Raw genomic sequence first — 113,631 nt, 5'->3', positions numbered from 1 at the left:
CATTACAGCTTATTACAGGATATTGAATATACAATAGGACCTGTTTATCCATTCTATATATGATAGTTTGTATCTGCTAGTCTCAAACTTCCAGTCCACCTTTCCCCCACCCACCCCCATCCCCCTTGGCAGTCACAGGTCTGTTCTTTATGTCTGTGTAGACTCTATTCTTGGGTCAGTTTAATAAGGTCAAAATATCCTAGTCATTTGCTCATTACTTCTGTTTTCAAATTTATCATTGTTGTTCAGTCGCTCAGTCATGTCTGACTCTTTGTGACCCCATGATTTGCAGCATGCTAGGCTTCTCTGAGGTTATTGATATTTCTCCCGGCAATCTGATTCCAGCTTGTGCTTCTTCCAGCCTAGTGTTTCTTCCAGCCTAGTGTTTCTCATGATGTACTCTGCATATAAGTTAAATAAGCAGGGTGACGATATACAGCCTTGATGTACTCCTTTTACTATTTGGAACCAGTCTGTTGGTCCATGTCCATGTTCTAATTGTTGCTTCCTGACTAGCATATAGGTTTCTCAAGAGGTGGGTCAGGTGGTCTGGTATTCCCATCTCTTTCAGAATTTTCCACAGTTTATTGTGATCCACACAGTCAAAGGATTTGGCATAGTCAATAAAGCAGAAATAGATGTTTTTCTGGAACTCTCTTGCTTTTTTGATGACCCAGCGGATGTTGGCAATTTGATCTCTGGTTCCTCTGCCTTTTCTAAAACCAGCTTGTACAATCTGGAAGTTCACAGTTCACGTATTGCTGAAGCCTGGCTTGGAGAATTTTGAGCATTACTTTACTAGCGTGTGAGATGAGAGCAATTGTGTGGTAGTTTGAGCATTCTTTGGCATTGCCTTTCTTTGGGATTGGAATGAAAACTGACCTTTTCCAGTCCTGTGGTCACTGCTGAGTTTTCCAAATTTGTTGGCATATTTATTGAGTGCAGCACTTTCACAGTATCATCTTCCAGGACTTGAAATAGCTCAGCTGGAATTCCATTCAATCCACTAGCTTTGTTCATAGTGATGCTTTCTAAGGCCCACCTGACTTCACATTCCAGGATGTCTGGCTCTAGGTGAGTGATCACACCATCGTGATTATCTGGGTCGTGAAGATCTTTTTTGTACAGTTCTTCTGTGTATTCTTGCCACCTCTTCTTAATATCTTCTGCTTCTGTTAGGTCCATACCATTTCTGTCCTTTATCGAGCCCATCTTTGCATGAAATGTTCCCTTGGTATTTCTAATTTTCTTGAAGAGATCTCTAGTCTTTCCATTCTGTTGTTTTCCTCTATTTCTTTGCATTGATCGTTGAGGAAGGCTTTCTTATCTCTCCTTGCTATTCTTTGGAACTCTGCATTCAGATGGGAATATCTTTCCCTTTCTCTTTTGCTTTTCGCTTCTCTTCTTTTCACAGCTATTTATAAGGCCTCCTCAGACCCTTATGGCAGAAAGTGAAGAGGAGCTAAAAAGCCTCTTGATGAAAGTGAAAGAGGAGAGTGAAAAAGTTGGCTTAAAGCTCAACAATCAGAAGACTTAAGATCATGGCATCTGGTCCCATCACTTCATGGGAAATAGATGGGGAAACTGTGGAAGCAGTGTCAGACTTTATTTTTGGGGGCTCCAAAATCACTCAGATGGTGATTGCAGCCATGAAATTAAAAGATGCTTACTCCTTGGAAGCAAAGTTATGACCAACCTAGACAGCATATTAAAAAGCAGAGACATTACCCTGCCAACAAATGTCTGTCTAGTCAAGGCTATGGTTTTTCCAGTGGTTATGTATGAATGTGAGAATTGGACTGTGAAGAAAGCTGAGTGCCGAGGAATTGATGTTTTTGAACTGTGGTGTTGGAGAAGACTCTTTAGAGTCCCTTGGACTGCAAGGAGATCCAACCAGTCCATCCTAAAGGAGATCAGTCCTGGGTGTTCATTGGAAGGACTGATGCTGAAGCTGAAACTCCAATACTTTGGCCACTAATGCGAAGAGTTGACTCATTGGAAAAGCCTGCTGGGAGGGATTGGGGGCAGGAGGAGAAGGGGACGACAGAGGATGAGATGGCTGGATGGCATCACTGACTCGATGGACGTGAGTTTGAGCAAGACTCGGGAGTTGGTGATGGACAGGGAGGCCTGGCGTGCTGCGATTCATGGGGTCGCAAAGAGTCGGACACAACTGAGCGACTGAACTGACTGAACTGAGGCTTCTCTGTCCATCACTATCTCCAGGCTTCCTCAAATTCATGTCATTGAGTCAGTGATGCCATCCAGCCAAGTTATTGGCAAGTATTATTCATACTACCGTCTAAATGTTTCAATCATTTCTTTTTGCAAATTCATGCTTTTTTTTTGTGCTCCCTGAATGCTTTCCTTCATTTTATTTATCTTTTGAAGTATTGCCTTTCATTCTATTGATATTTTGAGTCTTTTGATATTTGCTCTTAATTAAAATTTTTATAATATTTGCTCTTAATCTTCTAACCTTTATGAGATAGTAAACACAGCTCAATTAATTTTTAGCTGTTCTTCTATTACAAGCATTTAGTTATAAATTTTCCTGTAAAGCCTGGTTTGGTTGCATGGCACAAGTTTTATTTCTATGTACAGCTTCATTGAGGTATATTTTACATATGGAATTTTCCCATTTCAAGGGTAAAGATTTTTGGTAAATTTACCAAAAGGAGCAATTATGACCATAAACCAGTGTTAGAACATTTTCTTCATTCTAACAGGTACCTTTGTGGCCATTTACTGTTAATTCCCATTCCCACTCGCTAGGCAACCACTGATCTAATTCTGTCTTCATAAATTTGCCTTTTTTAGGCATTTCCTAGAAATGAAATATGTTTAGTGTCTCATGTCTGGCTTTTTCATTAGCCTATTTTGAAGTTCATCCATGTTGTATGTTTCAGTTTACTTCTTTTTTTATTAGTGGTGGTTTACCACCCTATAACATTTTTGTCTATCCCCTTAGCAGGTAACAGATATTTAGAATGTTTCCACTTTGGGGCTATAATTAATGAACATTTGCATGCATGTTTCGGTGGGAACATGTATTTTCTTTTGCAAAGATATGAACGAATGTAATTGCTGGGGCATAGTTAATTTATGTTCATGAAGTTGTCAAGTTTTCCAAAGTGGCTGCACCTTTTAAAATTAATTGATAGCAATGTATGAGGGCTCCAATTTCTCCACATTCTCACCAGTATTTGTTATTTGTGAATAAATAAGAAAGTCATTATACTTTTTCTGATGAGTGTGAAGTGATATCTCAATTTGCATTTTTAGTTTGCATTTCCCTAATGACTAATAATGTTGATCTTTTCACGTACTTATTAGCTATTTGTTAGCTATTAGTGAAATGTCTATTCACATCCTCTGCCCATGTTCTAACTGGGTTGTCTTACTGAGTGGTGAGAGTTTTTTTAAAATCTGGATACAAGTCTCTTATTAAATATGTGATGCAATCTTCTAGTCTCTTTTAATTCTGTCCTTTGAAGCACGAAATTTTTGAATTCTAATGAGGTCCAGTTTATCAGCTTAAAATTTTATGTACCATTCTTCTGGTATTATTGACAAAATCTTGACCTAACCCATTCTCAAAGGAGTTCTGTGTTTCTTCTTAAAAGTTTGTTTGATCCATTGTTACTGAATTTTTGTGTATGATGGGAGGTAAGTAACTCAGTTCACCCTTTTGCATGTGGATATCACTTTCCCAACACCATTTGTTGAACAGTTCTTCCCAATTCCCTTAGAATTGCCTCACTACTTTTGATGACTGTAAGGGTTTATTTCTGGACTCTCAATTCTGTTCATTGATCTACATGTTCATCCTTACTCCTCCTAGACTACACTGTCTTGAAAACTGCATTTTAAGTTAAACTATGACATAGGGAAGAAAATGTACTTTGTTCTTGTTTCTCAAAATGGTTTTGGCTGTTCTAGATATTTCATGTGGACTTTCCTGGCAGTCCAGTGTTTAAGACTCCGTGCTTCCAATGTAGGGGTGTGGGGTTCAGTCCCTGGTCGGGGCACTATGGGACCCCACATGCTGCAAGATGTGGCCAAAAAAAAAAAAATAGGTATTTTATTTACAAGATTTTATATGTATTTTCATAATCAGTTTTTCTAAATTCTATTTTATGGAATTTTAAATTTTCTTTACTTCATCTTTGACCCTTGAGTTATTTTTAAAGTTTCACTATTAACCTCTAAATTAACTGCACTGTAGTCAGAGAATTTGGTGTTACGTATCAGTTCTTTGAAAGTTTCTGAGACTTGCCTTATAGCCTAGTAATTGCAAATTTTTATAAATGTCCCATATAAATGTGACAAGACTGTGTATTCTCTATTTGGGATACAGAGATGTATATATGTTTATTATATCAATTTTATTCAAATGTTTTTGAATCTTCCACAATTTGTGTTTTATTGTATAATAAGAGAAGTGAGCTGAAATCTGCCACTGTAATGCAAACTTTGTCAGTCTTTCTCTGCATTTCTAAGGTTTTTTTTTTAACATATTTGAAGCTATTTTGGTATGTGCATAAAAATTCAAATTTTGTGTTAACTCCATTTGTATTGATCTTATACTCTGAAAACTGTCTCCAAGTCTGTTTTAATATTTATATAGCTACTCCAGATTTCCCTTGTTTAGCATCTTTTCTTGGTCTATCTTCAACCTATCCAAATCATTTGCTATTGATATGTGTCTTGTAATCATTTATATAGCTGGATTTTCTAAAAAAAATCAAACTTGACCCTTTGTCTTTCAACTAGAAAATGTAGTTCATTTACATTGATTATAATTTTGAGATGTTATGCCTATTTTTTTACCATGTCATTTTATTATATAAAGATGAAAAAATTCAAGTTTTTTTCTCCCCCCCTTTCTTCCTCCCTCACACCACATAATGACTGTATTTTCCTTTCTACTACTTGGGGTTTATACTATACACTTAAATAGTCCTACCAGTTATCTGTTATCTGGAGTTATCTGGAGATTATTCTAATTTCTAGATTAAAAAGTAAAGATAAAAAACATATTTTGGTTTTTAAAAGAGTCTACCCAGCCATATGTTACCATACAGTTTTAGCATATAATCCACAGTTTAAAATGTGAGTTATAGGGGGACTTCCCTGGTGGTCCAGTGGTTAAGACTTTGCCTTCCAATGCAGGGGCTACAGGTTCACCCTGGAGCTAAAATCCTACATAGCTTGTGGCCAAAAAACCAAAACATAAAACAGAAACAATATTGTAACAAATTCAATAAAGACTTTAAAGTGTGCATAATATAAAAGTTACCTAAGGAGATGATGTTGACAAATAATAATCTTTTATGGCCTAAAAGTTATCAGATATTATCAAAATTTTTTTTTCTGAAAATAAGTCCTATACAAAGGACACCACATTTAAAGTACCTCAACACAACTATTTATTATAGGTCAGAGATCTTCTATGAAATTTCAAGCGAGTAAAATGTTCATTTAAAGTGTACCACAGTAATTCAACATGTTCTTGTTTAAAACAGAAAGTTTATTTGCTCAGTACACCAAGTAGAATGCAAGCACTATCATGACAAATATACAGAAATATGCAGATCAACATAAAACAGTAATTTCGTTTTAATGAAGGGAAATCTCTTTAAATGTTATGACAACGTACTCCCAAGAATCCTTTTTTCAGTTAATTATACATTTCAGTAAAATAAATGGTAATGAATTAAGTGGAAGTTAGCTTATGAATTTTTCTTAGAAATAATAATCCAACCCTATTAATCCATGCCAGTTAAACACTCTTAACTAAAATTTCCCAGTAAGTGCAAGAGATGGAGTTAGTTACCTTTTCTGCTTGAACAGTCCCAAGGAAAATGGTTACTACAATACAGCAGGCAAACTGGTAAGACTGACTGATCTAGAACATAGTGTTAAACTAATTTCAGTCTCAAATTGTGCTGAATGCTCATCATTAGTACGGCACATTTTGGTCCATGATGTGGTTTAATGCCAAGACAGATCCCAATTTGTTACAGAAACACATAGATTACTGTTGCTTTTTTTGTTGTTTGGTTTTTAAATATATATATATATATATTTTTAAAAGCCAGATATACTCCACATACAAAGGCAGGTTTTCCCAAGAGGGATTTACAGGAAGTAATCTGGGGTGCGCCGGGTCACATGAGGCTCTCCACGACGGGGTGCTGGGTCAAACTGAAGGCTATAAATGGCCAAAAAAAAAAAAAAAAAGAGAGAGAGAAAGCAAATGGTTACAGATTTTGACTTTGCAGGCAAACAAATCAATCAAGAACAAGACACTGAGGCAGAAAGAGCAGTACTCGTCTCCCACCTTTTCTGTATTATGACCCTGGGAAGGTCACTGCAGATGTTCTCTGAGCTACAGTGAAGATTTAAGCTAACAAGCTGTCTGGCTCATGTCTGACATAAAAGGTCTGTAATATTATCATCAGTTGAATGGAAGCAATGAGAGCAGACATGCTTGTTTTAGATTTTAAGGGAAAAGCATTGAGTCTTTCACTATTAAGAATGATGAGATTAGCTGTGGGGTTCTTGTAGATGACCTTTATTAGGATGGTAAGCTTCCCTTCTTTGACTAGGCGAGTACAGCGGACCCTTGAGCGAGGTGGGGGTTGGGGTCCCGACCCTCTGCAGCTGAAAATCCGAGTACAGTCAAGCCCTCTGTATATGTGGTTCCTACCTGTGGTTCCAAGGATCCTGTAATGTGGCTGTTGAGAGTACTAAAACAGGAAACCACATGTAAGTGGACTCGTGCAGTTCAAATCTGTGTCATTCAGTATTTTTATTGTGAAAGGGTGCTGCATTTTGACAAATGGCTTTTTCTGGCCTTACTGAGATGATCATGTGGTTTCTGTCCTTTGTTAATAAGGTTTATTATAAGAACTGATTTTCCTATTTTGAACCAACTTCACATTCCTAGGATAAATCCCACTTGGTCAGTGTATAATCCTTTTTATATACTGCTGGACTTGGTTACTATTTTGTTGCACATTTTTGCATCTATATATGCATAAAGACTATGGTCTGTAGTTTTCTTAAAATGTCTTTGATTTTGGCATCAGGGAAATAAATACCTTTAAAGACTGGGTGGGGAAGTAATCCTTCCTCTTCTGTTTTTTTGCAGGTGTCTGTGCAGGTGTGGTGCTAATTCCTTTTTTTAATCATCTGGTCAATTCACAAGAGAAGCCAATTGGGCTTGGGCTTCTTAGTAGGAAGTCCTAAAATTATTAATTCAATTTCTTCACTTGCTTCAGGTTTATTGAAGTTTTCCATTTCTAACTGAGTCCGTGTTGGTAGTTTTTCTTTTTGTCTTTCGAGGAATTCATCCATTTTATCCTAGTTACCCAATTTGCCCCCGTATAGTTACTCCTTGTATTCCCTTACAATTCTTTTTATTTCACTAAGGCTTGTGTGGATTTTGCTAATGTTGAGTCTTCACTCTTTTTTTTTTCTTGGCCAATCTACTTAAGGCTTTTCAATTCTATCAATAAAAAACAGCGTTTGGTTTCATTGGTTTTCACTATTTTTCTAATTCATTTTATTTCCACTGCTAACTTTATTTCCTTCCATATGCTTGCACTGACTTTAGCTTGCACTTCTTTTTCTAGGTCCGTAAGATGTAAAGACAGGTAATGGAGGCTGGACTCGGAGAGGGCACCAGCATGACTGAGTTCTGGTGAGAGCCCTCTTCCGGCTTACAGACTGTCAACTTCTAATTCTACCTGATTCTGATAGAGGCATTTACAACTATAAGTTTCTCTGAAAACACTGCTTTCACTGTGGTATCCCGTAAGTTTTGGTACACTGAGTTTTCATTTTCACTCATCTCATTTTCTTTTTCACTACCTGAAAAGTTATTTAGGAGTGTCTTAATTTCTACCCATTTATATATTTTCCTAGTTTTTTTTGTTGTTGTTATTGCTTTCTAATTTCATCCAACCATGTTTGGAGAACATACTTTGTATGATCCCATTCTTCTTAAATGTGCTGAGGCTTGGCTCACAGCCAAGCACATGGTCAGTACTGGACAATGCTCCAGGCGCGTTGGAGAAGACTGTTCTGCTGTTGCCAGGTGGAGAGTTCTGCAGGTGTGAGGTGCAATGCTTCTCAAGTCCTCCGTTTCCTTGCTGGTCTTCTGTGTAGTTCTGTTGTTGCCGAGTGGCATAATGAAGTCTTCAACTGCTGTTGTTGAACTGTTGGTTTCTCAGTTCTGTTTGTTTTTACTCCATGTATTTCAGGGCTCCACTATGAAGCGCATATCCTTGTGATATCTTTCCCTAATAGTCAGACTCTTGATCACTGTGAAATATACTTCTTCATGTCTAGTGACACTTTTTGTTTTGAAACCTATTTGGTCTGGTATTAGTATATCCAGTTCAGCATTTCTGTGGTTCCTATTTGCATAGCATATCTTTTCTCACCATGCTTCTTTTAACCTATTCATGTTTTTGAATCTAAATTATATTTCCTATAGACATTATAAAGCTAGATATTTAAAAACAAAAACACCAACTTGATAATTTCTGCCCTTTGATAGCATTGTATTGATGACTCATTCAGTGCTACTGATATCGACTGGATTTATACCTGTTATTTTCTCTTTTTAAACTAGGCCTTTGTTTCTTGGTTCCTGCTCTCACTGTGTTCTTTGTAGTAAAATATTTTCTAACATACTATTCAAATTCCTTAATAACTGTACAATTATTTTTGTTTTATTAGCAGTTTGCTCTAGAACCTATACAACTTGCAAAATTCTACTTCAGATTTGTAAATTCTAGTGAATTAAGAGGTGTTCACTCCTAGATAGCATATAGCTCCTTTCCATTTCCACTTCCTTTTTTTGCTACTGATGTTATACAGAGTATATATGTTACAAACCCCCAAATTATATATAATACTATATAATTACTATTTTACATACTCTTACAACATTAAGCTGAGAGAGGAGAGTAAGTGTGTATTTACAGATTCTGTTAAATATCTTTCTTATTTTTTTCTTCATATACTTCCTTTAATTCAAATTTACCATCTGGTGGCCCTTACTTTAGCACAGCTTTGTCCCCACCCACCTCTTCTGTGCTGTTACTGTCAAATCTACATTTCTGTATATTCCATTTCTTACAAGTTCAACTATACTACAAATATATCCATACTGTGTCATGCAACTGATTTTTAAATTCATTAAGAAGGTGCAATTACTATTTTCTGTATGTAGCAGACTTACTGTCTGGTGTCACCTGCTTTCAGCCTGAAGTGCTAAATGTATATCTTGTATGGCAGGGCTGCTAGCACTGAATTCTCTCCATTTTTGTTTATCTGAGTATGCCCTTCTTTTTGCATTCATTTTGAGGTTGTGCTGGATTATGACCTGGATTTTTTTATTTTTAGCACTTTAAGAATGTTTCACTGCCTTTCTGAGGCGATGTCAGCTGATTACTCTGTTGAGGTTCTCTTTTGTAAATTATTTTTCTCTTATTGTCGCTAGGATTTCTTCTTTTAGACTTTCAGCATTTTGACCATGATGTGTCTGACTACTCCTGTGTCCATACAGCCTAGTAACTGTGTACAGCCTTCTTTTCTCCCAGAGTTGACTGTGATGATCTCAGGAAAGCTCTTCTCTTTTCCTGGTTTTATCTGTTATAAGTTCTCCTTGCTTTCCTCTTTTGCTTATTGCTCCTAATATTGTGGGAGCTATGAGAGCCTTCTTCATTGGTCTCCACCATATTACCCACTGTCTTCAACACAATACTTAGGCTTGCAATTCTTGACCCTCTGTTCTAAGTAAGGTCAGGCAGAGGTGAGGAACTTTTTTCTGCATCTTTCTGAACAAAACTTTTATGTCACTGTTAAGAGACGCAGGCAGGTATGAAGGCCCACTTTGTAGTGGGATCCCCTGTTCTAGAGCAGGTGCTGGCAAGAACCAGGGATACAGCACTCTCTACTCCTAACGTGCACAACTGGAATAAAGCCTCCACCCTAGGACCAGGTACGGGAAGGGAGTCTCAGCCCGACTGACTGCAGCCACAGGAAGGATTAACAGAACTGGACTGGGGAGGCTGAGATATGCTGGCATCTGCCTGTGTGGGGGGAGAAGCCCCGTCTTCCTGACCACACCTATGGAGTAGCTTCTGTACCAGGGATCTGGAAACAGGGGAGAGAACACACTGTGACTCAAATTCCACAGACACTGGTGTTACGCTGAGAGTCAGCAGACCTTCTAGAATCAGTGTTTCTACATTTGCTGTATAGATTTAGGACAAATCTCAAAAATGTGAAATAACAGTAAAAAGTAACATTCTCCAGTCCAATGGTGGTTTCTGTTGGGGAAAGGGTTTGCTATGTTTCTTAGCCTACTAATCCAAAACCAGAAATCTTCTACCTCTAATATTCATAATCTACATTACAGTTCTCCTTCTAAAAGTGATTCCATACAATTAAAATTTAAAGGTACTTACAAGGAATATTTCAAAGTGTCATCTAATTCCATGATAGCAGCCTGGTTCCCACAACGATAACAGTAATTGGGTGCACTGAAAATTGTAACCACGTTCCGATCGTGACACCAATTGTATCCCTGCAACATAAAAAAAAAAACAAACCACCCATCAAAATCAGTATTTCACCATAAAATTATAATGCTGACAGAGCTAAGTTCAGAAAATGGAAACTCGAAGGTTACAAATATTCTGTGTGTCACCTGACGTGGTGTCCATCTTTTATTTATTTATTTTTCATCTCTTATACTAGACATCTGCACTGAGGCTCACCTGTGGACACAGGGTACTGTTACTTAGGGCTCAGTACCTTTTTCTGCTTAGTCTATGTTTCAGATCAGGGCTAGGATGTGTATTCAGATTTCTCCCACAGTGACGGAAGAGGTCTCAATTCCTCCTCATAAATTATGTTAACTTTCGCTTTATGAATTTTGACTCTATTACTAGGTAAATTAAAATTTAGAATTATTCCCTCCTGTAGAACCAGATCAATTTTCATCAGTGAAGACTGCTTTTTATTTATAAGTATCTAAAGCCTTGTTCATATGATTAGCTATACTTTGGGTAATTATCTAATTGATATACTGATACACCATTTTCCATCCGTCTACTTCTGGTCTGTGGTATCATTATGTTTTAGAGAAATCCCAAATAACTGATGAATTCTGATGATGTATCCAATCTGAAGGTCTCAGCATTTTAGGGAAGTACAAATTTTCATCCATTCACATTCCTTATGGTGACTGATACAATTAGGTTTATCTTTACCACATGAATTCATGTTCTTTATTTACCATGCTGTTACCCTACCTGCCTCTAGTGGATTAGTGAAGTTTCCTCTAACATCCTGAAGCCATTCCCTACTGGTTTGGAAGGATTATATTCTATTTATATTCCTTTAGTGTTTAAAAAAATAGTAACATCATGGTAGAGAAATCTGGCAGGCGCCACCTTAACTAAGTGGTCCAAGTTAATGCCACAAGCAGTGGGGCGGATCTCATGACCTGCTATGATGGGCCGAGAAGGACACAAGCATCGTATCATACTGTGATACGCCCGCCAAAAATGCCTGTCCTGAATCATAAGGAACATCAGCCAAACCACAAACGAAGGCTATTTCTACAACATAAAATACTTGTAGTCTTTTAAAATATCAAGATTATCCAAAACAAAGAAAATCTGAGGAATTATGTCCATGTCAAAGGGGACTGAATACAGCATGAGCCTGGATTAGACTATACATGCACAAATACAGTTAAATTTTGCTATAAAAAATTTAACTATAAAAGGACATCGATGAGATAATAAAAATTTGAATAAAGTATTTAGATAATTGTACTTTCTCAATGAAAATTTCCAGACTGTGATAACTATACTGTGGTTATTTAGGAGAAAGTCCTTATTCTTACAAAATACACATGGAAATTTGGATGTAAAGGAGCATATCACCTGCAACTGACATTCAAACAGTTCAAAAAAAGTCAGGGGAAAGGGGAACAGGAAGGGAGAGACAGGATGATGAAGCAAACATTAGAGTATACTCAAGGAATCTGAGTGTAGGATACAAAGGAATTTTTTTGTTACTATTTTTGCAATTTTTCTCTAAGTCTTAAAGCGAGTTACAATTTTGCTCTGGTCAACAATATTTTCCTTACTTGCTAAAACCAACCAAGTTTTTTTCTCCTTTCCTTTAGGTAATGAGGAGGGATGTTTCTGACTTTCTACGTCATGAAGCCTTCTAGACAAACACTTATTAGAAGCAGAGATCATCCTATAGGGGAAGGACATACCTCCATTACAAGTTGGTGAGCGCGAGAAACCAGTGTGAGACCATTAGCATGGTTAAACGTTTCAGAAATATCTTGTCCAAATGTGTAGCCAGCACCACGTGGTGAAATACCCCACCCACCACGATCATCTGGATCTGACCATAACAGATCACACATTGGGCCCTGGCAAAGAAAATGGAGTACATAACATACATTATTAATACTCATATGTGACTAATCTAAGGTTACCACAATGTGGTTATATTTCTTTCTTTTTCATTAAAACTAGGTTTAAGTTTACCTCATGTGGAACTTCCTGTAAACGATCCAGGGCTCTTATATGATCCAGTGTATCTATGGATGGAGAGAGGCCACCGTGGAGGCAGAATATCTGTTCAGGAATTTAAAAAGAAAATGAACTTGTTTTATTAAATGCTAAAAGTCAATGAGAGTAAATAATGCTTACTAATGTCAACCTAAGTAGCTTTTCTTTTCAAAATAATCTTTCATAATGTTCACAGTGGAAAATTTTATAAAATACAATAGGAAAAAAACCAAAAAACATTATTGGAGAGAGCAGTTAATATTTAAATATATTTCTTCTTTTTTCTTTATAATCCTAGGTATTTTATGTAGTATGTTTCTGCTTTCTCTAGAATGCAATTTCTGTGCTTGTGACCACCCACCATTACCTTTTCTGTTGGTTACTGCTGACAGATAAAAATTTAAAATTTCTCTTACAGCAAAGATCCTACTGATGCTCGTTAATGATTCTAATAAAACAGCCTGTCAGTTTTCTGAGTACGTAATCATGTTGCCTTCAAATATATTTTTGTATTTTCTTCTCAAATGTTTGGGCTTCCCTTGTGGCTTAGCTGGTAAAGAATCTGCCTGCAATGTGGGAGACCTGGGTTCAATCCCTGGGTTGGGAAGATCCCCTGGAGAAGGGAAAGGCTACTTACTCACTTTAGTATTCTGGCCTGGAGAATTCCATGGACTGTTATAGTTCATGGGGTCACAAAGAGTCCGACAACGACTGAGTGACTTTCACTTTCACTTCTCAATGTTTATACCTTTTAATTCTTTTTACTGCTCAGTGCATTGGCTAGGACTTCCAAAAACAAAATTAAAAGAAAAAAAAACATTTGGTGGGAAGGAGGGGAGACAGTACTCCCAGGTCCAGGCTCCAGGGATTCTTAGTCAGAGATAATAATAATAAAGTTTTAGAGGACATGTTCCTCTTGATTTTGAAGAGGTTTCTGATGTTTTGCTGATAAGTATAGTAAATGTTTTTTAATACAATTAATGTTATTTCACTTCTTAATTGAGATTCAAAGATACAGCACATCATTCAAATGGTTTTGGTCTGCTTTTCTCTGTGCTTGCCATGTCTGACGTTATACTGGGGCTATACTAGCTTTACAGAGTGAGTTTTAAGCTCTCCATCTTTTCCTAAGTTGTAAAACATGGAAATGTTGTATTTCTTAAAGGTTTGGTAGAATTTGCCTATAAACTATCTAGATCTGGTTTCTCTTCAGTTTTTTCTTTGCCTGGTAGTTATTTACATTGGTCTAAATTCTTCGAAGCAGTTTAATAATTAATATTCTGCTATAATAAATTTCACCTATCTTTTCAAGTTTACTGAAGTAAAGCTATAACTGTGATATGCAAGTACCTCCATACTTCAGAGTAATGCTTTGTTTTTCAATTCCAGTGTTTTATGTGACCTCCTCTTCTTTTTCTAGATCAGTTTTTACTATTATGTTTCCTAAATAGACTTTTCAAAATTTGTTTTTGGCTATATTCATCAACTCTGTATTTGTTGGTATCCATTTCTGCTCTTCTTTTAAATTAACCCTTTAAATTTATTTACTGTTTCATTCTTTGCATTAAATGTTTATTTTACATTTCTTTTCTATAGCTAAAATGTGCTTTATAAATAAATGCATTTTCCTGCATTGCATCCCTTATTACATCTAAAAGTTTCAGTTTGCACCATACTTCCACTTGGTCATCTGGAAATAATTTTTATCTTATGAATGTTAGTAGAAGACTGTGAAAGTTTCCAAGGAGGGAGATTTGTCCTATTACTTAGAATCAGACTGTCACTTAACGCATGGTGTATAAATAGATGGGTCAATAAAGGAAAGGGAAGCAGGAAGGTGAAAAGGATGAAGAAAAGGATTTGTTGTCGCACATAAAACTGACGCAACGCCCTGTTCTGAAACTTAAAGGGAAAGACACAGAAAAGGCCGGGGAGAGGCAGAAAGAATGTCATATAAATCTAGACCCTAAATTACTAATAAAAAATCTTTTATCCACCCCCACATACATACCTGTCCATCTACTAAAGCTGTAAGTGGCAGATAATCAAAGAGATCTGTAAAATATTTCCAAACATTGGCATTTCCATACTTTCGCAGACATTCGTCATAAAAGCCATATACTTGGGTAATTTGTCGGCTTTCGTGGTTTCCTCTCAGTATTGTGATGCGTTCTGGATAACGCACCTGGAGGGAAAGCAAAAGGAACCCATGGTATACCTGGTGGTTACTAGTGTTAAGCACATTAAGCTCTGATTCACTTCATTTAATGGCCAATACATTAAATGGAATTTTTTTTTCAGAATAAAAAATTGTCTCATTTATCACCAGCTCCCCTCTTGATTACTTCAAAATATTTTTTTATGGTCATCTTTCTTCATTACTATGTACTCATACTCCCCTTGCTGGAATTCCTTATTAACTGATAACTGTACCTGATTCTTTGTCTCTAACACTTTTTTCATACTCAAATTATCATTAGTCTTCCCAGTCTTTCCAGAACACTATGACTTTTTAATGTTCAGTGGACACAGACCAGAGATCTGGACTCGAGATAAACTCTACAGACTCTTCCTCCTTTTTATTTCCCACAGGAAGAATGTATTTGCCAACAAAACACAAATACAGGCCCTGAAAAATCTGGGCAAAATTTCAAATTTATTTATAGCTTCCTTTCCATGACAGAACATAGAGATGTACTTTATGGCATAATTTTTAGTTAGGAATGTGTCTGATAAGAAGTATGAAAAAGCATCAGATTCTGTAAACCAAAAAGCTGCAAGTGCATACTTCACATATATTTACTAAGCAACCACTGTGTGTCCAACACTGAGCGAGCACAGAGTTCGAAGCTAGATGCCAGTTCCACAGAAATATAATACATGAATTCTGCTGGTTGGGGACTAATTTCACTTCAGGAAGTATGAGAAATAAATAAAACAAGGCAATAAACCACTACATGACATAAATAAGGGATGTGAGAATAAGTTTTATGATAATCTAGAGTAGAAAGAGTAAAGCTAAAATGGAAGCAGTAGGACTTGAGCTGAGTTTTGGCAGAGGGGTAAGAAATAAGAGAGTAATCTTTTGAAGAAATCAGAGAAGGAAATATTTGGAGATAGCACATTTAAACTCTCATTTGAGGCAGAAAGCTTATGCTACCAATCTGAGCAGCAAATTCAGGCTAGACAGTAGAGGATTGGTCAAGGAGCGTAAGCTTGATTCTACAGGTAACAAGAAATCACTCAAGAGTTGGGAACACTGAAGGAAGATGAAACTTAAATGAGAGATTTAATCTGGCAGCATACGCAAGGTAGATTTGGAGGGGTCAGGTCTTGGAGGCAGAAATGTAAGTTACCACATTACTGTACTCATTAAAGTGACGTGATGAAGATATGCATTAAATGACAGTAAAAATAGAAAAGACACAAGAATAACAGATTTCTCAAGTCAAGAATTTTAAAAATACATTATCAATTAACTATATATGTGGGATAAGTTGACTAAAAATGATTCCAAGACTTCAGCCATGGATTACTACCTATAGCAATAATTTACCAGAAGAGATGTTTAATGCATCATTTTCACATCTTGCTCCCAAAAGATGTAAAATCAACTATTATTTTAAGGGGCTATAAAATGAATGGATCATAAACTAGAACATAATGATATACAATGCCCACTCGTCTTTTGCTGATTTAAAGCTCGGAAAAAAAAAAATGAATTTCATTAGTCATACCTTTAATGCCACAAGAAGAGTCACCGTCTCCACAGAATAATAACCTCTGTCTACATAGTCACCCATGAACAGATAGTTTGTATCTGGTGACTTCCCACCAATTCTGAAGAGTTCCATAAGATCATGGAATTGACCATGCACATCTCCACAGACAGTAACAGGACAACGGACCTCTTGCACATTTGATTCTTTTGTTAAAATTTCCTTAGCCTGTTAAAGAAATGAAATCAACAATTAAAAGATTCTCTCACAAATCTGAAGGCATCATTTCTTGTCTATTTAAGAAAATGTGGAGGAAAAAAACCAACTGAAATGTGCATTATAAAATCATAAAACTAAAACCACAACAAGATACCACCTTACACTTCGCAGGATGGCTCAATTAAAAAGAAGTGTTTTTGAGGATGTGGGGAAACTGGGAACATTCACACAGTGTTGGTGGGAATCTAAAACGGTACACCTGCTGTGGAAAACAGTCCGGCAGTTCCTCCCGATGTTACATACAGAACCGCCATGTGATCCAGCAATTCCATCCCTAGACAGACACTCGAGAAATGAAACCTTCAGCTGACACATGTTCATGGCAGCATTACTCACAATGGACAAAAAGTGGAAACAACCTCAAAGGCCATTAACTAATGAATAAATAATGGTATTATTGTTCAACGGAGTATTATTCAATAATAAAAAAAAGGAATGAAAGACTGATACACACCATTAACTTTGAAAACATACTAAGTGAAAGACAGCCACAAATGGTCATATTGGATGACTCCATTGATGTGAAATGTTCAGAACAGACAAATCTACAGAGACAGAACATCAGGGCTGCCTAAGGCTGAGGGGTAATAACTAACGGGTACGAGATTTCTTTTAGGAGTAATGAAAATATTCTAATAGTGTGGTGATGGATGCACGTATCTGTGAATGTATTAAAAGTCACTGAACTGAGCACTCAAAATCAGTGACCTGTATGGTATAAAAATTTCATCTCAAAGCTGTTTTTTTTTAAATGAACAATATTATTTATAGGTTACAAACATTAATGCTAAAGAAAAAGTCACAATTATTCAAATTCTTTCACAAACACCTTACACCAACTCATAGGACAATTTTCAACTTCTTTATTTCAACTATTCTGTATTTAATAACTCAAGTTACTGTTCGGAGGCCCTGAAGTACAGAATTTATATATAAACAGTGACAAGTTAAAAAACTGACTAAGTTCAAGTTCATGACACCTCACTTATCCAACAACTTTTCCTAACAAGAGCCCAGGATCAGAAAGTAAATGAAAAAATCCTCTGAAGTAATGAGCAGATATGGTAAAAGTTTATGTCCCACCTGAGATACGAGCTCTCTGTTGCCCAGTCAGTCACTGGGCCGGGGCATGGAGGCGGGCAGAGCTGCTATAGGGTGTAATTCCAATTAACACTGAAGGGGATTTTAGAGATTATCAAGTATCTCCTATGAGGTTTGACAGATGGCTCAGAAATGTCCAAGTTCACAAATGAAACAGCATATTTATCAAGTTTAGTCCATAAAAATAGCTTCCTAATTTTGTTCAGGGAAAAAAAAAAAATCACACTGAGGAACATAAATCATCAGAGTTCAGTTGGACCTGAAGTCTATTTTTGGCGGGGCTGGGCCGGCTCTTTGTGGTGCATAGGCTGAGTTACCCTGGGGCATGCGGGATCTTAGTTCCTCAACCAGGGATCAAACCCACATCCCCTGCACTGGAAAGTGGATTCTCAACCACTGGACCATCAAGGAAGTCCCTGGACCTGATGTCTTCTATTTGTTATTATTATTGGGAAAAAACCTCAACATTCAGCTGATGGTTCCAAATCTGAAGAGGAAATCTCCTTCACATACAAACACTATCTTCAGTACCTTCTTACTTTAAATATGGAAATAAAAAGCACTAAAATGTAAATGTTATCCAATTCAACTGTTCTTTTAAGGACATATGGTTATCTTAACCCAGCTCAGGTTTTATAAAACTATGAAGATGAGTTAACAGATATGATTCACAGTGTGTGTTTGCTTTACAATAATAGCAATACTTCCTGAGCTTTTATCTACATAGTAGTGAAGTACTTCATCAGGTCAGACAAATTTTTATCTTTATGGTACAGATCCCTGACGTTTCTAAATGATTTATAACTCACACCCTTTATTGTAAAGTGCTCTAATTTTGTGATCACTCTGGCGTCCCTTCAAGCAAAGGATGTGCTGGCCTGGCAGAAGTTAAGTATACAGTATACTTAAGTATATACAGTATATCACCTGATAGCTGGAATTCTCAATGTACAAACCTCTGTGTGTCAGGGGTCCCCCAAAGCACCCCAGGTTTGCTGGTGATTCATAAAAGACGATCCACAGAACTCAGCACACAGGTGTACTCACAGCTGTGACTTATGACAGCAAAAGCAGACACAGCACAATCAGCAAAAGGAAAAGGTGCAGAGGCACGGCCCCGAGCAAATCAAGGGCAGGCCTCGCGAGTCCTCCCCCGGCGGAGCTGCACACAACGCCTGCGATGCCTGTGTGCAACCTGCCAGAAAAGGGAAGCTCTTCTGCCTCAGCGCCCGGACAGGGAGCTGGTCCCTCTGGCTATGATGTACCAAAGTACCTGACGTCCAGAGAAAAGCACGTGTCCAGCATAAATCACACTGTTTGCACGAACAGTTTAGGCACAGTGAGCCATTCTCAACAGGGATGGTGAGAAGCCTCCCCAAACCCAAGTTTCCAGACACCAAAGGCAACCTTGACACCCAGCCTTTAAACAGACAGTGGTCTTGGGGCTTCTATGCCAACTCTTTTCTGTACACTGTGTAACTCTGCATGGAATTCTCATGAGTATTTCTTTAATGTGACTTAGTACCCAAAGTTTAATTATCTCTACGACTCTGATAGAGGCTTCCCTGGCGGATCAGTGGTAAAGAATCCGCCTGCCAGTGCAGGAGACTCAGCTTCTGTATCTGCGTGGGGAAGATCCGCTGCAGGAGGAAATGACAACCTGCTTCAGTATCCTTGCTTGGGAAATCCCACAGAGGAGCCTAGCAAGCTACAGCCCATGAGGGTGCAAAGAGCTGGACATGACTGAACATACCTGAAGACTGATAGTTTGGTTCAGTTCAGTTGTTCAGTCATGTGTGACCCCATGGACTGCACCACACCAGGCTTCCCTGTTCATCACCAACTCCTGGAGCTTGCTTAAACTCATATCCATTGAGTTGGTGATGCCATCCAACCATCTCATCCTCTGTTGCCCTCTTCTCCTCCCTTCTTTAATCTTTTCCAGCATCAGGGTCTTTTCCAATGAGTCAGCTCTTCGCATCAGGTGGCCAAAGTACTGGAGTTTCAGCTTCAGCATCAGTCCTTCCAATGAACACCCAGGACTGACTTTCCTTTAGGATGGACTGGTTGGATCTCCTTGCAGTCCAAGGGACTCTCAAGAGTCATCTCCAACACCACAGTTCAAAAGTATCAATTCTTCAGAGCTCAACTTTCTTGATAGTCCAACTCTCACAACCATACATAACTACTGGAAAAACCACAGCTTTGACTAGTTGGACCTTTGTTGGCAAAGTAATGTCTCTGCTTTTAATATGCTGTCTAGGTGAGTCATAACTTTTCTTCCAAGGAGCAAGTGTCTTTTAATTTCATGGCTGCAATCACTATCTGCAGTGATTTTGGGGCCCCTCAAAATAAAGTCTGACACTGTTTCCCCACCTATTTGCCATGAAGTGATGGGACCAGATGCCACGATCTTGGTTTTCTGAATGTTGAATTTTAAGTCAACTTTTTCACTCTCCTCTTTCACTTTCATCAAGAAGCTCTTTAGTTCTTCTTTGCATTCTGCCATAAGGGTGGTGTCATCTGAATATCTGAGGTTATTGATATTTCTCCTGGAAATCTTGATTCCAGCTTGTGCTTCATCCAGTCCAGCATTTCTCATGATGTACTCCACATATAAGTTAAATAAGCAGGGTGACAAAATACAGCCCTGACTTACTCCTTTCCTGATTTGGAACCAGTCTGTTGGTCCATGTCCAGTTCTACTGTTGCTTCTTGACCTGCATACAGATTTCTCAGGAGGCAGGTAAGGTGGTCTGGTGTTCCCATCTCTTGAAGAAGTTTCCACAGTTTATTGTGATCCACACAGTCAAAGGCTTTAGCACAGTCAATAAAGCATAAATAGATGTTTTTCTGGAACTCTCTTGCTTTTTTGATGATCCAACTGATGTTGGCAATTTGATCTCTGGTTCCTCTGCCTTTTCTAAATTCAGCTTGAACATCTGGAAGTTCATGGTTCATGTACTGTTGAAGCCTGGCTTGGAGAATTTTGAGCATTTCTCTGCTAGTGTGTGAGATGACTGCAATTGTGTGGCAGTTTGAACATTCTTTGGCATTGCCTTTCTTTGGGATTGGAATGAAAACTGACCTTTTCCAGTCCTGTGGCCACTGTTGAGTTTTCCAAATTTGTTGGCATATTGAGTGCAGCATTTTCACAGCATCATCTTTTAGGATTTGAAATAGCTCAGCTGGAATTCCATCACCTCCACTAGCTTTGTTCATAGTGATGCTTCCTAAGGCCCATTTGACTTCCACTCCAGGATGTCTGGCTCTAGGTGAGTATCACATCATCTTGATTATCTGGGTTGTGAAGATCTTTTTTGTACAGTTCTTCTGTGTATTCTTGCCACCTCTTCTTAATATCTTCTGCTTCTGTTAGGTCCAAACCATTTCTGTCCTTTATTGTGCCCATCTTAGCATGAAAAGTTCCCTGGATATTTCTAATTTTCTTGAAGAGATCTCTAGCCTTTCCCATTCTGTTGTTTTCCTCTATTTCTTTGCACTGATCACTGAAGAAGGCTTTCTTATCTCTCTTTGCTATTCCTTGGAACTCTGCATTCAAATGGGTATATCTTTCCTTTTCTCCTTTGCCTTTCACTTCTCTTCTTTTCACAGCTACTTGTAAGGCCTCCTCAGACAACCATTTTGCGTTTTTGCATTTCTTTTTCTTGGGGATGGTCTTGATCACTTCATCAGGTATGACCTAACTCAAATCCCTTATGATTATACAGTGGAAGTGACAAATAGATTCAAGGGATTAGGTCTGATAGACGCAGTGCCTGAAGAACTATGGACAGAGGTTCATGACACTGTACAGGAGACAGTGATCAAGACCATCTCAAGACTCTGATAAGACCTAATTAAAACTGTGAAGTGAAGGATTGTGGTGATGGAAAAGTGCCACTTGGCCTAGACGCATCCACGCAGACAGTTGTTATTACTGTAAGCACTGCTGTATTCCTATCCCTTCAAACTTGTTTTCACCCATGTAAAACATCTTTCTTGTTGCTATCAAGTCAAATCTATGAACAGAACTTAGAAAATAAAAGTTTGGAAATGGCATTCACATATAATTCTTTATTTTCACTCTACCCATGTTTTAAGAATACAGAAAATGGAAATGTCAAGTCTCCCCAACCCCTCAACAGGAGACACTCTACTGACACCTCTATTTCTGTGCTGGTACCAGGAGCCATAATACCACAAAGCTACTGCATTTGGTTTTGGGATAGCCAGCATACAAATTCCTTTCCCCTCTATTTACACATAAATCATCTGCTATTAAAAAGTGATTACCTCTTACTCCCAGGCAAATTCATCTAAAGAAAGCCATAGAACAGAGTGATCTCTGAAAAAGATGAGATTAAATGAACTTCTAAATCCTATGAAAGTGAAAGTCACTCAGTCATGCCTGACTCGTTGTGACCCCCAGGAACTACAGAGCCCATGAAATTCTCCAGGCTAAAATCCTGAAGTGGGTAGCCTTTCCCTTCTCCCGGGGATCTCCCCAACTCAGGGTCTGAACCCAGGTCTTCTGCATTGCAGGTGGATTCTTTCCCAGCTGAGCCACAGGGGAAGCCCTCTCAATCCCACAGGGCAAGGCGAATGTAAGTACGCTGGCCTGTCCTCCTGCGGCTACAAGGCTTCTTCCATAAGTGAGAGTCGACTTTTTTTTAAAACGGAACAAACTTTTTCTTTCAAAGACAGTCAGAGTTCTATATGCCAAGTAAAATGAAGCTTGGAAACACAAGTAAGAAAAAAATCATATACTCTGTTAAAATTAAGAATGAGGCATGTATATGTACACAGAACAAGACACTGTGGTTAAAAAGGTTTTAGGATAACTGTGACCCCATTTTAATAAAAACAGTATACCACAAACATCCTCCCTAGCCCACAAAACACATGCTTTTTGCACAGAGAGAACAAAAGCCTGGAAAACCACCTCAGGTTTGTCTCTGAGGTAGGGCACTAATGAGAGGGGAAGGAGGGTTTAACAGTGGAGCACACTGGTTTCCTTCCCTACATTTTTGAGATGCTTAAATTAAAAAAAAAAAATGTATTACTGGGCTTCCCTGATGGCTCAGATGTTAAAGAATCCACCTGCAATGCAGGAGACCTGGGTTTGATGCCTGGTTTGGGAAGATCCCCTGGAGGACGGCATGCAACTCACTTCAGTATTCTTGCCTGGAGAACCACCGTGGACAGAAAAGCCTGGCAGGCTACAGTCCATGGTGTCACAAAGAGTCGGACACGACTGAGCGATTAAGCACTTTTCAATCTGAAAAAATAACTTTTTGAACTTCAAAACAAATTCTAGATGGCAATAACCTAATTATAAAAACAACCACAGTGCTATATTCATGTAAGGGAATTTCATTCAGCCACAAAAGAGAAGTAAGTACTGACACATGCTACAACGTGGAATCTTTAGCCAGACACAAAACATTACGTATCACATGATGACACTGATATAAAATGTCTAGAACAGGCAAATTCACAGAGACAGACGTCCATCAGTGGCCGCCAAGGGATGGAGAACGAAGAATGAGGAGTGACTGCTAGTGGGCACAAGGTTTATTTTCTGGGGTGATGAAAATGTTCTGGAATTATATGGTAGGGATGACTGCAAAACTATGAATATGCTAAAACCTCTGAGTTGTACACTTTATAGGGAAAACGTTTATAGTATGTGAATTGTATCTCAATTTAAACACACAAGCAAAGCCCAAACCTAAACGTGAAACACTGCTGTGGCCCTGAACTAGCCTTCTTGGAAAGAAGACATGGGTCTTTTTTTTAATTTAACTTTTTGGCAGCAGCACACAGCATGCAGGATCCTGGCTCCCTGGGCAGGGACTCAGCTGGTATCCCCTGCAGTGAAAGTATGGCGTCCTAACCACTGGACTGCCAGGAAAGGATGACAGTGATTCTAGTGCCATTTTTCTTAGAAAAACTAAGTTCAGGAAATACACAGTTTATATACTCTAAAATGCAGTGACTGTTTTGGTATTAATTTTAGCTTCAATTTATGGCATTTTGATTTCCTTCAATCAAAGAAGACTTCATCCACCAAGTCCTTCATAGCATTTGTCCTAAAAAAAAAGTGAAAGAAACATCTCTGCAAGATCTTCCAGTAGAATAAAAGACATATGTTGCATATAAAACTACTCCATGTGATAGTAGTTATAATGTATCTTCATTTTATCTGTGAACATGATTTTACACATCCTGTGGACAACTGAGAAAGGATGAAGGCTGCTTTCTAGTCTTAAGCAGTAGTTCATGCTGGTCTAGTCTGGTTTAGTTTCTTTACCTGTCTGACATGAAGGATGGCTTACATAAGCATGGAAAATGATTTGTTCAGTTGGTAATACTGGGTTTTAACCTCATATTTCACCGTGGTCATGCTATTTTTTGTTACAGTAAGAAAGAAACAAGCTACTTTCGACCTTGATCACTGAATTAAAATGACTTCTTTGTATCTGGCCGGGTCAGGTCCTGGCTGTGGCCCGGGAGCTCAGCAGCTGCAGTGTGCGATCCTCGCTCCCTGACCAGGGACCGAAATGGCGCCCCGACCTGGAAGGCAGGGTCCTCACCAACGGGCCAGCAGGCAAGTCCTCTACATCACCGCATTTTCAACTCTATCAATGGGCCACCAGAGCCGGCACCAACACTTGCTCAAGGGAAGATAAAATGAAAGTAATAGTTACGCTTTTTGGCTGTTAACACCAATTTTTAAGTACAAACTATTAAAGAAAACTATTCGAGAGCTTTTCTCGACTCAGAAAAATCATTTTTACCAGGACCTAATTTTCATTTTAGGCATTCAGGAATTTACGCATGCTCTTTCACATCAGTGAAGTAATAACCTACAGAGAATTCTGCTTCTTTCAAGGCTGAGGCCAGGACCCAGGAACATATCCATTAGACCAATATAGAATTTACATATTTATCTACACAAACCTCAAATTGTTTCTAAGTAGCCACTGTATAATCATCAGCATAAAGCTCTGTTCGCACACACATGGGCTAAAATTCCCTTTCTCCTTAGAGTTATCATCACCAAGGTTCTACAGAAAAAAATAAAGTTTATCAGGTCAAAGAGACTAAAAATGTCTCCTCCAGAGACTCTACCAATCGTTAAATATAGTTCTAGTCACAGAATGTCCTCCACTGTGCCAGGCTGGCTCTCCAGGCACCCTATCTTTATAAAGCACAGTGCACGCTGCACAAACGGCAGAAGCAACCACTCTATACATCAAGAGGGGCTAAATGTGCAGCTGGCCCCAAAGTTTGACTGCCAATTTTTTTTAATAAAAACTTTTAAATTTAATTTTTGGCTGTGCTGCATCTTCGCTGCTTCACATGGGCTTCCCCTTGCTGTGGAGCACAGGCCCGAGAGCATGCAGGCCTCAGTGGTTGCGGCACGTGGGTTTGGAAGTTGTGGTGATGGGCTTGGGCGCTCCGCGGCGTACGGGACCCAGATCAGGGACTGACTCTGCGTCCCCTGCACGGCAAGGCGGATCCTTAACCACTGGCCCGCCAGGGAGGCCCCTGGGCTGGCTCATTTAAGTTCAGGCGAAGAGTTAGCCATCTTCTTGGAAGACATGCCTGAACTATTTTAAGCAGTTTTTCTCTAGACAGAAACTAAGGCCAGACATACCATATCATTCATACCCATATATATTTTTTAATCAGTAGTTATTCTCCAATTGGCATTTGGATGGATTTTATTTTGTCACTACCTCAAAACAGGGCTATTTCCCAGTACCACTCTGGTCTTTAATTTCAGCTGACTTCTTTGTGATTCAGGCAATCTGAGTTAGAACAGAAATTTAATTTTGAGGGAGGAATCACCATCCTATAATGTAACTTTCTATAGAATAATATTTCTAATAGACTCTCAAAAAATGATATTAAAAAACCTAAAATCTAGTCACAAAGAATTAAACAAAAAGATGATTTTTACAGTTTTAAAACATTAGGCATAACTTTTTATTTTCTTATATTCTTTCTTTATGCCTGCCATTCTTGACCTGGAAAGGGAGAACACATATGAAGTAGACCAAGTAAGAAACTACTACTAAAATCACTACTAATCCCAGCAGTTCGTACTTCAGGTAACAGGGATCACAGGAAATAATGAAACTTTATTTTTCAGAGTTCTAGAGCCACTAGATGGAAAACCTCTCTTGAAGTACATTCTCCACAGAGAAGTTATATCGACAAATCTATTTATTTTGCAGCTTCTTCCAACTGAAAATAGGATGACACTTAAAAGAAGATAGGACAGCCATCTATTTTTTTTTCTTTTAATAGCTTTTCTTCATTTACTATCTACTGCAAATTTCTTGTTAGGACTTCACCCCAGTGGAGTCTTAATACAACTGCCCCAGGAGGTCAGCGATCACCCCAGCCTCAGCGATAAGGGGTAGGAGGGGCAGGGCTGGGCAGCCATCAAGCTGTGGAACCAGGGTCTGAACGCAGGCTGGCCCCGAGAGAGAGTTCATTATAAACAAATGCTGCACTCAGCAGGAAAAAGGAGGGCAGAGGTAGGGAAGTAAGATGGAACTCTTAAGGTTAGATGACAGAAAATCAACCCCACAAAGGTCTGCCACAGCTGCTGGAAAGGGGCTCCACATTAAGCACTGCAGAGAAGGGGGGGGCACTCTTCTCCAGCCCTCCACATCCCCCTCAAAAGTGGAGGATAAAGATAAATGACAGAGGACTGCCACTTAAAAATTCATGCTTGGTGGAAGAGTACAAATATTCAAAGAAAAAAGTGGGTAAGATATAAGCTTAAATATACCTCAAAGATCCTAGGGATTGGCAGTCCAATTTATTTATTTATTTTTCTTTTTTTTTTTTCAGACAAAATAATCTCTCTGGACAAATTCAGAAAGCTTGCTCAGGTGATTAAGGATCAAGTGTGATCGAGGAGGGGTGCAACATTCTTCTCCAGAAAGACATCTTAAAATTATTAGACAGTCAGAGGGAAAAACTGATTTAACTACCAACTTTGCCCACCACTTAAAGTCTATGTCTACTGTTCACAGTGAGGTTAACTGACTCAGCTAATTTCAGAACTGGGTATTTCACCTGACACTAGAGCCTGAGAGAGAGAGAGTGATTTAAAACATAAATTTCAAGACATGAAATTACACGTTATCACACAAGAAAATTGAATGTAGACAGAACTTGAAGCGGTCCATAAGCAATTTGTCTCAGAAACACAAAAATACCACTTGTTTAGCAGTTCTATTTACAGAAATACACCCTCCTGTATCAATAAATAGTTATAATAACCTATAACGAAAAACCTGAAAAAAAATATGTATGTTTATAGCTGAATAAGTTTGTTGAACACTTAAATGCAACACTGTACTTCGAAAAAAAAGAGTTAATACATAAAGACCCTAAACAACGTTACACTTAATTTAAAACACAAAACACTATTTTCAACTTAGTATTAACTCTTCCATTTCTAAAACATTTAATTTTAACGGTACTCTATAAATAATATTAACAAAATCTTACCTCCAATGCCTTTCTGAGGCATCCTGCCTTCCAAACAAAATCAAGAAAGTCTTAGGGATTATGGCTTAAAAATACATAACAATTAAAAAGCATTAAAGAATAAATCATTTTGTTACTCCTTCATATGAGACCTTTGTACATAAAAATAGTCTAGCCTATAAAAGATGAATGAGAAAAAACGTGAAGTCCAAAATAATTCCAATGATTAAGATAAAATGGATACAGAATTCAGAAGATTGTCTAGGATCAAACAGAAGATTGTCTAGGATCAAACAATCAAGAGTGACTGAAAACAGTAAACCATCTGCATATTTTATTACTTTTTGGAAATGAAAAAAACCTTCCATGTAACAGAAACAGAAATAACCTTCTGAAAAGTGCTACTCTGCAGGAGAAACACAGACCCCACTTATCATTTCAGGTAAGCACTGTTGCCAAACTTAAGACTTGCTGTCTTGTTTCTGAAAAATCAAACATTTTTGCTTCCAAAGAGCCTCTCAACGTGAAGACCAGCCACCATCTGTCTCAACTAGAGTCAACTTCTATTTTAAAAAATCACAGTCTGCCATTCCACCCACCTCTTAACAAACAAATGCCTGACGCATTACCAAGTATTAGAGATGTTTGAAGGGCCGAGTCACCTGAGAAAAAGCCTCTGTTTATTACGCGCGTTGATAATTCACAACACCCAGGCTCATCTCAGTGCATTTTCCATTACGAGGCTGCAGGAGATTAATCTGCCTGGCGGCTGAAGCTTCGGGATTGCCAGTTCGCCCGGGTTAATGCTGGGGTTGTCAGCAATCCTCACTAGAGCGACGGTCACACAATCACACTCGAGTGATGAATTCCAGGTGCCGCCGAGCCCCCGCCCACCCATCCCGGACGCCTTAGGTCTGGATCCGGGGCGGGGGGAGGTCCGGGCCTAATCCAGGGCTGTGTCCCGAGAGGGGTCCTGGAAAGGCCCGGCCCCGCCCAGGGGCTGATGCCGGTGCCTGGACCTGGTGTCGGGGTGAGGGCAGGCGGGCGGCCCTGGAGGGGTCCCCGCACCCCTCACCCACCCACCCACCTAGCCGAGGCTCCCCGGCCGCACCTCGCCCCTGTTCTCGCTCACCTTTTCACACAGCGTCCGGACTTGGTTCTCGTTGAGCTGTTTACACTCGTTCAGCTGCTCGACCCACTGGTCCAGGTCCTTAGTGAACGCCTTGTCGTCCATGGCGGCCCCCGCCCCCCGCGCGCCCCCGCCCCGGGCGCCGCTCCCCTAGCCCCCCGCCGCCGCCGCCGCCAGCTCCCGGCCGGGGAGGGAGGAGCCGGGCACTGCGGACCCCGCGCCCCGCCCAAGCCCCTCGAGCGGCTCCGAGCGCGCGGCCTCTGGGAGACCCTCGCCCGCCCCGGCCCGCCGGCCCGCGCGCCCCGGGAGTCGGTGAAGGACGCGGGGACGTGCGGGGCTTCCGCGCAGCTGCCGCCGGAGGATGGGCACTCGCCGCCTACCGCCCGCTGGCCGCTCTCGCCTCCCTGGCTCCTTCTCTCTCGCTCTTTCTTTCCCCTCCCTCCGGCTTTCCGTCATCGCCCGGGCATTTCCGCCGGGAAAAAAGGCGAGCGGGCGGCGCCGCCGGGACCGGGACGCGAGAGGGCGTGCAGCGCCCCCGTGTGGCGCGGCGGAGAAACAGGCCGAGGGGCGCGCCGCTGTCTCGCTTTAACGTTTTGTATCGGACTTTTCCACTCGGGTCCAGACCAGTCTCTCCTCGCTCTTCCTATACGTCCTTTTCTCTGAGAATTTTTCTCCCCGCCCCCCCCCCCTTTTTTTAGCGCTCTGGAGAGGAAATTGGGAAGCTTGTGCTTCTCCTTGACCACATAGTCTCCCCAGAGTCTAGCACTCTCCCATAGCAGGCGTTCATTATCTATTAAACAGATACATACCTAAATTCTTCCGTGTCTTAGTTCTGTCATTAACCAGCTGTAGGGCACCGACATTTCGAATCCTCCCTTTTGGGAGGATTCCTCAGAAAAACGAGTCGATTACTCTGTGGTTATCAGTGTCCCTTCCAGCTCCAGCATTCTGCACCACATTTATGCAGTGTTGACTGAGTTCTAATGATTTGTTCACTCAGCAAATGTTCATCGAGCAACTGCTACCTGCGAGATACCCTGGAGAGCAGGTGGTCAGCAAGCAGACTTCCTCTACTAGACAAGTGGCGGCAGGCAGCATCCTTTATCAGAAGGAAAGGGCCCCTCCTTGGCATTGCCAATCTCCTCGCTGTGTCCTTGGACAGTGCCCAGATTGCCCCGAGGCTGAGTCCTCATTTGTTACAAGGTTGCGGTAAGGCCTGCCTTTTCAAGTTGTGAAGATTAAGTTCTACAAGAGCTTACCCAATAATACAGAATGGAACGCATGTTCCTTGCCTTACTATCCCTACTAGGCAACAGCTACCGAAAGCTGCTCTCCCCGGGGCAAAACCTTGAAGTTGCCTGGAGAAGAGGAAAGTGATCATACGGATTTGTTTTTAGGACGGTGGCAGAGGACAAATGTGTGAAAGACTAAGGTTTGTTTGGTAAGCTATAAATACTCCTAGCATCAGAGGTCAGTCATATGGTGGGAAATATGGCTGGAAAGCTCCTGTTCTCAAGTGCCTTGTAAATAGCAGCAAAGCAGTTGAAGGACAGAATGTGAAAAGAGGGCAAAACAGTACTGAACAAACGGGATACCTGCATGACTCAGGAGATTTGTGGTCTCCGAGGAGTTTCGTCTATAAAGGTTGAAAGGAGGTTGAGTTTCAGCTAAACCTGGCAAGCTCAGAATGAAAATGAGAGTAAGAATGGTATTTTTGGAGTTCCTAGAGAAGATGGGTTGAGAACAAAAAATATACCTTGAGGAGAAATGGAAAGGACAGATTTTGTTTAGGGAGGGAGGTCTTTGACATACACGCAAATGGATTTGAAATTAATGTGAGAGAATGCTCTTAAAGCTGGGAGTAGAGAGCTGAGTTTGTGAGGATGATGCTTCAGAAATGAGTAAAAAAGAAAACTCATAATTCATTGAAGCCACGTTTGGGGATTTTGTTACTGACGTCTAAACACAAGCCTGAATGATACATTCAGATACTACTGATTTTTAGCATTGACTAAATAAATAGATGAAAAATTATGATTTTTTTTCATATTTTTTGGACATCTATACTGTGTATGTGAATTGAGTGTTCACTGGCTTTTTCAAATCCTTATTATGGACTTCTAGGCTATTTGACATACTTGTTTCAATATTTCACTCAGTGTATTACTTGGATTTTATGTTTGTTTGTAAGAGTCTTGCCATTCATAATAAGAGTATTTATTATGCCAGGCGGTATTCTAACTTCTTAGATTGTTACCTCATTTAGTTGTGTCACTACAACCTTATGAAGTAGGTGCTATCATTATAGTTTCAATTAATTAAATGAGGGTACTGAGGTAGAGAAAATAAGTGAGGGGCCTGAGCCCAAACATTTGGAGCTGGGAAATGAAACCGGGTAGCCAGAGCCATGGTCTGTTATGCTCTGCCACCAGTCCCATCAATAACTTTTAAGGAAATTTAAAATGTCTCCTCTGCCTCAAGATTACATGGGTATCTTATTATGTATTTTATATACATGTATAAATGACAAACAGGGTTTACTCTAAATTTTCTACTAAAATTTCCTTACAATAAATTTTTTGGGGCAACTTGAATTGTGGTAAAATATATTTACCATTTTAACCCTTTTTAAGCATATAATTCAATAGCATTAGGAACACTCACAGTGTTGAGCAACCCTCACGACAATCATTTCAAGGCTTTTTCATCATCCCAAACAGAATCTCTGTACTGTTTAAACAATAATCTACTATTCCCCCTAACACACACATACTTTTCTATATTACTTATCATAAATATCAGAAGAGCCCTTACCCTGACAAGTGCTTCTTGGCATTTATTTTGATACTTAAAAAAAATTATTTATTTTAATTGGAGGCTAATTACTTTACAATATTGTAGTGGTTTTTGCCACACACTGACATGAATCAGCCATGGGTGTACATGTGTCCCCATCCTGAACCCCCCTCCCGCCTCCCTCCCCATCCCATCCCTCAGGGTCACCCCAGTGCACCAGCCCTGAGCTCTCTGTCTCATGCATCGAGTCTGGACTGGTGATCTGTTTCACATATGATAATATACATGTTTCAATGCTATTCTCTCAAATCATCCCACCCTTGCCTTCTCCCACAGAGTCCAAAAGTCTGTTCTTTACATCTGTATCTCTTTTGCTGTCTTGCATATAGGGTCATCATTCCATCTTTCTAAATTTCATATATATGCATTAATATACTGTATTGGTGTTTTTCTTTCTAACTTACTTCACTCTGTATAATAGGCTCCACTTTCATCCACCTCATTAGAACTAATTCAAATGCACTCTTTTTGATAGCTGAGTAATATTCCATTGTGTATATGTACCTCAGCTTTCTTATCCATTCATCTACAGATAGGCATCTAGGTTGCTTCCACGTGCTGGCTATTGTAAACAGTGCTGCGATGAACATTGGGGTACATGTGTATCTTTCAATTCTGGTTTCCTCGGTGTGTGTGCCCAGGAGTGGGATTGCTGGGTTGCATGCAGTTCTATTTTCAGTTTTTTAAGGAATCTCCACACTGTTCTCCATAGTGGCTGGACTAGTTTGCATTCCCACCAACAGTGTAAGAAGGTTCCCTTTTCTCTGTACCCTCTCCTGCATTTATTGTTTGTAGACTTTTGGATAGCAGCCATTCTGACTGGCGTGAGATGGTACCTTATTGTGGTTTTGATTTGCATTTCTCTGATAATGAGTGATGTTTAACATCTTTTCATGTGTTTGTTAGCCATCTGTATGTCTTCTTTGGAGAAATGTCTGTTCAATTCTTTGCCCTATTTTTTGATTGTGTCGCTTATTTTTCTGGAATTGAGCTGCATGAGCTGCTTGCATATTTTTGAGATTAATCCTTTGTCTGTTGCTTCATTTGCTATTATTTTCTCCCAGTCTGAGGGCTGTCTTTTCACCTTGCTTATAGTTTCCTTTGTTGTGCAAAAGCTTTTAAGTTTCATTAGGTCCCATTTGTTTATTTTTGCTTTTGTTTCTAATATTCTGGGATGTGGGTCATAGAGGATCCTGCTGTGATTTATGTCAGAGAGTGTTTTGCCTATGTTCTCCTCTAGGAGTTTTATAGTTTCTGGTCTTACATTTAGATCTTTAATCCATTTTGAGTTTATTTTTGTATATGGTGTTAGAAAGTGTTCTAGTTTCATTTTTTCACAAGTGGTTGACCAGTTTTTCAGCACCATTTGTTAGAGAGATTGTCTTTTCTCCATTGTATATTCTTGCCTCCTTTGTCAAAGATAAGGTTTCCATAGGTGCGTGGATTTATCTTTGGCCTTTCTATTTTGTTCCATTGGTCTAACGTTCTGTCTTTGTGCCAATAACATACTGTCTTAATGACTGTAGCTTTGTGGTATAGTCAGGCAGGTTGATTCCTCAAGTTCCATTCTTCTTTCTCAAGATTGCTTTGGCTATTTGAGATTTTTTTTGTATTTCTATACAAATTGTGAAATTATTTGTTCTAGTTCTCTGAAAAATACCATTGGTAGCTTGATAGGGATTGCATTGAATCTATAGATTGCTTTGGGGTAGCATACTCATTTTCACTATATTGATTCTTCTGATCCATGGACACAGTATATTTCTCCATCTATTTGTGTCATCTTTCTTTCATCAGTGTTTTATAGTTTTCTATACATAGGTCTTTTGTTTCTTTAGGTATATTTATTCCTAAGTATTTTATTCTTTTTGTTGCAATGGTGAGTGGGTTTCCTTAATTTCTTTGTGTCTTCTCATTGTTAGTGTATAGTAATGCAAGAGATTTCTGAAATCCCTTGCATTCTGAAGTCCCCTGCATTCCTATTCTGATACTTTTTTAAAAATTTTACTGCCTTTGGCCACTTGATAGGTGGGATCTTAGTTCCCCGACTAGGGGTCCACAGAGTCAACCACTAGACCACCAGGGAAGTCCTGTTTGGATACACTTGAATTATCTGGATTATTGATTGAATTCTAATTTTCATTTTTCCATGTAAGATTCCATTTTCTCACAGCTTAACACCTCTGAAATTGAGTCCCACCCTACAACCAATGACATCTTTGATTCAATCAAATCCCTTAGAATGAGGGTTTATGGCCCAAGGGCTGTGGTTCCACTTACATTAGTTTGGTCTCTCCCCACTCTTCATTTCAGTGTGGTTATAGGAGTCATTTAATGGCTAATTTGTTTCTGCTTGCATATAGTTTTACTCCCATTCTTATTAATTTTCTTTTTGGTCCATAGAGCATTACAGGAACTTCTCAAAGTAAAGTTTATACTAAAAGGTGAATTCAGAAAACGTTTTTCTTGTACCCCTTTCACTCTCTTCTCCTTTAGTCTTTGTAGTAATCAACTTCACTGTTTTCCATTTTCACTGTGTTCTTTTATGCAAAAATATGCATGTATCTCCTCTTATGCAACAGGTAATACATTTTATGTATTCTTTTGTGTCAAAAATATTAAATATTTCACAGAAAACACTCCTTAATGGTTCCTATGGATTGTTCATTTTCTGTTTACAAATTCATGGTCTTCCATTGGTGTGTGTAACAGTTTCCTCAATCAATGTCGTGTTTGGGCATTTCGATCATTTCCAAGATTTTCCAGTTACAAGTAATACATTTATATTTTTACATTAGTGGAGAGTTATCATCAGGGCAAATCCCTGGAAGTAGGGTTACTGGGTCAGAGATTAAAGGCATATGTAGTTTCATTAGATATTGAAAACTGTCCTTAGATGTTGTACCTGTTTATACATTCCCACAGGCAGTATGAAGAGGGCCTGTTCCCCCACAGCTTTTCCAACAGAGAACATAGTCCAGCTTTGAACCAGAACCAATATGACAGGTGAGAAATGGTATCTGTGTATTTTTAATTCACGTTTCTGCTTTTTTCATTTTTTTTCTAAAACTAGATTACTATGACTGTATTATTCATTCACTAATAATTCCCTAGGTCTGAAGCAAGGATATATCACCCCTTAATTTCAAGAGCTCTCCTTCCAGTATCTGAAATCAGGGTTTGGTTAACAGCCAAGGAATACATTTGTTGGAATTCCAGATGGGTATCAAAATATAAATTGACTTGTATGTATTTCTATTAAAAGGTCTCTACGTTATATTAAATGGTGAAAAAGAGACTGCCCAAATAGCACGGTCTCATTCCGTGCTATATATGACATACAAATATGCCACAGAGAAAATGACTAAAAGGATATTTCTCTAAATAGGAATAGGTGCTATTTCTTGGGAGAGATGCAGAGGTTTTGTCAGATTTTTATTCTCTACTGTATTGGAATTCTCTACTGTATTGGTGAAATTTTTACAATGAGTACAAAGTCATTTTATAACTATGAAATAACTTAAATTTTAAATTTTGAAAAAAAATTAAAAATCTCAGTAAGATCCAGAAAAGAACCCATTTATGACTAAGAATAATGGCTGTGGGTAGGTAAAGAATAGAGTACCACAAACACACAGGTGTTCTCACCTGACCTCTCAAGGAAATGAAGATGCCAAAATCCAGTGAGTAATTAGGAAACATCCTGCTACATTTATAAAAGCTAAAATGGACTGGCAAGGTAGGAAGTAAATGTCAAAACTAAATGGTTACTATTAACTTAAAAATAATAAAATTGTTGTTTAAAAATTAGGCTTGAAAAAATAAAAAAATAAATAAAAATTAGGCTTGAGGTTCACTTTGAAAATTAAGATCTGAAGGCTAAGAGTTACTGGAAACTGGAAACCAGAAAGACCTCAGGAGTGACCAAAAGCAACATGGATACAAATAACCAAAAAATGATAACCAAAGGGGAGGACAGTAACATGTGATTCTGTTTCCAACTGTGAGCACCATACAGCAAGATACTGTGGCTGAGAATTAAAAACAGGAAATACATTAAGTACAGGCAGAAGTGAAATATTTCACTTAATGTATCGCTTGAGATTCTGACAGCTGTTTCTGGGGAGATACATAAAACAAAACATGGAGAACTTTTGAGAGGAGTATCCAGCAATAATCTATGAGTCAACAGACATTGAGATTAAATCACCTGAAACTGCTCCATGTTTTTGCACATGAGCCCATTGATCATAACGCTGAAATGCTAGAATGACAAAGTGCCTCTGAGCCTATTTGTATATATTGTCATTTTTTCTATGGCTTTACTCAATCTACTGTCACAGGTCAATAAGGTGAAAAATCTCCCATAATAATCCTATTTGTCCATTTCTGAATTTCTAAAGTTTTGCAATTTTTTTCCAATTTTGAACTACACTTTGATATTGTGTATTCTGTATAATATATTTACATATTATATATTCATAGCAATATTAACTTTATAAATTATTGCTCTGAAATTTTTCCTTAATGTAACTTTATTAGTATTATTATAAGTTTTCTTTTCTGCAAGGCAACTGGTCAATCTCTGTCCAATATTCAAGGTTCATCTCTCCATTTATGTTTTTTATAAGCAGCAATGCTATAATAAAGAATATATCTGACCTTTGTCTCTGGTTACTGGAACCCACTTCAGTATTCTGACCTGGAAAATTCTATGCACAGAGGAACCTGGCAGGCAACAGTCTGTGGGGTCACACAAGTCAGACTAGACTTAGCAACTACACCACCACCTGGCACAGAGTGGCCAAAATCCTTCATATTTGGGTGAGGGGAGTATCTGTTACACTGATGAGGTGACTCAGGATGGGGGCTGGTCACCAGGAAGATCAACGCCATGTCAAGCCAGCCAACTGTGGGCCAGCCTGACCTCAGGGCATAGGCCTGGGGGCTCAACTCATCTGTGTGACCAAGGATGTAATTACACATGTTCATGTAATTAAATTCCAACAAAATCTCCGGCCACTCAATCTCTGTGGAGCTTCCAAGTTGGTGAACACATTGATGTGCTGGGAGGGTTTGATCCAAAAGAAACATTCATGATGAAGTATCATTCATTAAGAGATTGTTTTTACCTTGTCATTTGATGGATACCAGTAGAGGCTGTAAGAAAAAATTTTTTCATTATTGCAGGTTCCTGGGTCAAGAACCCAGAAAGACAGGCAATAAAATTAGTCTTTAGTCTGTCCTAATATTTTGCCCTGAAAAATTCCACCAAAAATTGGTGGAAGACCACAAAAGTAACCTAGCTGACTCAGCAGGTTCTGTGTTCATTTTTCAATAGATGACATATCTGAAACATTTTTCTGACTGACCTGTAAGAAAGGTTAAGAGGGTGGGTGTATCTTTAAGAAACTGTTACAGACGTGAACCATCTTGGGTTAGATTTGAAAACAAGGAGGGAGGGATGGAAAGTAGAGTGTCTGCCTTTCACCAAAGCTTACTGGAGGATAATCTTCAGGATAACGTTTGAAGAGACAAAGTGGGAACACAGCCAGTTTTGAGGAAATTGTTTTCATTAATATTCAGATACTGTTGTAAACGCCTTGGTTGGGAATCAGTGGATTAGGAGTTATTAGTTACTTGATTTAGCATAACTCTCAATATGAAAAATAATTCACTTCTCAATGTAACTAAAATGATCTTTGCCAAGGGACTAGATTTGTGTGCACATAGAGCAATTGTTTCTTAATCAAGTGTGAAAAATCTCAAGTTACTGTATTGTTCTTTGCACACTAGGTATTCAAAAATTTCAAGGGATTATATGTATCAGGTTAACAAGCTGATGACTGCAATTAGAAAACAAGTAACATTGAGATAGGTCTTATAACTTTTCAAACCAACAATACTGAAGACTATTAACTGATATTCACAAAGATGACTTGAGGGGCAAAACATCTTGAAGGGCTTTCTGCATGAATTCATTTATAAAATAAGGGAATAACATTTGCCTTTATGGGGCTGATATAAAGATTGGTTGATGCATGCACACAAGCAGAACAGCATACTTTAAGCACAAATCAGATGTTCAATAACTGCTGACTGAACACAACCTTCAAATAACCAAACATGCTCAACTGACTATACCAGGTCAAAACATAGATTCTCACATTTAAGAAAAAGAAATGAATCTGTCATAGATCTAAATTATTCTTACCTAACCAAGGAAAATAGACTTAAATATAGACTTATAAATCCTACGATAAATGCAGTTCCCTGTGACAAGTAGGAATGCAGTGTGTTTTAAGGGTTCCACAGGGTATTTGAAAAGAGACTTCTTATAAATACCAGAGAGATTCTTTAATGGTTAAAAGATTGAGGAATATGATGCTAATAGAGCAGACAACAGTACTTCAAGGTGTGAGTAAAATTTATATCATCACAAAATTTTCCTATCTTAATCTCTATCTAATGAGTTCTTTTAAATCTTCTTCCCACATTGCATTACTAATCAACACTTTACTTCCCAGTGTCTCTTCATTAGCTCTGCTAAGAATCTGCAGTCACTCCTCTTAGAACTGTGTCCATCAGATCTAATTTAAGGAATGCCTGTCTTGTAAAAGTAATTTAATTTTCTTCCTCCACAATGCTTTATTTCAAACTGCATTGATAACTGGGAGTTAATCATGCTACTCAAGCAGTATCAATATGCTAAGAACTGAAATCAAACTATGCCTGTAAAAAAACTTAATAGCTTTAAAATACCACATATACTTGAATGCAAGCCAATTTTTCTCCTAAAATTACTCCCATTGAGAATAATATGGAGGCTTACTTTATTTTGAAGACTTCAACCATTACTTTAAGGAAGGTCTTTGGGAAGGAAATTAACTTGAAATGACTTCAACCAAAAGCAATTTTAGATATATACCCAGGTTTAAAAAGCATGTATCTCAAAGAATTTAGAAGTGAGGATGATATGCTTTGGAAAGCTTTGTCATAGGGCTCCAAACGGATCTGATGATGTCAAATGTGCATAAAAAGTGAAAGTAAAAGTGAAGTTGCTCAGTTGTTTCCGACTCTTTGTGACCCCGTGGACTGTAGCCTACCAGGCTCCTCTGTCCATGGGATTTTCTAGGCAAGAATACTGGAGTGGGTTGCCATCTCCTCCTCCAGCAGATCTTCCCAACCCAGAGATTGAATCCGGGTCTCCCACATTGTAGGCAGGCGCTTTACTGTCTCAGCCACCAGGGAAGTCCCAAATATGCATAAGACGACTCTGAATACATCTGCTTATGAGTTAATGCATTTTAATATCACACACAATTGACATTTAAACATACATATCTCTAAAAGTTTATATATTTAAGTTTACCAAAAAATTTTTTTGAGGAATTCTCTCATCAGAGAAATGAAGTATATCCTTACATTTGGCTGGATTCAGAATTCGAGTTTTGGAAGCACTTTTACCCGAGGTGTATTAACAGAAGGTACAGTGACAGAATTAAAATATATGAACATGAAGTTAATTTGATTACCTCATCAAAGAGGCCCCCCTGAACATCTCAGCTCACAGGTCATCCAGTCATGCTCTACTGCAATATTTTATTCTTTATGTGTCAATTCTCACAATGTGAAATAAATTACTTACATATTTATTGATACTTGGCTGTCTTGACTGGCGTGAGAATGGCATGAGGGCAGGGACCTGGGCTGGTCCTGTGAACTTTGGGCAGGAAGTTTGTCAGAGTCGGGAAAGGGAAGGAGGAGGTGAAGGCAGAAGCAGCTGGAGTAGAAGGATGCCCAACAGCTTATTTAATCTACTTCGGTCAGCAATCTGTGGGCTCTTTTTCTTGTAATGAGCGTATGTACAAACCAAAGACCATCCATATGTTTCCATATTAGTCAAGAAACACAATAGGTTAAAAAAAAAAACCATGAAACTAGAAGGACTAGAAGGAATTCAGTTTATTCATATAATTCTTCAAGTTCCAAGACAATAATATTTATAGATAAGCAGTTTTTTGTTAATAAAGCTTGCTCAAATTTTAATTTGTTTTGTTTTTATTTTTAGAGCCAAAACACAAACTTAGGGGAAAAAATGCTCCATTTTTTCATGTTCTGTTTCAAAGTGCAGGTTTTAAAATGTAACTCAATATTTATAAGGTTTTTTTTATTACCCTTTTTGCAAGAAATTAAAACTCACGAAATAAAAATATCACAAAGCCAGTATTCAGCAAAATCTGCAAGTTGTTTAAAGAAAGCATCTTTAATCAGAATACTGAATTTTTGATTAACCTAACAGAAAAAAATTTTAGTAATAAATCTGCAACATCTTTCTCTAACCAAACATTAAACAAATAAGTCTCCCAAATAATTATCTGGGCAAAACATTTATGTTATTTTTGTACTGCTTTAATTCTAGAGTATTTTTCTAATTCCTGTTTCAGTTGCAGTTCTTTGCTTGACTTTCCCCTTTTAAAATCTATTTGTTAAAGAAGAACCCTAAAATACTCTGAATTCCACCTTATTTGGTTAATGTGACTATAAGACTTACCCTGGAAGATCTTAGTGTTTTTCTAAATTGAAAAATTAGCTACTCTACAATAAATTTGACTGAATCAAACTCTCTTTGGATACCTATGCTAGATAACATAAAAAGTCAGCTAAAATAAAAAGGTTGCGGGAAAAAAAAAGTTGCAAAAATACTTTAGCTTTGCTAGTTATTTAGATTTAGCCAATGCGAATCTCTTTACCACATTTCAGGGCCCACTAGACTTGGGAAGGGGCTTCCCTGGTGGCTCAGATCATAAAGAATCTGCCCACAATGTGGGAGACCTGGGTTTGATCCCTGGGTGGGGAAGAGCCCCTGGAGAATTGAATGGCTACCCACTGCAAGTATTCTTGCCTGGTGAATTCCAGACAGTAGCCTGGTAGGATGCAACTGGGCGACTAACACTTTGACTTTCAGACTCGGCAAAGTATATTCAGTTGTGAGGGATCTTTCAGATTTGGATCTTACAGAAACAGGGAATGGTTGTTGGTTGGCAGAGCACTTGCTGAACACACTAAGCCCTGTTGTTTAACAATGATTATTACTCAGATACTTTTTACTTTGGTGGAATGTTGAAAAGGAAAAAAAATCTTTGATCACACCATTAAAAAACTTGTATTTGTGTTGCATTATTTAACTACTGAAATATAACTCAACTAATGCCACAAGCTAAAGACATTATTCCCATTATTTGCTATAAAGTCACTAGAAGAGCCATTTCAATTGTAAAATACAAATAAAAAAGAATCTGGTAGAAAGGGCTCTTCTGGAAAAAGGTGTTAATGTGCTTTAAATTTCAATATCATAATCTAAAACTGCTTCAAACATAGAAATTTTTAAAGTCTCTACTCAAGGACAAACATTGAAAATATGCAAAACTAGTTCTCTGTTAAAATACACTTTGCCAGTTAAAATTAGAAAATATTGAAATTAAAGGTATTTGTCATATTAGACACAGACTGGTAAATTATATAAAGTTTCAAAAATTATAGAATTATTAGTCTAATGACCGATCTAAGTAAAAAAAAAAAAATCCTTAAGTCGGATGGCACAACACTACCATAAATTTGTATCAAAAAATATCGGAGACAAAAAACTTGTTTTCAAGAATTACTACTGTTTACCCTTAATCATATTAAATGTTACATTTACTTTCCTTATTCCATTAGAATAATCCCAAAGAGAATCTTTATATAATTGTAACAACTCCAACAGCAACATTTCAAAAAATAAATTTTACAATATTGTTATTGGTTCTGAAGGTTAGGTGCGTACTGAAAATAGCCTAGTACGGAGTTCACAAAAATAAATGCATGGAAATTATTTTGGCATTTTAGATGTCAGAAGTTGACTTCCTATTGCTATATGATATACTGTTGCATTTAAATGTTTTATCAAAGTTGTAACATTTATAATTTCTTACTAATTGACATATTTTTAAATGTTAAAAATAAAAAATACATAAGTAAAAAAATACTTGGATAAAACTTGTTAAACCCCCTTTATTTCTTTCAGTAGACAGATGACAATTCTCAATGTCCTGGCTGAAAGGGTTCTTGATGGCAAGGATCTGGAAGAAAAAAAGCATGAGGATTTGAGATGAGTTAATGATGCAGACGGATGGTATGTTTAATAGGAGAGTGGAAAGAATCCAGTTAAGTTAGAGGCAAAGAAACCAGAGTTCAGACTGCACATCTGCCCTTCACTAGCCATGGGATCCTGACAAAATTACAATATTTAATCCTCTCCAAAGAGTAGCTTCCTCATCTGTAAAAGGGCAGTGACATCCCTGTATCTCTCTCATGTATCCTGTGAGAATTAAGTGGAATAAAGGACTCGTCTCACACACAGGGCTCTCTCAGCTCTCTCTTTGGATCCACTATGGTGCTACGGACAAGCAGCAAGAGCAACATCAGGGAAGTGGGTCACAGGGCTTCTCACATCTTCAGAAGGATGTGGTTTGTCTTCAATGTGATGCGATCTCTATGGATTATTTTCACTCACAAAAACTAAAAGATGTGCTTGCTGCTGCTAAGTCACTTCAGTCGTGTCCAATTCTGTGCGACCCCATAGACGGCAGCCCACCAGGCTCCTCCGCCCCTGGGACACTCCAGGCAAGAACACTGGAGTGGGTTGCCATTTCCTTCTCCAATGCGTGAAAGTGAAAAGTGAAAGTGAAGTCGCTCAGTCGTGTCCGACTCTTCGTGACCCCATGGACTGCAGTCTACCAGGCTCCTCCATCCATGGGAGTTTCCAGGCAAGAGTACTGGAGTGGGGTGCCATTGCCTTCTCCAAAAGATGTGCTTACGGTCTTCTCACTGTTTTAGAGTTACTTTTTGATATGATAATAAGTGCTTCCCTGGTGGCACAGAGGTAAACAATCTGCCTGCCAATGAGGGAAAAGCAAGAGACGCAGGTTCAATCTCTGGGTCAGGAAGACCCCTTGGAGTAGAGCATGGCAGCCCACTCCAGCATTCTTGCCTGGGAAATCCCATCGACAGAGGAGCCTGGTGGGCTACAGTCCATGGGGTCATGGAGAGTTGGACATGACTGACTGCACACACAGGTACGTATTTATAATAAGTAGGCAATTGTTTCTTTTCCTTTTATTTTCACTACAATAATATAAGTGAAGTGAAAGTTGCTCAGTCGTGTCTGACTCTGCGACCCCATGAACTATATATATAGTCCATGGAGTTCTCTAGGCTAGAATACTGGAGTGGGTAGCCTTTCCCTTCTCCAGGAGATCTTCTCAACCCGGGGATCAAACCCAGGTCTCCTGCATTGCAGGCAGATTCTTTACCAGCTGAGCCACGAGGGAAGCCCAAGAATACTGGAGGTGGTAGCCTATCCCTTCTGCAGCAGATCTTCCTGACCCAGGAATCAAACTGGGGTCTCCTGCATTGCAGGCGGATTCTTTACCAGCTGAGCTATAATATAACCAAAGGAAACATGTAACCAAATATAATAATAAGATAACCAAATATAACCAAAAGGAAATCAACTCTGAACATTCATCGGAAGGACTGTTGCTGAAGCTCCAATACTTTGGCCACCTAATGGGAAGAGCCAACTCATTGGAAAAGACCCCAGTGCTGGGAAAGATTGAGGGCAGGAGAAGAAGGGGATGACAGAGGATGAGATGCTTAGACAGCATCACCTATGCAACGGACATGAATTTGAGCCAACTCCAGAGATAGTGGAGGATAGAGGAATCTGGAAGGCTACAGTCCATGGGGTCACAAAGAGTTGGACATGACTTTAGCAAATGAACAAGTCAAAATGATAACAATTAAAAATTTTGAGAAGCAAAGCTGGATTTGATTCCAGAGATAGCTTTTTTAGCATCACAAATAATTATTAAGAACACAATAAAGTTCAAACTATGAAAACCTTTATGGAGCAATTACATTAAAGATTTCCTATTCTGAAACTTCAAATGTCTTCTTTAATTCATAGGTTTGCCACGTCTACTACACTGTTTATCATTAAAGCAGCAACAGCAATGTATCAAACTGAGCAAAAAGAAAAAAGCACAGTCATATGCCGCCCCCCCCAGCCCCCCACTTCTTTCTCTCCTCCTTTATAGTCTTTTTTCCAGGCTATGATTTAGGTGAAAACTTTCCAATCCTGTTTAAACTTACTTGGTGGAGTAGGATGGGAAGGAAAGGATACATAGATAATCACACCACCACGTAACACTTTCTTTGTGTGAGAAATGCACACAAGAAGGACCATGGAAATACAAGAGGAGCTGTCACATGAGAGAACAGTAAGAAGTTCAATGTGGTCTGAATACAGAGGTGGAAGTGATGGGAAACGAGGCTGTGTGTGCAGGGCTGTGAAGGGCCCTGCATTCCAAGCTAACCTATTTGAGTTTTGTCCTATAGGTTACAGGGCACTGGTGGCAACTCCAATATACAGGTGCTGCTGTGATGAGGTTTCCTAATTGGAAACAGAACTACCCTAACTTGCCCTATTCAGACAAATGAATGATAATCAATTCAATAAAATTTTCTCCTTTAGTTTGTAAGAGATCCCAGGATTAAGAAAGAATTAAAAAAAAAAACACAATTCAGCAATTTATTTATTTAAATTTTTAGCCACACACCATGGCATGTGGGACCTTAATTTCCTGACCAGGGATCAAACCCACACCCCCTGCACTGGAAGGCAGAGTCTTAACCATTAGACCACCAGAGAAGTCTTTCAACATGTTTACTGAACTCTCTATTTTAATGAATACAAACCCTTGATGGTTTTAATATATTTTCTTCCTTCTTTTATATTGCAGTTAATACCAAGTAGAGGCAAAAAGTCAAATCAAAGCTTCAAAACTAGCTTTTGGCTTAATTTGCAAGTGGTATTTTTCACCTATATCTGAAGACACACACAACAACTTACAAAACTATGATTTTCCTTGAGAAACAACTTTTCAATTTAAAAGAAAATCTTTTATTTCCCCGTTTAAGACATTAAGAGATGATTAACTTTACATAACAGTAATTTTACCTCTGATGGTAGAATACCTGCGTGTTAATGGATAACTGTAGTTTTTGCAGAATTATTAATAATTGTTTTCAAATTTTGCTTTAACTGTGATAAATATGCCTTTCATTTTAATTAAAAACTATATTCTACAAGCAGAATTGTTTCAGAAAAAATTTTTTCAAGTTCCAGTGGCAATCTACCAAGTTGCTCTACCAACACACTTCAATTAACTTCCATTCACTCAGACCATGATATTATATTAGAATACTATATTATCTGATTGAAGTTCCCTTTTCTACCTTCTTTTTACTCTATTTTTCCCTCCATTTATCAAAAAATATATGTTCACAATAGGAAACCTAGGAAATAAAGAACACTCTCCACAAACCCGAAATTTTTTCACTCACAGTGTGATAAGTTAAACTATTAGTGTATTTTATTTCAGTATTTCTAATGATTTATTTACATAAGTAAATTTATATGATACAGTTTTGAAAACTGTTACCAGAAACTTTTATAAACCCTTCAATGGTTGCATTGTATTTCATTAACTATAATTGACTTATCTATTATTCCTTGAATTTGGGTTTTATTGAAGGACAGATTAGTGACATTACTTATTTTTTCCTCTCAGTCTTTGATAACTAGGTTTCTACTGACAATATAATTCAACTGCCTGATATTTAAACAATTCTACAAGCCTTCACAGAAAAATGTTATCTCACCACTTGCTGTAAATTCCACTTATAAAAATGTACAAAGATAAAGTGAAAACTCTAGAAAGCAAGCATTAAGGCTTGTGAAACTCACCATAAGTCCAAGGAACTTCTAGAAGTGCACCAGAATCAGGAGAGCAAGGGTATGCAGTGAATAGTTGATGGGGAGTATACTGTGAAAAAACTGGCTGCTGAAAATTATAAACAGGCATTTGAGGTGGAAAATAGTCACTCACTGGCATAAAGTCATTTGCTTGTGGTTCCCCAGCAAAGTATTCAAAATATTGAGAGCACAAAAGATGAGAATGGGTATTCTGACTATTACTTGTAGCTGCAGTCAATATCCCAGAAGGAGGTGGCTGTACTTCATAGGATGTTATTCCTTGGTATGTCTGGGTGATGGAACTGTCATTGCTGCTGCTGTAACGATAAACACACCAAGAATAGTAAGGATATGAAGTTTCAAATGAGTACCCGGAAACAAAGTCATACTCTGGGGTACACATGGACTGTGGAATTTCATTCAAGTATGTGGCAGCATTCTGAGTTAAGACTTTTGAATTCTGCTGTTCAGACAAAGAGTATTCTACTGTTTGATTCACACTAAGGGTGATGTTCTCAGAGGCTTCTACAGGTATAGTATTGAAATTCAATGTGTCCTTCATGTATTTTTCTTTTGACTCAGTCTTTGCAGGTCGTGCTTTATTTATTTGCACAACAGGAATTTTGTTCTGGATATGCATGGGTTCTGGAGAACTGGTGCATGTAGAATTAATGGATGAATTTAATATTTCATTATCTTGAAGTTCAAAGTCAGTGTCATTCATTTCTAAATTGGCATGGCTATCACTCACAAAACGGAAAATAGGTTCTGATGCATTCAGCAAAAGAGAAGCATCAGTTCCTGGTTTTATGTCTGAGGGACAGGATTTCTCTGTAGTATCTGAAAGATTTTTAAGAAATTTCTGTGGAGGCATCTCCTGGTCTTTTGAAACTGTGCCATCTACACTTTTCTGGTCAAAAATTGCCAAAGAACAATTTTTCTTCTCACTTTTTGTTTCAGCAGCACTAAAATTTATATTTCTTTTCTTTGTGCTACTTATGTTCCCTTGTTGTCTGGTGAAACCTTCTGAAGTAGCAAATGAAGTATCAGTTAAATCTGTTTCGTCTTCTGAGTCTTTCAGGTTCATTAAAGGTAGTGATCTTTGAGTTTCAACTTGTTTAGGAGAGATGTGGCTTCTTTTCAGACTGTCAGATGAATCTGGTTCTATTTCATTTTCACTTTCAGAATGAGATCTCATAGTCCTGTTAAGTGTAATACAGACATACAAACAACTTTAAATATACAGTCAAAAAATTTCAATATAAAGACATTTGACAATTTTACTTGGGAGAAGAATTCTTAAGATTTACATATTTCTCTTTGTATTGGCACTATACAAGAAACATTTCCCCAGGTTTTATCCCCTTGATTTGAATATAGCTACTTTTTGTGTTGAAAGTGATACATTCCACATTTCAAATATTTTTCCAATACATCTGAAAATATACAGTGCTGCCAATATTGTAATAAATTATTTTATGCTTTGGAAATTTCCTGATTTTAATTTTTTTGCAGTAGTTTCTAATTCATATACCTCCAGCCTACTGATACAGAGCTGGTGAAATCACCAGCTGTGACTCCCTGCTCAAAGATTATCTTCTGTTTTCACAAATGACTGAGTACTTTGTCTGTTTAAGGTCAAGAATAGGAGAAGCAGACCTCCAAAATTTCTTGCCAACTGAACATCCTTGGCATGCCTATCTAAATGAGACAGACTCAATGAAGTCTGAAGGAAGCATTCATTATGGAGCATCCAGAACAAGTGAGTTCAAATAGGTCCCCAGGGTAATTATAATTTTTGGTGTGTCAACCAATTCTTTGAATTACAAGTGGAAAAGAACACATTGAAAGATAAAGGTGACCATTCTTGCACAGTCAAGACAAATTCATCTTTGGCCTGGAATTTGTATACCGCACTCATGAAACTAAAAGCCCCTTATTTTACTTAGTCCAGCCTCCTTAAGAGGAACTCGAATGACAACCTGCATTGTCATCCAATATATTATTTTAAAGTTTCCACAAAGTGCAATTTTGATTTGATCACATTCCCAGTGATGTTTCAGTGATGTCTCAACCTTACAGATTGACAGTTGTCTGTAGGACCTGTCCTTAGTGGTGTAGTGAAAGTCAGTCAGTCATGTCCGACTCTTTGTGACCCTATGGATTATACAGTCCATGGGATTCTCCAGGCCAGAATACTGGAGTGGGTAGCCTTTCCCTTCTCCAGGGGATCTTCCCAACCCAGGGATCAAACCCAGGTCTCCCACATTGCAGGTGGATTCTTTACCAGCTGAACCACAGAGAAGTAAAGGGGATGCTGTGGCTGCACGGGCTGGGAAATGAACCCGGGCCTCCCGCGCGGCAGGCAAAATTTCTATCACTGAACCACCCATGCACCATGGCACACTCTCAGAGAATGTTCTTCTATAACAATGACACCCTGTATTAACTTTATGTTAGAATTCATTCCCCTGCCAAGTGAGGCAGAATTTGATTCTCTGAATAGCAAGTACCTACCTACACTTAGTAACAAAACTGAGATGGTTACAGAACTGGTTTCTGTTATCCTTCTGATAGCCTATTCATCTTTCTAAAATTAATTACTTGGCTGCACCAGGTCTTAGATGTGGCATGCGGGATCTAGTTCCCTGACCAGGAATCAAACCCATGCCCCCTGCATTAGGAGCACAGGGTCTTTAGCCACTGGACCACCAGGGAAGAGCCTCTGAGAGCCTATTCATCTTTATGCCACTCCATGATTATTCACAGAGTCATCTGTGCCAGGTAGAGGATTCTAGAAATGGAGTAAATAAAAGATTGTATTTAGAGAAGCAAAACCAAACAAGACAGATGACATGCTTATCTTTTTTCATTCCTATTACTCATTTTCCTTCACAGGATGGAAAAAAATGGTAAAAATGCAGCTTGTCATAAATTGAAAATCTTACAGAGTTGAATGAAACAAGAAATGGTCAACAAGTCCAGTGGTGCTACTTCATGTCAAAATGAGAAAAATATAAATAATGCAGTTGGTTTTTACTAAAAATAACTAATTAAGAAAGAATTTAAAGATCTAGCATTTTGAAGTCATGTTCTTTTTGTACTGTGGTGTTAATACAATCCTTTCATGGAACAGTAGTATACTTATAATATGTGTATGTTTGACTTAAGTTCTCAGTAATATAACTTGGCAATTTGTATCTTTTAAACCAGTCTTGAAATCTGACAGGTTTTGTGAAATTCACAAGTTCAAAAAACTCAATTTGATCACTTGCCCCATTATGATGTTCTTTTTACTAAGCCTTTTTACAAAGGCCCATTAATTTATTAAATAATGTCTGTCAAATATGACTTTTACTTTCTTATTCTGTAAAACATCACTCTTTTCTAAGCCCTAGCTGACTTGTTACTCTCAACTGTACTGAGACACTCCTTACCCTTTAAATCACTGTAAAAATATCTTTCACAGGACATCCCTTTTGATACATAATGAAATTCAAACTAAGGCACTGAAACACCCTCCCCTCTCCCTAGCACACTCTTGTCCCTGAGGTTACATGTAGAACCCCAAAGAGGTAATAAGTAAATGTTTAAGTCTTGCTCCATAATACATGCTCAATTGTATTCAGTTTTTCATCAAACAGGGCTGATGACAATTCCTACCTTGCATGCTTGAATGTTGACTTTTCGCTTTTGATTTCTGTGACATGTTTCATGCTAACCTATGTTTAAAAAATACAAAAATCTACATTGTTGATGGTTTAAAGTACAATATATTTATTATTTACCAGACATCTGCAATTGCTTGTTCTGTCATCATCAAAAATGCACCATCTGAAATTATCTTCATTAATGATCCTCTCCTTCAAAAATTAGTGACTCTGTTGAATTCCCATATTTGAAAAATATTTGGAAAAATTTTGTAAAAAAGCAATTAGCAACATTCTCTTTACCCACATGTTACAACAAGTAAGAAGCCTGCTCTGTGTTTTATATCCTTTTCAGTAAGCCAGTCACCCAGTCCCACGGTACATAATGTCTGTCAAGTGTGGATTTTTCTTTCTTATTCTGTAAAATAGTACTTTTTTCCTAAGACCCTGGCGGCTTACTACTTATAACTATATTTAGAATCTCTCCCCTTTAAATCATTGAAAAAACATGAAAAAAGCACTCTGTGAAGAATAAAAACAGTTAATGTTTGTACAATCATTAGAACATTGCCAACTATTTAATAAATGCTGTATAAAATTTGTTAAACAAAATGTACTTATGTACGACACCTGCTAGCTCCTTCATAAATAAATATTTTCAAATATTGCTACTGTTTCTCTGTGTGGATGATAATGGTCAAGAACACAGACTTCACTGTCAATTTTTAATGTTTACAACATTAAGTACAGCCTTGTTGTACAGAAGCTATTCAATAAACACTTGGTCACTCGCTCAATACTTGCTCACTCATAATACAGACTCTCTTAAGCAATTATTAAAATTCACAACCTTCCAAGAAGTGGAAGGTTATTAATTACAAATAATTAATTTGTAAGTTTAAAGGTAGACATTTATTTAAGGTATCTCTCTTATACACGGCCATTCATATCATTTTACAGATAATATGAATGGTTTAATCCAACTGTTTAATTAGTAAATTCATTTTGCAAGGCAACATTTAAAGCATTCTCCACTTTTACAAATCTGTAGACTACGTACTTGTTTGCTTCAACAAGTTCGCTCTCTTAGACTTACAAAACTCACTTTAAAACATTCATTACCTTTTGTTTTTTACAACTGGAAACAGCAGTACTTTTCTCTTGTTCCTCAGAGTCTCCACATGTGTCTACAGTGATAGGTCGCTTTTTAGAGGAATTTGAAACATTTTTAATTATGTACTCTGAAACTAAAGGCACCTTCCTACAGGTACTGGATTTTTTGATTCTCTTCCTACGTTTTACATGAATATTCACATTTTTCTTTCTCTTTGGTTGCAAAGTCTTCTTTCTGTTGTGCAGCATTTGGCATAGGATAAAGGAAACGGTTAACTGAGCATTTTTAACACATATTATCTTCATATGTTCAATCGTTTTCATGATTTTCACAATATGGACCATTTTCCCTAAATCCTTCCGAGGGGTGGCTGTTATACTTCCAAGCAGTGTGGAAAACTGACTGTAGTTGTATTCTAATTCTGTCACAGTGCTTCCATAATTTATGGATGCTATACATGGCACAAAGTTGATGTATGTGGAAACGGAATACTTCGATTCCTCAATAAGTTTTTTTATTTCTGAAAGTTCTTCAAGTTCTCTTGACAGCAAACGAAGAGCATAGGAGCCATTAACAGCTTCATTGTATTTGTAGATAATATCCAGATCTTTCTTAAGCTCAGAAATAGCAGTCTCTATCACCTTCCCAAGACAGTCTGTTGGATTACCTTTTAGAAATGAGAAAGAAGTCATTTTTTCTTGGCAGTGAACCAGTTCAGGGAGAAGTGACAAATCAAACCAAAGCAGACTTCGAAACCGCTGCCTGTCTAGTTTCTTCGCCACTGAGTTTTTAAGAAACTGAACTGTTTCTGAGAGCATGACGATTTCAATATAGGTTTCAACGGCTGCAGGTTTTAAAATTACTGCCTTATGGCTGTAGTTTTTCATCATGTTCAAACTATTTTCTTCGGTGATAAAAATACTATCTATGCTGTCTTCTTGCAGGAACTGAAAACATTTTTTTAAAATTTCTAAGTCATCGGTACATCTCAAAGTGAGTTCCTGTAATTTTTTCACATCTGCAAATTCAGCTTGATCCAATATTTCACTAACACAACAGATATCTGGATGTGAAAGCAAAGTACCGTTAAGCCTAGAGTTTTCTACACTAATTATTGCTTTGTTTACTACAGCATTTGACTTTCTGGACGCAATCACTGAATCCTCCTCAAGTCCAAGAGTGGAAATTTGTTCACTGCTTAAATCTTTGGACAATGTATCATATATCTTCTGCAACTTAGAAACAGCACATTGATTCATTCTAAGTAGCATTTCTTTGTTCTGTTCGGAGTATTTTTTGCAGAAAGACTGTCTCTTTTCTTTCCAAACAAGACTTTTTGAAGCATCAAAAAAGATATGTTCCAGACCATAAAGAGCTATTTTAATATTTACTGCCTCATTACTCTTGATAAAATTAACTTTTGAGGAGATCATTTCCATGATAATCCACAGATGGTCTTGTTTTCCTGGACAGGAATCATTTTGGGGACAGTCCCCATACATACTGATCAGGCTTAATGTGCTTTTCCTCAAGGTTTCTAGGTCTCCTAAACTATCTCCAAAGTTAACTCCACAGGTAAATGGCACAGAAAGAGAAAAGTCAAAGCAATCTGAACACTGCTTCATTACTGCTTCACACTCATCAATCTGTCGCTTGTATTTTAAGTATGTGTAGTATGAATTATTTTCCCTTTTGCTTTCTTCAGCCAGTTCAATTAATTGATCATGATAGTTTTGCAGCTCGGAGAAGGCATTATATTTTAATCTGCCTTGAAAAGCCGGATAGAAATTGGATTGTTGCTGAAATCCACGTGGTCTGCCAAGTAGCTCACTGTACAGTGTCTCATCATACCAGAGCAAGCTCCGGAATGTTTGTTCACCTCTTAGGAGCCTTTTTTTGTTTTCAATGAACTGAATAGTTTCCATCATCATTTGGAGTTCTACCAAGGAATCAACAGCACATGGTTTTAATCTGTGTCTGCAGTTACTCCACAGGTTTTCTTCTACTAATAGGTCTCTTAAAATCAAGATTTGTTTAAATGAACATTTTTGTTTTCTTTCAAAAGCTTCAACAAACAATGGGAGAATATTTAGACAAACTTCAGTTTCTTCCTGCAGAATCTGTACAGATGACGTTTCATTTGCTCTCCTCAAAATTTGAGTGAGCTTAACTATAGGAGCCAAATTATTACTTGAACAATGTTTTTCTTTGAATTCATTCATATATGACGTAGACTTCTTCGGAGGAGGAGGAGAGACTTTGGAGGGTTCAGAGTGGGCACGCAGATGAGGCATATGATTCCTTCCTGTAATGCCTGGTTTGGAGTCACAGGCTATTTCTGAATGTAATGAGGAGTCACACTGAGAGTCATGACTACCTTTTCCCTCCTCCTTCTTTCTTTTGTTAAGCTGATTAGAAGCAATGTTTCTCAAAGAGATTGCCTCAGTATCCTTTTTAATCTTTACATGAGGATCAATCAAGTTATTTTTCATCGTTTTCTCACTTAAGCAGGAGGAGCCTTCTAATATCTTATTCTTTTGACCTTTGTCCTCAGTCTTAACACTTGATGCTTCAGTCATGTTCATGTGAACGGAATCCTTTCCTTTTTCTGCTTGTTTATCTTTCCACATTTCTCTGTCCTGAATGTCTTTCTCTGCAATACCTTCTTGGGAAGAAGAGCCCTTTATGTTGTCTTTTACGAGCAGAAAACTATCATCAGAAAATACTTTCATCGTGTTGTCTTTACTTTCTTCAGTTTCTGATGTGACAGTCACCTCAGAATTCTCAACATCTGTTTCATTCCCATTGATATGAATCCATTTACTTGAAGAGCAAGAGTCTGTCTTTTGAAGTTCATTTCCACCACACCCTTGCACACAGTGTGGTGCAATGGTAGACACTGCTGAAAACTCTACAGCAGTAATGCTCCATTCAGCCATGGAAGACTTTGAAAATTCTCCCTCACTGTCTGTTGCTGCAATTGAGAGCAACTGAGGAATACTGTTAGACTTTTTGCTTGTTATCAGAGTTCGACTTAATGGATCCATAAGAAAGTTTCCTGTAATAATGCCTGGTTTGGAGATCTCCTTAGGAGTTGTCCATTTTTCTACAGGAAAATTTACCTCCAGGTTTATTTTATAACCAGATAAAATAAGGTTGTTTGGTTTGTGGATATCAATGTTAAAAAAATGCCACACCTTTGATTCTAAGACAGAAATAACTATGTCAGTTTTCACTTTTGTGTGGGCTATACAAGTTGCATAATAATTTTGGTCCACACCAAAACTTATGTTGTTTTCCTTTATGCAACTTAAAGATATCAAATTTCTTTTACTCATTATTTCTTTAGCCTCAGAATTGTTTACTTTTGTTGTATACTTAATATTATCAAGTGCTGAATGGTTCTCAAGTTTTTCATATTTACTAATGTTAGATGAAAATTCTGTATCAGTTCGATTTTCTTTTTTAGTTAGTTTCTCATCTGGGCAGTCTGGGGAAAAGAGACATCCGGTTTTTCTAGAAAAGGGCTGAAATTCTGATGATTTGGGATTTCTCAAACTGTTAGTAAAAGCTGATTGACTTGTACTTTCAGACACGGAGCACAGGGCTAACTGTGATTCCGGACATACTTGATCACAATATTCTCTCATGTGAACTGTGGTGTGACTTCTGGAGACACTGGACACATTTTCAGAAAGGCACTCTGTGAGTCTCTCTCTACTTGTTCTATAAAACTTGTGCTTTGATACATGAGTTAACGATCTATCAACTTCAAATCCCAAAGCTCTATTCTCTCCAGGTTTATTGTATTTTCTTTTTGACAGAAAATGTTTAGTGGAATAATACTTTCTTTCAGACAGAGAACTATAACCTTGAAGGTCACAACTTTCCCAGAAACTATTGCATATTACTGCATATGCTCTTGGTAAAGGGCCCCTTCTTTTTTCTCCCACTTTAGTTATCAGCTGCAAAGACGTGTGAACTCTTCTGTGAGCTTTTTTTAAATGAAGAACGGCTCTGTCAAGTTTTCTGGAAAGACGTTTGCTTTTACATAAAGATGCTTCACTATTTAGAATATCCAGGACACTTCTAATGTGTTTTTCTGACTGTGAAAAGGTTTTAATTCGTTCTTGGGATAACGAAAAAAAACATTCCAATGAGTCTTGACTTGTTAGCTTCCTCCTCTTCTCACAAATTTTGTGATGTCTTAAATTTTTATCTGGTATGTTCTGGTCTCTGAAAGGTGTACCAGGCTTTCTTTTGCTAATTCTTGCTTCTGTCTCCTTTTTACTTCTAGTATCATTACCACTGGTTTTTGACTTTGTAAGGGAACATCTGTTTTTGTTATTTACTGTTGTGACATCAGAAGGTTCAGTTAGCAAAGATCTGTTCTGTTTTTCAGACATGTGATTCACATGCATATTATGACTCAAGTCAAAAGAAAGTGAAGTTTCAGATTTACTTGTTAGTCCAGAGTCTTGCCTTATATTACCAAATTCACCTTCAGAGGGATGATCTGAATTTTCACCAGAACACTGAGAATGAATTTCAAATTCTAGAACTTCTTCCTCCTTCTCATTTATTTCTGATTTTGTGGCTTCAGTTACATACTTGCAGAAATCATCTTTCGATGCAAGGGACTCAACAGTAGAACTGAATCCTTTCATAAATGTATTAGTAATCGTAACTTGCAGATCAGGAAGTAAAATTGGTTTGACGAGCTCTGCTTTGTATTTTTCTGTAGAGGAAAACACACAGCTGTGCTCCTCAGAGGAATGCTGGTCCCAATCCTCACCTCTTGTGCTGCTTTCTAACACTTCCACCTCCCCATTACTGCTTCCCAACAGACCGTTCCAATCGATGCGAGACCTCAGAGCCTCATAGGAGTCCTCGAATTCTTCATAAAGTACATTTTCCGGGCTATGAGTATCCTGTGGAATACTCACAGGAAAAGCATCATCACTCTCTTCTGATCGTACTTCAGTCTCATTATCCAATTTGAAACTTTGAAGAACTGAGTTGTCACTTACTGATTGATGAAATGAGTTGTGGCATCGATTTTTATCTGTATCTATTTCACAAGCAGAAACCTTAGGTTTGCTTAACAAACCAAAATCTGGACTCTCAGAAGAACAAGTTTCTTTAAACTGGGATCTTTGGTGATCTTCAGGATTTGTGCTTACCACAGGCATTGCAGCATCAGCTATCTCAACTGCAGCACGTGAGGCTACATGTAACGAAGAACTTGCAACTTGGAGAAATGCTGTGGAAATCAAATGCTCTCCAGTCCTTTCAGTATTTTGAATATCTTTTTCTTTCATGATGGTAATGGGATCTTCACTTTCTAGTGATGCAGACTCAGTGCATACATGTTTTATCCCACTAGTTAAGTTAAAAGCAGGAGAAAATTTTTCTGAACTCAGAATTTCAATGCTATTGTCATCTTTATTCACCTGCCTTTCACCTATGTTGATAAAAATTTTTGTTTTGTGTGTCTGAAAACTCTGCTCCTCATCTCCATATATATCCCCTATGTTGTTTCCTATAGATGAAGCAATGTTCTCCATTTCAGCCTCCTTCTGGTTTTCTTTATCATTATCTCTTTGTTCTCTGAAATCAGTATTCAGGTGCACACCATTGTTCAACTGTGCAATACAGAACTGAGTATGATGTTGACCTTTATTGTTAATTAGAGTTGTTTCTTTGCAGTCTCTTTGAATGTCTTTTAGGGACACTGGATCATATTCATTTCTCCTTTGAACACATGGATGTTCTCTAGTTATGCTGCAATTTGCATTATGAGCTGTTTTAATATCATGACATGAAGTAACAGCTGGTAGTTGTGTGGTCTGGGGAATGTCTCCTGCTTCCTTGAAAGCATCAGCCATAATGCTAATACAGTTTTGATCTGGTTTTTCCAATTTCAGCTCCAGTAGTTTTTGAGAAATGGCAAAATTTGTATGAATATTATCTTTATACTCTAAAGAGTTCTTAGGAGGCTTCGATGGAACTTTCTTCACTCTTGGAGTAAGATTGTTTTGTATTTCCAGTGCTAGGTGACTTAGCTCATACTTATCCTCTGTGGTAAATGGCAAAGATTTTGGTTTTTCTAACCCTTGAGTAATTAATATTTGATCACAATTTTTCTGCAAATAATCAAGACTCTCAACCTTTTTGTCATCTTGGTTCAAAGAAATGTAATTATCTATTGGACCGATTTTTCTTTTATTAGTAAAAGAATGATCACTTCCTTTCCACAAACTTTGCCTTTCTTCATATTTGGCATTGTCTTCTGGGTCAGTGAAGTTTCTCATCTTTCCAGTATTTTGAATGTACTCATGTACACTTTCTTCACTTTGGAGTGGAAAAAGTGTAGACATTTGGTGACCAGTCTCATATACAGTTTTAAAATTAGAAAACTGTGATTCTGGAGAGATGGGACCACTGTACTTGTCTGTACAAGTATTCACTGATTCATAAGAGTCATGTGATTCACTGCATTCGTCAGTTATAAATGGGATGGTGTCTCTCTGCCGGGATCTCTGAGCTTTTTCTTCCTTGTGTTTTTGGATTTCAACTTCTGGAGCTACACTTGACAAAAACATTGGGAAGGAAAAATCATCCTGGTTCTCACATTGTCCTGCCATGGTAATTTTATTGGGAGCTGTACAATCATAGGTCTTAGCGCCCAGGTTGTGAGCCTGGGTTTGTGGATCATCCAAAGAAATTCTGAAGCAAGAGGCATCCAAATAATTAGTAACAACAGTCTGATCACCAGGCATGCCTTCAGATGTGGAGGCAGGATTAGCTGGCATAGATGACAAGTTTGTTTCTGAATTAACAAAATCTAAACTCTTCTCAAATGGCAAAATCTCACTTAAACCTGTAACAGTATTATGTTTTCCCATTCTTTCTTGTCTCTTCATCAGTCTTGGGTCTTTGATGAATTTTGAAGTAATAACCGTGCTTGAGTCAGTATTGTTATGAAGGGGGAAAGCAGCAGCAAGACTACTTAAAATAGCTTTAAGATATGTCACATTTAGGAGGTCACCATTATTAACACTTTCTCTGGTATCACTGGGAATAAATGAAAGGCCTGAATCACATGCAGGTAACTGAGAAGTGTCTCTGCATTCTGCTGAATTGTACTCCATATGTCCACTGTATGTTTCAAGTACAGAAATGTTTCCATTTTGCATACTTCCATAGGAATTAGAAATATCTGAGTTGGAAGGATTTATTTCTGAATTTGACGCATTGCATGAACACTTTTCCTGAACAAATGGATCTATAGGTTTCCTGAAATGCTCAAAGATGACAGTAGCATCTTTTCCTTTTCCAATTCTTTTGGCCACTGTACAGTTATTCAGAGAGCATGTTCTTTCTGTGGAAATAATAAGAAAGTAAGGAAAAGTAGGAAGGAAAAAGTATTTCTACAGGCAACTCTATTAATGCAAGCAAACCATGTCATGAGGGGCACTGACTGAAAGTCTGTCAAATAATCTAGTGATGATTAAAGTACGTTCTCAGCAGAAGAAGCAGGAAGAGAATGAGTAACTGACCAATAAAGTACAGTGATGGAGCATGAAATTCTGTCTTATAGGCCCCTTACTAACATGTCTTTGCCATGAAAATTCGAATTCTGACAAACACCAAGAAATAGAAAAATTAAACAGGAATAAAAACATACTTTTATCACAGACTAGGTATTTCTTCTCTTAGTTTCCTACGCAGATATTCTATAATAGAGTCTACATATTATTAGGTCAAATTATCTCCCTGCATCTACTGTTACCTTGCTTCACTTCCCTCTACCACAGGAGAACAAAAACAGAAAGGAAAGGGGAATTAGGTGAAGAAATGGGGGTGGGTGGAAGAGCAGAAAGTTTGCACAAAATCCTTCCCAGAAGCCAAAGCAAACCACTACCCCTGCTCCACTATGAAATAAATACTCTGGCCAATAATATATGTAAATAAAACCCTGGAAAATAGAAGCAGATTTTCTTTCAAATTTATAGAGATTATTCCTAAAACTTCATAAAGAACTTCACAGAATAACAAATGAACTTACAAAAATGCATAATGAGCAAGTGAAATGTTCACAAAGCATTCATAGCTAAGTGAAAGTGAAAGTCACTCAGACATGTCCCACTCTTTGCGACCCCATGGACTACAGTCCATGGAATTCTCCAGGCCAGAATACTGGAGTGGGTAGCCTTTCCCTTCTCCAGGGGATCTTCCCAACCCAGGGATCAAACCCAGGTCTCCCGCACTGCAGGCGGATTCTCTATCAGCTAAGTCACAAGGGAAGTCCAAGGATACTGGAGTGGGTATCCTATCCCTTCTCCAGCGGATTTTCCTGACCCAGAAATTGAACCAGGGTCTCCAGCATTGCAGGTGGATTCTTTACCAACTGAGCTACTGGGTACATAGCTAAGCAGTACCATGAAAATACTATTATTAAAATAGACTAATAATCAGAAATTGCTCATGAATAATATATGAAATCATAATCATATCACTGAGAATGTACCATTTAGTTTTCACAAAATGTTAAAAAAAATAGCTCTGTTGAAGATTCCCAAATTATATAATCACTGTGATTATACTTTCAATTATAGTAAGCTATAGTGAAATATGTTCAAAAATAGGGATGAGACAAACAGTATATTATTAAATATATTGGAATACATTAAAACATACAGTATCTTCAAAAGATTAATTAAAAAAAGACAGTGCAACAGACAGTTGGGCAAAGTATATGACTAAGAAAATCACAGGTTAAATAAAAATTGTCAACAAATACTAAAAGATGTCCAACCCCACTAAATGCACAAGAAGATTCATATTAAAAAACCTTTTAGATGGCAAAGATTCTGAAGGATAATTAATTTCCCTTTTCAAGATAAAAGCACTCAACTAACCAGGAATAGAAAGGAACTTTCTCTACATGGTAAAGGACATTAAAAAACCCCTCAGCTAACATGATACTTGCTGGCAAAAAGTAAACACTTTCCCCCTAAGTTCAGGAACAAGACAAAGATGGCCACTCTTACCACTTCTATTTAACATTCCACTGGAGGTTCTAGCCAAGGCAATTAGACAAGAAAAAGAAATAAAAGACATCTAGATTGGAAAGAAAGAAGTAAAACTATCTCTATTTGCATATGGATCCTATCTTGCATATAGAAAACCCCAAGGAAATCACTATTGAGAAAACAACTCTATTTACAAGAGGATCAAAAAGAGTGCAATACTTAGGAATATATTTAACAAAAGAAGTATAAAACTTATACTCTGAAAACCTCACTTTATATCCACAAAATGGCTATAATTCAAAGTCAGATAATAAGTGTTAACAAGAAAGTGGAGAAATTCTAACTCTCACACACTGTTAATGTAAATGTCAATGGTGCAGCCACTTTGGAAGATGGTCTGGCAGTTCCTTGAATGATTGATACAGACTTCCCCTATAATCATATGCCTCTCAGCTATATACCTAAGAGCAAAGAAAACACATCTACACCTAACCTTGTACAAGAAAGTTCTTAGCATAAATGTTCGTAATTGCTAAAAGGTGGAAACAACCCACTGGCCATCCACTGATGAATGAACAAACACAACGCAACGTATATAACAGAACATTATTCCCCAGAAAGGAGTGAGGTGCTGACACATGCTGCAACATGCCTGAGCCCTGAGAACACTGTTAAGCAAAAGTCACCAGTCACGAAAGGCTACTGTTTATGACTTCACTCATATGAAATGGCCAGAATAGGTTTACTAGAGACAGAAAGCAGACTGGTGACTGTTTAGGGATAGTGTGGGGCTTGGGGAAAAAGACAAATAAAAGCTTTTAATGGGTAAATAGTCTCTTTTTGAGCTGATAATGATAACATATCCCTCTCACTATGCTGGCAGAAACTTTTTAAATTTAATTTTTATTTTATATTGGAGTATAGCTGATTTACAATACTGTGTTGGTTTTAGGTATAAAGAAAAGTGATTTAGTTATACATATAAATATATCCATTCTTCTTCAGATTCTTTTCCTGTATAGGTTATTGAGTAGAGTTTCCTAGGCTATACAGTAGGTCCTTGCTGATTATGTTTTATATACAGTATTGTATACATGTTAACCCCAAACTTCTGACTTATCCCTCCCACTTACCTTTCCCTTTGGTAACCATATGTCTGTTTTCAAATCTGTGAGTCTGGCAGAAATGTATTTTTTAAAAGTCTATCATGCTGGCAATGACAGAGAGTAATTAAGGTAACCTGATGCAACCACTTTTGAAAATTATGACACTGTTTCTAAATTAAGTGGCACATTCCTGATGTAGATATATACTCTGTAGAACAGTTTGCACATAAGCACTGAGACACTTATATGAATGTTTAAAACAGCAATGTTTGGAATATGAAGAAAACCACAAAATGTCCAAATATGCTCCGAAGTATAATGTAGAGTCATAAAATTGAATATTATATGTGTGTGTGTGTGTATATATATGAGTGAAAATGAAGAAACTATGGTTATATATATCAACATGGAAGGATCACACAAACTTAACGCTGAGAAAAGTAACAAAAACAGTTACAATGTTAATTCTAGATATATAAAATCAAAAACAGGGAAAGCACACCTATTTTGCTTAGAGATTCATGATATATTAGAAAATAATATTCAGCAGTAAGACCACCACAGATGCTACTGAAGTAGAATATATATGTATTATGTATATATGTATGTATATATATGTATCTTACCAGTTCTCCTAGGAAATCCTGTTGCGAGGGGTCTCAAAGGTGTCATGAAGTGTCCATTATCTACTTTTTGACCAATAAATTTTACTGTTACTATTGCATATGGAAGACACTGCCTAGGTTTATCTACTGGCTTTGAAAGAATATTATATTCATACAAGTATACCTAAAAGATAAAAAACATTTTTATGATGATTAATTTTTACAGACTTGAAAAAGTTTCTATTTTAAAAAATCTATTTAACGCCATGTTGCTATTTATTAACCCATCTTTTATACATCTCCCTCTCCCTGTCTTCTTCAACTCTAGTTTTCTTGAAGATGAATTTTTTTCTCCACATCATCTTTTTTCCTTGATAGGCTTCAAATATCAGCAGAAAGACATAATCTATATTTAAATATAAAAGCATTTTTCCATTAAAACTTCAATGTTTTGCATATGCTAGGAATCACTATATTGTATTTTATCTGGGAGGAAAAGTCAACTAGAAAAATAACAATAGCTTAATATACATGTGGGAGTATACACACTTCTAAAATATCCTCATTTAATCATATATATATAATTATACATAATGGTATTTATAAGTTAATCTTCTATAAAAGGTTAAAAGTCTATAAAAGGTTAAAAGGTTAGATAAGTGTCTCTTTTAGATATGACAGAAAATTACTGCTTAATAATTAGTCGACTATCTAATGACTAAAACATAAGCCTTTTTTCCTTTTACAAAGTACAAAGAATCAGTAGGGTTATTTCAAAGTATCTTTGTTTTGCAAGTTAGGCATTAATCTATGAACATTTAAATAAAAGGAGCAAAAATTAAATGCAAATCTAGAAGCTTCTTTATTAATGTTTTCAGATCACAAATATTAAAGCAGATTTTACTATTTACTTATTTAGGTCATATTATATGGAAAAGGGTGCCAACAGATGTGGCAAAGTTGCCAGAAACCTTTAATTCATAAAAAAAGCAGTATCTGTGAAGATAGTCTTTGTGTCACCTTGCCATCTTATTGGCTTATTTCGTATTCAGGTCATATTACATGACCTAAACAAATATGAATGAAGTAAGAGATTTCCACTTAATATTTTGGACAGTTGTTTTAAGACTTGTATCATACAATGTGAGGCAAGTAACTTTCAAGTAGTCAAGTGAATCAAAAAGTAAACATACTGCTGAACTGTAGGCTTGGAGTTCAATGGTATCCTTCAGAGAAGGTGTATTTCTTGACATATGGCAGTCAAAGTTAGGAGAAGGATCCAAAGAAACTTTGCTTTTATCTAGTGAAGGCTGAATTTTCCTCACTTTTCCAAAAAGAACCTGGGGAGGAAAAGGTAAAAAGAAAGTCAATAAAGATATACCAGAACATCTTAAACTCTCATACCAGGAAAATAAAACTAGCTTTTATTTTAAGGAAAGAAATTAGAATGGGGAGATAATTCATGTCCCAGATGAATGGGATGACTTATTAGAATTATGTCAATTCCTCCCTAAATCAAACTCTAAGACTAAAGTAATTTCAACAAAAATTTCAGAAAATCCATTTATAGAAATGAGTTTTAATTTAAAAACTTCTCTGGAAGATGAAACAAGAACAACCTACAAAATTTTTGAAAAAAATATTTGAGTCAGAAATAATGATGGAACAGGAAAAGTGACACATACTTCCAGATATTAAGTACTTTTTAAAAGACTACTACCACAAAAAAAGGCAGAGATGGAAAAAATTGTACAAAGTAAAAAGTCCAGATAAGTCCAAGCAGCTATAAAAATACAGCATAATATTAAAAGCATCACTTGAAACAGATGAAGCAGAACCAGATTATTCACTAAATGGCGTGGACCTTAAAAACATTAAATTTGTCTCTTAATCTATAAACCAAAATAAATACCAAATAAATTAAATATTTAAGTAATGTAAACACTGTAGAAAGAAATACGAATATTTACCTACTCTCAAAGATAATTCTTTTCTAACCATACTGCCAAAAAACCACGAACCGAAATCATGCTTCTTTGTAAAATATTCCAAAACTTCTGTACATCACAAAAAAATGATCAAGTTGTATTGCAGAAAACAATACAACAATTGTAAGGCAATTTGCCTCCAATTAAAAAGTAAATTAAAAAAAATTAGTATAAAAATTTTAAAAACTATGAACCATTAAGTGATAAAAGGTAGGGAAAAGTGCAGTTAATATGAAAACAAGTGCAAATTTTATGTCCCCAATTTTATTACTTTTATTTTTTCATATGCTAGTAATTCATTCAAAGTTAAAAATAATATTAAATGTAATGTGGTACTCTGTACTTGGACACTGGAAGAGGAAAAAACATTAGTAGAAAAACTGGCAGAAACCAATAATTTGTAGCAAATAGTACTGTACCAATGCTGGTTTCTTTCATTTTATTATTTTTTTAAAAATCTGAGATATAATTAACATATATACTATTAGGCTCTTCATTTTAACAGAGGTGCCATAGTTATATGAAATGGTAACATTAGGGAAAACTGTATACAGGACTTTCTGTACTATATAACTTTTCTGTAAATTTAAATTTATTCCAAAATAGAAAGTTTATTTAAAAAAACTTAAAAAAATAAACTTTTTTATTTTAAAAAAGAAAGCACTAAGTGATAAAACATTATACAATGAAAATCCTAGCTCTCAAGATTCACTTTAATGAATTGATAATGCTGATGAATCAATTAGAAAAATAGAAAAAACAAAAATCTAGCAAAAGTTGTTAATAGGCAATTCACTCATCATCAGTGAATACATGCAGAATGTTAAGCTCAGCAATAACTATGAAAAAGAAAAGCTGAACCAACAACGAGAAAGAAACTATCACATATTAGACTGGCAAATATTTTTTTAAAAATATAATACACAGAGTTAGTAAAGATAAGAGATAATAAACATTTCCCATGCTTTGCATGGGACTGGCAGTTAGTCTAACCTTTCTCAGGACAACTGGGCATTACGTATCAAAAACTGGGAACGTGTACGTATACATGTGACTCCTAACTTGACACACAGGAATTAATCAATTCTTAGCAAATAATCACAGGTGTGTGTAAAATGTACCTACATAATCCAAGTACTACTTAAAACTACAAAACAAAACAAAGCAAAAGTAATTTATATCCCAACATTGAAAAATTTGTTAACAAATTTATGGTAGTGCTGTAGAGTGGAATATTACATAGTCATTCAAAATGATATTACAAAAAATATTGAATGGTATGGAAAATGATTTTATAATCAATAAAAAATGTTATATAGTATTAAAGTAGTAATATATTTTAATGACCATAGTACAATGCATATCCATGTATATAAGCAGAAGATGAAGTATAGATATACAAAAAAATTAACTATCATTATCAATGGGCTTTTCAGAGCTTCTGAGTATGTTCCAAATTTCCTAAAATCAGTATTTTAATATAAATTACACTTTATGACTTTGATAATATCCAAGATCTAAAAATAACTAAATAATACCAAATGAACCATTGGTTTTATGTGGATGTATACACATCCTATGGAGAAGGAAATGGCAACCCACTCCAGTATTCTTGCCTGGAAAGTCCCATTGACGGAGGGGCCTAGTAGGCTACAGTCCATGGGGTCCCAGAGTGTTGGACACGACTGAGCGACTTCCCTTTCACTTTCCCTTTCACTTTCATCCACATTCTAAGTTACATAACTGAGGGTCCTGTCTACCTACTGTGATTTTAGTAGTCTTGGCAAAGCTGCAGTTAACCAAAAAATATATCTTAGCCTATCTGTGTCTGTCGATACAATTCAACTGTAAGACTGATTTTTTCCTCAATTTTGAATAACTTCAGACTTTCAAAAAAGTTACAAAATTATTCAGAGATCTATATACTTCTAACTTCATTTTTCCTAATGCTAACATCTTATATAAGATAGTAAGATTATCAATACAAAGTAATTAATATTGTCTAACACTGTTAATTAAAATAAATAGTAGGAGTTTAGTAACTTTAGCTAAACCAGAATTATTAATACCAATGTTCTGGAAAAAGACACTGAAAACACTGATATTAATTATAGTCTGAACAAAAGAAAGAGAGATAATAAAGTCAATTAGAACAAAAAATATATACATTAGGAAACCAAGATGATAAAGCCTGCCTTTGCTTACTTGAAGATTTTATGCTGCATACCCACTAGAGCCAAAAATAGGGGAAAATTTCAAATGGTGATGATGATGATAACTATTATTTATTTTATACAATTCGAGTTTAAAACAGTAATTCATGTTGAAAGTAAAATAATGTTTAGGTCAATTAAAGCAAACTGAATATAATATTTCTTTTGTGCTACCAACCTTAAATATGATAATACTTTCTACAGTAATGCTTCTATTGTGAGCATAATTCAAGGCAACATCAACATGTCTAAATATATAAATTCCAAGACGAGGGTTTCCTAGTATTCTCAACGAAGATGCTTTGGTACTTAGTCCACTGTGATATATCTCAGTCACATCCTTCTGAGGAAGTGCTAAAAAGCAGAAATGTTCTTCAAGTTCTCTGCCATGCCTTCCACTCTCACGCATCTCTGACCTAAAGCAAAACAGTGAATAGTTAAATGAGAACATCAACAGAATTTCCAAAGAAGACAAATACTTCAGGTTTGCTAAAGATAGGAAACAAAAATTATAGTCTATACTCCTGAAACCTCACCTACATCCCACAAGAACCACTGAAACACCGGGGTATTAGGTAAGGAGTCCTACATGGCTTGCTCAGCACCAGTAACAGCAGCAGCTGTGACACCACACGATACAAGCGTGGTTCAGTCACTACGACAGAGCTGATTCCAAAGCACCATCATCAACGGAGAAGCTACAGAATCTAGAAAGCAATGTGTATACCAATCAAAGGAAAACTCGTGAACACCACATACTACTAATATTTACCATTTCCTGGGATGTCACTCACAAGTATTAATATTTATATGCAAGAATAAGTCACCTTTAACGGGAGACAGCCATGGCAACAAAACACACAGCAACAATTACAAGCAAGACTAACCGATGAGATCATGACCACTTCTCTTTTCCCAGAGATGTCAGCCTTAACTTTCAGCTCCACTGTTGTCATTTCCTGCTCCTGTTTTCACCCTGATGTCAGGCTCTATAAACCACTAAGATCTCTATGTTTGATTGTTAAGGTATATTCTTAACAGTCAGAAGAATTAAAATACTTCTTTCTGTTTTCCTAATTTCTCTACTGGTTTTTCTTAGGATCTAAGTTCAGTTCAGTCAATCAGTTGTGTATGACTCTTTGCAATTCCATGGACTGCAGCACTCCAGGCTTCCCTGGCCATCACCAACTTCTGGAGCTTGCTCAAACTCATGTCCAATGAGTCGGTGATGGCATCCAACCATCTCATCCTCTGTCATTCCCTTCTCCTCCCACCTTCAATCTTTCCCAGCATCAGGGTCTTTCCCAAACAGTTTTTTGCATCTGGTGGCCAAAGCACTGGAGTTTCAGCTTCAGAATCAGTCCTTCCAATGAACATTCAGAACTGATTTCCTTTAGGATTGACTGATTTGCTCTCCTTGCAGTTCAAGGGATTCTCAAGAGTCTTCTCCAACACCAAAGGTCAAAGGCATGAATTCTTTGGCCCTCAGCTTTCTTTATAATCCAACTCTCACATCCATACACGACAACTGGAAAAACCATAGCTTTGACTAGACGGACCTTTGTTGGCAAAGTAATGTCTCTGCTTTTTAATATGCTGTCTAGGTTGGTCATAGCTTTTCACCAAGGAGCAAGCATCTTTTAATTTCATGGCAGCAGTCACCATCTGCAGTGATTTTGGACCCCCCAAAATAAAATCTCTCACTGTTTCCATTGTTTCCCCATCTATTTGCAAAGAAGTGATGGGACCGGATGCCATGATCTTAGTTTTTCTGAATGTTGGGTTTTAAGCCAGCTTTTCACCCTCCTTTGCACTTTCATCAAGAGGTTCTTTAGTTCTTCTTCGCTTTCTGCCATATAGGTGGTGTCATCTGTGTATCTGAGGTTACTGATATTTCTCCCAGCAATCTTAATTCCAGCTTGTGCTTCATCCAGTCTGGCATTTATCATGATGTACTCTGTATATAAGTTAAATAAGCAGGATGACAATATACAGCCTTGACATACTCCTTTCCCAATTTGGAACCAGTCTGCTGTTGCATGTCCAGTTCTAACTATTGCTTCTTGACCTGAATATAGATTTCTCAGGACACAGGTAAGGTAGACTGGTATTCCCATCTCTCTAAGCACTTTCCAGTTTGTTGTGATCCATCTGGAATGTTAGGTCCATGAATCAAGGTAAATTGGAAGTGGTCAAACAGAAGATGTCAAGAGTGTACATCAACATTTTAGGAAACAGTGAACTAAAATGGACTGGAATGGGCGAACTTAATTCAGATGACCATTATGTTTAATACTGTGGGCAAGAATCCCTTAGAAGAAATGGAATAGCCCTCAGTCAACAAGAGTCTGAAATGAAGTACTTGGGTGCAATCTCAAAAACAACAGAATGATCTCTGTTCATTTCCAAGGCAAACCATTCAATATCATAATAATCCAAGTGTAGACTCCAACCAGTAATGCGGAAGAAGCTGAGGTTGAATGATTCTATGAAGACCTACAAAATCTTATAGAACTAACACCCCAAAAAAGATGTCCTTTTCATCATAGGGGACTGGAACCCAAAAGTAGGAAGTCAAGAGATACCTGGAGTAACAGGCAAATTTGGCCTTGGAGTACAAAATGAAGGACAAAGGCTAACAGAGCTTTGCCAACAGAACACACTGGTCATAGCAAACACCCTCTTCCAACAACACAAGAGAAGACTCCACACATGGACATCACCAGATGGTCAACACCAAAATCAGACTGATTATATTCTTTACAGCCAAAGATGGAGAAGCTTTATACAGGCAGCAAAAGCAAGACCAAGAGCTGACTGGGCTCAGATCACGAGCTCCTTAAAGCAAAATTCAGACTTAAACTGAAGAAAGTAAGGAAAACCACTAGACCATTCAGGTAGGACCTAAATCAAATCCCTTATGATTATTCAGTAGAAGTGACAAATAGATTCAAAGAATTAGATCTGATAAAGTGCCTGAAGAACTATGGACAAGATTCATGACCTTGTATAAGAGGCAGTGATCAAGACCAAAAAGGCAAAATGGCTGTCTGAGGAGGCCTTAAAAATAGCTGTGAAAAGAGAAGGGAAAGGCAAAGGAGGAAAGGAAAGATATACCCATTTGAATGCAGAATTCCAAAGAATAGCAAGGAGAGATAAGAAAGCCTTCCTCAGTGAGCAATGCAAAGAAATAGAGGAAAACAACAGAATGGCAAAGACTAGAGATCTCTTCAAGAAAATTAGAGATACCAAGGGAACATTTCATGCAAACATGGGCAGAGTAAAGGACAGAAACAGTATGCACATAACAGAAGCAGAAGATATTAAGAAGAGGTGCCAAGAATACACAGAAGAACTATACAAAATACATCTCCATGACCCAGATAACCACGATGGTGTGATCACTCACCTAGAGTCAGACAGCCTGGAGTGCAAAGTCAAGTGGGCCTTAGGATGCATCACTATGAACAAAGCTAGTGGAGGTGATGGAATTCCAGTTGAGCTATTTCAAATCCTAAAAGATGATGCTGTGAAAGCGCTGTACTCAATATGCCAGCAAATTTGGAAAACTCAGCAGTGGCCACAGGACTGGAAAAGGTCAGTTTTCATTCCAATCTCAAAGAAAGGCAATGCTAAAGAATGTTCAAACTACTGCACAATTGTACTCATCTCACATGCTAGCAAAGTAATGCTCAAAATTCTCCCAGTAAGGCATCAACAGTACATGAACCAACAACTTCCAGATGTTCAAGCTGGATTTAGAAAAGGCAGAGGAACCAGAGATCAAATTGTCAACATCTGTTGGATCATCGAAAAATTAAGGGAGTTCCAGAAAAACATCTGCTTCTGCTTTACTGATTATGCTAAAGCCTTGACTGTGTAGATCACAACAAACTGTGGGAAATTCTTAAAGGGATGGGAATACCAGACCACCCTACCTGCCTCCTGAGAAATCTGTATGCAAGTCAAAAAACAACAGTTAAAACTGGACATGCAACAACGGACTGGTTCCAAATAGGAAAGGAGTACGTCAAGGCTGTATACTGTCACCTTGCTTATTTAACCAACATGCATCATACATCATGAGAAATGCCGGACTGGATGAAGCACAAGCTGGAATCAAGATTTCCAGAAGAAATATCAATAACCTCAGCTATGCAGATGAAACCACCCTTATGGCAGAAAACAAAGAAGAACTAAAGAGCCTCTTGATGAAAGTGAAGAGGAGAGTGAAAAACCTGCCTTAAGACTCAATATTCAACAAACGAAGATCATGGAATCCAGTCCCATCACTTCATGGCAAATAGATGGGGAAACAGTGGAAATAGTGACAGACTTTATTTTCTTAGGCTCCAAAATCACTGCAGATGGTGACTGCAGCCATGAAATTAAAAGACAGTTGCTCTTTGGAAAAAAAAGTTGTGACCAGACTAGACAGCATATTAAAAAGCAGAGACATTACTTTGCCGACAAAGGTCCATCTAGTCAGTTATGGTTTTTCCAGTAGTCATGTATGGATGTGAGAGCTGGACCATAAAGAAAGCTGAGTGTCGAAAAATTGATGCTTTTGAACTGTGGTGCTGGAAAAGACTCTTGAGAAGATCTCCTTTGACAGCAAGGAGATCAAATCAGTCAATCCTAAAGGAAACCAGTCCTGAATATTTATTGGTAGGACTGATGCTGAAGATCAAGCTCCAATACTTTGGTCACCTATGCAAAGAGCTGACTCTTTGGAAAAGACCCTGATGCTGGGCAAGATTGAAGGTGGGAGGAGCAGGGGATGACAGAGGATGAGATGGTTGGATGGCATCACCGATTCAATGGATGTGAGTTTGAGCAAAGCTCTGGGAGTTGCTGATAGACAGGGAGGCCAGGCATGCTGCAGTCCATGGGTTGCAAAGAGTCGGGCACAACTGGGCAACTGAACTGACCTGAAGATACTGGCAAAGCCAGGGCATATACTCATGCTAGGAACGAGAAGAAAGGCAGGGACTACTCAGCAGCCACACAGCAAGAGACTGCCTTTCCCAGTGACCTGGTCTACAAATGACCCTGACAACTTCCACCAGCAAAGAAACCAAAGCCAGCACAGATTTGCCTGGACCCCTGCAAATTTCACCAGGTTCTCTCCACAAGTATCCTCACTTGCTGATGCCTGTCTCCTGAGTCCCTCCCTACCGTCTCCTCTCTTGGATCCCCGACCAGCTTGGTCACCACACAGGTACCTGCACCTGGCCTGCATGGCCGAGTGTGCATACCAAGCCACCTGGGCCACCAATGCTGCTTGCTCTGGTCTTCTCCCTCATTTACGACGATGAGGTGCCGCTGAGAACCCCAACAGTCCTTGGAGCCTCTGCAGACACCTGGCAGTGCTTTCCAAAGGTCACACAATTGTCCATGTTGTGGATCCCAATGGCTTGATCCAATGAGTTATACCACAATCCCCGAGACATGGAGCCACACACGCCCCTTCCCTGGGAACCCACCATTAACCCAGTGTCACAGCAATCTTCAGCATGTCCCCACCCGCAGAGGAAGGTCTTTTCTTAGCAAAGTCAGTCCATAGAGTCTTTTCGTCAGCATGCAGACACCTAAGCAAGGCTACAGGACTCTAAGAGTCAGGGAAATAAGACTCCACCAAAGGAACACAGTAAACCTCCAGGAACTGATCCTCCCAAAATGGACACAGAGGATTAACCCCTTTTTCCAGGGTGTCACTGGCCCAAACTGATTTAGTTTTACTTCATCTTGGAACCAATCATTGATATAGTAAATGAAATTAAGCATGGATGGTTCAGTCTACTCATTTGGGGTGGAATGTAAACCGAGATGCTGAGTATAAATTTAACCTCAGTGTCAAGACAGGTATTGACGATCTTTAAAATGATACCCTTTCACATAAATTTCAAATGTTTAAAGTCCAGTTATATTAAAACAAAAAAAAGGTCAAACTGATACAAATAGGGCAATATATTTAAGAAGAACTGAATTCAGTTCTCTATTATCCACTGAGACCAGCTAAAGTTCTTAACTCTTCAAAACACCTCTCAAGACTCTTAGGAAGAATGCTCAATCCCACATCTATGCACCTACATCTTTATTATAACATAAGATTTGACATTTTAGCTGTATGTCTTCTCCACTGGAATATAAACTCTCTAAGGTTGAGGAGAAAACATTCATTTTTCTCTGAGGGTGATAAAGAACTGACTCATTTGAAAAGACCCTGATGCTGGGAAAGATTTAAGGCAGGAGGAGAAGGGGACAACAGAGGATGAGATGGTTGGATGGCATCACCAACTCAATGGACATGAGTTTGAGTAAGCTCTGGGAGTTGGTGATGGACAGGGAGGCCTGGCATGCTGCAGTCCATGGGGTGGGCAAAGAGTCGTACACAACTGAGCAACTGAACTGAACTGAACTGAATACATTTTCTGACACAGTTGGCACTGAAATGCTCAATGAGTGACTGAATACACATATATTTAGATGATTAATGTGTTTCTGCTTATTTCACACTTAAGAAGTAGTAGATGCAATGTGGATGAGAAATGGGAGACTGGTGCATTTTGGGAACTACTTGCTTTTGATGAGACCAGAGATTATACACTCCTCTAATGGGAACAACAAAAAGAAAAGCTAGAGGCAGTCAATGTTATTAACACTTTCTTTTTTTATCTGTCTATCCTATTTTTCTCTTCTACTAACCATTCTGGTATTTTTTTTTTTAACCTATGCCTTAAGGCTACTTAAGGGTATCTTCTAGCATCACTCATTTAAAATGATGAAATGTAGCTTAATTTAACAATTAATTGCCCACTATGTTGCCAGACTCAGTTCCACACTACAGACAGAAAAACAAGTAAGATAAAACTCATAATATAGTAAGGAAACAAGACAAAACCAATATAAAATGAGTATCAAATACTATGGGATATAAATCAGTTTGTCTAATTGAGCAAATACATAAATCCTACATCTATTAGTCATTTAGAATGTTCTGTTAGGTCTTGTATTGTTGGGGAGTTGTTTTAACTCTCTTGTAATGTTAACAGGGAGAAATAAATGGTTGAAATGAAGTATTGGGGGCATTGTGAAAAAGGACACAAATTAAAATGCCTAATCTAACTCAAATCAAGGAACAATGCAGGAATTAATTTTTGATCAAACCATTATTTCAATCTGGAGGGGGCAGCATATAGTCAGTCCATTCTACTTTTGCTCAAAACTGTGGTTTTTAGGAAAGACTATGCCACCAACTACCCATTCTACCCAAAACTAACATCAAATAGGGTAGCATGTTTGAGTCAAGAGAAACTGACTCTAAAACAAACAAAAAAAAGAGACCAAACACATTCCGAAACGAGTTCTCAATGTGAGTCCATCAAGCTACAGTTAGGTTCACACTTAACATGCAAAATGGTGAAGGAAGCAAGTTCAAAAAATGAAAATGCTGAACCGTGTTCAGAATAAGATCTGTACCTATAAATACAAAATGTTTACAATGAGAACTCCCCATGTGCTGTTATTTTTTCTTATCAAAATTACCTAATGGAATGTGTCTTTCCTCAAAACAGAAGGGGTACTTTTTTTTCTTTTGGTCATGTTCTGCGGCATGTGGGGTCTAGTTCCCCGACCAGGGATTGAATCAGTGCCCCCTGCACTGGGAGCATGGAGTCTTAACCACTGAACTGCCAGAGAAGTTGCAGAATGGGTCCTTTTTAAAAGTTAAGTGTAAGAAATTGTGGTTCTAGTGGAATAGTTGGAAACAGCCAGATAAAACTGTGACAGATTAAAACATCAACTCAGTCTCTGAAGGACTGAATCAAGAAAAAAGGTACATTCTAAATACTTTAATGCTGTTTTATATTGTGCATGAGGCACAAGACCATCTACAAAATAGCTATTTAATTAATGTGCTGATGTTATGTTTCCGAAAAATTTACAAAGATTAAAAAGTTAGAAGGGTGTGTTTGAAACCTGGCTACAATAATGTGTAAAACTTACTAATCAAATCTCATATGTACCACTTTACTGTTACAAAAGGCTCTGAGATGGCAACAATGAATAAAACACTTCTGGACTTATTTTCTTGGTAACACTTATAAAATCTCAAATGGCAGAAATAAAAAATTCGTATAAACACTTCACATGAAAAGCAAACAAAATCTCAAACTTCTTTAGGTCACAGTAACTTACCTCTTAGAAGTAAAATTTTTTTCCAGACCCTCATTGTGAATCAGTTTTGTATCCCCAAACTGCCATGAAGACTGTAGGTCACGGCTTACATCAAGCCGGCACTCGTTGAGAGTATCATGTATGAAACTATACTCTCTAGTATTGGTGTAACAACGTGACAAGTAAACTAAAAATAAAGAAAAGGGTAAGTGGTTATTTGTGTTTAAAATGACGTCATTGTAGGATAGTTAGGGTCTTTGGGAAGGTCAGGTACACACTGCTATATTTAAAATGGATAACCAACAAAGACCTATTGGATAGTACATCAAACTCTGCTCAATGTTATGTGCTAGCCTGGATGGAAGAGGGGTTGGGGGGGTGAATGGATACATGTATATGTATGGCTGAGTCCCTTCATTGTTCACCTGAAACTACAACATTGTTAATCGGCTATACCACAAAACAAAATGTTTTTGGTGTTAAAAAAATAAAATAACATCATTGCACATCTGCACAATGACAACTATAGATATATGTATAAGACACAAAATAACCAAGTACTCGGAAGTTTCATTAACATCTGGAGGCATTTATTTATATTTAAGACTTTATAACAGTAATACAGACTTCCTATACCTGGTATAAACAAAAATAGGAAACTTGTCTTATTCCTCTTACCTACTGGGAGTTCTTAGAAGCTGACACAGATATACTAGATAGTATATAGGTGTCTCATCTTCAACTTAAGATGTACAGGCTCTACGACATGCATTGTTACACAAACCTTGTAGCTCATGTTAGGTTATGAACATTTGTTGTATTTCCCCCAAATAAGGCAACCTATATACTAGTGAACTATTTGGTTATTTTGACTTGCAATAATACCAGAACATCTTTGTAAACTCTTGACTGATATGGTGGCATGAGTAAGAAGTACAGTCTTTCAGAGGACAGTGAGCAATGCTTTAAGCATTGTTATATTAAGTAAATGCATTAAAGAATCAAAACCCTTAAGGAAGAGGACCCAGAGGAAATTGGAGAATACAGTTGATTCCTGTTATCTGTGGAAGTTACAGTATATTAAAGTTGCTGCCAATCTTGAATCAGTGAATACTGAACTATTAATATTAATCTTAGTAGAAATTCAGTGTTAGGTTCCTGTGGGCCTCTGGTGACATTTTTGACAATTGGAATGCCATGTGCAGTAAGCTTGCCTGCCAACATCTCTGTAAAATGAGCCAGTCTCATCCGGGTTGGAAACTTGCCACATAACCTTTTCCTGTATAACACTTAGCAGGTGTCTCTGAAATTCTTCCCCAGTCTCCTGTTCTGCAGAACCTGCCTGCATCCATTATCACCTGAAACGTGGGAGCCAGCAAGCTCCATGAAAGAAGGGCTTAACATTCTCCTGACCCTTGGTACCATGATCAAATGTCTCTTTGGCTTTTCACCTTCCAACAATGCTGCCCACAAGCTTTTTACTGGTGGTCATCTCATGAATCTACAAAAGTAGATTCCATTCTCTCCACAGGAAAGGTACTCAAATGTTCCTTCAGCCCTTTCTGGAGAGGCTTGATGTACAAGTTGGTGAAGTTTGCTTTCCTTTTTCTGAATGTGCCATATTTTTAGCCAATAGTCCTGTAACTTTATGTTATAAGGTAGTTTATGTAATATGCATTTTCTCTGTAAGGCACATCGTAGACCTCTTGAGCTTAGGAACACTAGACAGCATTTCAGCATTACATGGTGGAAACCATTTGAAATGGTGACACCACCAATAAAATGGAAACAACACAGCACTAAACGGGTGATGAAATGGACACTTAATTATATGACAGCTGGAATAAGATGCAGCGCACTGTCTCATCTGGATACAAGTGCATCAAGTGACTCAAATTTTTCACCATTCTGCATATGCCTGCAAATGACTGAAAGTGCTGCTGCTGAGTGCTGGTGCTGGGGTTACAAACACGTTTCAGCAAGTAGGAGAATTTGAAAGTATGGCAAGTATGGAACCTGTGAATGATGAGGATCAGTGATATATATAAGTTAAGGCAATTTCCATATACATGAATCTAACATAAACAATGGTCCTCTGTATTTAACAATCACAGAATAAGACAGAGGCAAAACTAATGCAAAATACCACAAACCTCTGTTTTTCAAAAACAACTTATTCTTCACCTCCTTTACATTTAATTTTCACTTAAATATTTGTAAAAATTTGTTACAAAATTTGGTCATTTTATAATATATATGATTTTGTGCATGTGTGCTTGTGTTTAACTTATGTTGAAGTGAATACAGATCATATGACATTTTTATAGAGGCTCTGTATATATACCCTTAGCTCAAACTCCCCTGTGTAAACACTTCACATAACTATAATAAAATATGAAAACCAGAAAAATGACATGGGTATAATACACACACCTCACTACAATTTTACTAGTTTTATGTGCAGTTATGTGTGTGGGGGTAGTTCTATGCAATTTTATCACACGTGTAGATTCATGTAACAATCACTATAATCAAGATACACAACTGTTCCATAACCACAAAGATCATTCTTATTCTACTCCTTTACATATAGTCATACTGATAACCCATTCCTCTTCTCTGCCTCTAAATCCTAGAACTACCAATTTGTTCTCCATCTCTATACTTTCATCATTTCAAGAATATTTTGTAAATGGAACTTTATAAAGTTGTATTATATTTATAGTTAATATTTACAACCTATGGAGACTAGCTTTTGAGTCTAGATATTGCTTTTGAGATTCAATCAAGCTGCTGATACAGTAAATTTTTTTTTTTTTTAACTTGCTAAGTAACCCACGGTATGGTTACATCATACTTTAACCATTTACTCAATGGAAATCAGGGTGATTAACAATTTTTAGCTACTACAAATAAAGCTGCTATAAACATTTCCATATAGGTTTTAGTGTGGACGTAAGCATCCATTTCTCTGGGATAAATGTCCCAAAGTACAACTGCAGGGTCATATGGTAGTTGCATGTTTAGTTTTTCAAGAAACCATCAAACATCTTCAAAAAGTGGCTGAATTATCTTAGGCTTCCATTGGCTGCATTGACTGATCTGGCTTCCCCATAGTCTTCCTAGTTTTCGGCATTGCTATTCTTATTTCAGCTGTTTCAACAAGCATAAAGGGACCCCCTACTGGGGTTTTCATTAGCATTTTGTTAATGGCTAAGATACTGAATATCATTTTCGTGTTTACTTGCCAATCTATACATTCTCTTTAGTGAAATGACTATTCATGTCTTTTTCCTGTTTGCTGGTTGATTCCACTTTATGATTCATCTAGCCCAACATTTTGTATTATATATTCTGCATATAAGTTAAACAGGGTGAATATATACAGCATTGACCTCCTCCTTTCCCAATTCTGAACTAGTCTGTTGTTCCATGTCTGGTTCTAACTGTTGCTTCTTGACCTGCATACAGGCTTCTCAGGAGGCGAGCAAGGTGGTCTAGTATTCTCAACTTTTAAGAATTTTGCAGTTTGTTGTGATCCACGCAGTCAAAGGCTTTAGTGTAGTCGAAGCAGATGTTTTTCTGGAATTCTCTTGCTTTTTCAATGATCCAATGGATGCTGGCAATTTGAGCTCTGGTTCCTCTGCCGCTTCTAAATCCAGTTTGTATATCTGGAAGTACTTGGTCACATACTATTGAAGCCTATCTTGAAGGGTTTTGAGCATTACCTTGCTAACATGTGAAATGAACTCAACTGTGTGGCAGTTTGAACATTCTTTGGCACTGTCCTTCTTTGGGACTGGAGTGAAAACTGACCTTTTCCAGTCCTGTGGCCACTGCTCAGTTTTCCAAATTTGCTGGTGTACCAAGTACAGCACATTCACAGCATCATCTTTTAAGATTTGAAATAGCTCAGTTGTGATTTCATCACCTCCACTAGGTTTGTCCTAAGGCCTACTTGATTTCACACTCCAGGATGTCTGGCTCTAGGTGAGTGGTTATCTGGGTCATTAAAACCTGTTTTGCAGGTTCTATGTATTCTTGCCACCTCTTCTTAATGTCTTCTGCTTCTGTTAGGTCCATACCATTTCTGTCCTTTATTGTGCCCATCTTTGAATGAAATGTTCCCTTGGTATCTAATTTTCTTGAAGAGATCTCTAGTCTTTCCCATTCTATTGTTTTTCTCTATTTCTTTGCATTGTTCACTTAAGAAGGCTTTCTTATCTCTCCTTGCTGTTCTTTGGAATTCTGCATTCAGATGGATATATCTTCCCTTTTCTCCTTTGCCTTTTGCTTCTCTTCTTTCCTCAGCTATCTGTAAAGCCTCCTCAAACAACCATTTTGCCTTCTTGCATTTCTTTTTCTTGGGGATGGCTTTGGTCACCACCTCCTGTACAATGCTATGAACCTCCATCCATAGTTCTTCAGGCACTCTATCAGACCTAATCCCTTGAATCTATTTGTCATTTCCACTGTATAATTATAAGGGATTTGACTGAGGTCATACCTGAATGGTCTAGTGGTTTTCTCTACTTTCTTTAAGTCTGAATTTTCCAATAAGGAGCTCATGATCTGAAGTTACAATCAGCTTCAGGTGTGTTGTGTTTTTTTTTTTTTTGCTAACTGTATAGAGCCTCTCCACCTTCAGCTGCAATGAATATAACCAATCTGATTTCAGTATTGATTATCTGGTGATGTCCATGTGTAGAGTCATCTGTTGTGTTGTTGGAAGGGGGTGTTTGCTATGACCTGTGTATTTTCTTGGCAAAACTCAATTAGCCTGTGCTCTGCTTCATTTTGTACTCCAAGGTCAAATTTGTCTGTTACTCCAGGTATGGCTTTCTACTTCAACATTTTAATCCCATATTGATGAAAAGAACATCTCTTTGTGTGTGTGTGTTAGTTCTAGAAGGTCTTAAAGGTCTTCATAGAACTGTTCGACTTGAGCTTCTTCAGCATTAATGGTTGGGGCACTGTGGTGTTGAATGCGGATTACTGTGATGTTGAATGGTTTGCCTTTGAAACGAACAGAGATCACTGTGTCGTTTTTGAGACTGCACTCAAGGGCTGCATTTTGGACTCTACTGTTACTATGAGGGCTACTCCATTTCTTCTCAGGTATTCTTGCCCACAGTAGTAGATATAATGGTCATCTGAATTAAATTTGCTCATTCCCATCCATTTTACTTCAATGATTCCTAAAAGGCTGATATTCACTCTTGACCTCTCCTGTTTGACCACATCCAATTTACCTTGATTTGTGAACCTAACACTCCATTTCCTATGCAATACTGTTCTTTACAGCATTGAACTTCACTCTCACCACCACTGCGATAGTCGCCCAGTCGCGCCTGACTCCTTGCAACCCCGTGGACTGCAGCCTGCCAGGCTCCTCTGTCCATGGTGTTTTCCAGGCAAGGATACTGGAGTGGTTTGCCATTTCCTTCTCCGGGGATTTTCCTTCTCCAGGGATTGAACCCGGGACTCCTGCACTGCAGGCAGATTCTTTACTGACTGAGCTACCAGGGAAGCCCATCCACAACTAAGCATCGTTGGCTTTGGCTCAGCCTCTTCATTCTTTCTGGAGCCTATTTCTCTGCTCTTTACCAGTAACATGTTGGATACCTACTGACCTGGGGGGCGCATCTTCCAGTGTCGTATCTTTTTGCCTTTTCATACTTTTCATGGGATTCTCAGGGCAAGAATACTGCAGTGGTTTGCCATTCCCATCTCTAGTGGACCACGTTTTGTCAGAACTCTCCACTATAACCCATCCATCTTGGGTGTTGCACAGCATGGCTCATAATTTCATTGAGTCACACAAGGCTGTGGTCCATATGATCATTTTGATTGGTTTTCTGGGATTGTGGTTTTCGTTCTGGAGGTTAGCTAAATGTATTTTTTACATAACTTCTTTTTATGAGGCAGAGTTCTATATTCCTAGTGTGCTGAGTCTTTATCATGAATGTTGATTTCTGTCAAGTTTTTTTTGCATAAATTTATATGATCATGTGATTGTTATTCCTTGTCCTGTGAATACAGACTGACTTTCAGATACCAAACCAGTCTTGCATCCTTTGAATAAAACTCCCTTGGTTATAATATATAATTCATTTTATACATTGCTGAATATTATTTCTTTATATTTTGTATAGAATTTGTATGTTAAGGTTCATGATGGGTACTGGTCTGTAGTTTTCTTTTTCTGTATTACATTTGTTTAGCTTTGGTACCAGGAAATACTATATTAGTAGTTATTCTTTCCTCTTCTATTTTATAGAAGAAACTGTAAAGGATTTGTATTAGCTCCTTTCTTTAATGTTGAGTAGAATTCTCCAGTGAAACCATCTTGGCCTGGGGATTTCTTTTCCAACAGATTTTTTTCAACTATGAATTCAATTTCTATAATACAGACACATCTTGGGAGACATTGTGTGTTCAGCTCCAGACCACCACAATAAAGTCTATTAAGTGTGCAACAGCATTATGTTTAAAAAACAATATATATAATCTTGATTTTAAATACTTTATTGCTACAAAAATGCTAACAATCATTTGAGCCTTCAGGGAGTCACAATCTTTTTGCAACAGTAGCATCAAAGATCACTAGATCATTAACAAATGTAACAGCAAAGTTTGAAATACTGTGAAAATTACAAAAATTTGATACAGAGACACAAAGTGAGTGATTACTGTTGGAAAATAGGCACCAATAGACTTGCCAGATACAGTGTTGCCACAAACCTTCAATTTGTAAAAAACACAGTTATCTGTGAAGAGCAATAAAATAAGGAATGCCTGTAGTTAGAAGGCTATTAAATGATCTATTTAGTACTGTGTGAGTTTCGGTAATTTGTACTTTTTAACAAACTAGCCCATTTCATCTAAGTTGTAAAGTTTATGTACTTAGATCTGTTCATAATATTCTCTTGCTATGCTTTCAATTCTGTGGCTCAGTAGTGATATACTATGCCATTTCTGAGAGTGGTAGTTTTTATCTTTTTTTTTTTCCATTTATTTTTATTAGTTGGAGGCTAATTACTTTATCATTGCAATGGTTTCTGTCATACATTGAAATGAATTAGCCATGGATTTACAAGTTTTTATCTTTTTTGTCAGTCTCACTGCAGGTAACCTTCCAAAAGGTGTATCAACTTCTTTTTTCAACTTTGCAACCAGCTCTTTAATTTCATTTTTTTCTTTCTGCTTGTTATGGGCTTGTCCTGTTATTCTTTTTCTAGTTCCTTAAGAAGAAAACCTAAGACTACTGGTTTGACACCTATTTTCTAATAGAAGTATTTAGTGTTATAAATTTGACAGCTATGATTTTGTTCCCCTCAAATTTTGATAAATTACATGTCCTTTTTTATTCAATCCAATGTATTTTTGTAATCTCATGAATATTTAGAAATGTGTTGTTTACTTTCCATGTGTTCAAAGACTTATCTAATGCTTTCTATCATTAATTTCTAGATTATTTGACTTCAGTTCTTTTAAATATGTTGAAATGTGTTTCAAGGCCCAACACATTGGCTATCTTGATGAGCATCAAATTAATTCTTGAAAAGAATGTCTGTTTTACTGTTGTTGTGTAGAGTATAATGTCATAATAATCTGCAAATGTCAATCAGATCTTGTTAGTTGACAAAGTTAAGTTCTTCTGTATCTTCATTGATTTTTTTGTCTCAGTAGTTCAACTGGTTGTTGAGAGAGGTATACTGAAATCACCAACTGCCATTCCAGATTTACCCATTTTTCCTTTCCGTTCTATTAGCGCTGCTTCATGGATTCTGAAGCTTTGTTGTTTAGGGATACATATTTAGGACTGCTGTGTCTTACTAGTGGATTTATGCAATATCCCCTTCTGTTACAGAATTTTCATTCCTCTGAAGTCTACTGATATAAATAGCCACTCTGCTTTATTGTGATTGTTTACATGGCTTACCTTTCTCTCTACACTTACTTTAAACCAACTTATAGCCCTATATTTAAAGTGTATTTGTCAACAGTATATAGTTGGGTCATGGTTTTAATCAATCCATTGTGTAAACATCTTAACTGGTATGAGATAAATTATATTTAATATAACTGATACAATAGGGCTTAAGCCTGCCATTTTACTGTTTACTTTTCCCTCAGTTGTTCAATTCTCTACTTCACTTTTTCTGCCATCCTGTGGGTTACTTGAACATTTTTAAAATTCCATTTTGATTTATCCATAGTGTCTTTATAAACAACTTTTAATTCTGAGATAACTGTGTGTACGTGTGCTCATGTCCGACTCTTTGTGACCCCATGAACTGCGACTGCCAGGCTCCTCTGTCCTTGCTCCAACTGTCAAACAAAATTAGAAAACTCAAGAGGAGGACTGTCGATTATATTTCCCTGTATTTCTACTCTCTGTTCCTCCTTCATTCCTAATGTTTCCAGCTTCTTTCATCATTTTCTGTTTGGAAACTTTGTTTAGCCATTCTACACTAAGATTTACTAGTGAAAAATTTTTAGTTTTACTTTATGTGAAAATTTCTATTTCAGTTTTATTCCTGAGGATATTTTTCTGGGTACAGTTCTTTTCTTTCTGCACTTAAAAAATGTTGTGCCACTTCCTCTGGGCTCCATGGTTTCTAATGAGAGATCTGCCATTCAATTTTTCCCCAATAAAATCATTTAGTTGCTGTCAAGCTTTTCTCCCCTCTTAATTTTCAGAAGTTTGATTATGATGTGCCTTGTCATGGACTTCTCTGGCTTTATCCTGTTTAGGGTTCATTCAACCTTTTGATTGTATGTTGTTTAGATACTAAGACACGTCCGACTTTTTGCGACCCTATGGACTATAACCTCCCAGGTTCCTCTGTCCATGGGATTTTCCAGGCAAGGATACTGGGGTGGGTTGCCATTTCCTTATCCAGGGGATCGTCCCAATCCAGGCATCAAACCCGCGTTTCTTGCATCTCCTCCATTGACAGACAAATTCTTTACCACTGCACCATCTGGGATTATATAGGTTTATGCCTTTTGCCAAGTTTGGGGAAATTTCAGACAGTATTTATTCAGATACTCTTTCAGCTCTATGCTCTCTTCTACTTCTGGAGCTCTGAGAACAAAGATATTAGGTTTTTTATTATTGTTTCACAGGTTCCTGAGGCTCTGTTATTTGATGTCTTCTCTGTTGTTTAGGCTGGGTAATTTGTTACTGTATCGCCAAATTCACTACTTCTTTCCAAAATCTTCTCAACTCTTCTCTGGAACCCATCCAATTAGTTTTTATTTCAATTATTGCATTTTTCAGTTCCAAAACTTCTTAATTCTTTATCACATTTTCCATTTCTTTCTTGCAATTTTCCATTTGTTTCAAAAGTGTTTGTAATTGGTTGCTGAAATGTCAATAGAATGACTTAATTTTTTAATTGGTGGAAATGATGACTGGTTTAAAAGCCTTGTCAGATAATTTCAACATCTGTTTTATCGTGTTGTTGGCATTTGTTGATTCTTCTTTTCTCACTCAAGTTGGGATTTTCCTGATGGGTGGTAAGATGATTTTTTAAATACTTTGGTCATTTGGGATACTGTTAAGAGACTCTAGATCATATTCAATCCTGTGTGGTAACAGCCTCTACTAAGTCACAGGGTTAACTGTGCCTGTAGGAGAAAGCACGAGACTAACTCTGTACCACCAGGAAGTACTGGCTCTCCACGGGGTCTCCGCTGACACCCTGGTGGTGATGGGGGTGGAGGCGGGGTGCACTGGGGTGGGGTGGGCGGCTGTCTTGTTACCAGGAGAAAGAGGTAGGAGCCGATGCTCCTGACTCAGCCTCCACTGAGCCTGTGGCAGGGGGACAGACACCCTGTTGCTGATGTGTGTGACAGAAATACAGGCTCCCCTCTTGGTCTTCACTGACTCTGCTCCCACCGAGTGTCTCATCCCCACGGCAACTCCTCACCACAGGGCAGAAGCAGAAATCCAGACACTGCAGGGGCAGGGACAGCAGAGGGGGGACCGTATGAAGCTCCACGAAGGGAAAGGCACCGGCGTGGGTGGAGGCGGAGGAGGAAGTCTAGGCTGAGAAAAGAAACAGATGCTGGGCTGTTTCTTCCTCCAGGCGTTTTGCTGGAATAGAGTGTTCACTGTCAGATAGGTTTCTGACATTCTAAGTTACCCTACTCCCAGTCCTTGGCAAAACAGAACAGAATTTTCTTAGGGCTTTTGTGTCTGTAAAAGTCGGCATTTCTCAGTTGTGGTCATCCAGTTTGAGACATGAAGGAAACAAAAAGAAAATGTGAAGAACTTAATGCTATGTCAATCCTCAACTCCCAGGGTCCCACACAGGCTCATCTCTCCACCCTTCAAAGTCTTGTTTGTTTTAAGTGTGATGTCCAGTGTTTTTAACTGTGTACTTAGTGGGAGTGATAGGAGATACGTGTCTATCTTACTTTGTGTAAGAAAAAAAGTATGTGTGTTTAAGGAATTAAAGGCCTAACTTAAGCTAATTTTATATGCAGAGTCAAAATAGAAGATGAGCATAAACTAAGATCAGAGAAATGCAGTAATAGTTATGAAATAATCCCATCTTCCATAGAATTATTACCTTTCCCAGATGTCCTCCTGATCTTGGGAATGGTGAATTTTTTCAAAGGATTGCCATTTACGCCAGTAACAAATAAAGGTTCACTGGTTGAGTTCATTTTCCATAGAGTCTTGTATTTAGCAACCTCTTTCATTTCCATTTTGTTGGTGGCCTAAAATCAACCCAAAGTTATTAAACAAAAGGTCAATAAATAATAAAAGGCAATGGCAGTAAAATAAAACTGTTTAAAAGTTCTTATATGGAATTGAATAGATATATTTTTAGTCACACAACAGATTTCAATCTCATTTTGCAGGTTACTCAAAATAGAAAATGAATTAACTTTTGATTTTATATACTATTTAAAATATTTTGTAGTTTTTGGTTTTTTTACTCATTTTTTTATTTATTTTAATTTGGCTGCATTGGGTCTTAGTTGTGGCATGTAGGATCTAGCTCCCTGTCCAGGGATTGAACCCAGGCCCCCTGCACTGGAAGAGCAGTCTTAGCCTTTGGACCATCAGGGAAATCTCTATTTTGTAGTTTCTAACAGACATTTTCCTTGCAGTTTAAACCTTCTGTGTTTCCAAAAAGCTTAATAACTTCTAAACAACAAATTTCAAGTACCTATTTTTTTTTTCTTTGTGGGAATTCTTTTTTTTTTTTCCATTTATTTTTATTAGTTGGAGGCTAATTACTTTACATCATTGCAGTAGTTTTTGTCATACATTGAAATGAATTAGCCATGGATTTACATGTATTCCCCATCCCGGTCCCCCCTCCCACCTCCCTCTCCACCTGATCCCTCTGGGTCTTCCCAGTGCACCAGGCCCGAGCACTTGTCTCATGCACCCAACCTGGGCTGGTGATCTGTTTCACCCTAGATAATATACATGTTTCAATGCTGTTCTCTTGAAACATCCCACCCTCGCCTTAATGATAACCCTATATGCAAAACAGAAAAAGAGACTCAGATGTATAGAACAGACTTGTGGACTCTGGGAGAAGGCGACGGTGGGATGTTTCAAGTACCTATTTTTTAAAACATTTTTCCTATGGGCTTCTGAGAATTTAATATATTCTCTAAATTAGAATCTTTGGTTTTTGGAAAAACCTTTATGAAAGTTGTAAACCAACTACTGCATTGGTATCCCTACAACTGATGGCCTAAAACAGTCAACCACTATTGTTTCACAGTATCACTACCAATGGATTAAGACATTATGCATCATACCACTATTCCTTTTCCTCCCTTCAACCTCTTCCCCAAACATACACACATATATTAATTAACCTTCCAAGGAGCACTCAAACAGGATATCAAAGGAAATCTATGGTGCCCACACACAGAGAAGTATATGCGAAGATATATTTTTCATGCCAGTTCATAATATGGCGCTGGGCCTTCTGAAACCATCAACTGCTTTGTTCACAAACATGACATCACATTCCAAATTAAGAGCTGCCAAAATTCTACAGAAGGGTCACAAAGGAAAAGATTCTACAGAAGGTTCAAAAGCAGTTACTCTCCCAATCCCCACTCCTTCATTCTTTGTGAAAGGTGATCTCTCAACCTCACAAACATGGTTCAAAACAGGGAATGGACCGAGACCTCTAGAAAGAGAAGAAAACCAGCCTTTCTCTCATCCAGTCACATGGAGAGACACCAGCAGTGGTGCCTACTAACAAGAATCCCCTAAGATATACCAGCTCCAGAAATATTTGTCAAGACTGCCATGTTCACATGGAAGTTTCATGAGGCAAAAAATAATTTATTCATAGAATAACTTACATTACAAAAAACTCTTCATTGTGATCTATACCTACTCCACACAAAGGTATACAACCATCAGCTGAATATACTTTACTTGAACTTCATGCTGTGACAATATTTAACTACAGTTAAACTGTTTTTTCAGTTAAGATGGGTAATATTTCAGCTGTATGGTTCCTTATAAAATGTTTTCCTAGTAGAATTTACTAATATAGTAAAGACTTCTGAGATTTACTCATTTTGTTCCTCAGTGCTTATGCTAATACTTAGCCACAAAGTGGCTAAAAAATGTATATTAAGAACTGTCTGATGAAAGATGAATATTCAGGGAACAACAGTATTCAACTTTCTTCATTAAGTTGTATCCAGCAAGTTTTCAAGAGTAACCTTTCAAGTAAGAATAATACACCTTTAAATTCAACCCAAACAAATCAGTCACATTAAAGGGATAAATCTTCATGCTCATATATTACAGTCCTATATCCATTTATATTATTTATCTTTACATACAGATGCAAAGATACATCACACTATACTGTGAAATATACACAACAGTCCTATAATCATTATCTATGTATTTACATATGTTGTTTATTTTTCTATATGTAAAAATAAAATCAGGAAGTATGAACCCAGCAGGTTCATATTATGGCTGTCCTATAAGGTCCTGGATTATCTGGGTGAGAGTAAAGGAAAAAAATCAACACTAAAAACTTTAAGAATAGTTAACACACAGGACGTAGAATTTTGTAAATCCTTAACAAATACTAAAATGAATGAATGAACTGAAGATCAAACAAAGAAACCAAAACCAAAAAGCTTCCCCAACAACTAAATTGTCTATTCATACAGATCCTAAGAGTGTGTATATTATGAACAACTTTAAGCCAAAACACTTAAAAGATTACACAAAACAATAAATTCTAGGAAAAAATTAATTTACTAAAGTTGCAAGAAGAAATTAACATAATGCATCATCCTATCACATTAACATGAAGTTGAATCAGTAGTTACAAATTGATTCTAAAGATAAAAATAATGATATTAATATATCATAAGTGAGCTAAGTATATCCAAGGATGCAAGAGAGATTTAATATGTATATTTTATTTACTATATAAACCTATTAAAGGAGGAAAAAGTCAAGTAATTATCTCAATAAATGAAAAGAATCATAATCAAATTCTTTTTTTTTTCCGTTTATTTTTATTAGTTGGAGGCTAATTACTTTACATCATTGCAGTGGTTCTTGTCTTACATTGAAATGAATTAGCCATGGATTTACATGTATTCCCCATCCCGGTCCCCCCTCCCACCTCCCTCTCCACCCGATCCCTCTGGGTCTTCCCAGTGCACCAGGCCTGAGCACTTGTCTCATGCACCCAACCTGGGCTGGTGATCTGTTTCACCCTAGATAATATACATGTTTCGATGCTGTTCTCTTGAAACATCCCACCCTCGCCTTCTCCCACAGAGTCCACAAGTCTGTTCTATACATCTGAGTCTCTTTTTCTGTTTTGCATATAGGGTTATCGTTACCATCTTTCTAAATTCCATATATGTGTGTTAGTATACTGTAATGGTCTTTATCTTTCTGGCTTACTTCGCTCTGTATAATGGGCTCCAGTTTCATCCATCTCATTAGAACTGATTCAAATGAATTCTTTTTAATGGCTGAGTAATATTCCATGGTGTATATGTACCACAGCTTCCTCATCCATTCGTCTGCTGATGGGCATCTAGGTTGCTTCCATGTCCTGGCTATTATAAACAGTGCTGTGATGAACATTGGGGTGCACGTGTCTCTTTCAGATCTGGTTTCCTCGGTGTGTATGCCCAGAAGTGGGATTGCTGGGTCATAATGGCAGTTCTATTTCCAGCTTTTTAAGAAATCTCCACACTGTTTTCCATAGTGGCTGTACTAATTTGCATTCCCACCAACAGTGTAAGAGGGTTCCCTTTTCTCCACACCCTCTCCAGCATTTATTGCTTGTAGACTTTTGGATAGCAGCCATCCTGACTGGCGTGTAATGGTACCTCATTGTGGTTTTGACATAATCAAATTCAAAATTCACTTATGACTTAAAAAAAAGTCTTAGGAAAGCATTCATTAACTTGATAAGTTATTTGCCGAAAATTTACAGAAAATTGGTAAATATCCAATGCACTTCTTTTAAATTTAGAATAGAACAAGGATACCACTCCATAAACAGTATAAAGGAACTAAAAAGCTGAAGGGAAAAGGAAAGGGTCTTGAGAATTTCCAGGAGTGAAAGAGAATGATTTTCAGCTTGTAAGAGAAAGATTAGACTCAAATAACACAGATTAAGAATGAATTTTACTTAAAACAGGTAAAAAATCACTATGGTTCAATTTTTGGTTCTACCAGTAATTGGATATGCTGTGTGAGGCAAAGGGTCTAACTTCTCTGAGTCTAATAGTATCCATATCTCACATGGTTGCAAAAGCTGGTATAAAACAACTGCATACTATGAACTGTTAAGTGATAGCCCAAAGCCTGTAATATGGACCAACTTAGAGTTCATCAAGAAGCAGTATTGCAAAGAAAGCTCAAAGTCAAGTGATAATGGTTCTAATTCTCAATCAGTGATTAACCAACTTCATTTTCTCTAACAATTTTCTAGAAAACTTACTTTACTGAATACTTTGTAGTGCATGACTCTGCTGAGATTATGAATCCTAACACACTTTTCAGAGGCAATTTAGTGGCAAAGGACTAAATCCCTTCTACATCAAATAGCCAGTCTAAAGAAGTCCTTGTAAAGTTTTCTTAAAAGAACATTTGTGCTGAGTTTCCTAAGACTATCATTAAAAATTAAGGACTTGAGACCACTGGTTATGAATTATAGATTACTATACAAACCTCCAAAATCTTCTACCTGATTACTATCCAAAAATCCTTAATAACATAATTTGGTATTTCAACTGAATGACCTAGAGAGCCCTAGAGTTATTCATTTACTTGGCAGTGCTGGGTCCTAGTTGCAGCATGTGGGATCTAGTGCCCTGACCAGGGATCAAACCCAGGCCCATTGCACTGGGAGCTCAGTCTTAGCCACAGGACCACCAGGGAAGTCCCTAGAGTTTCTTAATAAGACTCAAGTGCTATCAGATATGAAAAGGTTTCCTAGTATAAAGCAATTAAAGGTAACTGTAGCTACATGAAGCATCCAGTTAGAAAGTTTTTTCCATTCTCTTTCAAACTTTCACATTAGCTTGTTAACTTACTTTTAACATCTCTAAAAGTTTGCTAATCTCTTTTTAACAAAAAGAAACAATGTCTCAGTTTCAGGATTTTCTGGCAAATGACACTGTTCCATCTAATTTTTACAATTATCTTTTTTATTTTTACAAGTAATACTGATTTTTTATTTACTTTCCATCCCCAAGTATACTTAAGTAAAAAATAGGTCTATTATAAAACATTAAAGACATTATCGCAATGGAGAGATGCAGATATAGCAAAGATCATCCCTTTCCCAGTAATCTCAGTAAAGAGTACCTGATGAGTAAATAAATGATGAATAAATGTTCTTGGAACTTGAGTCACAAACATAAATTCTAAATTCTTCAGCAGAGTTCTAAATAGTTGAAATTAAGAATTCTGATAAAAGGTTCAATCAGATCTATACAGGATAAGCTACATACACATTTAATGAGATTAAGTCAAGAATCCCCCAGCTAGGACAATATGATGTCAAGATGAAATATGTTTTAGTCCAGCTTTTCATTTTATTGATCAGGGGTTGGCAAACTATAGCCTATGCATTCAATCCAGCCCTCTACTAGTTTTTGTAGAGCTCACAGCTAAACAGTTTAAAAAAAAAAATCAAGGATAGTATTTCATGTCACTTGAAAAATTCTATGAAATTCAAATTTCAGGATCTGTAGGAAGTTTTACTGGAATACAGCCGCACTTATTGTCTATGGCTGCTTTCCTACTAGAACAGCTGCTGCTGCCAAGTCTCTTCAGTTGTCCGACTCTGTGCAACCCCAGAGATGGCAGCCCACCAGGCTCCCCCGTCCCTGGGATTCTCCAGGCAAGAACACTGGAGTGGGTTGCCATTTCCTCCTCCACTGCATGAAAGTGAAAAGTGAAAGTGAAGATGCTCAGTTGTTTCCAACTCTTCGTGACCCCATGGACTGCAGCCTCCCAGGCTCCTCTGTCCATGGGATTGTCCAGGCAAGGGAACTGGAGTGGGGTGCCATTGCCTTCTTCGACTAGAATAGCAGGGTTGAGTGAATATGAGACCCTTGGCACACAAAGACTAAAATACTTACCATCTAGCCCTTTACAGAAAAAGTTTTCCAACCCCTGTTGTAAATGAAACTAAGCATCAAAGAATCAGGATGATAAAAACTAGACTGTATAACTTCCATTTTAGGGTTTTTTTCTCTTACACTCCCATTGTTTCAATTCTCTTTCCACTGTATCCTGAATTTCATTCCCACACACTTGGCTTCTCTGTATCTACCCCCATATTTAACCAGGTTCACACCTGATCAAGTAAAAAGCAAAACAGACAAAACCTGCCAGGGTCAGATTTGCCCCTCTCTAGATCACCATGGGGTCTCAAAGTCAGACACGACTGAGTGACTGAACTGAACTGAGATCACGTCCTACTTCCTCTGCAATTTACTTCTATTTCTGCCTCCATTACTCTACCTAAACAGCAGTCTTCAGTCACCAGTGGTTTCCACGTCGGTCTCTCATTCACATCGTACGTTTCTGATTCACAGCTTACTTGGCCCCTCTATCTTTGAAACTGGTGACCAGGCTCTTACTAAAAGCCTGACTTGAAATAATGCCCTGACTTCTGTGACTTCACAATCCTAATTTTACTGCTACTGCTCAGGGACGGTTTCTTAGTCTCTTAGTAGCTTACCTGTCTTTACTTGGCCTTTATTTTAAGTTTTACTTGTATAAGATACATTTTAACCTATTCTCTTAGATTTTCTTTTAGTATTTTGCCAAACTAATCTTCATAAATAATAAAAATAATACTTGGTGGTTTTAATTTGCATTTCTTTCATTATTAGCAAGATCGAGTCATCCTGTTTATTCTCTGAATCACTTGTTCCAACCTTTTTCTCTTGTTTTTCAGCTAAAATGGTCAGTTAATGATTTGTAAGTACTCTATATAGACAGAAATTAACTTCTGCCTGTCATCAGTGTTGCAACATTTTTGTCTGTTAGTTTTGTTGACAGCATTTTCCTCCCATAGAAAAACTTTTTGTGTAGTCTAGGGATGAGATGGTTGCATGGTATCACTGACTCAATGGACATAAGTTTGAGCAAGCTCTGGGAGTTGGTGATAGACAGGGAAGCCCGGCGTGCTGCAGCCCATGGGGTCTCAAAGGGTTGGACACAACTGAGCGACTGAACTGAACTGAACTTCTCAGTCTGTTAGTATACTGGATTTTTATATTGTCACCAGAAGTATATGAGTTCCAGGTGCTCAATATCCTCACTGACACTTCACATTGGCAAACTTTAATTCTTGTCAGTATGATGCACATTCTCATTGTGGTTAGTTTGCACTATTCTGGTTTTTGATGAGATTAGTCATCTCCTGGGTATATTTATTGGTCATTTGGTGAAAACCTTTGTGAAATGCCTTTTTAAGTTTTTTTCTCACTTATCTGTAAAGCTCTTTATTCTATTCAATGTATTTGTAAGAAAAGAAAGACTAACTCTTGACCAAGTATACTTGTTGCAAATAATTTCTCCCATGTTTTTAAAACTTGTCATTACACTTCTTTAAACAAAAAGATCTAATTTTAATGCAGTCAAAATTATAAATTTTCCTTTATATTGGTGCTTTTTCACTTTTGATCAACTTTAAGAAAGAAGTGCTGAAGATGGTGGAGTAAAAAGACCCTGGGCTCACCTCCTCTCACAAGCACACCAAAATAACAACTATCAGCAGAATAACCACTAATAAAAAAAGACTGGGACCTACCAGAAAAGATCTTCTAGACTAAAGACTTAAAACATGGAACCACACCAAGACCACTAACTTCATACTCCACAGTGAAAAGCTGAATGCACTCCCTCTAAGATCAGGAACAAGACAAGAATGCCCACTCTTGCCATTTTTATTCAACACAGTTTTGGAAGTCCTAGCCATAGCAATCATGTTTTAAAGAATTTATTCCAAGGTACTTTATGATTTTTAAATCACTACATGATATACTATGGATTTTTCAAATTTACATTTTATTCACTGCAAATGTGTTAAATGGTGTTGACGATAATAACATAAGCACTTATTAGTGCTTTAGATACAGATTGATCCATTTAATCCTCATTATATCCCTATGACATATCCTTTTTTTTTTTTAATCAGAAAAAGGAAGTCCAGTGAAGTTAAATTATGTTCCCCAGGACACAAAGCTAGAAAGTGTTGAATCTGAAATTTAAAGTCAGGCAGTCTGGCATCAGACTGAATGCACTCAACAACTAGGCAAATTGACATTCAGTGAAACTGATGCCTGCATATTAACTATCCAGAAGCCTTGTTAGGCACCTGTTAGTTTTAATATTTTTACATATTCTTGCATTTTTCCATAATAAAAACAGAACTATAAGAGTCCTTGTTAAATGTGTGTAAGTTATTCAAGAGAAACAGCTGGCTGTGGAGAATGGAACACAAAAGATTTAGGAATGGGGAGGAGGGAGATTTATCAGTTTCTACCTTTATTATCTTTTAAATATTATCTTTGTAAATGTATATCCTCTAAAAACTTGGAAGACTTCCTTTATTCTTAGTGAAGACCCCCTTCATTCCCTCCCTATAGATACAAAAAAAATATATCTAAGAATAAATTTTAAAATGGCCTGGGCTGATATAAAGACTTGTAAAAAAAAAAAAAAGACTGAGGGTTATAAAATTTTTGCTTAAAAGGAGAATATCCTCACACTTTATTTTTGAGGAGGAGTACTCAAAAATCTTCTCATATTAAGCCTTTAAAGTTGATTCAGTCTTTAAGTGGATTCAATCTTGAAGGTGACAAAAATAATACTAAAGGCTAGAAGAAAAAACAGAATGATCAAGGAAATTCTGAGAAATGACTGGAGTAAGAAAAATGACACTACTGAATATTAAAATTTAGTTAATAGTTACAGCAATTATAATTAGCATGGTACACAACTACTCAATTAAATCAGGTTCTATTAATAAGAAAGGGGATAATGAGTAATAGGCAACTTGAAACTGTGCCACTGACTCAAAAATAAACAAAAGACACTGTGGTGGGAAAAAGTCCAAAAAATCCTATGAATTTGAAGATGCTGATATTTCAAATCAGTAGGGAATCTATGGTATTAATTATGTTAGCAGCTTCTAACCAAACTCTCTGAGAAGCACTGCCCTAGAGAAGCTCTTGCATACGTCTACCTGCAGGCAAGCAGAGGAATCAAAGCAGCCCTGTCACTGAACAACTAAAACGTCTTCTCACCACCCAGCAGGTAAGTATGCTGCAGTGTATACACCAGGAAATAACAACACATGAGTGAAAAGGAATGAACCCAGCCACATGAAACAACATGTCAAATCAAGTTACATAGATTAAAGCATGATTCCAATTATCAATGAATAATTTCCATAGTTGATTAAGTCAAGAGATACTACTAAACCCATGTTATCTCTAAGTGTGGAGAACAGCCAGGAGAGTAACTGAGCATTGAAACTGGCTGCCCCGAGGAAGGAAAACTAGCGACAGAAGAGACTGGGACAGGGACGACTGCCTTTCAGCGTCCACCTTCAGCCCTGGGACTCTGTACATAATTGCATGCATTAATCTGATTACAAGCAAAAGTTAAGAAGTGTTTGTGGCTTATATTGGACAAAAATACAGATGAATGTATATGCAAAACAGAAACAAGGCTCACAGATATAGAAAACCAACTTGTGGTTACCAAAGGGGAGAGGAAAGGAGAAGGGAAAAGTTAGGCATATGGGATTAACAAACTTCTACATACAAAAGGGAATGGCAAACTACTTCAGGATTCTTGCCTTGACACCCCATGAACAGGACGAAAACACAAATAGAAAGGACACTGAAAAATGAACTCCCCGGGTTGGTAGGTGCCCAATATGCTACCGGAGTTCAGTGGAGAAATAACTCCAGAAAGAATAAAGAGACGGAGCCAAAGCAAAAACAACACCCAGTTGTGGATGTGACTGGTGATACAATTAAGTTCAATGTTGTAAAGAGCAATATTGCATAGGAACCTGAAATTTTAGGTCCAGGAATTAAGGCAAATTGGAAGTGGTCAAACAGGAGATGGCAAGAGTGAACAATGGCATTTTAGGAATCAGCGAACTAAAACGGACTGGAATGAGTGAATTTAACTCAGATGACCATCGTATCTACTACTGTGGGCAAGAATCCTTTAGAAGAAATGGAGTAGCCATCATAGACAACAAACGAGTGCGAAATGCAACAAAAGAGTCTGAAATGCAGTACTTGGATGCAATCTCAAAAACGACAGAATGATCTCTTCATTTCCAAGTCAAACCATTCGATATCACAGTAATCGAAGTCTATGCCCCTACCAGTAATGCTGAAAAAGCTGAAGTTGAATGATTCTATGAAGACCTACAAGACCTTCTAGAACTAACACACAAAAAAGATGTCCATTTCACCATAGGGGACTGGAATGCAAAAATAGGGAGTCAAGAAATACCCGGAGTAACAGGCAAATTTGGCCTTGGAGTACTAGAATGAAGAAGGGAAAAGGCTGACAGAGCTTTGCCAAGAGAATGCCCTGGTCATAGCAAACACCCTCCTCCAACAACACAAGAGAAGACTCTACACATGGACATCACCAGATGGTCAACACTGAAATCAGATTGATTATACTCTTTACAGCCAAAGATGGAGAACCTCTATACAGGCAGCAAAAACAAGACTGGGAGGTGACTGGCTCAGACTAGGAACTTCTTATGGCCAAATTCAGACTTAAATTGAAGAAAGTAGGGAAAACCACTAGACCATTCAGATAGGACCTAAATCAAATCCCTTACCATTATACAGTGGAAGTGACAAATAGATTAAAGGGATTAGATCTGATCGACAGAGTGCCTGAAGAACTATGGACGGAGGTTCGTGATACTGTATAGGAGGAAGGGATCAATATCATCCCCAAGAAAAAGAAATGCAAAAGGGCAAAATGGTTGTCTGAGGAGGCCTTACAAATAGCTGAGGAAAGAAGAGAAGCAAAAGGCAAAGGAGAAAAGGAAAGATATACCCATTTGAATGCAGAGTTCCAAAGAATAGCAAGGAGAGATAAGAAAGCCTTCCTCAGTGATCAATGCAAAGAAACAGAGGAAAACAATAGAATGGGAAAGATCAGAGATCTCTTCAAGAAAATCAGAGATACCAAGGGAATTTTTCATGCAAAGATGGGCACAATAAAGGACAGAAACGATATGGACCTAACAGAAGCAGAAGATATTAAGAAGAGGTGCCAAGAATACACAGAAGAACTATATGAAAAAGATGTTCACGACCCAGATAATCACAATGGTGTGATCACCAACCTAGAGCCAGACATCCTGGAGTGCGAAGTCAAGTGGGCCTTACGAAGAAGCATCACTACAAACAAAGCTAGTGGAGGTGATGGAATTCCAATTAAGCTATTTCAAATCCTAAAAGATGATGCTGTGAAAGCACTGTACTCAATATGCCAGCAAATTTGGAAAACTCAGCAGTGGCCACAGGACTGGAAAAGGTCAGTTTTCGTTCCAATCCCAAATAAAGGCAATGCCAAAGAATGCTCAAACTACTGCACAATTGCTCTCATCTCACATGCTAGTAATGTAATGCTCAAAATTATCCAAGTCAGGCTTCAATAGTACATGATCCATGAACTTCCAGATGTTCAAGCTGGATTTAGAAAAGGCAGAGGAACCAGAGATCAAATTGCCAACATCCATTGGATCATCAAAAAAGCAAGAGAGTTCCAGAAAAAAATATCTACTTCTGCTTTACTGACTATGCCAAAGCCTTTGATTGTGTGGACCACAACAAACTGTGGGAAATTCTGAAAGAGATGGGAATACCAGACCACCTGACCTGCCTCTTGAGAAACCTGTATGCAGGTCAGGAAGCAACAGTTGCAACTGGACACGGAAGAACAGACTGGTTCTAAATAGGGAAAGGAGTACATCAAGGCTGTATATTGTCACCCTGCTTATTTAACTTATATGCAGAGTACATCATGAGAAATGCTGGGCTGGATGAAGCCCAAGCTGGAATCAAGATTGCTGGGAGAAATATCAATAACCTCAGATGTGCAGATGACACCACTGTTATGGCAGAAAGTGAAGAAGAACTAAAGAGCCTCTTGATGAAAGTGAAAGAGAAGAGTGAAAAAGTTGGCTTAAAACTCAATATTCAGAAAACTAAGATCATGGCATCCAGTCCCATCACTTCACAGAAAACAGATGGGGAAACAGTGGAAACAGTGACAGACTATTTTCTTCAGCTCCAAAATCACTGCAGATGGTGATGGCAGCCTTGAAAATTAAAGACATTTGCTCCCTGGAAGAAAAGCTATGACCAACCTAGACAGCATATTAAAAAGCAGAGACACTACTTAGATGACAAAGGTCCATCTAGTCAAAGCTATGTTTTTTCCAGTAGTCATATATGGATGAGAGAGTTGGACCATAAAGAAAGTTGAGTGTCGAAAAATTGATGCTTTTGAACTGTGGTGTTGGAGAAGACTCTTGAGAGTCCCTTGGACTGCAAGGAGATCCAACCAGTCCATCCTAAAGGAGATCAGTCCTGAATATTCATTGGAAGGACTGATGCTGAAGCTGAGACTCCAATACTTTGGCCACCTGATGTGAAGAACTGACCCATTTGAAAAGACCCTGATGCTGGGAAAGATTGAAGTTGGGAGGAGAAGGGGACGACAGAGGATGAGATGGTTGGATGGCATCACCGACTCAATGCACATGAGTTTGTGTAAACTCTGGGAGTTGGCAATGGACAGGGAGGCCTGGTATGCTGCAGTCCATGTGGTCGCAAAGAGTTGGACACAACTGAGCAACAGAACTGAACTGACATATAAAAATAGATAAGCAACAAGGATATAATGTATAGCACAGGAAATTATACCCATAACTTGTAATAACATACTATGGAATATAAGCTGAAAAAATACTCAATCACTATGCTATTAGACCTATGTCCTATTGCTGTACACAATACTATAAATCAATTATACTTCAATTAAACAATAAGATATAAGGTTATGCCATTAAATATGGTGACAACTTTGGTAAGAAACAGACTATCTAGGAAGAACCGTATAACATTTTTCAGAAAGAGGGAGAGTATTCACTTTCATGGAAAAACATGAATTTTGGTATCATATGTCAAGGAGTTCTCCCAGATCCAGGTAACATCCTGAGATTATGGGGGAAAGTTTGTTTTTGCTGTGGTGGTGACTGTTATTGTTATATAAATGTTCCAGGTCCTTTTGCTATTTGGCTATATGTATCATTTAGTTTTTGTAATACACTTGACATTTTTTATAAGCAATGTTTGTCTTTGGGAATTGTCTAGTTCACTTAATGCTAAATAGAAAGTAGTACTATTTTGTATATGATGGAAAATTAAGGCTAAAAGAATAGCAACTATAAGCTAGGATGTAAAAGAAAAGTGCTCACCAGTAAGTGCATTTATTTAAGTAAGAAAATCTTGAAGAAACAGGGATTAGACGAAGAAGCATGAACAGAGTTTTAAAAAATCTTTTCTTGCTACAATTTACCTGGAAAGGAACTCTTCTTGCCATGTTCCTACCTGCCCACTATAAGAACTACACAGTAATAGCTTGTCAATGTAAATGTGTGACTTTAAACTCAGGTCTGGGTTGTCACACAATTGTTCTCTAAAAAGAATGCATGAGGAGACAGTCTGGGACACTTTAAGCAGGACTTGCTTGTTTCTATTAGATGGAAATACCACGGGTCACAATGTAAAATTAGCAAGGGAAAAAAAAAAACTGGCAGATAATGTAACAAAAGTTAAACACTAATTATACCTTGAGTTACTGGAAATTTCCTTTTCACGTTCTATTTTTATACTGTATATTCTAACATATTAAGTTCAAAGGGATAGAGTTAAGAGTGTTCTATAGTCCTACATCACATAGCAGGATAAACACACTGACTAACTTCAGACTTAAGTTACACATGCTATCAGGACAGAGGAATAACTGGTGTGGTGAGAAGCCTCCCTCACTGGTCTGTGAGCAGGGTGACATTACCTCTTCACAGCCCGCCGCCACTGGGCTGTTAGCCCCCCACCAGGCTCCTGAGCAGTGTGCTCTCCCACAGAGCTCCTAACTTTAACTCGTTCTCCATTAAGGCTCATTCAGAATAAGAGGAAGCAAACAAACATACAACAGAGAAAAGAAAGAAAAGACAAAAACTGTTTCTTTGTAAAAGCCAAAAAAAAAATCTTAAAAATACTTCTACTAAGACGGAAGACACAAATTTACTACAATTCTTTTATGAATCCCTGTAAAAAATTTTTTCCACTTAGAAAAAAGTGATTGGAAAACTCATGTAGAAGAATAAGTACCTGAGAATATCCAATATCCTTAACTGTTATTAAAACTTATTATGTGTGTGTGTGTTAGTCGCTCAGTCGTGCCCGACTCTTTGCGACCCCATGGGCTGTAGCCCACCAGGCTCCTTTGTCCATGAGATTTTCCAAGCAAGGATACTGGAGTGGGTTGCCATTTCCTTCTCCAGGGGATCTTCCCAACCCAGGGATCGAACCCGGGTCTCATGCACTGCAGGCAGATTCTTTACCGACTGAGCTTCAAGGGAAGCCCAATAAAACTTATTATAATGTTACTATAAGCAAAAAATAAAGTATTGGCTCAGGATATACAAAAATAGCAGAATCAGAAGACAATCCAGAAATAAATCTAAGTATCTATGAAAATTTAGGACTTCTCAGGTGGTGCTAGTGGTAAAGAACCCGCCTGCCAATACAAGGAGACAGAAGAGACATTGGTTCAATCCCTGGATTGGGAAGATTCGCTGGAGGAGGAAATGGCAACCCACTCCAGTATTCTTGCCATGGACAAAGAGCCTGGCGGGCAACAGTCCATAGGGTCGCAAAGAGTCAGACACGACTGAAGTGACTTAGCACACGTGAAAATTTAACACATAAAGGTATCTGGTCAAATTGTTAAGAAAGAGATGGTTTATTTATTAAATAGAGTCAACACAAATGGTTATTAAAAAAAAACACTAGATTCCTGAGAACATAATATAAAAAATTCAAGTTGATATAGTAGAATTAATTATGACACTCTAGCACTACCAGGCATTTCAGGGGAAAGGAAATCTACAATGTTAGAAAAATTATTAATGAAATGAGTAATTGTGGACAAATCCAGCTTCAATAATGATAAAAAGTATGCCAAAAGATTAAAAATACAATGGTGAAAGGGACAGAGATGATGGTGAAGCTAAGAGGACTAGGGCACAGATGAAATGGGAGGTATGGAAAAAAACTGTGGTTAAAAAGGTTAAGAGAGTGTGTGCAATTCCAGAACAGTGTCAGCTTCTGGTAATGCGTTCCCAAGTGGGAATGAAGCATTACACCAAGGAGGCCAAGAGCAAAAAGATCCAGGCCCATGGAAAGGAAGAGGATGATGACAGAATACCAGAAGGATACATTCCTTCTGACGTCACAATGAAAAAATAGAACACTAAGAGGGAAAATACGAATACTGGCGGATTTTTACAAGATTTCCAATATATAAGGTTGCACTGATTGTTAGAGAGCAAAGGATTATGGTCTATATGATGGGAAGGAAAAATCTCAGATGAAAGAAATATATAATGTTAACATACAAATGTTAAATATAGAATATACAAGGTTAACACCTAATTTTATACAAACAGATTTTCAATAAATGTCTCTTGAATTGGGGAGAGGGGATTGGAGAGAAAGTCAAACAATACATTGGTCTCATGGGCTGGTAAGCCTGAAACTAAATTTTGTTGAAGGGCAGAGAATGCCTCTAAGTTGCTATTATTAAAAACCACCTGTTAAATAATTATCTTCTTTAACCTAAAGAAGGTTATGGACGCTTATTTGTCCATTAATATGAGCAGGAGTGCACATGCTAAGGCGCTTCAGTCATGCCCAACTCTGCAACGCTATGGACTGGAGCCCCCCAGGCTCCCCTGTCTACAGGTTTCTCCAGGAAAGAAGACTAGAGTGGATTGCCATGCCCTCTTCCAGGGGATCTTCCCAACCCAGGGATAGAACCCGCATCTCTTGAGTCTCCCGCATTTGCAGGCAGGTTCTTTACCGCTAGTGCCACCTGGGCACGAGCATCTGGCTGAAAATCAGATCATTTCTTAATTAATTCAAAATTCAACATCCATGAAACCATAATTACATGTCACATGTTTCAGCAGATATTTCTAGAGGTTGTTCAGGTTTAATGTCCTTGGCCAGAGAAGCCCACCAATGAGAAGAATGTTGCAGTAATCGGGGACAAGCCTAGGAGGAAAGAAGGGGTGTGAAGGCCGGGAGTGCACCTGAAAGCAGGGCGCACCTTGTCGGAGTCCAGCCCCAGGGCCTCCTGGCAACAGAAGCAGCAGTGAAAAGACTTGGGTTCCTGGTCTAGGGTCTGCTTGTCACGAAGGTCTCAAGGTGGCGAGGCAGAAACTTGCTCTAAAAACCACTGACTGGGTAGTTTTGGGGGAGATCATATCCTGAAAGCAGAAGGCCACGAAGAACTCCCTGGAGTCCTGGGGTGGGACTCTCACCTCCAGGGAGACCTGAGAAGCCATCTGCCACTGACTAGGCTTACCACAAGGCCAACGTGGCCAAGGCTGGCTTGGTAGACGACCTTGAGAAGCTTAAAGCCCTTAAGGTTCTGAACCAGAAAGGAAATATACTGCCCAGGTGGGCACTCAAGAAAAAGATGATGTGAAAATCTGTGCAGAGTTTTTGTCTCTCTCAAAGACCAGGATCAAAGAACATGAGAAAGAGCTGGAGAAGATGAGGAACATTAATTCCATTTGATGAGATAACCACTGAGGATTTGAATGAAGTCTTCCCAGAAACCAAATTAGACAAGTATCTCTACTGGCATCTAAAGCCTACTGCAAATTTATAAGCTTGAGTTTACGAGAAAGTTCTGGCCCCTGGCCCTTGAATTATAAAATCTGGGCATTAAAAATAACTATATACTGGCCCAAAAAAATGGTTTCATGTCAACACCTGGTGAACACAGGTGGTATTTAAAGATACAGGTGATATTCAAACAAAGCTTAATTTAGAAAGTTCTACTCTTAATTCTCTCTTGAGTTCTTCTTCAACCTGAGGTTTAGCAATGGGTGACTTAGAGCTTGGGAGGAGAGCAGGACATCTGAAATGCCTAAATGCAGAATGGTCATCATAAAGTTGTTGTGTTTTGTTAGCCTGCCCCTCAGTCTTATACACAGAAGCGGTGCTAAGTCGCTCAATCGTATCCAACTCTTTGTGACCCATTGACTGTAGCCCACCAGGCTCCTCTGTCCATGGGATTCCCCAGGCAAGAATACTGGAGTGGGTTGCCATTCCCTGCTCCAGGGGATCTTCCTAACCCAGGGATCAAACCCAGGTCTCCCACACTGCAGGCAGATTCTTACCATTTCAGCTATCCGGGAAGCCCCTGAGTAGTCATGAAGTATCAAGGCAACAAGGATGAGAGTCTGGGGCATAAAATGAAATGCTAAATAATCTAGGTAATAGAAATTCTGAGAAATTTGATAGTGATGGTTCATGCTATAGTGTGATCTGGCAGCCACATAAGAATATAAAAAATGTTACGAAATATTTAGTAATACATATATGGATATATACTTTTGGAAGTTAATGATTAGTAGCATGTTTACCTACTATAATACAGTAAGTTAAAGTATAATTGTTAAGTCAGTACAATAGTAAGAAGCTGAAGCAAACTTGTAAATTAATATGACTGGCATGTCTAAAAAGTACATATGTATGAGGAAGTAAACATTTCCAATTTTCTTTTAATTTGATCATGAAAGTTGTTCAAGGAAGGATGTTAACATAATGATTTTTGCACAGAGTTGTCCCAGGCTTTCTGGAAGGGTAAAAGAGTGGCAAACAAACCCCTGGAACAAGAAAATACTGGTATGGAGACAGCGACATTACAAAGCAACATCAACCACAGGTTTTAACAAAGACAGTAGGGATCTGGTAAGCCTTTCCACAAATTCATGGGAGACAGTCTATTAAGAGAAAAACTATTAATACAAGTGTCTTCAAGACTTTTTTCTCTACTAGAAGCTATCTAGTATAGAAACTCTGACTTAAATCTGCAGAGTATGTATGCATTTGATTTGAAAGGGTATGGCTAAAACATTTAGCCAAAGTCTCTATCAAACTTAATTCTTGAGATTCCCTGGAGGTCCGAGGTTAGGACTCAGCTCTCACTGCTGAGGGTCTGAGTTCAACTCCTGGTTGGGGAACTGAGATCCTACATACAAACAAACAAGCAAACAAAAAACAACCAATAACAATAAACTTAAGAATTCTGTATTCATTGAGCCTTTTGAGATTTTTTCTTTAGAACAATTTAGCAAGAAAAACTGTCTTACAAAAGAGTTGGGGGAAAAAAGCTCAGTTTCTCCTCATTTTAATCTGTTTCAGGAGATGCTAAGAAATACTAGAAAATTGTGTTCAGCTGTGGGAAAAAATCCAAATGAAAGAAATATCAATTTTTCCATTGTTTGGGAAGTTGTATTAGAGAACAGAAAACAGAAACAAATATCAACTCCAGAAGATAGATAAGCAACACATGTTTAGGTATAAAATTACACTGGAAAATTAATAAGTGTGTTATGAATTTGTCAAATTAACACATTAAGTGGAGCACAGGGAGCTGGGTGGTAAGCCAAGGTTCAACAACAGATCACAAGAGGAAATGAAATAAAGAAGTTCATTCTTCACAAGCTCTAGAGAAAGTACTTGACAAGCCTCAAGGAACCACAAGGAGGTCAAGGCAGAGAGCAGACAGAGAGAGACCAGACCTGAGGCACATGCCTTTCTTAGTGTCTGTGTGAAGCGCGAAGAGCTGACTCATTGGAAAAGACCCTGATGCTGGGAAGGATTGAAGGCAGGAGGAGAAGGGGACAACAGACGATGAGATGGCTGGATGGCATCACCGACTCAATGGACATGAGTTTGGGTAAACTCTGGGAGTTGGTGATGGACAGGGAGGCCTGGTGTGTTGCAGTTCATGGGGTCACAGAGTCGGACACGACTGAGCGACTGAACTGAACTGAACTGAAGTGCTTTGGGCTTCCTGGGTTAAGCCTATATTGATAAACTCAAACCAAATGACCAGGGTTTTGGTAAGCCACATGGGCACAGAAGGGCAAGGCAGTGGGAGGGAGAGGACACAGCTGACTAGCAGTCCTGTCAGAAACCCGCAAGTTCCTGTGACTCTGAGGGTCACTATGTAGGGTATGCACTTGCTTGAGGAGGCGTCAGTTTAAGGTCACTGCAGGCTGCTGGGCCAAATCAAATGGATGCCAACAAGAAATACCATGGAGTAGCTTAGCTAAACTCTCAACCAAGCTTGAGATGAAAAGTAGAGAAATGATCAGTGTGGCAAGATTTGGGTAAAGAATTAAGTCAATTAAGTTCAATTATCTAAGCAGGTGAGTTTTAAAATAATTTTTAAAGATGTCTGAAAAAAAGAAAGTCTTTTGCTGAGATAAAAGATCTTAACAACACCTCTGGGGGAAAAAATACTTTTCAGCAAGTTTGTTAGCCAAGTACATGTACTTTCCAATTACAGATCACTGGCTATGCAAACACCAGGAACTAACATTCACATGCATGAAATGACCTATATTTCTAGTCTTGGAGAACCAAAGGCAGCAGTTCTCAAATTACAGTCCCGAGACCAGCAGCGGCAGTATCACCTGGAAATTTACAGGCAATGAAAACCTTCTGGCTGGATCCTAGACCTATTAATCAGAAACTCTTAGAGCTAAGCTCAGCAATCCATGACTTGACAAGTTCTTCAGGTGATTCTGATGTAAGCTAAGTTCTACTGGTAGAGATCTACTGGTAGATAATGCTGAGGAAAGCATCCCATCAGCTACGTAAGAACCATTCTTTTCTTTCTTCTTTTTAATATTAGCAGTCTCTTAACCAGTATTACTATTAGGTGAAAGAAATACTCTTAACTAGGGACCTCACTTTCAGACTTAATGCTCCTGCAAAGGAAGAATCCAAAAGAAATTTTATAAGAATGTGGTTTTGCTTTTGGGGAAGGGAAGGGAGGCAGTTATTCATTGAACAAGTATTTAACAAGCAGTTACTTTGTTTCAGGCACTCACCAAGAAGGAAAGACAAGAAAGTAGAGAAAAACTCTGAAAGACACCAACAATTCTATCCTGGGTACTATTCAGTGTATTCCTAATAACAGACTGTCTATTCTTGGAGTACACCTAGAGAGTAACACCCACATGAGTAATAAGGCATATAGATTGAAAGCAATGGACTAGCAAAGCAAAAAATCCTTGGTTTATCCCTGATGATCTAGAATCAGTGGTTCTCAAACTTTTAACATGTATCAGAATCACCTGGAGGGCTTATTAAAACACAGATTTCTAGGTCCCATCTCTGGAGTTTCCATCCTCAGTATTCTGAGGCCCCCAATTTTTTTACTTCTAATAAACACCCAAGTGATGCTGATGGTCCAGGAACCACATTTTGAGAACCCCCAATCTAGACGATCAGGCACAAAACAAATGTGGGCATTCCACGCAGGAAAAGTCTAGGGATTACCAGTACATTCCTCAAGACTTATTTCAATTATATCTATTGCTCAGATTTAGTTTGCTGCCCTCAGGGCAAAGATAATAGGCAAGAGAGAGATTACCTTTTAAGCAATTTTATCATGATAAACTGTGATCAGCTGTCTATGTTGGATCAATAAATCTCCAATATGAGGGATTTCCTAAACTAGAAGCAAAAACTGGTCCTCAAACATTTCCATAATTGTGATGCAGAAATCCAAATCTTGTTTTAACATTCTGTACTATATGGATGGACGTCTCTAAAAATTTGAGGCAGACTCTCCCTTCGGGCGCAAGGAAAATCCTGTATCTACCTAATTATATGCAGCCAAATGAGAGTAAAGTTAGAAGTAATTTACATGCTTTAAAGACTATCCCAAGAGCCTGAGCTATGGGGAAAGAGCACTTCCAGTTCAGCTGCTTTTCAACAGGAGAATAATTAAAGTTAAGGAGTCCCCAAGGCTTAAGCGTCCCCTGGTTCCTTTCCCTTGAGAGTCTAGAAGCTTTGAGAAAAATAGATCAAGTTCCACAAAGAGGTCAAAGTCATTCTGGCTACAAAGGTGAGAAAACAGATGACTCTTCACTAACACAATCCTCCAGTCCTTAGTCCTCCCTTCAAACTTCTCAAATGCCAAATTCTGATTGGCTTGACCCAAACAGAATCATTCAACTATGGAGTAAATTAGCAAATGATATCTTGAAACCTACTGCATACACAAGAAGATAACCTGGATTACCTAACTGGATTATCTACCCTTATCCTCCATATCAGCCTTGTTTTATGCTATTTATAGATAAATACAACTTGGGAGTAACTGTTACTATTAGTGAGCCCAAGTATTAAATATAAAGAATGTCTTCCTCTAAGATACTGAAACACACTGTATTGTAAACACAGTGAAAAGTCAATGACAACAGCTAGAAAGTTGCCACCTTGCCTGCTTAAAGTCACTTCTTGTCCTCTCTATGCAGAAACAAGCAGAGAGATGGTTGCTTAGCTGAAGACCTGGAAAGTAGATGTTTTGCTGAAAAGTGTAAAATATGTAAGTTGTGTTACAAGACTGTGAAAGATGAAGGATAGATCAATATAACCCCAATCTTGAGTGCACTCTCTGCTCAACAGATGGAAATTATTTGTAAGAGGAGCCAGGGAATTGTTGAAAAGCACAGGGATTAAAATTAGTAGGTAATCTATTATGGCTATGAGACTTTTTAAAAGACGTTAGGGAAATATGAAGTAATAATCAGATGACTAATGATAATCACATACAATTTTCAAGAGGCTTAAAAAAACCTTGGAAGAGAAATAACAATAAAAGCAACCTATAATCCTGGTAGAAAGATTATCAGTTACTTTCTCTGACAACAAAATAATCTCTAAAATTGGTCAGATCTAAAACCCACACAATTCTTTTTTTTTTAGTGTTTATTTATTTGGCTGCATCGGATCTCAGTTGTGGCACGTGGGCTTAATTGCCCTGGTGACATGTGGGATCTTAGTTCCCTGATCAGGGATTGAACCTGAGTATCCTGCATTGGAAGACAGATTCTTAACCACTGGGCCACACAATTCATTTTTCTTTATGTAGGAAAATAACTAGATATGGGGCATCCCTTGGTAAGTATCTAACTTGAAATGAACCAATGCTGAATCGACTTTTCCTCCTGCACTGGCCTGTTTTCTAGTTAAAAACCAAGAGATTCTTCAGACTGCCCTCTAAGATCAATGAACTGTGCACTGAATCATTCTTGCCATTAAAGATGTTCCTCTTGTTTAAGAATATTAAGCTATCTTACTTTATTGGTCCAAGGAATTCAACAGTAGTTTAATTTTCTACACATCTTGTTATGGAAAATATAGCCACCAATCATATTCACCAAATACGGTCCACTGAATGTAAAAGTAGGAAATGTATAGCTGAGGCCAGAAACATAAGGTTAAAAAAAAATTTTTCCCCCCAGTGGTCATGTATGGATGTGAGAGTTGGACTATAAAGAAAGTTGAGCGCCAAAGAATTGATGCTTTTGAACTGAGGTGCTGGAGAAGACTCTCGAGAGTCCCTTGGACTGCAAGGAGATCCAACCAGTCCATCCTAAAGGAAATCAGTCCTGTGTGTTCTTTGGAGGGTCTGATGTTGAAACTGAAACTCCAATACTTTGGCCACCTGATGCAAGGAGCTGACTCATTTGAAAAGGCCCTGATGCTTGGAAAGATTGAGGGCAGGGGAAGGGGACGACTGAGGATAAGATGGTTGGATGGCATTACTGACTCAATGGACATGAGTTTGGGTGGGCTCCGGGAGTCGGTGTTGGACAGGGAGGCCTGGCGTGCTGCAGTTCATGGGGTCGCAAAGAGTCGGACACGACTGAGCAACTGAACTGAACTGAAACTATGTATATTTGTAATGGAGTCATATCCAGAAAACACTAATACACAATTATAACTTCTAAGTAAGTTTATTTAATTATCCATCGTTCTCATGAAAGAGACAAACCATTCACTTAAAAATTAATCTTTTTCCCATGGTTGAATTTGAGACGATAACAACCAGCAATTAACCAATATTCTTTCACATTAGTAACAAACTAATAAAATGTGCATTCTTACTAACATCAGAATAGATTTTAATATATAAAAAACAAACAAGTAGTTACCAGTGAGAGGGAAGACATAGACCCAGACAGACTAGAAACTTAAAAGGGCTTCAAAGAAACCTGTAGGCAAACCTTGAATATTATCAAGTTCCCAGAAAAAAAGGAACTAGAATACAAGTCATAGCACCTTAGGCAGAGAAATGAACTTGGATCAGTTTTCTTGACTTCTGTGATGTTATTCTTTTGCTAGACTTTTAGTCCCACTTTTGGATAGCCCATAAATACAGCAGTGACCAAAACAAAATAAACAGAATAAAGTGCTATTAGCTTTTCTTCAGACTCAACAAATTTGTAGCAAATAATTCTTTTAAAAAATTAGCACAAGTAGTTCATACAGATTGTTTTAAAGAGGAGATTATTTAACTTATGCCCTAGATCAGAGATAAATATACTTTTAGCAGCAGTTTGGTAAAGCCAGATCACCTGGTTCAAAATTCTGTTTTGCCTCTTACTAACTGTGCAACTTTGGACATTTAATCTCTCTGTGCCTCAGCTTCTTCATATATAAAACTAGGAAAATCAGTATCTATTCAGAGGCTGCCCTGGTGGCTCAGTGGTAAAGAAGCCGCCTGCCAGTGTAGGAGACACAGGTTTCATCCCTGATCAGCGAAGATCCCACGGGCCATGGAGCGACTAAGCCCGTGTGCTCCAGTTACTGTGCCCCAGAGCCCGGGAGCCCGAACTACTGAGTCCTCACACCTAGAGTCAGTGCTCCACAAGAGAAGCCACTGCAATGAGAAGCCCACACACCGCAACTGGAGAGTAGCCTCCGCCAGCCCCAGCTGGAGGCGAAAAAGCCCATGCAGCAACACAGACCCAGCACAGACAAAAATAAATACATAAAAGTTATTTTAAAAATTCTCAGCAAGCTAATTCAGTTAATCAACACTCTCCTATTGTACTGGTTAACTGAATTAATATATGCAACATAGAAAAATGATTGCTTTATAGTCAAGTGCTCTGTAAGTGTTGGCTATTACTGGTGTATATTTAAATCACATAAAGAAGTGTAATTTTTTAATCCTTACAGTTTAATATTAAACATCTAACATTCTTCCATCCTTTTGCATCTAGTTACACTATTTATTGACCTGTGAAGCCCTATGCTCTTTTTAGCCTTAAGAAAGAATAAGAAAACGCAACACGCTTGCTAAATGCCTCAGATGGATAGGCACAAAGTATTTGAAGAAACTAAAATACTTAGTTTAATTGATTGGACGGGGTTTGAAAGATGCCTGTAAACACAAAATTTGGGTCTTCTAGAGACAGACAGATGGATTTGTGGAACATTTAAAATGTGTTCACTGAAGTTACTTCCTATTCCCTGGCTAATTATGATACCATACAAATACACCCCACAGAATCTAAGGGATGTATAAACTTTAAATAAGATTGTCATTTCAAGGTAAAAAGGGCTTACAGACTTCCCTGACCACCACTACATTGCGTAATTCTACTAATAAAGAATCTGGCTTTACAAAAGCTTTGTCCCTTTTGGACTTGTTCAATTATTAATGGCACAAAATAGTGGTAATGTTTTCATCTATATTAGGAAGTATTTATTCATATCTTCCTTTATGAATCATTTTTTTGCTCATAGTTTCTGTTAAGATCAAGCATTAAAATGCTTATGTGAGCTTTAAAGATCTCTCAAAACAAGGCTTTACTTGTAAGTTAGAGTACAGAACACTGCCTTATTAAAACAGAGGTCACAGCAAGGTGCAATAAATGTGGATTAATGGGAAAAACAAAGTATTGGCGGTCAAAAACCTAAGCTTGAGGTTCCTGCTCTGCTACTAACTAGATATTTCAGTTTATAAAACCAAAAATGTGTTCTGAAAATAACCTCTTTCAAGTTCACCGGTAAATTTATTTTGTGAGGAGGGAGTCTCACACTCTTTAGAAAGTCTGTTAAGCTATATATCTTCTCCACAAAAAAAAAAAATGAACACAATTCACTCTTTTTTGGCAAAGAATTAGGAACTTCTGTACTCACTGAAGTCCATGTACCCCAAGTTTAGAACTTTTAAATGAGACAATTACAATGGTACCTGCTGATTTAATACAAAAAATGCCACTTACCCATTTTCATTACCCCCACACTTTGCAGTTTGGGTGTTCAACCTGTAAATATATCAGAGCTAATAAGTTTATGCTTAGAAAACTGTCAAGAAAATGCCACTTTATCCTCATCAGCAAAAGGAAAGTGTTTCCCCCCACTTGAGGAGTATGTGCTCACCTAGGAGGTTTGAGATTTCTATCCTGACAAGCTAGACCCTCAAACCAGTGATTTTCTCTATTACATTGAAAGTGTGTTAGTCGCTCAGTCAAGTCTGACTCTTTGCGACCACACGGACTTGCCCACATAGCCGGCCAGGTTCCTCAGTCCATGGAATTCTCCAGGCAAGAATACTGGAGTAGGTTGCCATTCCCTTTTCCAGGGGATCTTCCCGACCCAAGGATAGAACCCAGGCCTCCTGCATAGCAGGCAGATTCTTTGCTGTCTGAGCCACCATGCATTATTGTCCTCAAAATTCTCAAACTGAATTACAGTAAACCTCTTGAAGAAACTTAAAAATAACAAAAAAATTTTTTGTATATCTAAGGTCTAATAAGCACTACCAAAGCTACCCAAAAAGGAAACTTAGGTTCTGATAAGGACTGAACCGTTGATATGTATTCACAGCCGCACTGCTGAAAGCCGCAGCAGGAGCTTTGCCAGTGTCTCAGCTGTTGTAATTAAAGACAGGCCCTCAGGAGCAGCTACCATTAGTGTCGAAGTGCTGTAATTACAAAGGCTGTGCATTGTGTGGATTACACATTTCAAGCATACAGAGTTGCTACCAGACCTCAGGGACCATCTTTACCAGCAAAACTGCTCATTAAAGCAATCGTTTTCTCTATGCATGTGTTTAAAATTTTCTAAACTTCGCTTAGCTTGTTGGGCAACTTTACCTAACCATGTAAAACAGAAACATCTCTATAGAAGTTCTGACAGTCTAACTCTACGACTTGACTAATTTTAAAAACCAAAGCATTACAAAGTAAAAACCAACCACCCAAGAACATCACTTATAGACACATCAGATCAACAAATAAAATACTGCTGCTTTGGAAATAACTGTTGGACCCCCAAAAAAATCACTTTTAAAATAAATAAGTATAAGCAACAAAATATGAATAGAATAAAACAAAGATTTAGAGGAAAGCCAATTCCAACTGTGCAACACAATCATGGTTCATGATCTAATAGAAAAACGTGCAGGTACTTCAAACCCTCTAAATCATCCTTCAATAAAGTATATTTATTTATTTCTAAATAAATAAGAAAGGAAACAGGAACACAGAAAAGCAAACCAAAGTAGTATGCTTACAAAAAAAATCATAATTGCCAGTTTTCTAAAATTAATCACCCAATTAATAATTGGGTGATTATTTTCCCAAACTTAAGATTTTGCAACCCAAGTACAGTTTGATTATTGTTGTTTAGCCACCGAGTCCTGTCTGACTCTTGTAACCCCATGGACTGTAGCCCGCCAGGCTCCCACATCCATCTTTCTTGGGGTTTTCCAAGAAAAAACACTGGAGTGGGTTGCCATTTTCTTCTCCCATGTATCTTCCCGACCAAGGGATAGAACCCCCGTCTCTTGCATTAGTAGGTGTATTCTTTATCTCTGGGAAGCCCACATTATGATAGCCTTCAGCATAATAAAACGTAATTTTACAACTTAAAAGTGCCCATGTACACTTGTACTCAGAGTAAAGTGATTCTCACATAACTTGTCATTGAGTAGAAGTGCAATAATATTTATTATCAATAAAAGTACTATAATTATATTTTACTGGTTCTATACAGTAATTTTTACATATTCTTGACATACATAGAGCTATAATTGACATCACTTTCAGGTGTACAACATTCCATATGTATATACTGCAAGAGGTGAAAACATTAACATATTAAATGATAAAAGTAAAAAATGGCTAAAAATTATACTAACATTGAAATTATCACTAGCCACTAGTTAGAAATTCCAGAAAACATAAACAAAAGTTAAGCTATTTTTTCTCGTCGTTCAACAACTGAACTCTACAGATAATTCTCCCCCCCCCCCCAGTTATATGAATTCTTCCATACGTTTTTTAAAAAGAAAATGTACATGGGTATTCAAGATACTTTAGGCATTCTCTTCAAATTTTTACATCTTTATGTTTCAGTAAGGTTCGGATATTTAAGTATCAGGGCAGTAAAGCAGACTTGTTTTTGTTTTAATTGAAAGCTTTTAACAAAGTGAGCAATGACCGAGTATTGAAAATGTTTCTAAATTCTGACTTCACTCCTCCAGTCCCCTTGGGCCTCAAATATTAAAACGGTACCCTCTTTCCAATCAACAGTATCTTTTGAATGAAGTCTAAAACCTTTTAAGAATGTCTCATAAACGAAATTAACAGTTTCCTAAATGTGAACTCAAAGACATTTAAAGCCTGTACTACTTCCATTCCCTCTACACACACACAACACACTGTCGAAAGGAGAATTCAAAAACTTAAGTTATAATTTTATGCCAGTCTGACTTCATACTTTGAAACAGTCCCATATTCATCTGTCGCTCCCAAAAGCGAATAATGCACTCACAGTTGGGATGCTTCACATTGCATTTGGAATCCACAATTTTGAAAACTTGAGGTAACTGTGGTTAAAGCCTTGCAGTTAGCAACAACCTCAGCCTGTTTTCTGTAACATCATTAAGCATTACTAAGTCATTTCTTTCCACACAGCCATGACGGCGGCCAAGTACATCAAATAAATATTGAGAAACTAATTGGAATATACTGAGCATTCCAAACAAATGGAGAAAATTCAACCCTAAGTACGGGAAGGAAGTAAACTGCCTTGAAAGATGTAAGTGGGCGCGAGTTTAGGAAATGGCTCAAACTAAACTACCTGGCAGTCGGGAGACGTTTCTGCACCCACACCACAGTGGGATCTTAGGTGTTTCACGAAGATCAGAGAGCTGAATCAAGGAGTCAAGAACCACCGACGACACAGCAGCCTCGCAAACACTCCACCCAGCCCTTACAACGGCCGCATCGCCCGGGACACGAGGCGGCCGCATCGCCGGGCGCGTCAGGTCCGCCCGCCCGTCGGGGCTGCTCACCCCTCGCTGATGCCCGAGCGCCCTTCGCGCCCCGCTCCCGAGCCGCCCACGCCTACCCGAACGCGCCGAAGTCCACCCGCTCCGGCAGCGAGACAGCCGAGGGCCAGCGCTGGCGAGCATCGTCCGGAGAGCGCGGGCTCTGCTCCGAGGCGACGCGGCGCGCGGACGGCCGGACCGGCCCGGGCGGCTCAGCGCCTCGGGGCGCCGCGAGAGCAGCTGTCACGCCGGCGGCTTTCGGCGTCTCGCGCTCCGCAGCCGCAGGCGGCGCGTGAACCTGAGGGGGCGGCGGGTGCCGAGAGAAGCCACACCCACCAGGACGGCCCCGGCCCTACCCCAGGGTGCCGCCCCACCCCCCACCTCAGCCTCCGCGGCCCGCAACGAACGCGAGTGACTTCCTTCCGAAGGCCCGCAGGATTCCATACTCTCTTCACTGCTTTCGGGCGACAGAGAACCGCGGACCCCTGGGCGCGGGCGACGCCGCGTCCGAGCTATGGGGCTTCCCCCTCCTGCTGCCTCAGCGTCCCTCAAGAGAAGCTAAAAGTTAAGCTAAAAGTTCACTCTAGGCATCGGGGCGTTCACTCCCCTCGCAGGCCCCACCTTTGGGTCCAAAGGCTGAACTTCGTGATAATTTTACATTCTCTCTTGAATTCAACCTGGCATCTTGCTGGCTGCTAAATCGCCTCTCCACCAACGCCACATTTGTCCCACAAACCTTGAGCAGCCTTCTGTGCCCGGCCAGTTCTTCAGAATCCAAATTTTCGAGGCGATACAGGCCATACAGAACTTCCACCAACCTGCCCCCGAAGAAGCTTCAGGAAGGAAGCGGGCGCTCCTCAGGCACGTGTACCTACGCACGCGGAGGAGTCTGTGCCCCGAAGATACACATCTGAGCCTGCGCAGACAGCGGAGCCAGCGGCCTTGAGGGGGCGGAACCTGAGGATGGGTGTGGGGGGGCATTGGGCCTGGGGGGATTGGGCGATTGGACCCTGAGCGTGAGTTCTGTGTCCCAACGTGAAAAGCGCCTTCACCACATACGCTATTTGCACATGTGAAGTTGAAGTAAAAGTCGCTTAGTCTGTTGAACTCTTTGAGACCCCTAGGGATTGTAGCCGCCCCCGCTGCTCCCCGCCCCAGGCTCCTCTGGCCACTGGATTCTCCAGCAGGAAGACTGGAGTGGGTTGCCATGCCCGTTTCCAGAGGCTCTTCCCAACCTAGGGATCGAACCCAGGTCTCCTGCATTGCGGGCAGGTTCTTTACAGTCTGAGCCAGAAGGGAAGCACATGGTAGACCTTAAATAAAGATAATTTTGTCAAATGGCTAAATGGTCTATTCCTGCTACTGCCATCCTTTCCTTGGGGGCCTGGGTTCTCTTCCACAAAACTGAGTAAAGTGGGCACTGTGAAAATAAGTTTTCAGTCATCTGCAGAAGGGGCCATTATGGTACATTTTTGATGACTGTAATACAAAAAGTTTTTGAAAAACAGTGTATGTTAGACAGCTAAAGACCAACTGCCCTAGCTGAAGCTTGTGCTTGGAGGTAGTAAACACTTCACAACAAGTTTGAGGGATAAAAATGACAAGATTTTAAAGACTCCTTGGATTA

General features: G+C 38.1%; 2 protein-coding genes and 1 pseudogene across 10 annotated transcripts; 1 reads left to right on the top strand and 2 right to left on the bottom strand.

Moving 5' to 3' along the window:
- Nucleotides 1–5,512: 5,512 nt before the first annotated feature.
- PPP2CB (protein phosphatase 2 catalytic subunit beta) lies at nucleotides 5,513–28,475 on the bottom strand. The gene is made up of 7 exons (XM_020879088.2): nucleotides 28,374–28,475; nucleotides 16,361–16,570; nucleotides 14,635–14,808; nucleotides 12,600–12,689; nucleotides 12,320–12,481; nucleotides 10,491–10,609; nucleotides 5,513–6,217 (listed from the first exon to the last, which is right to left on the bottom strand). Exons 1-7 carry the CDS (start codon nucleotides 28,473–28,475, stop codon nucleotides 6,145–6,147), a joined length of 930 nt encoding a protein of 309 aa, XP_020734747.1. The 3' UTR covers nucleotides 5,513–6,144.
- Nucleotides 28,476–41,259: 12,784 nt separating this feature from the next.
- Nucleotides 41,260–112,878, bottom strand: TEX15 (testis expressed 15, meiosis and synapsis associated). 9 transcript variants are annotated; one of them, XM_020879078.2, is made up of 11 exons: nucleotides 111,815–111,995; nucleotides 108,952–108,993; nucleotides 83,566–83,716; nucleotides 73,001–73,166; nucleotides 64,980–65,217; nucleotides 61,794–61,940; nucleotides 60,622–60,784; nucleotides 49,860–57,235; nucleotides 48,751–48,809; nucleotides 45,079–46,289; nucleotides 41,260–41,347 (listed from the first exon to the last, which is right to left on the bottom strand). In XM_020879078.2, exons 3-11 carry the CDS (start codon nucleotides 83,702–83,704, stop codon nucleotides 41,310–41,312), a joined length of 9,537 nt encoding a protein of 3,178 aa, XP_020734737.2. In that variant the 5' UTR covers nucleotides 83,705–83,716; nucleotides 108,952–108,993; nucleotides 111,815–111,995; the 3' UTR covers nucleotides 41,260–41,309. The 9 variants fall into 9 exon arrangements, 8 of the variants coding, with proteins under 8 accessions (XP_020734737.2, XP_020734741.2, XP_020734738.2 ...); XM_020879082.2 differs by lacking the exons at nucleotides 108,952–108,993; nucleotides 111,815–111,995 and adding an exon at nucleotides 112,741–112,878; XM_020879079.2 differs by lacking the exon at nucleotides 108,952–108,993.
- On the top strand, nucleotides 96,621–100,511 carry LOC110128330 (ATP synthase subunit d, mitochondrial pseudogene; annotated as a pseudogene).
- Nucleotides 112,879–113,631: the final 753 nt, after the last annotated feature.

The sequence above is a fragment of the Odocoileus virginianus genome, chromosome 32, assembly GCF_023699985.2.
Source record: "Odocoileus virginianus isolate 20LAN1187 ecotype Illinois chromosome 32, Ovbor_1.2, whole genome shotgun sequence".
NCBI classification, from domain to species: Eukaryota; Metazoa; Chordata; class Mammalia; order Artiodactyla; family Cervidae; genus Odocoileus; species Odocoileus virginianus.
Note: the sequence above shows the minus strand (reverse complement) of the source record. Positions and strands in the feature narration are given on the sequence as shown.

What these genes read in the sequence shown, in the direction of transcription:
- PPP2CB (XM_020879088.2), bottom strand. Translation starts at nt 28,475, where the DNA reads ATGGACGACAAGGCGTTCACTAAGGACCTGGACCAGTGGGTCGAGCAG. An exon ending in CTCTTCTTGTGGCATTAAAG is followed by an intron (nt 14,809 to 16,360) that starts GTATGACTAATG and finishes CTTTCCCTCCAG; the next exon opens with GTGCGTTATCCAGAACGCAT. An exon ending in CTCACCAACTTGTAATGGAG is followed by an intron (nt 10,610 to 12,319) that starts GTATGTCCTTCC and finishes TTTATGTTGCAG; the next exon opens with GGATACAATTGGTGTCACGA.
- TEX15 (XM_020879082.2), bottom strand. Translation starts at nt 83,704, where the DNA reads ATGGAAATGAAAGAGGTTGCTAAATACAAGACTCTATGGAAAATGAAC. An exon ending in CCAGTTGTAAAAAACAAAAG is followed by an intron (nt 48,810 to 49,859) that starts GTAATGAATGTT and finishes TTTTAAACATAG; the next exon opens with GTTAGCATGAAACATGTCAC. An exon ending in TCAACATTCAAGCATGCAAG is followed by an intron (nt 46,290 to 48,750) that starts GTAGGAATTGTC and finishes TACACTTAACAG; the next exon opens with GACTATGAGATCTCATTCTG.